Consider the following 144,179-nt stretch of genomic DNA (forward strand, 5'->3'; position numbering starts at 1 on the left):
AGAGGGGTGGGGGTGGGGAGAGAGAGAGAGAGAGAGAGAGAGAGAGAGAGAGAGAGAGAGAGAGAGTTAGAGCAGTCGGGAGGCGAGGAACAGCGATTTGGAGGGAAACCTCCTGCTGAAAACTACAACTCCCAGCATGCCAAGCGGTAGCTTCCGCGTTCTGAGCCCTTGTGAGCCCCTCCTTGCTTTGTGGGCGTTGTAGTTTCCCTTTCCCTTCCCCTCCTCCCAACGTCTATTAGAGACTGCCGGTTGCAGCCGTTTGCCGTGGTTTCCCCCCCTTTCCCTTCCCCTCCTCTCACTGTGTTATTAGAGACAGCCGTTGCCAGGGGCCAGGCTGTGGCGGGCCAGGAGCACGTCCTGCTCAACTGTGGGTGGCTGGAGGAGGCACGCAGAGAAGTGGTGAGACGGCGGTAGCCTTGGGGGGGGGAGGCTGAGAAACGCTGGGAACTGATCAGGAAGAGGAGCCGAGAGCTGCCTCAGCCTGTAAGCCTTTGAGCTGCAACCAACCGCAAACGGCCACGTGCAGTCTCTGCTGTCCAATCCCTGTGTCCCTGGGGCACATGCACATTAGCGCGGAAAACGGGACACAAGGAATCTGGACGCAGAGACACAGGGACTTTATTATATAGGATTTGCTCTTTGGTCATGTGCTCTGCAATGCTGGGTAGTGTTCATATGACATTCTGCCACTCTCTCTCTTTTCTCTCTGCCCCCTCTCTCCTTGACATATCGTATCCCTTGCATCAATCACATATATTGGTGTCAGATCCCTTTGGTTTTTCTTGGATAGCTTCAGGCTGATTTGGTATTCATTTTTCGTAGGATTCCTTTTGATTCTCTTTCCCTCCTCCTCCCCACCACCCTTCTCTCTGACTTTAATTAAGCTCTTGAGCTTTGTGGATTTGGACAATCTTTATTAAAAATAATAAATGGGCACTTTTTTTGGAGGCCCTCCAATTCCACTTGAGGTCTCCCATAGGTTCAGAAAGGAAGCAACTGCATCTGATCAGAATAAAAATGAGTTCTAGAAGGTGCATTCGAGATCAAATATTTCAACCTGCCCTTAACATGCAAACAGATAATTGAAAAGTATTTTTTTAAAAAAACAAATTGTCAAAATTATTTGGACAATTAATTATACAACTTGCATTCACAGTTAATGGTGATTTCCACAACACCACAAGTGTCGTGTAGTGATTAACACACACAAAAGAAAAAGAAACAAAGAAAAAAAGAGAGAATATGAGATGGGCATTTTTGTTTAGCCAGTTCTCATGCATATTGCAGAAGCATATTGAAGAAGCAAGCCCCACTGAATCTGAAGGAGCTTAGTCCCAAGAAGGTATGCACAGGATTACATTTGGCTTTGTTTTAGTTGCTCAGGCAAAGTTCACGTGTCGTCCCGGAGGACTGAAACCATGTCAGGTTTGTGCCAAGAATTATCTCCCCCTCAAGATGCTGATCTACAGAGGTGACCATCCTAAGATTGCCACTGGGCTTGCTTCTTCTGCCAATGGTGCCGAGGGCATCCAGTGCAGCTGGATTAAATGCATCATTGTCCAGCCAGGCATGAAAGTGAACAGTGGCCAGCCAACCAGCAAGGCACTGACCAGCCATAAGGGCCTCTGAATGGCCCATTTAAACTTCAGGTCTTGGCGGGCAATCATACCCAGACTGGCCAGCCAAGGAAATTACCAGCTAGCCAGCTAGCAACATAAGCTCTGACCACCCAGGGAGGATGGCTAGGAGCAAGGGGGGTTGCAACCATCACCCATCTGGAAAAGGGTGAGTGGTCATTGGTGGACTCCAGCTCCAGTCAGCCCCATTCAACATGGCAGATGGTCAGGGCTGAAGGGAGTGGGATTCCAATATCATCTGGAGTGCCACAGGGACTGGTTTTAATTTTGAATTGAAACAAAGCCAAATGATGTGATCCTGTGCACACTTACTTCTAATTGCCTTTAGAATTAGGGAGACTTTTTTGAAGGCACCAGATTGCATTAAGCCAAAAACTTTACTGAAAATCTGGGTTTTGAGCAAGGATTGGAAGGAAGAGAGAATAAGAAAGAGCATGTGTTAGATCCCCACCCCCTCCATAACCTAGGGAACAATTCTGAATGTGTGTGTGTTTGCATGTACAGTGGTACCTTGGTTTAAGAACAGCCCTGTTTACAAACTATTTGGTTTACGAATCTCTGGTTTGCGAACTTTACCTCATTCTAAGAACGGAAGCTGAACGGTGGAAGGGCACCGGCGATGGGAGGCCTCATTAAGGAAAGCGCGCCTCGGTTTAAGAACAGTTTCGGTTGAAGAACGTACTTTGGAAAGGATTAAGTACGTAAATCGAGGTACCACTGTATGCAAATAAAAGTTCTATGCATTATTCTTTTAGGATAAAAATAGGCAATGAACCAAAAACAATGTTAAAGCATGCAAGCTTTGACATTAGTATCTGGATCACATTTTGCTTGTCCATGAAAAGTGGCTGGGGATTTTGAAGTGTTGCACCCAGGTCAGTACTCTCATGAAAATACTGAAATCTTGACCCTTTGTTCTTATTAAATGGCTTTTAAAATAGCATTTGTGGAATGTAGAGAGCACTCCAATAATCCAAGTCATTAATGCATAGTGCAATGCAGCCATGAGTGTTCCCTGAGAACTGATTCATTGTTGCCGAACAAAGGCCTGCATCAGAAGCTTCCCCCGTTATGACACCAATCTCCCTTCAGAAGAAAAAGGACCTATATGCCGATATGCAGTGATGTACAAGTGTTTATTTCGGCACATGAACGCTATATGTCACCTCCGTAAATTGACTAATTAGCAAAATAATCTATAGTCTTATGCTTGAACATGGAATTCTGATTATGAGTAAGTGGCAAAGCGGGGAATGCTCACCACCCTGCCCCAACATCCCTATTTGCATCGCCCCTATTTTCCACTGCTGACCTTTCTACATATAATGAGAAGGCCTGAAGGGGAATGGTAAGCACGTTCTGTAGAATGTACTAAAAATCTTCCCCTGATCCCTGGAGTGATTGTAAGTGCATTGAGGTCGTATCTACGCCATACATTTAAAGCACCATTATACCATTTTAACAGCCATGGAGAATCCTAGGAACTGTCAAGGGTTTTCGCTTGACGTGCTATAATTGCATGGCGTGGACACATTATGTGGGTGTGGCCTTAGTTGAACATGCTCATAAACCTGCTCCAGACATTCCCACTCAACAAATGAAGGGTGAGAACATTAAGAGCAGGGCTTTCAAGCACAACTTACCACTCTCTTCATACAATGCCCACCATCCCTGGCCATCTTTGCTGGGACTGATAGGAGCAGCAACATCCGGAGGGCCAAAGGTTCCCCATACTTGGTCTAAATTGTCAATGGCTCTCCAGGGTTTCAGACAGGGAACTGCTCCCAACCCTATGTCGATATGCCAGGGTTTGAACATACTACCTTCTGTATGTAAAGCAAGTGCTCTACCACTAAACTATACTCCTTACACAATTTGGGATCCATATGACCTGTCACATGAATGATTCCATGCACGTTGTGTCATAAAATGAATGTGTGTTTTTTTAAATGGTTAGGAGAACGTAATTGTTGATACCCCCATCTTCCCCCGCCTCCTCGCCTCAGCATCTGGCATATCTCGTTTAGATGCGTAATAAATGCCAGTGAGTCAAGATTTATCTTGGATTTCCTTGGGAGTTTTGTTGCCGCAGACATAATTTATGGAGAAATTGTGCTTCTTCCCTAGGCTTTATTCTGCTGTCACTCACACCACATGCATCTTAGCCCATGGTGCAATTGGAAAGAGAAAGCTCCATTGCTCAGGTTTCTTTCCTCCTGCTGTCCCTTCACTATCCATGTGATACCAGATCAATATCTTCTTTCTGCTCAAAACTCCTTTGTAAACTGGGGCAAGGTCCCAACCACAGAGAGTCCTATCAATAAAGGCCAAGACAAGGGTGATGTACTCGAAATTTGGCTCAGTTATGAAATCCAGTCCCTTTAATTTAGTGTCAAAAACTGCAGGTAGCCATGGCAATCTATTACACAAAACCCAAATATTTATCTTTTTCTTTACTTGCTGTATTTATATGTTACCCAGTAAAATAATGGCAGTTAAAATACCCATAATATCACAAAAGCTTTATTTGCAACACAGAAGTAGGAGAGGTATTGATAAGTCAAATGTATACAGATCATTATTAGTGAATAAAAAGCAGTAAAATCAAATACGTACTTGTTAAAATTGCAAGGTTTTTTCGAGAGACTGGGGGATTTGTTTATTTTTTAAAGTCATCAACTGCACTAAAAAGACCACAAAGATGACACCAGGCAAGCCTTTCTGGGGAGGTATTCCAAAGCTGGGGTGTCATGCTTCTACTCAGCTGGCTACTTGGGAGAGGTTCTTCTATCACCAAGGTGAAAGCATTAGTAGCCTAGGGTCTGGTCTGAGGCACAGGACACAGCTTGCTGAAAATAACCAGGCCTGGATCTGGTCAGTACGAGGATGTGGGTATAATGCATTCTGGATGCATTCTGGATGTGGGCATAATGCAGAATTCTTCATTTTTATTTACATATTTTGTACTGCATGTATCCTTCAGTTCCTCCATGTCTTTCTTTCTTTTTTCATTTCTTGCATTGTAGATGCACAGAAGATACGAAATTCCGCAATTACTGTTTTCTTCCTCTCTTTTTTATCATCATAATGGAAGAACCAAACCAGATGTGATGACAATTTCCTAGAATGCCCTAAGATTTGTATTTTTAATGGTATGCAAGTAGCAATCAAAGGGAAACCCTGTTCAGACCAAGAGCCATGAAGAATGGGGAGGAGGACTATTTCTCTCCCTATCACATTCCTGAGGAAGAACTCTCCTTAGCTGCTATTTGCAATAAAAACAGCCAATGCGGCCTTTCAAATTACAGTTTGGAGAAGGGATTTTTGTTAGGATTTTGTTAGGATTCCCTACTTGCAACTCATGGTATCAAGACTGAACAGACTTACCAACAGCTGTGATTTTCATTTAAAACATGCATATAAAAACTGCTGGTATCATATTGTTGTTATGCAAATCTATGGTGTACAGTGTATAGTATATACCCTGTTGTGACGTGGGGTTTGTGATTTCAGCTCTCTTGACAAAACATGCTGGAGACAGTTCTCTAGTAACAGCTCTTTATTAAAGTGAACAAGACTGAAGACTGAGGAGAGGAAAGCTACATTTATAGGGACAGGGGACTAGCTAGAAAGGGATACATTTTGGAGGGAACAATATCAAGCAATCACAGTGCTGCCTTTTGGAGGAAACCAATAAGACAGAGGATCCAAATACAGCAGCTTAAATGAACCAATAGTAGCTGTACCCTCTGGAACCAAAAGGCAGTTACTTTATCCTAATGCAAATACAGACAATAATAATACAGATATAAAATCCTTTGACTCAATACACAACACCCCTCCCCCCCTAGTGAGCACAGCAGACGTAATCCCTCAGGTACTGTGGGGTCCTACAACTTCTACCTGATCTCCTGACAACAGGTGTTGCAGGTTCTGGATTGGGTGTTACCTGTGGTGGAGGGGCTGCTATAGGGGTTTCATCAGGAACAGATGGAGTCCCAGACATCTCAGGGTCCCCGACCTGTACCTCGTCATCATGAGGACTAGCAGACCCTGGTTCATTTGCTGAAGCCCCTGGTGACTGTACCTCTGGACCATTTTCACTCTGGTCTTGCAGCTGTGCGTCATTAGCCAGGGATGAATTATCTGACTCCTCCCTGCTGAGCGCCCGGCGCCTCAGCTGATCTATATGTCTCTTCCAAACTTGCCCATTTTCCAAGGTCACATAATAGGACACAGGTCCACTAGCCCGGGTGATCACACCGGCCACCCACCGCGGACCTCGTGAATAGTTCCTCACCCAGACCAGATCTTCAGGGGCGAGATACCTTGTTGTGTCAGTCTCAGCCTGGGGGGTTGCTCTTGAATTACGGTTTGGCATTTTATCTGGGTGGACATAATCCAGCACCGTTACCAGTCTTCTACCTAAGAGCAGCTCGGCTGGCGACTTGCCCGTCGCAGTACACGGCGTCACATGCTGCAAAAATAACATTCGCGCAATGCGAGCCGACCAGTTACCCTCCATTAAGCGCGCAATGGATTCTTTGGCTGTTCTTACCATGCGCTCAGCCTGCCCATTGGAGGATGGGTGAAAGGGCGCGGATGTGACCCCTCTTATAAAGTTATCAGCCAAGAATGCCCTGAATTCTTGGGATACAAAAGCTGCCCCATTATCTGATACAATGGTCTCAGGTAACCCGTGGGTAGCAAACAGCTGCCTCAACACCTTGATTACGGCAGCTGATGCCATGCTAGGGACCATCGCCACTTCTAACCATTTGGAATATGCATCAACGATAACCAAAAAGACCTTTCCTTGGAATGGCCCAGCAAAATCTATGTGCAGCCGGCTCCAGGGAGTCCTGGACTGCTCCCACCAGTGGACTGGTGCTCTGGCCACTTCTGGCCGCACCTCTTGGCATGCCTTGCATGTTCGTACCCATTGTTCTATGTTCTGGTCCATTCCAGGCCACCACACATAACATCGGGCTAGCGACTTCATCCTGACCATTCCCGGGTGTCCCATGTGAAGCGTCTCAAGAACCCTGTTTCTCAGTGGTGCTGGGATTATCACCCTATCTCCCCATAGGAGACAACCCTTATGCATGGACAATTCGTGCTGCCTTGTCGCATAAGGCCTGAATTTTTCTTCATGCGGACCACCTGGCCACCCCCTCCCCACCCAAGTGAGCACACGGGAGAGAACAGCATCTTTCCTAGTTTTCTCAGCTATATCCGTAGCTGTTACAGGAGCCCCCGGAAGTGTTTCTAGCATCATAATGTGCTCCGCCGGAGCAGGATCCTCATTGCTCCCGCCAGGAAGGGGCAATCGACTCAGCGCATCAGCATGGCACAACTGTTTCCCCGGCACATGGGTCAAGGTGTACTGGAACCCATTCAGGAATATTGACCAACGCAACATTCTGGGGGAGAGAATTTGTGGCGTTTGTTTGTTTGGGTTGAACAACCCTAACAGTGGTTTGTGGTCCGTTTCAATGGAGAAATGGCGACCGTACAAATAATCATAGAACCTTTTGATTCCGGACACAATAGCCAGTGCCTCTTTATCAAGTTGAGCATAGTTGCGCTCTGTGGGCGACAACGTACGGGAATAGAAAGAGATGGGCTTTTCCGACCCATCCGGTTCCCTATGACTCAGCACAGCCCCCAGACCGTATTGAGAGGCATCACATGCCAGGACCAGCGGCTTTGACTCATCATAATGAGCAAGGACGCTCCTGCTACTCAGCATTCCTCGCAAGGAGTCAAAAGCCTTCTGCTGCTCCCGCCCCCATCGCCACACATTCTTTTTCTGCAATAGTCTATGTAATGGTTCAGCTACCGAAGCTTTCTGGGGTAAGAACGAATGATAAAAGTTAATAAGTCCCAGGAATGACTGCAACTCCGTCTTGTTCTGTGGTCGTGGTGCCTCGATGATGGCCTTAATCTTAGCATCTGTGGGGTGGATGCCTGATGCATCAATTTTAAACCCCAAGAAATCCACAGTTGGCACCCCAAAACTGCATTTTTCTTTTTTCAGTTGCAACCCCACCTCCTTGAACTTGAGCAACACTGCACGGACACGCGCAACCAGTTCCTGTGGGTCTTTTCCAGCAATCAAAACATCATCAAAAAATGGCAAGACCCCCGGCAGACCTCTTAACAGGCGTTCCATGAGCCCTTGAAAAATCCCTGGGGCCACACAAACTCCGAACTGTAATCTGTTAACTCTGAACGCCCCTTTATGTGTGACAATAGTCTGTGCTTCCGCTGATTGTGGGGTTACTGGCAGCTGTTGGTAAGCTTGTGCCAGGTCAATTTTGGCGAACACCTTGCCCCCAGCCAGTTTAGCCAACAGATGTGATACGACTGGAATGGGGTATGAGTTTCCCCTGAGTGCCTTATTGATAGTACATTTGTAATCTGCACATATCCTGACTTCCCCATTTGCTTTAAGGGGTGTGACGATTGGAGTCTCCCACTTAGCAGAGTCCACGGGTGAGAGAACTCCCTGCTTGACCAATTTATCCAGCTCTGCCTCGATCTTGGGTTGCAGTGCAAATGGCACTCGCCTTGGTTTGAGTCGGATTGGAGCCACCCCGGGGTCCAACTCGAAGTCAACTGGGGGCCCTTTATAACAACCCAGTTTTCCATTAAAGAGACCAGCAAATTCCTTGCATAATACCTCACTCATCTCAGGGCAGGTTTGGATTGAATTAAGCCCTGAGATACTCAGTCCCAGGGCAGGGAACCAGTCAGTGCCCAGGAGACTGGGGCGACTGCCCTTCGCAATCACCAGTTTGAGTACAGCCTGTTTGTCCCGGAACTGTACTCTCACGGCACACATTCCCATAACATGGATGCGGCCTGCTGAGTACGACTGCAAGGTTGCCGGAAAGGGCTCCAGAGGGGGCAACTTACCCCTGGGGAAGAATGTCTTCGCGGTCTGGTCCGACACGATGGTGAATGCGGATCCGGAGTCCACCTCCATGTCGCACTGCTGACCCTCAATCTTCACCTTGACGTGTGCCTTGCTTTGCGCTGGAAACTGCACGGCCCTCCCGTTGATCTCCGTTACGTAGTGGCAGTCCTTTAGAAAACGAGTTGCTGTGGGCGGTCTGCGATGCTCCAGTCTAGGTGCTCCTGTCGCTCCCGCCGCCGCCGATCTACAGACCCTGGCGATGTGACCCGTCTTTCCGCACGTCCGGCAGATAGCATCCCTGAAACGACAACTCTTCCTTTCATGGTTTCCGCCACAACCTGGGCAACTGCCTCGGCGATCTCTGTGCACTGTGCAGGCCTGACGCACCGACTCGACCCCACGGACTGGGCTCTGGCTCGGAGTAGCCTCTAGCTCGTCCATGGCATGCGCAACTTCTATCTGTGGCTTAGTGGCCTTGCGACTGGCATCAAGCTCCTCTCTTTCATAATTCTCCGTGGCGGTGGCCTCTTTCAAGGCTGAAGCAAGGGTAACCTCTTCTTTAGCCACGATGCGTCTTCTGGCTTTCTTGCTGCTCAGACCACCAATAAACCGATCCAGGAGAGTCTCTTCCAGATTTTGGAAGCCGCAGTGCTGAGCGAGCTTCCGGAGTTCAGCCAGAAATGTGGATACAGACTCCCCAGCATGCTGCTGCCTCTTATGGAACTCCATCCGCCGGGCCATCTTGGTCTCAGTAGGCGCCAAGTGGCTTGTTAGGCAGGCAAGAATATCTTTGAGAGATGTCTCACTCAGCTTCGCTGGAGCAAGTAATGCCTTGGCCAGCTTGAAGGTCTCGGGCCCACAGTAGCTCAGGAATGTGGCCCTTCTTTTGCTGGCATCGGTGATCCCTTGAGCCACTGCAAAGAACTCGAAGCGTTCGACGTAGTCTTCCCAGGTGTGGGGCTCTGATGGCTGGAAGGGCTCCAATACCCTTGGACTCTCCATTGTCCTAGCGGGCAGGGTCGTCTTAGCTGGCCAGTGAGTCTTGTTCTCAGCTGCAATCCGGACTCTGAGGCAGGGTTGTGTTTAACCGCTCCTCAGCATTCCGGATCCCACCTTCGTCGCCAGTTGTTGTGACGTGGGGTTTGTGATTTCAGCTCTCTTGACAAAACATGCTGGAGACAGTTCTCTAGTAACAGCTCTTTATTAAAGTGAACAAGACTGAAGACTGAGGAGAGGAAAGCTACATTAATAGGGACAGGGGACTAGCTAGAAAGGGATACATTTTGGAGGGAACAATATCAAGCAATCACAGTGCTGCCTTTTGGAGGAAACCAATAAGACAGAGGATCCAAATACAGCAGCTTAAATGAACCAATAGTAGCTGTACCCTCTGGAACCAAAAGGCAGTTACTTTATCCTAATGCAAATACAGACAATAATAATACAGATATAAAATCCTTTGACTCAATACACAACACACCCTACATAAATACTGTGTACGGTTCTAGTTGTCTCGCCTCAAAAAGGATATTGTGGAGCTGAAATAGGTCCAGGAAAGGGCAATCAAAATGATCAACAGGATGAAGCAACCCTCCTACAAGGAAAGGCATTTATGACTTTTTAGTTTAAAAAAAAGTAAATTGTGCATGGAATGGCTAGAGAATGCAATGTTGTCAGTTCTCCTTGATCTGTCAAAGACTTCAGACATCATTGATCATGGTGCTCTTCTGGAGCAACTCAAGGACTTGGGCTTTGGCAGTACTTGACTTCTGCCTGCAGTGTCACTAGAAAGTAGCACTAGGAGTCCGTGATCAGCTCTGTGGCTTTGGGCTCCCCAAGAGTCCATTCTGTCTTCTATGCTATTTAATTTCTATATGAAACCACTGAGAGATGTCATCCAGGGATTTGGAACATGGTATTATCAGTATCATCATAGTGTCATAATTGCATATAATGCCATTCCTGGCCTGACTGTACTGGCGGCAAATTAGTTTCTGGGCCCAATTCAAAGTGCTGGTTTTGACCTATAAATTTGTAAAAGGCTCAGGACTGCAATACCTCAAGGACTGCTTCTCCCTGTAAGACGTAGCCTGGACCCTGCATAATAATTTATGTTAAATTTGTAACTTGTGTAAATTGCCAAAATAATTGCACTAATTGCATTAAACAGCAGACAGTGAGATGAATAACAGTCTTTGTCAGAAGCCTAACAGGAATAGAAACACTGCTGATTGTCCAGAGCTGATGCAGGGATTTGAAGGGGTGCCAATTTCAATAAAAATTACAAAATTACTTTGTATGTGAGCTGGGGTGCCAGTATTGGGGGCAGGCAAGCTCCACCCCACATAATCAGTCTCAATACATGGAACATGCACACCATTTGAATGGCAATGCCCATCAACTTGGGGGTGGAGCAAATATTTTATTTTATTTGGGGGGGGGATTGAAGGGACCTTTGCTCCTATTTAAGTGAGCCAGATGTGCCTGATACATGTTCTCTCTCCCAACTGTGCCATTTTGGTAAAGGAGGCTAGATAGCATACTTTCTCTCTGCTTCTTCAAAGGGAGGTGAAGTTTTTGTTGTCTGAATCAGGGTCTAAACGCCATGATGCAGTCAGAATTGTGATTAATATGACTTGAGGGGGAAAGCCATTCTGCATATAGTGGAACCTCGGTTTATGAACACCTCAGTTTATGAATTTTCGGTTTACGAACACCACAGACCCATCTGGAACAGATTAATTCACTTTCCATTACTTTCAATGGGAAAGTTCACTTCAGTTTATGAACGCTTCAGTTTATGAACAGACTTCCGGAACCAATTACACCCATGCTTCGAGTTAAGTACGCTTCAGGTTGAGTACTCCGCGGACCCATCTGGAACGGATTAATTCACTTTCCATTACTTTCAATTGGAAGGTTCGCTTCAGTTTAAGTACTCTATGGACCATCTGGAACAGATTAATCTACTTTCCATTACTTTCAATGGGAAAGTTTGCTTCAGTTTATGAACACTTCAGTTTATGAACAGACTTCCGGAACCAATTGTGTTCATAAACCGAGGTACCACTGTAATTACAAAATGACAGATATTGTACAAGTGTCCTAAAGATGCATGCATCCCAAGAATATTTATGATAAATGATTACAAGAAAATTCTTTTATTAAAAAATAAACTGGATTAATTAGTTTATGAACGCTTCAGTTTATGAACAGACTTCCGGAACCAATTGTGTTCATAAACCGAGGTACCGCTGTAATTACAAAATGACAGATATTGTACAAGTGTCCTAAAGATGCATGCATCCCAAGAATATTTATGATAAATGATTGCACGAAAATTCTTTCATTAAAAAATAAACTGGATTAATTAGCAGACAATCATAATTTTCTCAAATTACTTCTGCACACACTTCATTCATTTTACTTGTAATGGTTTGACATTCAGTTAAAAATTTAAGGGTTGGTCCTTGGGGCTGGGGAAGGGAGAAATCTGACTAAGTTCTCCAGATTCCTGGCCATGGAAAAAGCCTTATCTGGCTAGGATGAACACCCAGTTCCTCTTTGAAATATCCCAATTTTAATGCTTAGATAAGGAATGGAAGGATCTGCGGGGGGGGGGGGGATTTGCCAACAAATGGTTATCTTTTATATGCAGGCTCTTAGAACAATGAAGACCTGTTTCTTCTTATACACTCATTCTGAGACAACCTGTTAATATGCAGGAGCTGTCGTCCAGACTGAGAGTTATAGCTCTCTTAAATTCACAGCCCATATAAGTGTATCCTCACCAGCTGGTTCTGCCAACTTTCCCCAAGATGCCACCCCTCCTGAATGAGTCCAGGGCTAGTTCTAAGGCCAGTTGAGTGGGTATCTGGCAAATAAATAGGGTGACAACTGGAAGATCAGTACATAGAGCCAAACTGGCCAGGAGATGGTGTCAAACCCCGGTAGGAATGGTTCTTAATTTCTTGCAACATTACCTTTTGGCCAAAGCACTTGAGTCAGCAACATAGCTGCCAAGTTATCCCTTTTTTAAGGGATTTTCCCTTATGCTGAATAGGCTTCCTCGCGAGAAAAGGGAAAACTTGGCAGCTATGGTCAGCAATGGCTTGGAATCTGAGAGACATGAAACAAAAAGAATAGGAGCACTTTCGTGCTGTTCTATAATTAAGTTACATACACCTAGACTAGCTGGAATGGATGCAGAGTGAGAAGGGAAGAGCCTTTTGGGAAGGGGTGCAGCATAGCTGCCAAGTTTTCCCTTTTCTCGCGAGGAAGCCTATTCAGCATAAGAGAAAATCCCTTTAAAAAAAGGGATAACTTGGCAGCTATGGGGTGCAGCCAAGTGAACTGACCACTGATGAAGTTATGGGGGGGGAGCTGGAAGGGCAGTTGATCACAGCTAAACTAATGGGGGGGAAAGCTTTGACATTTGACCTAGAATCACTGGATTTTAAACCTGAAATATACTTCAGAGGTCGTCTAGCTCTCTATTTGATGCAGGGCCCCATCCAACTACTACTTAAATTCTGAGGTTCTTTGTTATAAGAGGCTGCATATCTAGAATATAGGATGAGCCCTGCAGGAACCTAGCAGCCCAAAAGGGGAGAGCTGCCCTAATGCTGTGTGGGGTGCTAGCGGTTCTCCCCCCCTTACTTTAAAGCCAGCTGGGGAGAAGGGGAGGATGTTATGGTCTGTCCCTTCTCCCCAGCTGGCTTTAAAGTAAGCAGGGGGAGAACCGCTAGCTTTGTGCACAGCGTCAGGGTGATTCCCCCCCATGCTTTAAAGCCAGGTGGGGAGAAGAGACAGACCATAGCATCCTCCCCTTCTCCCCAGCTCTTTAAAGCCAGCGGCAAAGGGGCAGGGGAGGAAGGAGGAACGTTTCCCCACTGCCCCTTTGCTGCTGGCGGCTGCGGAGGGGGGGGGGCATGCAGCCCAAAAGCTGCTCTCTCCTCCTCCGCAGCCGCCACTGCCAGGTTTGAGGCAGAATATTTTTTTTTCTTGTTTGTGGGGGAGGAAGGGAAAGGAGAATGTTAGCCGCTTTGAGACTCCTTCGGGTAGTGATAAAGCGGGATATCAAATCCAAACTCCTCCTCCTCCTCCTCCTCCTCCTCCTCCTCCTCCTCTTCCTCTTTAAAAAAATAGATGTGTCTTATGGACCGAAAAATATGGCAATTTGTCTTATCTTCTGTTAAAGCCATCCATGTTAGTGACTATCTCAACTACTTGGTAGAGCAAACTGCACAGTTTAATTACACACTGTGTGAAGATGTACTTTCTTTTGTAAATCTACCATCAGTCAACTGCATTGGATGTCTACAAGCTCTAGCGTTCATAGAGGGAGATTTCCCCCACTCCCCAGCTACAGTTCTGCACACCATGCATAATTTTATACACCATTATTAGGTCTCCAAAGATAGCTATGGCCTATCTAATCCTCCTTTCCATTGCAAGCAGTTTCATTCTTGTTGTCCTGTTCAGGCTTTGTGCAGTTACAGTGAGTTTCAGAAAGGGCACCTTTTTCAATTCACCTGTGGCCTTCTCCTGCTATGCTATAGACTGCTAAAGGGCTTCTAGCTTCAATCACTAGATTTTTATAGCCGTATAGTGAGGGAGGACAGAGGATTCTAAGATGGAGTGACAGACTTCTGCTTGTGGGATTGACTTTGCTTTCTTACTAGAATCTAGAGATCTACCAAACATAGCTAGGTGCAAAAGGCATAGAGAATCCCCCCCCCCAATTTCTTTTGTGTACCAGAACTGAATGTTGACATGAGAATAGGAAGATCCAATGAAGTTCATTGACTCAACCAGGTCAGATGTTCTCTCTCAGCCTGAACTACCAAATGGTTTCAAAGGGGGGAAAAACTTTTTGCGGGGGGGGGGGAGAGGAGAGAACTATGTTCCATGCTGTTTTTATTGCAATGATTGGCATAGTTTTAATAGATTTAACATATGTATATAGTTTAATTCTATGAATGTTCAATTGTTTTTAAATGATTGCTCTTTCTATGCTTTCATCAGTAGTTGTGTTTTTTTGCTTTGAGTCCCATCAGGGGAAAAGGCAGGACACACACACACATGAAAATAATTCCAGGTCAACCCAAGCATTCTTCATTTTTTGCAATAGTATAGGGAAACAGAGGAAGTGGAATAATTTTATTGCTGCTAGGGTTGGAAGGATCTGTCAATTTCAGTTCTCTTACATTCTCATTTTATCAGTTTTAAGTTCAGAACTCCATATTTTGCAACCATTTGTGATAAAAAACTTTATGAAAATTCAGCAGCATTCTAGTGTGAATTTTTTCTAATAAATATAATTTTATATGCTGTTTTAACTAATACATAAAATGTGTTTGCAAGCCACTTTCCCTAGTATAGTGCATCTTTGTATGTTATTTTCATTAATATATCCATGGTTATGCATGCCATGCCTTCCCTTAATACATGCATTTTTGTAAAGATTGTTTGGTTGGAGAAATGCATTGCAGAATTCAGATAAGTGTGAATTTCAAAGAATAGCTGTCTTTCTGTTAGCATACCATTTAGGAAAGTGTGAAATTGATAGATCTGGCTTTCAATGCATACTGAATTGAATTTCTTCTCCACCCACAGCTGCTGCTATTGTTAAGCATCCTTGCCAATCAACTGCAAACTATCCAATAGATCCAGATGTAACTTCTTACCCCTGTTCTAAGGCATAGGAAAGCAGAAAGCTGCCCCTTCCTTTATTTTTAAAATATTTCCATATAGTGCTGAGAAGTGGTTAACCTCACGGCATATATCTCCCATCCAGGATACTCAATGGAAACTGTTAAAGCAAGGAGGGGGAAATTCTGTTCAGTCTGACAGCTGCATTCCCCTGCAGCAAAATTCTGGGGTTACATACTGGTAGTGGATGAACCAAGTGGCAAAAGTAAGAAAAGAAATGGAAGCCTTATATGGCTCAGGACCCCAGTACCTCAAGGACAGTTTCTTCTCACAAGATGTCATCTGGAGCCTGCAATAATCCTCTAATGCCTTTTTTCATATGCCTCCTCCATGGGTGGTTCCAGAGGTGGTCCCCCATTTGTGGAATGTCCCCTCCAGGGTGGTATTGCAGTTGCTGTCTTTATTTTTAGTTGCAATACAAATATTTCATATTTACCCAGGCTTTTAGCCCTTAATTTGAAAAGTGGCATTGGGGCCTCTTTTAGTTGGGGTGGGACTTATAAGCCTTGCCTTTTTACCTGTGCACTGTTTTTAGGTTTACAGCCGTATAGATTTTAGTTTTAGGTTTTTTACTTGGTTGCTCTTATTTGCTCTTAATTTATGTTGCTTTGGGCCACTCTGTAAGAAAAGTAACAAGCAAATAAATACTGCTCAGACTCTTAGCTTTATATAGTAGGCTACATTCTTGTCATGCAAAAGCCAGCGGTTTCTCTGTATACATACACACAAGGACACTGCAAGGAAAGGAAAGCGGCATCATTACACCTCAAGGACACAGTATCCAATAAAAACATTCATGAACAGTGCAGAGTAGGGCTAATGAGGGGTGTGTTCTGGGGAGTGGGGTGGGTAGCTTGCAGAGGGGTTTTTGCTTCGGGAGACTCCTGAAGACCAGGTAGAGGTTCCTAGATGGCTACATATAGCCCCTAGAACCAAGGCTCCCCATCTCAGTGTTAAAGTGAGCAGGCCAATTTTTCTAACTATAACCCTTCCCCTTTCTGTTTACATTCTAACATTTACACCTCAGCCACTCTAAACTATAGACTTAACTGATTGTCACACTACCCCTAATTTCTGGCTCCTTTTGACCCTTCCCTTCTTTCTCTGTATTGTTTTGATTTTAATTACAAACGTATATGCTTCTGGATAGCTAGCGGATCTCTGAAGTATGTAGGAACCAGTCTTTTTGTGTGTGTGGCTCCATCGTACTTCCGAACTGTTCGACACTGAATCACTTGCGTTTGCTCTTACAAGGAATGATTGCCGATGCAAGGCTGAGCCTAATGTGACTTGCCTAAGGCTATCATGTTTTCTTATGGCAGAGGAGAAATCTGGACTCCTGACTTCTCTGCTTCACATACAGCTTTCTTAACCATGGATGCTATTTAAAAGATGCTTAGTAACTTATCACAAGTAAACTCCTGTCTAAATTAATCCAGATTCCAATCAATTCCAGAAGGGTTTTGATGCCAGATGTGTTTGACGTGCTTTATATTCAGCTGCTTAGAAATACTTTGTTTTTTACATGTCTTCAAAATTTAATGTTAAGCAAGAAGAAGAAACAACAAACAAACAAAACAACAACAGCAACCCAGCAACAACCCATCACCCTTGGCGTCTGTTGCAGATGGTCACTAACTTGCCAGTGCACTCGGTGAAGCATGCATTTCCAATCCGCTGAAACTCCACTTCCCTTTGTGCTCAAGAGACTTCTAGTGTAACGAGGAGTGACAGTATGCTTGGGTACGCGAGCAAGCACATGATATGCAGAGCATATGTTGGGTCTCACCTTCATCTCATAGCAAAGAGAATCAAAGTGGGTGGAGGAAAGCAATGATGCCTTAAGGGAAGTTCCTTCTGGTATAAGCACTGTTTGTAATAGCTCTCAGACAGTTCTAAATTGTAATCTAGATTGTGATACAATCTCTAAAGTTGCAATCTTACACTGACAGCAATCCTCAGAAAAAGAGTATAGTCGCCTTGGGATGTTAAAGGGATGGCTGTACAGAAACTCTCTGGGAAGTTATGCAGGCCTTACCAAAATCCTCAGATTCTCTACTTGAAATTCCTGAGATGTTTCTGAGGCTGGTCCAAGGCCAAATGGCAAATCCCTGTGAGGAACAAGTTTAGTGACCTACTGCTATTTGCTCAGATATGGAATACCAGAATCTTAACCTATTTCACAACTCTGAAGCACAGTCTTCATGTATTTTTTCCTGCCACATATGAGAGGGCACATTTAAAGACACTCATGGGCACACCTTTTGTTGAATGGGTATGGATGTTGTAAACTTTACAGCAAAAAGAAAAGAAGATAAATCATGTAATGCTGGTCATATGCAGAGCAGTATTACTAGTATTACAAATAAAGATAAGATGTTTGTATTATTTGTTCCAGCTATTGGGGGGATAGTTGAATAGGCAGCCCATCTACAAATGAGAGTTAAATTTGATTCAGTTAGCACTTAAAGGTGAACCTACCAAATTCACACTTTTTAAAACAATATGCAAATAGAAACACAGCTATCCTTCAGAATCTCTACTTACTGGAATGTTGTAAGCTAACTAATAAAGATTTTAAAAAGGAAAAGGTAAAGGTACCCCTGACTGTTATGTCCAGTTGCAGACGACTCTGGGGTTGCGCGCTCATTTCGCTCTATAGGCTGAGGGAGCCGGCGCTTGTCTGCAGACAGCTTCTGGGTCATGTGGCCAGCATGACTAAGCCGCTTCTGGTGGACCAGAGCAGCACACGGAAACGCCGTTTACCTTCCCACCGGAGTGGTATCTATTTATCTACTTGCACTTTGATGTGCTTTCGAACTGCTAAGGAGCTGCTAAGGAGCTGGGACCAAGCAACGGGCTCACCCCATTGTGGGGATTTGAACTGCAGACCTTCTGATCGGCAAGGTCTAGGCTCTGTGGTTTCCACATCGTTAATACTTTACTTTTGATGAATTATCATGAGGTTTTAAAAAAGAAATTGCCATAGAACTGAATTTAAGGTTGGGAAAATGAGAAATTGAGAGAACCAAAATTGATAGGTATTTCCATCACACCCCTTGACACATTCCCCCTGAGACCAGTATTACAGGCAGTTAACTGATTTCACCTTACCCTAATTCCAGATCCAACCTTGGAAATTTGTGACAGAGAATTCATTTATAATTTGAGAAAGAGTCAGGCAATGACTTTAGTTGCTGCTACAGATCTCATCAAAGGCTCTGTTTTGCCTGCCAGATGCTTGGTGGTCTGGGAGTTTATAGCATGTCAGTAGCTCAACACATGGCCCAGTTTCATCACCTTGCAGCAGAACAGGCAACATTTCAACTTATGTGGCTTCAATCAAAGCGGGCTTTCTCTTTTGGCAAAATCCAATGACAAACTAGCTTTGTGCAGAACCCATTCCACCCTCTTGAGAAATGTCAAAATTGCTTTGACTTGCTTTGAAATTCAGATGTTTAGCCTGAGGAAGGCCCCACCAATTCATTCCAAACGTTGCTTTTGGGTGAGATTTCAGTGGCAGCTCTAACAAAGATCTCGGGTCTTCTAATGAACGACAAGAGTATTAAGTTGGGAGTCTGGCAATTTTGCTCAAGTCAGGCCCAGATGCACACAGTGAAGTATTTCAACAGCCCTTGGAAGAACTACATCTTTCATGGTTCTCTGTGATGCAGCATGCTGTCATGGTGATGAGGAGAGGGACAGAGAGAGAGAGCAAAGGGGGGGGACCATTTGCCTTTCCTTTCTTTGCTCCTTTCCCTCCTATTACCACCACTACTTGGAGACAAAGATATAATAGGGGTGTGTGCTCTGAAGTCTGAGGACCTCTGAGGGTAGAGAATGGGTAATGGTGACAGGTAGGGACATTTTTCAGAGCCTCTGGATTGGCTCAAAAAGAAGGAAGAGGAAGTCTGTAAATTTCTGAGTTAATCAAAGGTAAGCTTGGGAGAGCTGTTTTAGCTGTAGTATAAGTAATACATTTCAGTGTGTGATACCCTTTGTCCAAAGCTACCTGGAATGCACCTGGATGCTATGCCTATTGGGGTGCTTCCCTTTGGGGACCCCCACCCCACTTTGGCAAATCTTAGTTGTGCAAAGCCCACTGATACCTCTTTCTTGTGCTTAATGCAACCACCAGGATTAGCAGCCATTAACATTGATAACAACAGATGTGATGATGTGAAACTCATCAGCATTCTGGAACAGGGCTGGATAATGTGTGGTCCTCCAGGTGGGACTAGAAATCACACCATTCCTGGATATCGGTCATGCTGATTGAGGCGGGTGGAAACTGGAGCCCAATAACGTATGAGGAGGAGCTTCACAGTGTACATTCCTGTTAAAGTGGTTAGGCCAAGTAGGTATCAGAGTTTACCTCCTTTCCACAGCCCTATTACAATCTCCAATATGAGGTTGCCACTGGTTTACTAGGCCAAAACAGCTGACATTTATGAATATTGTTGATATTTTATTTTTAAGCAAGGGGATGGGAATGCACACACACACACACACACACACACACACACACACACCTCTTCAAAGTGCAGAAAGCACAGATCCATAAGAAACAAATAGCCCACCCAGGCCCTTCTTATTCAGAAATGATCTGGTGGTTGTTCACTCCCAGCCCAAAATGTGTAAGTAGCTCCCCACTGCTCAATGGGTTTTAAACCCTCTTTGCCGCTCAAGACGTCTATAGAGAGAATGGTTTTTAAGTATACTTCAAACCTTTCCAATCATAGTGACAAAGTGTCATTCTGGCCTAGGCAGTGGGTGGTATGAAAATGGACTCCCAGAAAACTACAGCACCATTTTTCAGGGGCAAGGGCAAAACAAGACCAGACCAGACCATGAGGCTAAGCCAGTAATTCATACTGTAGGTGCTGATTCTGAATCAGACTGGACATGGGCTTAGAGCTCAACTTTGAGCCTACCAAGTGGCAATGGTGACGGCGAAGAGGACCTTCTTCACTGTTTCTATCACATCTGCAGAAAACAGCAGCAGGAGACTGTTCCAGGTGGTTCACAATCTATCAGAACCACCTTCGTCATCGGGGCCTGGTAGGGACCCCAATTTCTCCTGCAATGCTTTTGCAAAGTTTTTTGCAGATAAAGTCGCTCAGATTCAGAGGAAGGTAGACACCACTGTGGGAGCAGGACCGGGGCGGGAGAGTGCTGGAGCCCTGTCTAGTCATGTTTCATGGGATCAATTTCAATCTGTTACCTCCGAGGAGGATGTGGACAGGCTTCTTGGACGAGTGAAACTGACCACCTGTCTCCTTGACCCTGCCCACCCTGGCTAATAAAAGTGAGCTGGGAAGGGCTGGGCGATGGGCTGGGCGGGGTAGTAAATGCTTCCCTCTATGAGGGAGTCTTCCCAGACCCGCTGAAAGAGGCGGTCATTAAACCACTTCTTTAGACTCGGCAAATATGGCCAACTATTGCCCAGTCTCAAATCTACCTTACTTGGGCAAGGTGATTGAGTGAGTGGTTGCTGAACAACTCCAAGCACGCCTGGAGGATGCGGACCATTTCGATCCCTTCCAATTGGGATTCAGGCCTCATCATGGGACTGAAACTGCCTTGGTCGCGCTGTTTGTTGATCTCCGGCGGGCTAGGGACAAAGGTGAGAGCTGTTTCCTAGTTCTGCTGGATCTCTCAGCGGCCTTTGATACAATCGACCATAATATCCTTCTGGACCGTCTAGACTGTCATACAGTGGTTCTGCTCCTTCCTCCTGGGCCGTGTTCAGAAAGTGATGGTGGGGGATGAGTGTTCAGACCCCTGGGCTCTCACTCGTGGGGTGCCTCAGGGTTCTGTCCTCTCCCCCATGCTTTTTAATATCTATATGAAGCCGCTGGGAGAGATCATCAGGGGGCTTGGGCTGGGTGTTCATCAGTATGCAGATGACACCCAACTCTATCTCTCTTTTAAATCAGAACCAGTGAAGGCAGTGAATGTCCTGTGTGAGTGTCTGGAGGTGGTTGGAGGATGGGTGGCGGCTAACAGATTGAGGTTGAATCCTGACAAGACAGAAGTACTGTTTTGGGGGGACAGGGGGCGGGCGGGTGTGGGGGACTCCCTGGTCCTGAATGGGATAATTGTGCCCTTGAACAGGTGCACAGCCTGGGAGTCATTTTGGACTCACAGCTGTCCATGGAGGCACAGGTTAATTCTGTGTCCAGGGCGGCTGTCTACCAGCTCCATCTGGTACGCAGGCTGAGACCCTACCTGCCTGCAGACTGTCTCACCAGAGAGGTGCATGCTCTAGTTATCTCCCACTTTGAATTGTGCTTGGAAACATACTGGGAGCCAATGTAGGTCTCTTAGGACCGGTGTTATGTGGTCTTGGCGGCCGCTCCCAGTCACCAGTCTAGCTACCGCATTCTGGATTAATTGCAGTTTCCAGGTCACCTTGAAAGGTAGCCCCACGTAGAGTGCATTGCAGTAGTCCAAGTGTTGGTGCTTTCCTTTAAAGCCATAAACGGCCTCAGTCCTATATACCTGAAGGAGCGTCTCCACCCCCATTGTTCAGCCCGGACACTGAGATCCAGCGCCAAGGGCCTTCTGGCAGTTCCCTCACTGCGAGAAGCAAAGCTACAGGGAACCGGCAGAAGGCCTTCTCGGTAGTGGCGCCCGCCCTGTGGAACGCCCTCCCATTGGAAGTCAAGGAGATAAACAACTACCTGACATTTAGAAAACACCTAAAGGCAGCCCTGTTTAGGGAAGTTTTTAATCTGTGATATTTTAATATATTTTGGTATTTGTTGGAAGCCGCCCAGAGTGGCGGGGGAAACCCAGCCAGATGGGTGGGGTATTAATAATAATAATAATAATAATAATAATAATAATAATAAGTGTTGCACCTGCACATTCCAACAGCATGCACATGGCACCAACCTCACACTCAAAAGAGGGGCCAGTACCCCAGTAACAGAGTACCTACACTCTGCCCCAACCAAAGAGTTTGTTCCAGTGAGTCTGGGTCTTGCTCCAAGGCCAGCTGGAGAAGGCCTTGCAGCAGGGAGCCTTCACTGCAGCAGATCTCCCATTAAGGGTCTCTTGTTAAGTCCTGCTGATTTCATAGCATTATTTTGGCCGTATTGCTCTGAGGAGTAAGTGGTGGGACTGCATAGCTTGAGAAATGAAAGAAAGACTGAAAGACAGACAGACTGACTCTTACACCTGCATGCAGCTTTATAAGGAAGGCTCAGATAACCTGGAACCTTCTGGTCAACAATGATTACTAATGAGAAAGGACTGCTGAGTCACTACAGGATGCTGAGTCACTACAATACATTTTGCATCTAGGAAACGCTCTAGGCTAGGCTATTTTTTAAGCCGTGGCAAATCTCACTTCCATCTCTCAGTTAAGAAATTAAGTAGATGGTGATTAAATCTGAGAAACACAAGACTTTGGGGGACATTTTCTTGATTTTCATTCTCTCAGTTATGGAATCCATAATTACAAAGATACATTATTCACAATAAAGTTTTTTTTAAAAAAAGTTACACAAACAACCTGAAAACATTTCCACATCTCTGTCCAGATGGTCTCAGTTACAGTATTTCAAGAACCATGCAATAAATTTGGTGCTGCCTTCCCAAATAATTCAAAACAAAGCCCTAAAACAAGAGTTTCAAGATAATATATACTGCTTATGATTCTTGTGAGCCGTGGTGCTCATCTACCCTATGTTCCCTGTGTTTGCCCATTCTCTTTGTGCTGCTTTTGATTTGTTGAGATTCTCTTCTGGTGGCACATATCACAGGCAGAGAAGTTCAGAGGTCACCTATGAAGCTCCACAGCTTAAGGGGAAGCTACCATTAGATTCAATGTTATTTATCTGAGGCAGGCCCCAAACACAAGCCATCTTAGAAAAAAAGACTAAACATGCTAATACCCTGGAAAAAAACTTTTGTCAATAATGGCAAGTCCTTGATCAGTGCTTTTTATGCCTCCAAGAAACTTCAGATTCAGCTGTTTTTCAGCCTATATGTACAAATACAGAAGAAGATTTGCTTTTATATGTGACAATAGCAAGAAAGCAAACAAGTCTGAAATTAAAAGCAGAGACAACAAAAACAAGGCCATCTTTTATATATGGTTACAAGCAGCTACCTTGGAAAGGCTAAATTACTTTATCTCTGTATAGTTTGCTAGCTGGTTTAATTCCTAATGAGAGCTGGTGGTTACTTGTTACTGAACAGGCTGCCCTTCTTGAGTGTAGGATGAATAGAAACAGATGGATGTCAATTTCAGGTTGTTGTTTTTCAGTTTGTCATTTTTCCAGTCTTACGTTTAGTTCTACACATTTCAAAAAAAAAAGTGCTTTGCTCTGCTATTGTATTTTTATATTCTGTTGGGAGCCGCCCAGAGTGGCTGGGGAAACCCAGCCAGATGGGCAGGGTATAAATAATAAATTATTACTATTTTTTTTTAAAAAAGGCGTCAAGAATATTCATCAGCATTTTAGTGCACATTTCTTCATACATACAAAATTTTACTACGCGCTTTTGCCTAAGATACACATTTTTGCAAACAAATTATCTTCAACATACAGCATTTTTACATGTTATTTTCACTAATATATTCATTTTTATGCACATCTTGGCCTGATCTACTGTATGCATTTTTGCACACACTACATGGCTGGAGAACTGCATTTCAAATTTGGGGAAAGTATGAATTTTGAAGTTGGCTTTGTTTTGGTTTATTTATTGTTTCAGAAAGTGTGAAGCTCACTTGTAAATGCAAACTGAATTGAATTTCTGCGTCATCCTCAGAAGAGTTTGGCAATCTTGAGTGCCAGCAGAAAAGGAGATATAAGTAATGAAGATTACCAAAACTTTTATTTTTAAAAAACTGTGAGTCTTAGGGGTTTATGATACTTATCTGAAATACAGTGAGATCCTGAGCCTAGATGGGTGGGATGTAAGCCTGGAAATCAATGTAGCTTGACTATGATATAAGCCAAGCTATTTCCTGATTTTTAAAGAAATCACTCAGCTTCAATGAAGACTATTCAATTTGAGCTGAGCTGAGATCCTCCCATCACTGGAAACAAAACATTTTTTCCCAAGCTGGCAAAGAAGCAGCTTTAATGGGAGGCAATGTCTAAAGATAACGTTGTTGCTCTCGGGGTGATGGTGTTGCTTTAAAGACAAGTACAGCATTCCTAGCCTAGTTGAATTCAATATAATTTACTCTTGGGTAAGTAAAAGCAAAGGGACTCCTGATCATTAGGGCCAGTCGTGGACGACTCTGGGATTGCAGCGCTCATCTCGTTTTACTGGCCGAGGGAGGTACAGCTTCTGGGTCATGTGGCCAGCATGACTAAGCTGCTTCCGGCGAACCAAAGAAGCGCATGGAAACGCCATTTACCTTCCCACTGTAGTGGTACCTATTTATCTACTTGCACTTTGACATGCTTTCGAACTGCTAGGTTGGCAGGAGCAGTGACCGAACAACGGGAGCTCACCCCGTTGCCGGGATTCGAACCGCCGACCTTCTGATTGGCAAGCCCTAGGCTCTGTGGTTTAGACCACAGGTTAGATATGTATAAAAGTGCTTCCATCTGGCAGTTTGTGGACTCAATGCTGCTCCTGCCTGTAGTTTTACACAGGGTCCACAAAACAACAGCCTCAACAAAATGCCATTCTATATATTTTCCCATTTCACCCGGGATTGACCGCTTTCACAAAAAGAACCCAACACATAAAAGAACACCACCACAAAAAGCTAGTGGAAATCACAAACAGCCTAGGGCAAATGCCAAATGCCAGAAGGCATTAAGACCCTAGACCTGACATCCCCCACATCTGACCTAAGGCTTCTTAGCTTGCGGTACATGTTATAGGATCATGTTGTAAGCCTTTAGGACGTTCCACTCTTAAGAAAGCAGTCCTTTGAAAGGTCTTTCAACTGCTCATGGTGAGGAGCATCAAACAAAAACAACAATGATAACAATTAGTATGTTGCTTAGCAAAGATGGTTTTTTCTGGAGCATGTCCTGTTAGAACCGCCATCCAGGACTTAAATGGCATACAGATTTGGAGATGACATTATTGCAGCCAGAAAGCTGGATGTTACAGCGTCAACACTTTTTATCTGAAGGGGCCTCCCTGTGGAACTGGGGCTCTCTGGATCATCTGCCAGGAGGAAGCATTAGAAGAACTTTGCAGCTGTGTCACTCCTTCTCTGGAGGGGAAAAGAGACATTCTCCTGGGAGGGTCACAGCTGGCTTAGCCCCTTTAATAAAATGCACACCCAAATGGCTCTGTTTCCAGCTGCCATAACAATGAATTTTGGAAACTACTATCAGATTTGACTCTTTGCCATGTTATGGGTGAATTACAGGAGGCAGCTAGGTTTGGGGAGCAACACAAAGGCATAACAAGCACCAGTAGTTAAGAATAATTAATTTATTTTTCTTTTTTAAAAAGCAAGGCTGACCTGGAATCTCTTATTGGAGTCAAGGGTTACTCCCGTGGCCAGCTATGTTAGGAACTGCTTTTAGTTCCTCACTGTGGGCACAACTCAGTGGTAGTGTGCAAGTTTAAACTGAGAAGCCAGTTTATAAAGTCCCCTAGAACCAATTCTAATAAACCTATTCCTAAACTCCATGTAGACATTCACAATTCTTGGATAATGAGCATGTACTATGGTGAAGGGGATGGTACTCAATTTCCTCCTCTCCCCCCCATCCTCCATGTATTCATCCAAGCTATGCAAGCTGTGTGTGTGTAAGCACACACTGTGGGACTAGGAACCTTTCCAAAAAAGAAAAGAAAAGAAAAGAAAAAGCAGGGTTCATAATATAAAGGACTACATATGCATAGTTTCCCCCAGCTTTTCTGAAGCATGGTCCACGCTTTTAAGCTCCGTATCCAAGTACCCTTCCTTTTGCTCCAGAGCTTTCCCAGCAAAAAAACAACAACCCTGCTCTTTAAAACCTGAAAAGAGTGTTGATAAGCCCCAAGAGAGGGGACAAAAGCAGGGACAGCTCATCCATTAGACAACCTCTCAGACATGCTACACATTTGCACCTCTGTTACCACTGCAAGGCTTCACTCCTCGGAAAGTTCATTCGTCAAGACATGACACTGTAGGACAGGGCAGACCCAGAGCGCACCTATGTTGCTGAAATTGTATTTAAACCTTCTTTAAAAATTGCTGCCGATGTGGGGCTCTCATGTTGATGTTGATGGCCAGACTTGAATTAATTGCAGGAGGAATCGCGCGGGGGGGACTTCCATGAAATTCATGAGCTCCAGCTTCCAAGTCTCCCCAGTTTAACCCAACTCACAGCCACCTGTAGCCACATGAACAAGTAGCTCAGGCAGCTTTCACAAAACGTTAGGGGGGCAAACTACTTCTGGTCCCCCATCATATTTTGTGTAGTGAGTAATTGTGGAGGGGAGGGGTTTATATATCTGAATGGTCCATCTGTTCACACTCAGGGCAAGTGGGAAGGGAAGTTCTCTTGCATTGCCAATGACCCTCAGTGGCCCTGTCTTGTTTTTAATGGCCCAAGCTCTGCCAGGTCGATTTGCATAGTTATCACAGGAATTTCTCCGCAGTTTATATTTCCCCTTCATATCCCAAATAATAAAAGTCCATTTATTTCTAGGGTTTGGGAGGGTGCACCCCCCCCAAGAAAACCTATAACAATATTATAATGATCTGTGGAACATGAGAGATCCATCTTGGCTAGTGCAGAGCTGGGCACTGGGAGGCAATGATAAAAATATGCAGATAAACTTCCAGTCCACCCCCCTACCTCATACCAATCTTCACTTTGTTCTTTATGAGTTCCAGTCTGTACATTGCATCTCTGTGAAGTGTCTGTGGGGGTTTTAACATCACTTTAACTTAGTTCACTGTGAGTCAAAGTTCTGTTTCTCTGAGGGAACCTGAGGGCCTGGAAGCAGCATTAAATTTTCTAAATAAGAGGCATTAGATTTGTGTAGTAAAAAGGCCCCTGGGATCAAATATGCTCTGTCCCCCCATCAGTAGTCTCTCATTTCAGAATGGACCTCTGGACCTCCGAGTCAGACGAAAGATCTTTACAATCATTAAATCAGATTGACAGGCACTGCCTTGAGACAATGGAAGGGCTTTCTTTCCTATAGTGCACCTTTGCCTTTTGATCCCAGAAGAGCTGTTATTCTCTTACAAGTATATCATTAGCCAAAACTTGATGTATTATTTGCATACCAGGCGAATCCAGCTAATTAAGAAAAAGAGCAGAAGGCAAAACTGGGTGGCGAAGGACCTTTAAAACTCCTCAAGCCGCATTGTGGTGAAGGGGTTGTGTCTTCTTGCCAAGCAGTCTAGTCAGGGCCAGACTGACAAAGGGGGAGCAAGCTTTTCAGGATGCATTCTTGAACTCTGCAGCTAACAGTGGCCAACCAAAGGTTTCTGTGAAACCCAGATATAACCCCAGCCTGACAAAGAAGCTTCCTTTGCAGACCCTCTCTAGTGTGAAGATCACCAGAGGGGGCCCTCTTGGTAGTTTCATCACCCTCAGAAGTTATAGAGTGGCTGTGGCTCCTAAACAGTGAAATTCCCTCCCCATCTAGATCATTTAGCACCCTCATTATCTTGTTTTCATCCTATCCTGAAGATGCTCCTCTTTACCCTGGTCTTTGACACCTGACTATATCCATATCTATATCTCTGTGTGGGCTGGGCTATCCTTTGAAACTGTTAACTAAGCAAATACATTAAAAAGACTATTTGAAGAATAGTTGCCAACTTCACCTAGAACTGTTTTGGAGATATATGTGAAATGACATCCTTTAGCCCCAGATACCCCTTCTCCAGGCTTGACCTCTTCTACAACAGATGTAAGCATATTGGTAGGGAAATGCTGAGTCCTGCTGATTTATCTATTCTGGGGATAAACAGGAAATGCTGCAGTCCAGATCTGTCAATCTGTCAACTTTCTATAAGCAGCAAATCCACATTAAAATGCTTTTTAATATAGGTGAATAAGATTCATACTGACGGTTATGGATGCTTCTGGCTTTCTTTGGACTACTGACTGCATCTAGAATGGGTGTGTTTGCAGGCTATTGAAGAGGGAGTTGTTGTTGTTGTTGTTCTTTTGCCTTTCTATGTGCACACCTCTTCTCCTGCCATAAAAAACATAGGTGTTACTCTCTAAGCACATGCTTTCCTCACAAACAAAGTTGGTGTTCATCACCCAAAACATAATTAAAGACCAGAAGATGTGCTAACAGCCATTCACTTATGGCTCCGGGGCAAAAGGGATTAGACAAATCTATTTTAAGATTTTTAGGCTGGCCTTGAGCAAACCAGTCAGGTCAGCACACAACCAGCATAAATGAAATATTGATTTAAAATGGATAAATTACACACACTGACAAACACAGATGGGAACAGGCTTTCCCAACTAGGTACTCTATAGATGTTTTGTACCAACATCAAAGCTGGGCTGGGCAGGGCAGGGCAGGGCAGGGCATCTGCTGAGGTTCCACACCTCTTCACGGGACCCACTCCTCCTCTTCATCGTTGCAACTTGCTTGTTCACCACCTATTCCTCTGGCCCAGACAATAGTGGTAGTGAGAAGGAGGAACAGTAGATGCCACTGCCTGCTTGCTCAACGTTGTTGGCATCCATCTGCATTGAGAGATAATGGAATGTGCCTCCGGGGGTGAAGTCACAACTACTTCTTTAGCAACACCGAAGTGACCTTTCCGGGGTGCAAACCTTGGCAGTGTGTATGGAGGTCCTGGGTTGCCCAGACAAGACATCAGCCTCACTGATGTGGTCCAAAGGAAAGCATTTGACACTAACTTAGTTGCAGGAGAGGCTGGAAGGCACTATCCAACCATATTAGGGACTCCACTCTGGATTTGTGTAGGGTTCACTCCTTAGCCTTTTCTTCTCCCGACAAAGGTAGCAGAGGTTTTCCTTCTCCTAGGTGGGCTGCCTCCCCAGGTTGACGAGCCCTATCTGCCCCTCACTTCCCTCTATGAGAAGTGCAGAAACCACCTTATTGACCATTGGACCCACTACTGGTCTCGTCCACTGAATCTGCCATCTCTAAATCACCTCATTGTCCATCTCTAAATCACCTCATTGGCTACCCTCACCTGGATTAGCCAGTCAATCAAAGCCATTTCCTGGGGTGGGGATGTTGTTGCATGTAGACTTCTAGGAGCCACAGGTGAGAACTGGGTGCAGGGTGGGGACCAAAAGTGGACAAACTGTACCAGGAGGAGCATGACATGTCCCCCACCAAAGGTACTACCCCTTCCCTAACATCCCATACACTTCCTTGCTCAATGACTCTCTGCCTAACAGGGAAGTTGGTATTAGCAATATTGAGGAAGAGCAATTTATGGGGAGTGAAGATGTGGTGGAGGCATGGTCCATGCTAGGTGCCCTGCCCAAGGGCCCTCCAAAACTTGGAGTCAACACATTTTCCCCAGAAATGCAATAGGAGGAATAATTTCGGTTCTAAGTTAAGGGTTAATTTTGTAATCAGTAAGCCAGCTATTCAAGAGGGGGTTGCAGAGGTGCTACTTTGCACAATAAACATATGGATTTGACACGTGGTTTTTTTCTGCATATTCCAATTTTCTTATTCCCAGGGTTTAATTATAACATGGAAGTGTAAACATTTAGATAACATATTTCTAGAGATGGCTTTCTATTACAATATCTCAATTATATTATTCTATGTGCTATCAGGGAATCCATGGCTAATAGTTTCTTTCTCTTAAAAATAATATCCAGGAGTACAACACCCAAGAGAAAACTCAGAATTGTTCCTGGAATGTCTTACTCTGGAGCATGTTAAGGTCCTTAAAAGTAAATAAAGGTGGTTGGAGTTATGAAAACTCCCTATTCTAGGCATGCATATTTACCCTTGGTTGGATCAAACAATGTAGTGAGGTGATGGAGGGATTGCATGCCAACCTTCAAGCATTCAAATTTACAGTGTGCATGTAGGCATGCACACTCTAATCCAGGAGTGGCCAATATGGTACCCTCCAGATGTTTTGTATGGCCAGTGGTCAGGAATATGGGAGCATCAACCAGCAACATCTGAAGGACCATAGGTTCCCATTCTTTGTATAACAATGGAACCCGTGACCTCCTGCATGCAGAATGTGTGCTCTAGTACTCAGCTACAGCAAGACTTGCACCAGCTCCAATGTTTCTAATGCTAAATGTTTACCCCAGGTATGGGCAACTTCCAGATTTTGCTGGACACCAACTCCCATAATCTATGACTATTGTCAACACTGGCTAAGGCTGATGGGAATCGGGTGGAGAGCCCATAGCTGTCCAACTGTTGCTCCAACTCCCATCATCTCTTACTAGCATGGCCAGTCATCTGGGAGGATGGGATCTGGAGTCTAGCAACTTCCTTGGATACCATGTTGGCTATTCCTGTGTTTTAGGATGTTCACTCTTTTTGAGTTTGCTATTACTCTGCTGTGAGAAACTTCCACAATCCAATCAAATTCTCTTTCAACTTTCTCTTAATGGAATTTAAAACCAATGAAATGTTCAGTAGAAAACAAGAGTCTCTAGAAACCCATGTCACAATTAATTTTTGTAATAAAATGTTTATATAAACGCATTGATCGACTTTTGGTTTTGGTCAACTTAAGATGCATTGTCCCTTCAGGTAAGGATTGGTCTTGGCCTCAATCAATATCAACCTCGCAGTTCAATGCATGGTGATGCTAGCTTTCACAAAAGTCAATATTTGCTTAATGTGTTGTATTCTTGTTCCAGATACAGAGTTTTCTATATATTTTCTTCCCACAGCTGTCATTGAGCATATAGCTCAGTGGTTACCACATTCATCAGACTGTGTTTCTTCATTCCTTCTCTTCAGTATTGGTTTCAAACTCAATAAAACTATGATACTCTTCCACACTGACTGCTCAGTCCTTTTCACTTTAATCAAGGTACTAGTCTCATTGATTATAGTGGAACTTCTTGCCTGAGTAAATCAAGCATTATCTTGTCCTTTACAAGTTTCTCTCCATTCCTGTTTGGAAGACATTGAATTTAAAAAGTAAATATGTTCTGCTCAGGTTTATGTTGGCAGTGAACAAATGCAAATCCGCTGCTTGGTTGCATGTTGGACACTAAGCCATAGCATTCCTATACTATTATCACCAAAATGTTGTGCATGTAACTTAGTGAATGAGCACAGATGGGCAAACACGCCATGCACTCTTCATTCTTCTCATTTGAACTTCCCCATCACATGAACCACCGAGGCTAGGGCTTGCTGATCAGAAGGTCAGCAGTTTGAATCCCCACAACAGGGTGAGCTCATGTTGCTCGGTCCCAGCTCCTGCCAACCTAGCAGTTCGAAAGCACGTCAAAGTGCAAGTAGATAAATAGGTATCGCTACAGCGGGAAGGTAAACAGCGTTTCTGTGTGCTGCTCTGGTTCGCCAGAAGCGGCTTAGTCATGCAGGCCACATGACCTGGAAGCTGTACACCGACTCCCTCAGCCAAAAACGCAAGATGAGCGCCGCAACCCCAGAGTCAGTCACGACTGGACCTAATGGTCCTAAAGGGACTTCAACTGGACAATCCTTCAAACAGAGGACCACCATCTGAAAAATAGGATACCTTGCCAATTTATTATCTCTGTTGATTTTGGGGGATGTATACACCACACCACTCTAAGGAACTTGGCCATCCCATTTGCTAGAACTGGAAGTTCCTGTGCAGGTTTGGTAGATAAAGTTCTTGTCAAAGTAACATTCATAGCACTCACAACTGCAAAAAGCGCATGGGGGGGGCTTATTCATCCAACATTTTAGAATTCCAGCTGCATTCTGTATCCACATGAAACATTTATTGAAATGGGATATCATTGGGTAAAGCACTGAAAAGTACATTTGTCATTTCCCTCCTATCAGCAAGAACCGTTTATCAAAATAGATGCGGCTGTTTTCCACATTATTTTCATAAATAAATATACAGGTTATTGATAATACACATATACATCTTTGAGCTTTGTCACATCAAATGCAATGAATACATTGTCCAATATATTTACTCCTGGGGAGGAGAAAATATATATTATAACCAATTAATCAATTCTTGAATGAGTTGTGGTGGATTTTGCAGAAATGCTGTCAGGATGATGACATCTATCAGAAAATCTCTTTTTTATGGATGAGATGAATGTTACATTAAAAACCATCTAGTTTCAGCTCTTGTTTCCATCTTTTTTTTTTTGTAGTCATATGCTGTACTTGTTTTCTTAGCAGTATTGCCAAAGAAAATATTACTACTTAGGACCTGAGCTTGCTTGCAATGAAATCAATATCCACAAGGTCAATCATTAGCTTCAGTGGCTTTCATATTTTCAACTTTTTAGGGGCCCCGCTTCCATATTAACTTGTCTGCTCAAGATTCTTTGTGCCTCTCTCATGTAGCTCCTGTTTCTTTCAAATGATTCAGGCATGTGTTCTAGAATGCCAATTTAATTCATGTGCGGCACTGACTAGATTCCACAGTGCTAGCCAAAAACCACACAAATGGAATATATGTATCCTTGAACTAGGTCAAAAGCCAACATTTTGTGATGAGTGCAGCCAGGGGACAGGGAATGAGAATACCATTTGGGAAAGTGTGGTAGCTCAGTGGTAGAGTATTTGCCTTGCAGGCAAAATATTCCAGATTGACTTGCAGGCAAAATATTCCATGTTCAATCTCCAGCAATGGCTAGGCATGTCCCCTTCCTGAAACCCTGGGAAACCACTGCTAGTCAGTGCAAGCAATCCTGAAGTAGATAGACCAATCGTCTGTCTCAGTACAAGCTAACTTCCTATGTTCCTAAAACATAAATACAAGTGTTCTAACACATTAAACATTAATTGCATTACTTCCTTTGGTGAGCAATAGTGTAGAATACTGCCTGCCTGCTTTCCCCCTTCTATCTCCATGAGAATGACATCCTTAAAAAAAGAAAATGAAAATGTGAGGGATGTACTTTGTAAATTAAAAGCTGAACATTTGTTTTACAGAGGACCTGAAACATCACAGGAGGGCACCCCAACCCTGTGTACATAGGAACCTGCCATGTGCCTGGTCATATTTGTCCACCCCTCCCAGTACTATCTACTCTGATTAGCAGCAGTTTTCCAGGGTCTCAGAATGAGCCCATCTTGTGCTGCCTTCCCTTTAATCTCAGGATACTAGGGACTGAAGCTTGGACCTTCTCCATGCAAAATGTTGCTCAACCATTGAGCTACAGTATCCCTCCATGTCCTTGCCCCTGCCCCAAGTTGTAATGTACCATTTTATGTTATGTTGGAGAAGAAGGTTGTTTGGGGGGGAAATGACTTCTGGGAAAGCTTGCCATTCAGTATTGATGCTTCTCATTGAGGAAATATGAAAAAAAAAAGTCTAAGGAAACTTACCACTTGAAACTCAGGACACAGACTGCCAAGGGTTGGGAGTAGGAGGTGCTGTTTTACACTGGTTCTGCTCCTGCCTGTATGGTCAGTATACAGTGCATACAGATAAGATATGGTGAACAATTATTTATTGATTAAAACAACTGGCTAGCCAGTATTAACAGATCTTGCCAAGGCTAAAGTGAAACTCACCTGATCTCAGAGAATAGCATCAGGGGATTATGTGTCTAAAACCTGACACATTAGCTGCAGCATGCCACATGCCCCCCTTTGTCTCCCTCCCCCTCCACATTAAGTGTATCCTGTTAAAGGGATCTGGGGGTGTAAATCCTGTCCGAAGCCTGGGTGTGGGCTAGGGCCATGCCATGACCTCATTGGGGACCCTGGGGGTTCTCTTAATTGATGTATATCAAACCCCTACTGCTGGTTTACCCTGATGAGACTCCCTGCAGACGGGCAGGACTCAGCATATAGTCTGGTTTCACCCAATGCCTAAGCCAAACCGCTCACATCTGTAACCAATAAAGTTGTGTCCTATTTTACCCCATTAACCTACACATTTGTGTCTGTGTATTTAACTGCAGGGCCCGGGGCCTCGCCACACAACAGCTGATCTCAGAGAATAGCATCAGGGGATTATGTGTCTAAAACCTGGCATATTAGCTGCAGCATGCCACAAGGCACTATTTTGTCTCCAATGCTATATAACATCTGGGACACTGATGGTGGTATGGTCTAAACCACCAGGCCTCTTGGGTTTGCCAATTGGAAGATTGGTTCAAATTCTTGCAATGGAGTGAGCTCCCATTGCTCTGTCCCAGCTCTTGGGGCAACCTAGCAGTTCGAAAGCATGGCAGTGCAAGTAGATAAATAGGTACTCCTGTGACAGGAAGATCAATGGCATTACCTTGTGCTCTGGCTTTCAGCAGGGTGTCCCATTGTGCCAGAAGTGGTTTAATCATGCTGGCCACATGACCCGGAAAGCTGTCTGTGGACAAACACCGGCTCTCTCAGCCTGAAGCGAGATGAGCGCCACACCCCATAGTCACCTTTGACCGGACGTAACCATTCAGGGGTCCTTTTCCCTTTCCCTTATAACATTTATATGAAACCACTGGGAGCAATCTTCAGGAGCTTTGGGCCACTGGGTTAGCAGTACTCTGATGTTGCCTAGCTATGTTTCACTACTAGTCAGGAGAGGCCATGCATAAGCTGGACCACGGCCTGGGTGCAGTGGTGGCGTGGATCCTGCTAAGACAGAGACACTGCAGATGAGTGGTTTCCAAGTTTGACTGTTGGAAAATTTGCCCCATTCTTTTATTGAAATAGATTCCAAGAACTAGCACCTGAATTATCTGCTTAGCCTAGCATAACATTCTGTCTGCAAGATGTCTGACGGCATTGCTGTTTGTGTTGGGGTTATTATCATCATTGGGTTGTTGTGGCTTTTTTAGATGACCTAAGTTTACAAAAAATTTGTCTAGGAGCAAGCAGAGTTATGGCCTATATATCTGAGTGTTGAACCAATCATTTAGTTGACCTCCTTGAACTGCTCTCTACCCAGGTGTAAAATTAAGGGGAGCCATATAATCCCAAACAATAAGAATTCACTATCAAAAACAAAAGCCCAATACATTTCTTCCATCATCCCAAGAATGTGCATTAGGGGGGAAAAAACACCTGAGCTATAAAATGAGGTAGAAATGTGAGTTTTTAAAAAACAAGGATATGAGAAAGTTCTGAAACAAAGCTTAACCCCTTTCTCCTGCTAGCAGTTCATATATTGCTCGGCTGGAGGATTTGAAGAAGTGCAGATTCTGAAGGATGACTGTCTCAGTTCATGCATATCTTTGGAAAGTGCAAATTAAGTAGATTCACCTTTAAATGCAAAGGGAACCATATTTATCCCCTATTCCTAGCTTGTGCACATATTACACTGAACATAGCCACTTGCCATCCCATCCCTACACATGTACAAGAGCTTGTGGGAAACAATTGTTTGTGTGTTTGCGATTGTACACTTGTTGACTTATACAAGTCAGCTACCATGTACATAGATAGAACACTCATTGCATGTGAATACTCCTATAGTTCTACACAAAAGCCACAGGTGTCCCTCAGAAAGCCAGGTAATTGGCTGCAGAAATGTAGCTATATGCTTAATGGGTAAACTCACCCTGTATACTACATGGAACCAACACCATAGCTGAATCTAATTTCTTACCATGCCTTCCTATCCTTTGTATAAATTTGCTTTCCCTTTTGTTTGGCACTGTTTGTCCTTCAGTATTCAGTTTGATCTATGAAAACAGCAAGCATATTTTAAAACCTGCTTTCATTTTTACATCCTTATTCCCTTTGACCCAAAGTAACTTCCACTCCAAAGCTCTATCTTTCTAATTTGTTGTTTGCTTTCCATTTCCCTCCCAATACTACACAGTGCACTTCAAGATATTTTTCTTCCTATTGGTTTGATTACGACAGAGAAATTGCAAAGTGTCTCCGTTCTGCGTTGATGGACTGCGTTGTTCCTTTATTGCATCTGAGAGAGTAATTTTAAAATAGGATATATATATCTCTATTTTAAAAAAATTCTAAAACATCTCTTGCTCTCCCACCCCACTCTCTGCCACTCAAAAGTCTGATGATTACACCATATAGGCAGACAGTAGAGGTTTATTGTCAGCAAGAGTTTAAAGGCTCATTGGGGGAGGGGGGAGAATCCAATTAGAGAAAGACGTCCTGCTATACCTATTGGTTCCAGGAAGTGAGGAACATAAGGTTTCAGAGTCACAAGCAAGGGAAACCTAATTGCTACTTATCTTTCCATCACTTGCTCATTGCTGTTTCATAATTGTGTTCTGTTGTGCAGAGAAAAAGTGGTTATATTGGTATGATACATCTTTCTCTTTTAAATCTTTCAAAGCCTTCATGTCACTGAGCTGGATCACAGTTAACTCACAAAGCTAACTTTGCAAAGGCATACAGAAAGGTATTTCTTTCTTTTGAACTTTGCAAATGCTACATATGCTGCTCTCCGACCCCTTTCCTGTTATACAAATGCTAGTGCACTGACTGTCAATATGTAGATGACAAATGTCATAACAAGTCATATTTTTATACTTTTTTCATTTTATTTACTACTTTTATACACTACCCTTTTCCTCCAAGGTGCTGACCATTACAAACCATTCTCTCCTCCTCCTTTTATCACCGCAGAAACCCTGTGAGGCAGGTTATGTTGAGAGTGACTTGACTGGCTCAAGGTTGCCCAGTGAGATTCATGACTGAGTGGAGGTTGGAATGCTTAACTGAGCAGTTGCTATTTTGTGGTTCTGAAGAATCTTCTTATTTAAGTAAGTAAGTAAGTAAGTAAGTAAGTAAGTAAGTAAGTGTGGGAATGTTCAGGGTGGCAGGAGAGGATATATTGTTTATTGATATCCTTCCTAACTTGCACTAGCAAGTTCCTTTACTTAGCAGAGTACATCCCCCTTTATAGAGAGAAAACTTGTTGCAGGCTCGTTAGGACCTCTTACTATTATGCAATTCAATCTCCCTCAGATTGAATTGTATGTTCCTGGTAAGATCCCCTTTTAAATCCCTCCTAAAAGAGGAAAGACACATCAGTCTTATTCATAAGCAAGGGAGGATGCTCCAGGCCAGGAGGAACAGGAAGTTTTGACTGGCTGGACCAAACATCCCCTTGCATGCCCACTCTAGCAAAACAAGAAATGTTGTATTTGACTGCTTCCAGTAGGTTACATCCCACAAAAAGCACTTAACATTGCATAGGTGTTGAACAAATATTAAGACCCCATCTGCACTATACAGTGGTACCTCGGGTTAAGTACTTAATTGGTTCCGGAAGTCCATACTTAACCTGAAGCGTACTTAACCTGAAGCGAACTTTCCCACTCCTATTCCCCTCACAGTGCAATCAATCTCTCTTCACAGGGAACTCTGGGAATTGTCCTTCTATGTGAGGAATAGGGGCCTCCTAAGAGTCCTTAGGTGGCACTGTGGTCTAAACCACAGAACCTAGGGCTTGCCGATCAGAAGGATGGCAGTTCGAATCCCCGCGACGGGGTGAACTCCCATTGCTTGGTCCCAGCTCCTGCCAACCTAGCAGTTTGACAGCACGTCAAAGTGCAAGTAGATAAATAGGTACCACTCTGGCGGGAAGGTAAATGGCATTTCCGTGAGCTGCTCTGGTTCGCCAGGAGCGGCTTAGTCATGCTGGCCACATGACCCAGAAGCTGTCTGCGGACAAATGCTGGTTCCCTTGGCCTATAGAGCAAGATGAGCGCCGCAAGCCCAGAGTCGTCTGCGACTGGACTTAATGGTCAGCGGTCCCTTTACCTTTAAGAGTCCTTAGCGAACACTTAACAAACTATAGGTCTCAGGATTCTTTGTGGGAATCCATGACGGTTTAAAGTGGTATTATAACACTTTAAATGTATGGTGCAGAAGGGGTCTTTGTTTCTCTTTCCCCCAGTTTAGCAACCTGCTGGCCAAAGTGCTTGCCCCTCCCTATCCATTAAACTCACCTGACGAGGGGTGGGGAGAGCCTTTGTCTAGTGGATTGGGAAGATCTTTCACCCAGCCTGCAGCGGGGAGAGGAGTGCCTCCCCCAGCTCCATTCAGGCACAGTTGGTTTGCTGATGGACATCTAGTTCCCCCAATCCAACCTGCAGTGAAGTTTGAAAGCTCTTTGTAAACATCTCCTTGGGAGGGTGTTCACAAAGCACAGTTTAAAAGCCCCATGACTCACTTTGAAGTACCAGCAATTGGGGCTTCAAAGGGAAGCATCACCTGATGTTACTGTGATGTCAGGTGAGGGACAGATGGGCACCATGGGGGTGGCTGGTGCTGTGGGAGGATGCTGGTCATAAATGGTGCTGCAAGTTTTTTGTCTGAGATGTAAAGGGTGGAGAGCTAGCAGAGGGGCTTGGTGAGCAGAGAGAGCAGGGGCAGAGCCCTGTGTCACCTAATATAATACATGTTTGTATGTTCTTTTCATTAATACATACATTTATATGCACACTTTGCCCTAGTATATCATTTACTTGGCTGGAGAACTGCATTGCAAAATTTGTAGCTATGTAAATTTCATTGGCTGACTATGCTTTGGCTCATTTACTGTTTTGGAAAATGTTAATTAGCTAGGGTCGCCTTTAAATGTGAACTGAATTTCATCACCACCCCATCAGCATTCTTCCTAGAGCTCCTTTATAAAACAGCTGAATGTGGCAATCTCCTGTGTACTTTCAAACAGTGAGTGGATTGTCTGCCCCATTCCCCCAATTAAAAGTTTGATTAACTGTTCAGGGGAGGTTGACAACATCGTATCAAGAAGCTGAGAGTTCTCAATCATTTTTCTATCACTGGGTCATGGGAAAACCTTTTTTTTTTCTTTTGGCCAGTTAGTGGCAATATTTCACTTAGGTTCTATAAAACCTGACAGAATAAAGTTGGGCTGAATTTAAGCCTCTCGTGTTGTCTGGTCAGATTGACTTCCCAGGGTAACATGCATCACAAATGTAATCTGTGAAATCTGTAAGCGATAGATGCAATCTGTGAAGGGACACCAGCTGAAGGGCAGCTGTTTCATATCCTGTAAAGTATATTTTCTCTGTCTCGCTCTCTGTCTCCAAAACACTTTAACAGCTACCCAGAATTTTAATGCTGATCGCAAGTATCTAGTTTGTCACTTTTCTCCTGCACACAGGACATGCTTTTTTTGGTCCAAGTTAATAATACCCTCGGCAGAGACTCATAGCTGCAATACAGAGAGGTGTGAACGTACCCACATTTTAGGGGGTTAACTTCTCTCTTTTCAGCAGAACACGTGCAGCAACCATTCCCAGAGGTCCCCACTTATTGCTCTAAGTACCCCCTCATATATATATAATCTCGGTGCCTTCTGTAAAGCATATGTCCTCTATGGGTTGCCATCTGTCCTCTTTTTCCAGGACGCACCCTCTTTTTCATGGGTATGTAAAATGAGAGTCGTCATAGCAATCCATAGCTAAAAGTAGAAGTCAGCAAATGTCTCCTCTTTTTTGCCCTTCGAAATATAGCAACCCTTGAAAGAGGGGAAAAATAACATTTACTCACTCAGAATACTTGTTGACGAATAACAGATACCGGTAACAGCAGCGTTGTTCGGGCAGGCTTAAAATGGTAATCCAGTTACAAAGACATACTTTGGTCTAGTTTAAAATGGAGTCAGAGCTGTGGCTTAGACTTAGCATATGTTTTACATGAGGTGAAAGAGCAACGAGGAAGTGCCTAGACAGGTGAGGAGATTTTATATGGCTACACCCTCCCCCATCAGGGCACAATGGGAGTGTCTCCCAGAGTTCTCTCTAGCAATCTTACATGGAAGCTATGTGAGATTCAGCTCCTATCATGTGCCTACCTAGAAATAATAATAATAATAATAATAATAATAATAATAATAATAATAATAATAGTTATTTTTATTTATACCCTGCCCATCTGGCTGAGTTGCCCCATCCACTCCAGGCAGCTTCCAACACACATAAAAACACAACAAAACATCAAACATTAATGGTAACAATCTGATCCAATATAAAAAGATCACAATAACTTTAAAATAAACTGAACATCTGAATAAAATATCTGAAGAAGTGTGCATGCACACGGAAGCTCATACCAATGACAAACTTAGTTGGTCTCTAAGGTGCTACTGGAAGGAATTTTAAAAAACATATATCAAATAAAGCAATATTCAATAATCTATTAAAATCTATTGGTAAACAGTAAATTTAAACACCAGCAAATAATAATTAAGCAGTTTACACTTATCAATTACAATAAAGAATGACTAATCTATAATCAATAAAAATAACAGCAAATCACAATACATAAAATTCCACAAAACATACAAAATCATGTAAAAGGATCAAACTGAGAAACAAGGACACACAACTTATAAAATACCATTGCATTGTTGGTTTGACTGCATTGTAAATACCCCTTTTGTGGAGGGAAGGTTCATGAAGAAGGGCCTCAGATGATCACAAGGTCCAGGTTGGTTCATATGGGGCAGAGGCAGTCCTTAAGGTACTACAGTCAAGAGTAAAATAAAAAAATTCCTTCAGTAGCACCTTAAAGACCAACTAAGTTTTTATTTTGGTAAAGCTCATACCAAAATAAAAACTTAGTTGGTCTTTAAGGTGCTACTGAAGGAATTTTTTTATTTTACTTCGACCCAGACCAACACGGCTACCTACCTGTAACCAGAACTACAGTCAAGAGGAGAGGGAAGCTGCTGCCTCAGGAAGCAGGTTTGTGGATGCATGAAGTAGTAGAAGTTCACTTCCTTTCCCAGCCATTCTTCTGAAGTCATTCACCTGTGTTGGAAGGCAGAGCTATGTAGGCTGTTCAGCTTGCCAAGCACCACTAAGCTAGGCAGCTGCTTGAGCATTGCCTGGTAACCAAAGTTAAAGTAAGATTCAACTGCCAGTCCAATCAGCTTCAGCATATGGAATGGGGAAAATGGAAGGGAAAATGCCATCTTGCCTTTTGCCTCAAGCTCCAAAATTTCTTGGCTCAGCCCTAGTTCTTGGAGCACTCAGTCAAAGGTTCTTTTATAAAAATGGTCCAGGCACCTCCCAATCTCCCAGCACCAAAATGCCCCAGCTGGAGAAAGGAAGGGTTACCCCCCCACCATGATATAGTTCCATTGACAGTTGCATCCACCTCTTGTGCCTACTAAAAGGATCCCTTGATATAATTGCTGTGGTGATGTGGTCTAAATCACTGAGCCTTTTGGCCTTGCCGATCGGAAGGTTGGTGGTTCAAATTTGTACTACGGGGTGAGCTCCCGTTCCTCTGTCCCTGCTTCTGCCAACCCAGCAGTTCGAAAGCACACCAGTGCAACTAGATAAATATATATGGCTGTGGCAGGAAGGTTCAGTGTTTCTGCGTACTCTTGCTTCTGTCACAGTGTCCTGTTGCGCCAGAAGTAGTTTAGTCATGCTGGCCACATGACCTGGAAAGCTGTCTGTGGACAAATGCCATCTCTCTTGGCCTGAAAAATGAGATGGGTGCCACACCCCAGAGTCGCCTTTGGACGTAACCATCCAGGGGCCTTTACCTTTACCTAATCACACTATGAAAGTAACATCTATTTTAGCACTTAGGACACAGAGAGGTTTCTAAACTCCTCAGTTGGAAATACTTTGTTGATAAACAGGTATCATTTGTAAAATCCCCTCTAGAGCAGAGATCAGAATGAAATTATATTCAGGACAAAGTCTATCCAATTAGCACCATGTGCTTGCATGTATGATGTGCCGTTTCTGGTATAAGGAGCCAGAGAACTCAGATCAGGAGCCCTATAAGGCAGGGGCAAATTTCCCATTCCCTCTGCTTATGGGGACCTCCCACCAGAAGTGGGAATAATTGTTTCTCCTAGTGTACATTATCTTTTTTCTCTATATACCTATTGCTTTAGGATAAATAAATAAATAAATATCTGTGTTGAGTCAGAATGAAAAAGAATAACTGGGAAATAATGTCTTCATTCGGAGCTCTCCCAAACAATGCATTTAGGTTGTGAAGCAGTTTTTAATGTCTCTTCTAGGCTAAAATTAATTACAGAAAAGGAAATAATAATTCAAGTTCCAGAACTGGCTTTTTAGTATAACCAGTTTTTTTTGCTTGTTTCTCTCCCTCCCCTATTCTTCTCAAAAGGAGTGTTTAAATACTCATTACAGGCATTGTGGGTCAAATGCATCCATGATTAATTTTGTCCATTTTGCTCATTCCCTCTTTCTTTTTGCACTAAGTAGTGCTGTAATTGGCTCAATAATTTTTTTAATGCCTGGCATCTCTGTGTAATTTCTTTCCTTCTTTTGCAAAGAAATGGCTTTCCCCACCCACATCCAACCTCAAATACAACCCAACCCACTCCTAGGTCTTCTAAGGGGGTTAAGAGTACGATCAGGGAGCATAAGGAAGATAGGCTGCCTTCATACAACAGGCAGTGCTCTTATTTCAGATATTATATTGGCCCTTATTTTGTGTTGGAGAAAAAAATCTGCTGTTAACATTCCCTTGTATCTGTATTTTCACACCACTTTCTTCCTCTCATTGCTGCTTCTACAGGTAGCATCACATACAGTGAATGCTATAAACATCACAGCTCCTTTTCAGATTTTTTTTTTCTTTTGACAGCCAGATAGAAGCATTCAGGTAAACTTGCCATTTCTTCTATTTCTTCTGTGTCATTACTGTTCATACTAGACTCACTACTGCTTTATTGAGCAACAATTGTGTGTTAGCAACCAGGTGTTACTCTATGCAGTCTTCACTCATAAGTAGTTCGGGAGACTGTGTCAAAAGATATTGTAGCCATATATCCTTGGCTGCAGAACAACCATTTGTTCTGGTGTGATGTCATATATCCTGGGTTGTCACTGATGGATCTCATGAGGCTTTAAATACGAGCTCTGTTTATCACCTTTCTATCAGTTTCTGATGTCTAGGCTGTGAGTGCCATTTCTTATGTAGCCACAATGGCATTACCCATAAACAAGAGGGAGGTATCAGCCATCCTAGGGCAACCTCAAGATTTTCAAAAGTACAAAAATCTTTAGCGGGTTGGGGGACTTAATGGGGGGAATATCAAGAACAGCCCAATGAAGACATGCCATGGAATGCTGACTTGCTGTTGAGAGATAATCCATTTAGCATCCAAATATCCCAGAGAAGCTCACAAACATAAGGGCACCAGCCCTTTCCAATTCCCCTCTCCAACTAGAGTTCCTTTTTACCTGTTGTAACAGTCATTCAGAGAGCTATCATCCAAGTTGTCCAGTTCTTTGATTGGTTTTTCGTGGTATTTTGGTTGACTGCAGAGGCAGCAGGGGACGTTACCCCAGGCAGAAATTCTGAAGGGCACAACTGGGCCGCAGTGGTCCCAAAGGTGCTGTGAGGTTGGGAGGGAGATGGCTCCCTTTTCTGGCAGCAAAGTGCAGGGCATGCATCTCCTGGGGGCCCTTCCCTGCCGATACAGAGCCCCCTCTCTCTGCCTGCCCCTTTTGGTGTCTCAGGATAGCGAGCCACATGCTTCTCGCACAATGGCTGGCCCCACCATCATACACATTGGGCCGCTGCTGCACTGGTTGCCCCCTTGGCTCCCTCCTGCCCTGGAGCTGCTCCTGATCCACCTGTATGGGAGCGGGCAGCTGCACATGCATCAAGCATGTCTTCCACTAGAGTGCCTGGTGTGGACAAAGAGGCAGCTGCACAGAGAAGAATGGCACATTCTTTGATCTATAGGGTGCTATACATGGTCCTCAGAACATTTCCAAAGTAAATGTATACATGGTGTTATCTAAATTTGGGATCGGGCACCTGTGGCCCTCCAGATGTTGTGAGACTGCAAGTACTATAAGTCCCAGCAAGCATGGCCAATGGTCAGGGATAATGGGTGGGTGTCTGTCAGGCATGCTGAGGTTCAGGTGATCCCTTCCAGTTCTATGATCAAATATTTCATCCATTTGACCTACTTCCTACACCTGTGTGTATCCTTCAATCCCCTCAAGCTCCATCCCATATCTAGAAAGCAAGGGGCTTATGGTTTTAATGCTACCCAAGTCCATCCTTGGGGAATACATGAGCCCTACTCCACTGACGGAAATCTAAAGGGAAGTTTGTTCTCCGTATTCCTACTTTAGAAAAAAAGTGGGGGATAAAAATTTGACAGTGTAGTCATCTTATCCTCAAAAGACTGGACAATGCCACGAGCCATTTCACATCTATTAGCAGAGAAATAGGAGAAAGCGAGATCTAACTTGGTGCCAAAAGCATTTGCCCTCCTCCTTCCTGTGTACATATCACAAAGACAATTTATCATTTTTCTACGCAGTTTTACAATTAAAAAAATCTTCCACTTTTGCCATCAACTTCCCTCTATCCGCCACCCCCACCCCAGTGCCCTCCCAATTCTGTTGGCTGACAACATCTGTAGCAGCAGAGCCAGCATTGGTAAGACTGATATATTCAGTTTTTGAAAGCTGGACCAAAACATGTCCCAAAATACTGAATAGAACGGGTGCTGCACTCATTAATAAGCAACAGATCTTTTAACATTCATGGATAATTCTGTGTTAGGCTTACAAATACATTCAATGCAGATGCCAAACAGCATTCTCTTGTAATTAGTGTTACCTGCAGTTGGATTTGAAATATGGAATTGTTATGCTAAGTGGGTACAGTGTTGTGCAGCAACTGCAGTACATAGGCAATAAACAGGGTGGTGTTAGGCGAGATAGGCTCTTGGAGTGAGAGATTTACACTTTATGCTCATGGATTTATCAGTCGGCATGCTTAGCTGAAATTTGTTCAAGGAAATTTGGTGCCAAGACTGGACAATGACATATGCTGTATGAGTTTCTTGCATTAATTTTTGTTCTTTGTTGCTGCTGCTGCTAAAGTGGGTCCTTTCTTACCCTGCAGAGACTTGTTTATTGTGCTTATTCTCCTCTGACAAAGGAAGATGGTAGCAAAATTGATGGGAGCACTTCATTTACTAGAGAGCCACACCATCGAGACTGAACTTATCAAGGTGTCTGTCTAATCACCGTCAGTGTTGGGGCTGAAAGACTCAGATTCCCTATCTACGGCCAAGGCCAGAAGGTTGCTGAGACAGCACAGGAACTGTCCAGCCAAGCACCCAGAGAGATGTGTCACCAGTGATATCCATTCAGTGTGAAAGGCACTGCTGTTCCATCCCAGCTTAGATCTAGAGATTCATGATTTCTCCTCCAGGGCAGAGTTTGGGCTATGAGTCAAGTACTGCATCTTTTGGTTTGGGCTTCACCTCAGGCTTTCTGTTACCACTGCTGCTTTAGAAAACCAGGTACGACTGTGGAGAGTCTGGAGCAAGAGCAGGGGTCAGCAAACTTTTTCAGCAGGGGGCCGGTCCACTGTCCCTCAGACCTTGTGGGGGGCCAGACTATATTTTGGAAAAAAATATGAATGAATTCCTATGCCCCATAAATAACCCAGAGATGCATTTTAAATAAAAGGACACATTCTGCTCATGTAAAAACACCAGGTAAGGTAAGGTAAGGGTAAGGGACCCCTGACCATTAGGTCCAGTCGTGACCGACTCTGGGGTTGCGCGCTCATCTCGCATTATTGGCCTAGGGAGCCGGCGTATAGCTTCCAGGTCATGTGACCAGCATGACAAAGCCACTTCTGGCGAACCAGAGCAGCACATGGAAACGCCGTTTACCTTCCCGCTGTATCGGTTCCTATTTATCTACTTGCACTTTGACGTGCTTTCGAACTGCTAGGTTGGCAGGAGCTGGGACCAAGCAACGGGAGCTCACCCCGTCACAGGGATTCGAACCGCCGACCTTCCGATCGGCAAGCCCTAGGCTCAGTGGTTTAACCACAGCGCTACCTGGGCGGTGGCGGGCCCAAAAAATAACCCAGAGATGCATTTTAAATAAAAGGACACATTCTATTCATGTAAAAACATGCTGATTCCCGGACCGTCCATGGGCCGGATTTAGAAGGCGATTGGGCCGCATCCGGCCCTCGGGCCTTAGATTGGGGTCCCTGAGCAAGAGGGTGTCTGTTCAGGACTCTGGAGGGCAGAGCATTCAAATGGGCTATATCCTAGGGCCAGTACCTTAAGAGACTCCCCAACAAGCTATTGGGATCTGTGATGGGATTCTCCTCCATGGCTGCGGGGTACATACTATAATGCAAGAGGTGCCCTGTATGACTGAGTCTCCTCTTCTGGTGATTTTTTTTTTTTGAGTTAATAATCCAAACCAACCAAAGTAAAGTTTATTGTGAGGACTAAGCCTTTACACAAGGGACCCAGGTGGCGCTGTGGGTTAATCCGCAGAGTCTAGGGCTTGCTGATCAGAAGGTTGGCGGTTCGAATCCCTGCAACGGGGTGAGCTCCCGTTGCTTGGTCCCAGCTCCTGCCCACCTAGCAGTTCGAAAGCACGTCAAAGTGCAAGTAGATAAATAGGGACCGCTCCGGCGGGAAGGTAAACGGCGTTTCCGTGCGCTGCTCTGGTTCGCCAGAAGCGGCTTTGTCATGCTGGCCACATGACCCGGAAGCTGTCTGCGGACAAACGCCGGCTCCCTTGGCCTATAGAGCGAGATGAGCGCCGCAACCCCAGAGTCGGACACGACTGGACCTGATGGTCAGGGGCCCCTTTACCTTTGCCTTTAAGCCTTTACACAAATATCTACATAACAATGTTAAAATTCATTACATATAACCTTAGCAATGACGTCATCACATAAAATAAGAATGAAATACAATAAAAACAAATTATGAAGACAATAAAATATAATAATAATTAATAATAATAATTTATTTGTACCCCACCTATCTGGCTAGGTTTCCCCAGCCACTCTGGGAGGCTTCCAAGAAAGATTAAAAATACATTAAAACTTCCCTAAACAGGGCTGCCTTCGGATGTCTTCTAAATGTCAGGTATTTCTTAATCTCTTTGACTGAATTGACCTGTGCCTCCATGGACAGCTGTGAGTCCAAAATGACTCCCAGGCTGTGCACCTGGTCCTTCAGGGGCACAGTTACCCCATTCAGGACCAGGGAGTCCTCCACACCTCCCCGCCCCCTGTCCCCCAATGTGACACAGTACTGCCTTTTAGTAGCCTTGTGCAGAGATTCGGTGAATTTGTGGGCAGGAATTGGGACTGGTTCCTCTGTCACCACTTTAATTACCATGTTGCTGAACTGAATAATATACCATTGGGGACCCTGTCTTTTGCAGATTTTACAGAGAGAGCCTATGTGTATATAATGTGCATATTGACCATGTGGAAATCAGGGACACTGGCCACAATTCTGTCCCCACCCTCCACAGAAACATTCACTGGATGTCTACATGCTACCAAGTAATACTATTGGTCTGTTTACTTCATGATTTTGGTTCTGACTAGCAGCAGGTCGCCAGATTCCATTGGTTTCTGGTATCCATTGGGACTGGTAGGGCGGAAAGCAGGAATCCCAAGCAGTAGGTGAAGCTAGGGACAGTGCCGAGCAGAAGCAATTAAGTTGTTTTGCCCTGACTCTCCTCCTGTCTATTGAGTTCTCCGGAAGTTCTCAGGAATAGGAAACTGCTGCAGTAATTCTTATCTCCTTGAGTGGTTGAAAGGTCACCCACTTTGGGAAACACTGGACTATATGGAGATGATGAAGTTGATGGCAAAAATAAGAGACCAAAAAAAACAAAAGGTTTGTGGAAGCGTGGAGACCCTTTCCAGATTACCTGAGAAAATATTACAGTATAACCAAACCAAGTTGCAGGCAGGACTGGAAATGAGAATGATTTTTAAAAATGTAATGGAGAATATATATTATAGAAATAAGTATTCTATTTAAGGCAGTAGATAAAATGATTTTAATAGAAACATCATGGAAGTGAGGATGGGAAGTCGAAATGCTAAGGTACTGTAGTATGGAAACTTAATTGAATTTGTTAAATTGTATGAAAATCAATAAAAAATCTATGATAGAAAAATCCTACACTGCCAGGACTTTTTAGGCACTGTCTACAAGGCATCCTTTTAACCAATGATTCCATAGACTAACCCTATGCATGCAAAACAGGTTCTCAGTTGCTCCGGGCCCTCCCCAGCACTATAGTCTTTCCTTAATGAACCGTGTGAGCACTTCTGCAAAGAAAGCCGTGCAAAACTCAGTATGTGGCTCAGAAAATGGCAGGGTTTCCCCTCCTCCCCTTCTGTTTTCCCCAGAATAAAATGAACTGCTTCTGTGTGGAATGACAAACACACTTACAGCATGATTTGGATTGCAATCTACAAGATGAAAGGCCTTGATCTGTAGTAAGTTATGCATAGTGTTTGCTAAGTTATAGCATTTCATAATGGCACCGGTGTGAGTGCAGCCGTGGAAATCCAGTTTTCTCCCTAAATTAAAGAATGCTGCATGCAATACAAGTAACCACAGCAGAATGTAAATTCTCTTTACCCACCCCGATACACACCAAGAAAAGGGCCGATGGTTGAGTTATAAGAAGTGTGTGTGTGTGTGTGTGTGTGTGTGTGTGAAAACATATATCCACTAACCTGAGAATAAGCCCCATATAACAACAATGGAACTAGATTCTGAGTAAACATACACTGCTAATCCATTTATTTTTATATTCTGCACTATAGTGAATAGAAAGCTTTGTTCTATGCAGAGTGACTTGGAAATGGGAACCCAGATTGAAGCAGAGAGAGCACAGAATGACTCAGTAATAGATACAAATTCTAGGCAAATCTTGAGGTCCATGCACAAACCTTTCATATAGCCATCATGACCAGTACTTCTTGCTATAAATGTTATGATTGTTATATATAGTAATATTGTTGTGATTTTGAATATGGTTGTAAGCTGCTTTGTAAAGAAGTTTTGTCAAAAGGTGGGGCGTAATTCAAGCAAATGAGTTGTGTAGGGTTTTTTTGTGTGTGTTTTTGTGCTGGTCATGGAAACAAAGGCAAGAGGAACCGCAAAAACAGTGACAGACTGGAATAGTGTCTAATCTGGATCAAGTAAAAAACAACAAAACTTCAGCAACATCTACAAGAGGGTTGAGGAATCTTTGGCCCTCCAGATGTTGGTGGACCCCCATTTCCATCCACCACAGACCACAGTTAGGAATAATGGAAGCTGTAGCAACACCTGGAGGATCACATTCTCCATCCTTAGCCAACAAGACTGTCTCATGACAATCCCATCATCATACAGCCATGATGGCTGGGGCTGCTTCTTCTTCTTCTTCTTCTTCTTCTTCTTCTTCTTCTTCTTCTTCTTCTTCTTCTTCTTCTTCTTCTTCTTCTATTTATAACCTGCCCATCTTGCTGGGTTTCCCCAGCCACTCTATGTGGCTTAGAGAATATATAAAACATAATAAAGCATCAAACATTAAAACTTTCGGATACAGGGCTGTCTTCAGATGTCTTCTAAAAGTTGTATAGTGCTTTATCTCACTGACATCTGAAAGGAGGGTGTTCCACAGGGAGGGCACTTCTATCAAGAAGGCCTTCTGCCTGGTTCCCTGTAACTTCGTTTCTCACAGTGAGGGAATCGCCAGAAGACCCTCAGAGGAGGACCTCAGTGTGCAGCCAAGCGATGGGAGTGGGGATGCTTCTTCAGGGCAGAGGCCATTTAGGGCTTTAAAGAGTAGTACTAGCACTTTGAATTGTGCTCAGAAATGTACTGGGAGCCAATGAAGCTCCTTTAGGTGTTATATGGTCCCGGCGGCGGCGGCTCCCAGTCACCAGTCTCGCTGCCACATTCTGGATTAGTTGTAGATTCTGAGTCACCTTCAAAGATAGCCCCACATAGAGTGCATTGCAGTAGTCCAAACGGGAGATAAGCAGAGCATGCTCCACTCTGGAGAGACGGCCCGTGGGCAGGTAGGGTCTCAGCCTGTGTACCAGATGGAGCTGGTAGACAGCTGCCCTGAACACAGAATTAATCTGCACCTCCATGGACAGCTGTGAGTCCAAAATGACTCCCAGGCTGCGCACCTGGTCCTTCAGGGACACAATTACCCCATTCAGGACCAGGGAGTCCTCCACCCCCACCCACTCACCACCTGTCCCCCCAAAACAGTACTTCTGTCTTGTCAGGATTCAACCTCAATCTGTAAGCTACCACCCATCCTCCAACCATCTGCAGACACTCTCACGGGACCTTCACCGCCTTCACTGGTTCAGATTTAAAAAAGAGGTAGAGGTGGGTATCATCTGCATACTGGTGAACACCCAGCCCAAAACATCTGATGATCTCTCCCAGCGGCTTCATATAGATATTAAAAAGCCGGGGGGAGAGGACGGAACCCTGGAGCACCCCACAAGTGAGAGCCCAGGGGTCTGAAAATTCATCCCCCAACACCACTTTTTATGGGAAGTGTAGTCCAAAACATCTGGTTGGTGAAGGCTGTTCTATGCTGCAAGATGGAGTGGGAAACCTCCATCTTTTCAGTCCAACAGCCCCATTCCTTCACAGGCAAACTTCTGGGTGTCGCATGCCAGCACTGGGTGGAGCCAGAGGCAAAAGTAAATCAAGCAACAGATGTGACTCTTGCCTTTGTACAATAGACTACATTCCAGCCACACAAAATCTAGAGGCACTTATACATCTGCATAGTCTAGATTCAGGCAAGCAAGAGGTATTAGCACACTACAAGGACACATTCCAACCTCGTGCTTGATCCCTGTAACAGCAAGCAGCTCATCACTCCAAACTTCCTTTTGCTGTTTGTTCTGATTCAGCATTAAAGAGAGGGTTTTGTGCGGAAAGCACTGGGGTGGTGGTGGTGTTCAGACACAGAGCTTTAAAGCATGGACCTGTACCTAAAAGGCATAGAGTAAATATTAAGTGTGGATGGAACATTAAACCTCCTAAGGCCCTCAGCACAAGTTGTTAGCTCTGCCAGAAGAGGACAACAAAGCACAATGTGGATTTGAAATCCTCCCCCCCCCATCAGCCCAGTCTTACTAACATTTCAGTTCTTTCTTCCTTCATTTAAAACATTGCCTGCTAGATGTTTAAATGTTATCATGTTGTTCCTTTAGGCTAAATATATGTAACTCCTTTAATCTCAGTGGTAAACTCCTAGTTAAATGTTTTAAATAGATGCATTTAAATAAACAACTTGACACAAGTAACATTCATTTAGCGTGTCAGGTCTCCACTATTTCTAAAGACTTCTCTTTTTCCTTTTCTGGGTTTTATCATTTTACCTTGTTTAAATGGCCTCTTTCTTAGAAATTGGATCTATTAATCTATGGTGTAATGTGATGGTTACAATAATTATAGAGAGTGTCAATAGGGGATCTGTACAGGTGGAAATTCTATGGGCCCAATATATTTGGTGAGGAGGTTGAACAGTGTGGGCCTAAAGTCTGTATTGAAGATCTCCCAGGTGAGAGGTTATAAGATTCAGCTGAAGGTCCTTCAGTGCTGGTGGAAAGAAGATATGCCACTGCCATAACAGATACACCAGCAGAACACTCTAGATGCACTGGCACTACCAGTGGAAAAATTCCGCCAATGAGGCTATAGCAACATATTAGCTGAAGTAGGATGGAGTCATGGATGGGCTGCTGTTTGCCTCTGTAGCTGCCCCCCTTGCCTGTTTTTTGGCAGCTTATAAAAAGAGTATTTCCCTTCCTAGCTGGACGGACTATGTATGCTCTCTGCATGTGTTGTTCCTAGGGGGCTTTGTGGGTGCAATGTTGTTTGGGCTCCCCTTCTCCGTGTGTGTACTGGTCTCCTAAAACAGTTTTTGAGTGCAGCACGAGAGAATCCAAACTTGTTTAGAGGGCTGGTCTCTCAGGGGGAAGAGTGTCCTTCCCCACTGCTCTCAGCTTGCTGCCACCTGTCTTGCTTCCTTTTTTAGAGGTCCAGTGGGTGGAACTGTATGCCAGCTTCCTACTCCTTATTCTCAGTGCTGCCTTTGCAGGGTAGAAGGCATGGACAAAATAGTTGTTTCTTCCTATTATTGGATCTGGTTCCACCTACTGTTGAGTTCTCTGCCTTCCTCACTAACAGACCCAGTGAGCACCACCCACCCCTGTACTCTGGCATTGTTGTGAATATTGTGATGCAAGGGTGTGTCCCCATCATCATGACTTCACTGGCTCCCTCTGTGTATCGGTGGCATGTGGGCATACCACTGCTGACCCAGTCCCTAATTGAGGGAGGGGGCATGTCTGTCATTTTAACATCTTTTGTTTTATCTGCTTCTGTGCTTTCCCCCTCCCTTCTGGAGCTGGGCACACATTGGATAGGGCATGATGTGGCAACATTGGATAGCCATGATGTGGCTGTGTGTCTCTATTCCTGCATAACAAGAATAGTTTATGATTGCTCTGCCCTTATTTTTGCATGAACCTTTATTCTGGTGTACGGCACCTAAATTCTCCAAGCTCTGCAAGATTGCACAGTGATTATAGGTGTCTGGCACCCCGTTTAACATCCCAATAAGAACACTTATTGGTCCAGGAATTCATAGTGGTCTAACACCCACAGACTCATAACACTATCTTTCTTCCTTTGTTGGGGAGGAACATGAAAAGAGAGAGAAGTAGAATGTGCAGAGAAAAAAACACATACTTAAAGGCATGTTGTTAAAAGTGGCTCGCCCCAAGGAGGTTTGACGCTTTCATTATACATCCTCTTCAATTAGGCCTTGGGCTGATTAACCGTCTATGTCCTTTTAAATGTGGGTTTCTTTGGGGGGGATTATTGTTTTGTTTGTATTCTTATGTTTTTTGTGGTTTTATTCTGTATTATTCTGTATCTCCTGCCAACCTAGCAGTTCGAAAGCACGTCAAAGTTCAAGTAAATAAATAGGTACCACTCCAGCGGGAAGGCAAACGGCGTTTCCGTGCGCTGCTCTGGTTCGCCGGAAGCGGCTTAGTCATGCTGGCCACATGACCCGGAAGCTGTACACTGGCTCCCTCGGCCAGTAAAGTGAGATGAGTGTGCAACCCCAGAGTCATCCGCGACTGGACCTAACGGTCAAGAGTCCCTTTACTTTTTCTGTATTTTTATGCTGTGAACTTCCCTGAGATCTTCAGACGAAGGGTGGCATATCAATCAATCAATCAATCAATCAATCAAGTGCCATATAGTAATTAGGGTTCAATAGTTGTCACCCCAGAAGCTTACTTGAAGAGCTGTGTAGCAATCAATGTCCGTAGCTAGGGATGGGGGAAGAAATTCTGTTTCCCCTAATTGAAACAATAAGCGAATGAAAATCCAGATGTCCTTGAAAAGTTGCACTTTTCTGAATTTTGAGATGCTGTACTCCAGTCAAATTAATGGCATGCAAAAATGCATTATTTGGTAAGATTGCTTTTTAAAATATGCCAAAGTTGCATACAAAGATGTGTATATTAGGAGGAATGTTTACTAAAATACTGGTGAATATTCAAAAGGACTTTATTTTGTTTTATTTTTTAAAAAACACAAATTGATGTGTTTTAAAGTGAACTGAAGATTGGACAAATGAGAAACTGGAAGTGAGGACCAAAAATTGATAGATTTGTGCATCCTAACATTTTCCCCAGGGATGTGTTAATCATTCTGGAGGCCCTTTCCCAGGGCCGTCTTTAGCATATGTGGTGCTGGGGTGCGGCGCAAAGATCCGCCCAGTGCTCCCCATTTTTTGGGGGGGGGCAGGTCAAAGTTGTTGAGCTTTTAAGTAGGGGAACAGCGGAAACCGCTAACATGAAAAAATAAAAAGCGGCAGTGATAACTCCGTCTTTTCGTTTTTTTGTGATCATACAAAGTGCAAGACACCACTAGGGGTGCTACCAGATTTGTTGATTCTGCAGCTCTTCCACAGAAGAGAACGGAAATGACCCATTGACCACAATTACCTGGGGATCGCGGTTAAGAGCTTAGAATCATAGAGTTGGAAGAGACCACAAGGGCCATCCAGTCCAACCCACTGCCAAGCAGGAAACACCATCAAAGCATTCCTGACATATGCCTGTCAAGCCTCTGCTTAAAGACCTCCAAAGAAGGAGACTCCACCACACTCCTTGGCAGCAAATTCCACTGTCGAACAGTTCTTACTGTCAGGAAGTTCTTCCTAATGTTTAGGTGGAATCTTCTTTCTTGTAGCTTGTTTAGGTGGAATCTTCTTTCTTGTAGCTTGAATCCATTGCTCCGAGTCCACTTCTCTGGAGCAGCAGAAAACAACCTTTCACCCTCTTCTATATGACATCCTTTTATATATTTGAACATGGCTATCATATCTCATAACCTTCTCTTCTCCAGGCTATACATACCCAGCTCCCTAAGCCGTTCCTCATAAGGCATTGTTTCCAGGCCTTTGACCATTTTGGTTGCCCTCCTCTGGACACGTTCCAGCTTGTCAATATCCTTCTTGAACTGTGGTGCCCAGAACTGGACACAGTATTCCAGGTGAGGTCTGACCAGAGCAGAATAAAAAAGGTAAAGGGACCCCTGACCATTAGGTCCAGTCGTGACCGACTCTGGGGTTGCGGCGCTCATCTCGCGTTATTGGCCGAGGGAGCCGGCGTACAGCTTCCAGGTCATGTGGCCAGCATGACAAAGTCGCTTCTGGCAAACCAGAGCAGCACATGGAAACGCCGTTTACCTTCCCGCTGTAGCGGTTCCTATTTATCTACTTGCATTTTGACATGCTTTCGAACTGCTAGGTTGGCAGGAGCTGGGACCAAGCAACGGGAGCTCACCCCGTCACAGGGATTCGAACCGCCAACCTTCTGATCAGCAAGCCCTAGGCTCAGTAGTTTAACCACAGCGCCACCTGGGTCCCTGGACACAGTATTCCAGGCGAGGTCTGACCAGAGCAGAATACAGTGGTACTAGATGCTATACTCCTATTGATGCAGCCCAGAATTGCATTGGCTTTTTTAGCTGCTGCATCACACTGCTGACTCATGTCAAGTTTGTGGTCTACCAAGACTCCTAGATCCTTTTCACATGTACTGCTCTCAAGCTTAGGTGGCTTCAGCAGCGGGCATCGCGGGTAAAGACGGCCCTCACCTAACACAGACTAGTTACCCTTTGATACTATAAATGCTTACACAGGCCGGTGATCTTCCCCAGTCCTTCAGATGTATATTTAATAGTTTTGGCTAAACAATTAAATAATAATATCTGTAGTAGTGTGCATTTGCTGGAAAACCTGTAACTGTAAACTGCAATGACTACAAGTAAAGAAGAAGTATATGGCAGTTAATGTTTCCTAATATATATCAAGCACAAGGTTGTGCTGTTGTGCAGATGTTCCTCCCTGTTGCTGAAGAATGGTGTTAATCCAGCCACAGATTCATTCATGTACATTCAAACTGCTCTGGTGAAGCTGTCAGCTATAGAATATTGACTAACAGTGTGGTTTGGGTAAGGGAAATGAAAAGTCATTTTGGCTGGCAAAATCAAATCTGTGGAGATAAAAAAGGCTGTGCAGTTGAAATGAAGAGAGGACAGTAACAATTGTGCTGAGCAGGGAAGATGAAGGCTAGTGGAAAGAGATCTGAGGGACTAGAAAGAGATCTGGAGGCTTAGAAAAGTCAGGACCTGAGGGACAGATGGGTGGAGCAGGCATTGACGAACAAAAGAGAGGTGAAATTGTAACTTGGGGGAAATATGATCACATAGGGCCTATTACAGGGATGGGGAATCTGTGGTCCTCCAGATGTTGTTGGACTGTAGCTGCTGTCAGCCCCAGTCAGCAGGCCAATGGTCATGATGGGAGTTGTATCAACATGTGGAGGGTCATAGGTTCCTCATCTCTGGTCTAACAGAATAATATTTTACACTGGAGAACCAAGGGATCAGGAACATCCAAGAGGTTGTGCTGAATGGATTTCATCTGAGGTTGTGTACCTCTTTTTTCCTACCTTGGTTTACAAATGATGCTTATTCTTTGATTATTATTATTTTAAATAAAAACCCAACCCCGTCTAGGATATAATCACAGACAAATAGTGTCAGGGAGTGTTAGAAGAAGCTGATGGGATTGCATCTGAGTTCTGGGAAAGGTTGAGGACAGGAAGGTTAACATCTTTCATAAATGTTGAATGATATCTCTGATCCAAAGGACATTTGAAGAGTGAAAACAGCAGAGTTTTATATTGGTGGGGGAGAGAATTAGCTTGAGGCACTGGAAGGACAACAGAGAATGGATTTTCAATCTATCGTAGAAGGAGACTTATTAAAGAGTAATCTGCAGAATACAGAATGAGATTTATTTCTGTTGATATGGAAACCATTTATGGATTATGTTCATGAAGGGGAAAATATTATATATAATATATAGCAGAAATGATATATGGGCATTGACTTGAGTACCCAGGCTTGTCATTTTTCCTTGCAAAAGGAACCATAACCTTCAAGATGTTTCCCCATTTGTTTACTGGAACACTTTTGTTTAGTAGCCACTCCATATGAGAATTTGGGTTTTGTTGTACAATAGGATCTTTGAAATGGACTTTGGTGTGTTTGCTCTGATTGTGGAAATAGGCTAAAGTGAACATGAGATACAAAAGCTATATGTTACTGATTGTTGTTAACTATATTTACAGGAATGGTTATTGGGAATTGGGGACTGCATCTTGAGTGCATCCTACCTGTTTGCCCTTGATGTTCCTTATCAGATATGGTTTTCTGACAGTTGAGGAGCTCTGTCTTTTCAAACAAGCTGTGCATCGGAGTTTGGTGGAGGTGAAATTTGTCCAGCGTGGAGGGGTTGGGGTGGACAGAAGTGTGTGAGAGAGTGGGTGAAAGATGGAGGGAGGGAGAGAGAACATCAGCATACAGGCAGGAATCAAGTCACAAGTGCATCCCTCTAGCAATACAATAAGACTCAGTGGGTCCATGAGGCAAGACAGGACCAAAACAATGTGGGGCATCTTTGCTAGTCTCAGGTACCTCATCCTCCCCATCTGGATTTGGGTCTGAAAGCCCAAGGAAATGTGTGAATGTGTTTAAGAGTAAGTTGTAGGCAAGCATAACATTGCACAACATCATTGCTGGCTGCAAGCACGTCTGTTGAGGCAGCAGCCTTAGGGTCTAATTTGCCAGCTTTGTGGAGCTTGAGCCAACATGAGATAGCCCTAATCAATGTTGAGAATGTCACCAAATCACTCAACTGCTTTAATTGATGGAATTGGTGCTACTGCAGCTGGTAGTGCATAATACCCATTCCACATTTGATCATTTAGTGTGGCGGCACCTGCACATTGGAACTCCCTGCCTATTGAGACCAAGCAGCTGGCTTCACTCTACAGTACTCTTGTCAGCTAGAGACATTATTTTTTAGACAAGCCTATCCAGATGCTTATGACATTTTGAAATAACTAAATGTGTGCTTTCTTTGACAAGCCTGAAAACAGTTGAGCAGTAGTTTTCATAAAAACGTTCCAGTGACTTCTCTTTTTTAAATCAGATTGGGTTAAAATTTGGCATGTCCATAAACATCATCAGGTAGAATATGTATGCAAAATTCCAGTTTATTAGCTCAACAGGTGACATTTTTACAAGCTATCCTTGAGATTTAGAGTGGTGGAATACTCTCTCCTTTTCTGCTACCCTTCTTAACTATTGAACTGTTGGTAGCAAGGAACGTAGGGCCAAGTTAAGCTATTAGTCCACCTGCCTCAGTATGGAGCAGCAGTAGTTCTCTAGAATTTCAAACAGAATATCTTTCCAAACCTCACGTGGAAATGCCAAGAACTGAAACTGGGACCTTTTGCATGTAAATCAGATGCTCTATGACCCTGACCTATGACCCTTCGTCAACTATAGCTTTTCCTCAGTATGATAACATATTGTAGTATAGTTATATTTCCTCGGTATATTTGACCATGATATCCTGGCTTGTAAATCAGGGAAGGGAAGGCTATTTTAGACACACTAAATAATGAATGCAGCCTATAGAAGGCCAAGTATTCAGGGGGAGATTATTGTTGTTATCAGGTAATGATCCTCGTTGTGAAAACAGGGATCTGGCAAGCATGTTTCTCTTTCCCTTTGTGCAATGTTGGAAGCAAATCTGTTTTTAGGGGCTGGCCTAGGGTTGGTGAGATTCTGACATCCATCCTTTCAGTTTGCCCAGAGGCATAAGCAATGGTTTGATGAGGTGGGGGGGGGGAAGGGTGACACACACAGAGAGAGAGAGAGAGAGAGAGAGAGAGAGAAGGATAGCATGTTTATGTTTTAAAGGTAAAGGGACCCCTGACCATTAGGTCCAGTCGTGACCGACTCTGGGGTTGCGCGCTCATCTCGCATGATTGGCCGAGGGAGCCGGTGTATAGCTTCCAGGTCATGTGGCCAGCATGACAAAGCCACTTCTGGCAAACCAGAGCAGCACATGGAAACGCCGTTTATCTTCCCGCTGTAGCGGTTCCTATTTATCTACTTGCATTTTGATGTGCTTTTGAACTGCTAGGTTGGCAGGAGTTTATGTTTTAGTACATAAATAAACATCAGTTCTTGTCAATAGATTGCTGCTGAGGTAAAGGTTCAATTCATATACAGTTCACAACACATTTCTCTAACGAGAACCAGAGGTTGTTTTTTCCCTCTGAAAGCTGGCATAACTTTGCATTTAATGCATATTAAACGTAAATATTAGTGGTGCCACCCTGACTGCAGCTAGGTTTGCACTGACATGTGACAAGAGCTTCTTGGAGGTGGTTCTGCATTTGTGGAATGCCCTGTCTCCTTCATTACTGACCTTCAGGATAAATTTAAAAGTCTTCCTGTTGGTATTCATGCACTTAAAGAGAAGAGCTTGCATTTGAAAGGGTGCCTGATGGCCAGAAAGAATCCTACACATCTGCTTTTTTAAGAACCCAACCTCTGACTTTCCCATAACACTCTCTCTTTCTGCATTCTCACTCTCTCATGATCTGGTGTGAAAGGCTTCTCTCAGTCTCAAACTTTCCTCCCTAAAAAAGGGGGGGGCGGGGAGATGTGGCTTCCTTTTAGGAAGTCGGATATAAATTAAAGACATTTAGATGGAAACTTTGGATAAGACCCTGCTTCTTCTCTCGTGCACTTTAAGATTTTATTCCTCCATCTCTTTTGAAACTAGTTTTTTTTATATATAAAAAAGTATCACCATATCCTACCCTGAGAATCGTTTATTCATTATCTGAGCCAGAACCCATGGTGTGGAACCAAAAATTTATGAAAATCTATATAGCCCATGTCATCTCTGCATTTTCATTATATCAGTTTTTCAAAAAAATCAAAATAGGATGTAACACACTCAAATCCCATACGGTTCTGCCCTATTACTTCATTACAGTATATGCAGTTAACTTAGGTACTTTTGACACTGGCTGCTATTTGTGCCATCAAATTTATTGCTTGCTTCAGAATGGGCAGCTCAATGGTCTTCTCCAGTGATTTGTAACGCAAAAAAAAAAAAAAAAAATAGAAGGATGGGTTTTTGTGTGGAAGTTGATGCCTAGACTCTTAAGGCATATTTCCAAAATTGAGATGCAAGCATCTTTACTACTGTATATTCCCATTTCCCACAATGCAAAGGTGTCGGAGTTAGTCATCTTCCAGCAGATATATATGTACCTGTGAGGGACAGGGGATATCGCGAAGTCCCTCCCCTCCTGAGTTCAAGCCCGTCCCCGAGCAAAGGGGAAAGCAGGGAGAGTTCCGATTCCAGTGGGGAAGCAGGAAGTCGTGTCCGAGGCTCAGGCAAGGTAGAGGAGCCAGGGTCCCAGGTGGGACAGGAAGGGGCAAGTAAGGGGGGAAGACCCATCCCCCCAACTCCAGAATTACGCAGGAAGAGGAGGGGCAAGAGGATGGGTCTGCCAAAGCTTTTGTGTTGGAGAAAGACGCGCCAAAAGCCATTAGGAGGTTCTGAAACCGACTGACAACATCGCTCCGTGTAAATAGCAATGACTTGAGCACTGTAAATACGCAGCACCAATAAAAGAATAAAATGCAGAGCTGCGTAGCGTCGTTACTCTGAAGTAGTCCACTCCGGCCACTGTGACAGCAACCTCCTAATCATTTTTGGGCTACTTTGGAGTTGCCGGGATGAGCGTGTCAGAGGCGGAGAAGTGGCGGCAGATCGCTGAGCAAGCCCAGCTAGAACTGCAACAGCTGTCGCTGCAGGCGCAGGGAGAATTGAAGGCAGCTAAAGAGGAGACTAAGAAGGTCCAGGACGACCGGCTACAACTTGCGGAACAGGTGAGAGAGCTCCAGGAAAAAGAGCAGCATTTAAGGGCGGTGGCGGTAGACCTCCAAAACAAGCTGGATGCAGAGAAAAACAAGGCGGGAGGGGCACCCCAAGTCCAAGTGCTGCCAGGAAGGAGAGCCGGGACCCTAGTAAGCAAGTTCAATGGAGACCCGAAGGAGTTTCAGGGCTTTGAGACTGAGATTGTGTATGCTCTTGAGCTGCACCACGATGAGTTCCCTGATGATGAGCACAGAGTAGCGTTTATTGTGGAGCACCTTACAGGGGCGGCCAGGGAGTGGCTAAGACCGTTAATTGCAACAAGGAATCCTTGCATGAAGAATGTCAAACTATTTCTAGAAGGTTTGAAAACGATGTATTCGTCCGATAGTCATATGGACCAGACTAAAGAGGAACTTCATAATTTACGCCAAGGAAATATGACAGTTCGCGCATATTGGGCGAAATTCACCATGCTGGTGCACAGATTGGGGTGGGATCTGGAGTCTGCCCCACTGCAAGCGGCGTTTTACTTGGGGTTGCATGAGGAGGTGAAGGATGAGCTCTCGAGAGGTCCAAAGCCCAGTAATATGGATCAACTGAGCAAAGCGGCTCTGGCGGTGGGGGTGAGGCAGGAATCCAGATGGAGCGACAAGCAAGCAACGCGCGCAAAGCGGGCTTGGTTCCCACGGTCGCAGGAGAAGCCACTCCCTCAACAACCCTTTCAAGCCACGCCTGGGGCCAGTCAGGACCAGGAACCCATGCAGATTGATAGCGCGCGCGCGGGCTTTTCAAACCCCAGCGGCGCCAAGACGCAAGGAGGGAAGGGGTGGGAATTGCTTTCTCTGCAACTCCCCCCAGCATCTCGTCAGGGACTGCCCACATCGCAGGGAGTGGCAAGGAAAGGCGGGAACGGTTGTGCCCTCCCCCACTGACGCAGCACCACAGCAGGGAAACGGGAAAGCCTGGCTGCAGGAGACAAGGGGCGGCAGCCAGGCACAGTCAGCAGACAACAGCCCCAGCCCACCCACCCGCACAGAGAGGAGCAGATTGGCAAAACATTTTTACCCCCACCAGCTCTGACGCCACGGACTTTTTGGGATTCCCGTCCTCCCAGGCGGAAGGGGGGGGCTCGCAGGACTGGGGGGAGGTGTTCACACCAACGGGCTCGGAGAGCACCGAGTTTTTAGGCTTCCAGTCGTCACCGACACATGGGGGGGGCCTGGGGAGGGGTGAAGGAGAGCTTGGGAGGGGGGTGGATGTGAGGGACAGGGGATATCGCGAAGTCCCTCCCCTCCTGAGTTCAAGCCCGTCCCCGAGCAAAGGGGAAAGCAGGGAGAGTTCCGATTCCAGTGGGGAAGCAGGAAGTCGTGTCCGAGGCTCAGGCAAGGTAGAGGAGCCAGGGTCCCAGGTGGGACAGGAAGGGGCAAGTAAGGGGGGAAGACCCATCCCCCCAACTCCAGAATTACGCAGGAAGAGGAGGGGCAAGAGGATGGGTCTGCCAAAGCTTTTGTGTTGGAGAAAGACGCGCCAAAAGCCATTAGGAGGTTCTGAAACCGACTGACAACATCGCTCCGTGTAAATAGCAATGACTTGAGCACTGTAAATACGCAGCACCAATAAAAGAATAAAATGCAGAGCTGCGTAGCGTCGTTACTCTGAAGTAGTCCACTCCGGCCACTGTGACAGTACCCATTTTTGTGAGCGGGTTCAACACATTTCCTGCTGCCCTCCTACCCATCAGGCCTGGTGTAAAAACAAAAAAAAAACCTAGGCCTTATTGCAGGGCTGGGGAAACTTTTCCAGTCCAAGGGCCACAATCCCTTCTGGACAATCTTCTGAGGGCCACTGGGTGGGGCCAGTGCCAAAGGTAGAAGTGGGCAGTGCAACTAAGATAGTTTTTACCTTTGTAAAGTAGGCTAGTTTCTGCACACACCCAGACAAGCTAGAAGCATCATAAATGTTCAAGGACACATTCCAGCCAGGCAAAAGAATTTCTGGGGTGCAGAACAGGACCCTTAAGGGGTGTGGCCTGGAGGTTGTTCTGAGGGCCATAGAGAGAGGCCTTTGGGGGTTGAGATTTCCCATCCATGTTTAAGAGGCAAGTAGCAAGTTGTGGGGTTCTTTACTCAACCCATTGTTGTCAGAAAATCCCCCCCTGCCACTTATACCCAGGTTTAGTACTGTGTGAGATATCCTTCCACGTTTTATCTGACCCTCGCTGTTTGTTTTTACATCCAGGCAATGCATTCACAGCACAGTCCTATGCATATTCACTCAGTAGTCAGTCCCATTGTATTCAGTGTTTCTTGCACCCAGGTAAAAGTGCACAGCCCTTATAGGTCTTCTTGTTTTGGGGGAAGAAAAAGCAACCCCGAAACTACTTTCCCCAGATTGATCCTCCTCCTTCCCTTTTACTTCCATCTTCTCCTGAATTTGTCTTTACTTTTGTTTATTTATTGTAAACACTTTAAATATATCTCCCTTCAATCATATATCCAGGGAGATTTACAACAGGATTGAAACAATTAAAAGGTAAATATGAAAAACATGGCAAGCTTGTGATGTAATCCCCCAGCCAGGCATCAACATTAAAAAAAAGAAAAAAGAAAGAGAAAATACATGAACAGCATTTGGAAATTTTATTACAGTTTTGTCAGCTGCTTTGTACTCTCTTTGCTTTAGTATCCACAAACTGACATTACTAATTTAATATCACCACTTGTTGTCTTGGAATCTTCAGGGTTACAGATTAATTCCAGCTCAAATTGTCACTGGGAAGGACTTGCTTTGTTTTTAATTAGTGCTGTGCTGAAATCTGTCCTCTGGTTTCTTGTACATTTTCTTCCCCTGTGAAAGAGGTGTTAATTTTGCTGCCTCATTCTCAGGACACTTTACAATTTCTTCAGAATTTCAGTTGGGTGTGAGGTTTTGAGCTTATATCAAGGGTGGTAAACCTGAGGCCCAGAGGCCAAATGTGGCCATTGAACTCTCCCCAGGCCACACGCTTCACTGGCCCCTGAATGTTTTTGCCTGGTTGGAATGTGTCCTTGAACACATAGGGGTATGTGAAAGTGTGCGGAAACTAGCCTATTCCACAAAGGTAAAACTGCATCAGTTTCTCTCTCCACTTTTGCCTCTGGCACCGCCTACCACTAACATGCGCCCCCACCCCCAAAGGTCACCCAGATGGGAATGAAGCCCTCAATCTAAAAGAGGTGACCCACATCTGGCTTACATTTTCATCATTGCAAGGTGGCCAAGGGAACTGCATTTTTTCTTTCTGCCCAATGAACATTTCTCCAACAAGCTGCCCACACTTCCGGATTACAAATACAAACAAAATGCACCAGGAGCTATCTACTTACATCTTCCCCAGGCTTTGACTGAAGTGGAGGCACCTGGGAAGGCTGCAGAGCACAGACCGCTGGTGAGATACATTGCAGAAGGAAAGAAAGGACTAGGGCCCGTCTACCCATGAGGGAAAGGTGAGGCAACTGCCTTGGGTGGCAGAATCTGCAGGAACAGCAGTGGCAACAACAACTGCAGCACATTCCTTGGAGGCCAGATCTGCTGCCTCCACAACGGTGTCTCAGCAAACAGAAGGCCCTGCTGGTCTCCCAACGCCCACCGGCTGTCCTCTGTGTCTCCTGGGCTTTGAACCCATCTGACATGATTCAGAGTGGGCCCCTTTCCAGTTCAACCATTGGGTAAGGTTGATTTGCCCCTCCCCCTGTCCCAGATGTGTATCTTCACTCAACCCTTCTTCTCTGGCAGCAAGGGGCACCATTTTGTGGTTTGCCTTAGTCGCCAAAATGTCTTGGGCAAGTCCTGGAAAGGGCATTTACAAATATACCTCATTCACATCAAAAGTAATGTACACATGACCAAAATTCTGCATAAGAATTTCACCAAAAGTTTGATTTTTCAGATTGAAAACAACTTTTTTTGTCCATTTTATACATTTCATTAATCTGATGGTACTGCAACCAATCACTCAGTTCGTTTTTCATCTGGTCATATGATTTCAACTTCATCTGGTCATTTACTTTTATCAATATATCCTTATATTTTAACCATTTGTCTTCCATGTTCAACTTTTTATTGACTTTTGCCTCTAGGGGCGATAACCACCTGGGTGTTTTCCTTTCTAAAAGGTCTTTATATCTGGCCCACACATTGAACAGTGATTTCCTTATAATATGGCATTTAAAACCTCTATGAACCTTGACTTTGTCATACCATAAATAAGCATGCCAACCAAATGCATTGTCAAAACCTTCCAAATCTAAAACATCAGTGTTATCAAGCATAAACAATTCTTTCATCCAGCAAAATGCCGCAGCTTCTGCATATATCTTTAAGTCTGGCAGTGAGAAGCCTCCTCTTTCTTTAGCATCAGTTAATAACTTATATCTAATTCTAGGTTTCTTCCCCTGCCAGATAAATCTTGATAGGGTTTTTTGCCATTCTTTAAAACATGCAAGTTTCTCTACAATAGGTAACGCTTGAAACATAAAAATAACATTTTTGGCAATACATTCATTTTTATCACTGAAATGTGGCCTAGCAATGACAATTTTAATCTAGTCCATATATCTAGATCTCTCTTAATTTCATTCCACAACTTGTCATAATTGTTTTTAAACAAATGTATATTCTTCGTAGTCATGTTAACACCCATATATTTTACCTTTTAAACAAATGTCAGACCAGTATTCTCTTGTAATCTATCAATTTCTTCAGGTAATAAATTTTTGCTCAAAACTTTGGTTTTCACTTTGTTCAATTTAAACCCTGCCAGCTGACCAAACTCTTGTATAACCTCTAATGCTTTAGGTATACTATTTTCCGGGTCTTGAACTGTCAAAACTAAGTCATCTGCAAAGGCTTTAAGTTTATATTGTTTCTTTCCTACTCTTATCCCTATAATCTCCTCATCTTTTCTAATTTCATCTAGCAGAACTTCCAGAACTGTAATAAATAGCAAAGGAGAGAGTGGGCATCCTTGTCTGGTTCCTTTTTCTATTCTAATATCCTCTGAAACCACCCCATTTACAATAATCTTAGCTTTTTGTTCTGCATATATAGCTATCAATTCATTGATGAACTCCCTCCCAACTTCCATCTTCTTAAAGTTGCGTATCATGAATCTCCAAGAAATGTTGTCAAAAGCTTTTTCGGCATCAATAAAAATTAAAGCTGCACTTGTGTTCTTCTTTGCTTCCAGCATTTCTAAAATATCCACAATATTTCTAATATTGTCTTTCAAATGTCTGCTGGGTAAAAACCCTGCCTGATCTTTATGAATCTGGTCTCTTAATATTCTTTTTAATCTTGATGCCAAAATACTAGCAAATATTTTGTAATCCACATTCAAAAGTGATATTGGGCGGTAGTTCCTCATTTGTGTGCTGTCTGTGTCCGGTTTTGGTATCAATGTTATAAATGCCTCTTTCCAGGTTTCTGGTACCTTGCCCCCTCCAAGTATCTTATTACACAAATCCGTCATTGGTTCGATTAACCAGTCTTTTAACACCTTGTAATATTTTGCCGACAGACCATCTGGTCCTGGTGCTTTACCTGTTGTCATTTGCTTTATTGCATCTTCCACTTCTTGTTAGGTTACTTTATAATTCAATAAAATCTTTTTGTCCATTGGGATTCTTTGAAGTCCATATTTTCCCAGGAATTGTTCAATTGTTTCCTGCTGCTCTATGTCTTGCTTATATAATTGCTTATAGTACTTTTGAAAGGCTCTCCTTATCTCTATTGGTTTCTCTATAGATTTGTCCTCTATCTTGATGGTGGTAATGGTGCTCTGTTTCTGCCTTTTTTCAAGTGCCATGCCAGTAATTTTCCACACTTATTCGCAGACTCAAAACTTCTTTGCTTCATCATTTTTATTTTCCATTCGATCTCCAAATTTGTTATTTGGGTTAACTGAACTTGTAACAGCTTAATTTCTTTCTGTATCTGCTTGTTCTTGGGTTTATCGCGTAATTTCTTTTCTTTGTCCTTCAACTGTTGCAGGATTGATTCCTTTTTCTCATTTTGCTGTTTCTTCTTAATTGCATTCTGCTGTATCAAAAATCATCGTATCACAGCTTTACTGGCATCCCATATTGTCTTTAATTCCATTCCTGTATTCAAATTTATCTCAAAATAATCTTTTAATGTCTTTTGTGCTTTTGTAATTATTTCTTCATTCCTCATCAGAGCATCATTCATTCTCCATCTAAAAGAACCCTGTGGAGATAATTTCAATTCCATCATTACGGCCTTGTGATCTGAAAAAGTCCTGGGACAAATTTCTACTTTGGTCACTTTTGTAGCCAGATTCTTAATTGTCCATATATAATCGATTCTGGACCATGTTTGTTTCGAATCTGGAAAAAGGTACTTTCTTTCTCTAGTGGATTTTTCAATCTCCAGATATCGACCATATCCAGATTGTCTGCCATGTCAAAAAAAGTTCTAGGTAGTCTGCCTTCATTGGTAATTTTCTGCCTTTGTGATCTATCCATCATGGTAGAAACAACTGCATTCAAGTCTCCCATCAAAATCACAGTGTAGTCCATATATTCCAATAATTCATCATGTGGCTTCTTGAAGAATTCTGTTTTCCCTTCATTTGGTGCGTAAATTCCAACAAACAGATATTTCTCACCTTGTATCAATACTTCCACTGCCAAATATCTTCCTGTTTCATCTTTAAATAAGAGTTTGGATTCCAATTTTTCTTTCACGTAGATTACTACACCTCTCTTTTTAACTTTGATGAAATATATTCTGTTCCCAGCCTTTTATTTTGTAAAATTTTCCTGTGTATTCTGGTCACATGAGTCTCTTGCAAACAAATCACGCCCAATTTTTGCTTTACCAACTCATGATGAATTCGATTGCGTTTAGGCCGGGAATTTAACCCATTAATGTTCCAACTCAAAATCTTTAAAGCCATGTTGTCTATGAGGATGCTTCTGCTTCTAAGGTGAGATCTACAATCGCTGCTGTTGCACCCTCTTAATTCCTGGCCACTTGCTGTTGCACCTGATGTTTCTCCTCTGTCTTGTCCTGGTGTTGCTCCAAGTTCCCTCTCGTATTTTTGCATGAACTTCCTCTTCTCCTCAAGTGTAGAAATTTTAATTTTTTTGCCTTTATACTCAAAAAACAAACCCTGTGGAAATTCCCAATGAAATGAAATTCATTGTCTTGTCAAAGCATGTGCCAAGTCCATATATTTGGTCCTATAACTTAGGAACAGCTTAGGAATATCTTTAAACAACACCACCTGTTGTTGCTTTATAACCAACTTCTTTTTAAAGTGGAGGCTTAGGATGAAGTCTCTCTGCACTCTGTTTTGAAATTTAACCATGCAGTCTCCAAATAATCTTGAACCTTTTTTCCCTCTTGGTCCAAATCTATATACGTACTTGACAATCTTCTCCAGTTCTTCTTTATCCAGCTCCCACTGGGTTACAAACTCTTCAATAATGGCCTCTCTCAATATGCTTCTATCCACCTCCGGAAAATTCTGTATGCGAAGATAAGATTCGTTCTGTTTCATCTGAAGGAAGGCAATAGAGATCTGGGTCGATTCCTCCTGCCTCTCCAATGCCTGTCTCTGTGTCTCTAATTCTGTCACTCTTTCTGATACTCCTTGTATCTGGAGTGTGTTGGTTTGTACGTATTTTTTCAAAGATGACAAGTCTTGTTGGATTTCTTTTATTCCAGTTGCACTTGAATTTACTACTGCTTCCACCTTATCCAGGCGCTCTATCATGTGTGCCTTAAAATCTTTTAGAGCAGGGGTCCCCAGACTTACCGCGCGGCGGGCCGGTGCCCGCGCGGCGGGCCGGAGGGTAGGGGAGTGCGCGCACAGCGGGCCGGAGGGCGGGGGAGTGCGCGCCCGTGCGCACACGCACACGGGCGGGGAAAAAATTGCCGAAAATCGCTTGTGCGCATGCGTATGGGCCTCCCCCGACCCGGAAGTGCACCAGAAATGACCTCTTCCGGGTCGGGAGAGGCCCATACGCATGTGCACAAAGGATTTTCGGCGATTTTTTGCCGATTTTTTAGATCGCCGCTGCGCCGCGCGCTGTGAGAGCGGGCGGCGGCAGCGGGCAGCGGGGGTCGTCGCGGGCCGGATTGGAAGGCCGATTGGGCCGCATCCGGCCCGGGGGCCGTAGTTTGGGGACCCCTGTTTTAGAGTATTGATTATTCAGGTAGTGGCTGTTGTGGTGTTGTTGTCAGGGTTCTTCTCTGTTCAAGTGGTGGTGGTATTGCCTGTTTCTTTTGCTGCTCCTGTGTGATTAGATCCAAAGTGATCTGTTGTTGATGGCGCCAAGGCTGTTGCTCCTGGTATTTTCCTATGCTGGTCTTTTGGAGATTGAGTTGGTATGTTTGGCGTGGAAAATTTCCTTGCAGTTCCAGCCATAACAACAGCTGCAGTTCAAGGTCACTCTTTGTTACAGTCTCTACTCTAGATACAGTGTATTCCCAATGCCCCACTTTGAAAAGTCTCTAGATTATTTTAGCAATTAGTCCGTTTAATCGAAGCTACAGTCTCTTTATAAAACTTTAAATCAAATGTTAAGCTGTTTCCCTTCCAATTGGCTACTTATTTGCAGCTCAGACTGCTGAGGGTAACTTCAAAGCCTTTCAAGAGGAAACAGAGTTCAACAGTTCAGCAGCGCAATGAAGCTCTTTGTGACGTCACAATGCCTGTCTGTCTTCCTGGGGTCTCCGCTTGCAGGGAGCGAGCACAGTGGAATAAAGTCTTTTAAATTGGATCTCAGGGCTGTAAAATTTTAAATTTTTCTCCTGCCTAGCCCTATTTGGCAGGGTTTCTCCTTTTTAGAAGGGTAGTGGGCTTAATTGCAAAGTCTCCGCGATCGGCTGTTGCCACTTCGATCGCTTCTAGCGCTCCCCCAAGCTCTGTAGCGGGAAGGACGGACTTCCAAGCTCTTTAATGTCCTTCCCATGTTCCAAATTAAAGATTTAGATAAAAATTCAAAACACTCACAATTAGGTCTCTTTGGTCTCTAATTTTGGAAGAGTTGGCCGCCTCTGCCATGAAGTCCCGCAGCTTTACACTTCAAAGCTAGCGATGTGTGCTTGCCGCACTGCAGCTCCAATACCCTCCACTCTCGGGGGCTCCAAAATGCAGCCTTACCGGGTGTCACGGTCTGGTCGGCGGGCGAGTGAAGCCCTGACTGAGGACGTCAGGACCAGAGGCAAGATGGTGATGTAGAAGCAGGAACAGGTGCAGGGCTGAGGGTCCAGCAGCAGGCAGTCACAGGGTCAAGGAGCAAGGCAGAGGCAAAGGTCTGGGAGTCAAGGAGCAAGGCGTCGGCAAGGCAAAGGTCCAAGGGTCAAGGATCAAGGCGTCGGCAAGGCGAGGGTCCAAGGAGCAAGAGGCCAGAGGCAACCAGGCAGGGATAGCGTTGCTGTGGCAAAGAGCTGAAGGAAAATGCTGAGCTTTTTATCCCTCCCAGCTCTTGCCACCAGGTGCAGTGAGTTATTAAGTGGCCTCACCTGAGTGACCACTCCTTGCCTCTCCAGCACAAGCTGAGGCCTCACCTGGGTGGCCACTCCTTGCTTCTCCAGCACAAGCTGAGACAGGCCCCAGTCCTGCAAAGCACCACAGGCCCCAGAGCCTGACTCCTGACAGTACTCCCCCCCATAGGGAAACGGGGTTCCACCCCCGGTCATGGCCCGGGCTTATCTGGGAACTTCCGATGGAAGGCCTGAACCTTAGCAGGCGCATGAACAAAGACGGCTGGTTCCCAAGATCGCTCCTCCGGCCTGTAGCCCACCCAGTCAATTAGGTAGTGGAGCTTGCCCGGAGCCATCTCGAGTCCAGGACCTGGGCGAAACTGGAACTCCTTGTGGCTGTCCACCTGGACTGGGATGACGGTGGGGTGGTGCGACCTGGAAAATGGTCCGTGTGGCAAGGTTTCAGCAGGGATCTTCAGGGGGGGGAAGCTCTAGCTTGTAGGTGACTGGAGTTATCTGCTGCGGGATGGGGAATGCTCCCTTAGTCGAGGGACGTCCGGTGCGGTGATGTTCCAGGGACAGCCGAACCTTATCCTCAACCTGGAACGCAGGCCCTTGCCACCGCCGTCGATCTCCTTGCGCCTTATAATCCGCTCTGGCCCTCTCTAGGTGCTGTACCAGGTCAGCTTGTGTCTCCTGGATGTGGGAGACCCGATCAGTGGCGGAAGGCATGAGAGAAGCCATGGAGGTGCAGGGATGATTGCGTGGGTGGTACTCTCGGAGGGCCCCAAGTTCAGGGGCCGACAAGGCATAAATGCGGCCAAAGGGGATCTCTGCTCCCGGCTGCAGGTCAATGGGGCAATCATAAGTCCGATGGGAGGGCAAAGTCTCGGCCCCTTTCTTCTCAAACACGTCCACCAAGTCCCGGTAGGGCTCCAGGATTAACTGGACATCCGGAGATGCTATTCCGTCAGGGGCAGTCCCCTGTAAGGTGGAAGAACTAAGGGCCGGCTGGTGAGGCGTCCCCGGCGCTGGTGGCAATGGAGGTAACACTGGGGGTTGAGCGCAGGCGTCCTGGCAGAAGGATGATGAAAAAGACAGTGTCCGTTGTGCCCATGAAATGGCAGGGTCATGACGGATCAACCAGGGACTACCCAGGACCACCGGGAAATGAGGTGTTTGGATCAGGTCAAAGACTAATAGTTCCTGATGTCGGGGCGCCACTAACATGGCCAGCGGGCAGGTCTCATGGGTAACGGGGCCAGAAGCAAGGGGAGTTCCATTCAACCCAACCACTGGAACAGGCAAGGCTTTCGCCACTGACGGTACTTGGTATTTTATGGTGAACTTTATGTCCATGAAAATGCCAGAGGCCCCAGAATCGATCATTGCCTCCAGGATCAGCATATCCCCCCTCGGGAAGGAGGAAGCAAACAGGGAGCAGGAAGTGAGGTGCGTGAAGACTGGGTCCCGGCTGAACCCCTCCTAGTTCAGCCGGGGCCTGGCGTTTCCTGACGCGGACCTCTTCGCCGGGCATTCTGCTGCGAAATGGCCCCTTTCCCCACAATACAAACATAGTCCCAGGGTCCGCCTCCGCCTCTTCTCTTGACTAGAGAGGGAATGGCGGGCTGCGCCTAGTTGCATGGGCTCCTCTTCCAACTCCACCGCAGCGCTAGCCCCCGGAGGGTCCCTTGACCTGCGTTCAGAATCCCTCTCAAACAGGCGGGTGTCAATATTAATACACAATGTGATAAAGTCTCTCAGGGCTGCTGGGGAGGTCACCCGCGCCAGTTCGTCTTTTATGCGGGGATGAAGTACCTGACGAAAATGGAACCGGTGAGCTGCCTCATTCCACTGAGTGTCCGCAGCCCAGTGCTGGAACTCAGCGGCATATTCAGCAACCGGGCGGGCCCCCTGCCGGAGTTTCTGCAGGGCCATCTCAGCCGTCTGAGCACGATTCGGGTCCCCGAACATGCCTTCCAGGGCAGCAATGAAATTGTCCAAATGCCCCAACAGGGGGTCGGCGGCCTCAAGGTATGGCGTAACCCAATCAAGTGCCGGGCCTGTGAGCAGACTTTATGGTTATAAAGCATACCTGGCTCTGTGGGGTGGGAAACTCCATAGCACAGGTGGCAAACAACAACCGGCACTGGCTTACAAAGCCCCGCAGGGCGCCACGCTCCCCACTGAACCTCTCCGGCGCTGGGACGGGGGGAGCCCGTCGGGCTGGGGCTGCAGCAAGGGCTGCTTGAAGTCCTTGCACCTACCCCTGAAGTGTAGCTACCTGCATGTGGAGGCTCTGCAGCACAGCGGTGAGGTCTATAGGCTGGGCTTCGTCCATCTTGCACCCTGGCCAGGACGGGGTTTGGCCACAGCAAACTGTCACGGTCCGGTCGGCAGGCGAGGGAAGCCCTGACTGAGGACGTCAGGACCAGAGGCAAGATGGTGATGTAGAAGCAGGAACAGGTGCAGGGCTGAGGGTCCAGCAGCAGGCAGTCACAGGGTCAAGGAGCAAGGCAGAGGCAAAGGTCTGGGAGTCAAGGAGCAAGGCGTCGGCAAGGCAAAGGTCCAAGGGTCGAGGATCTTAAAAAAGAATTTCACCCAAAGTTTATCTCTCCTTTGATAATTTTCTGAGACAGTTTGTTTTCTCATTTACTGGTGGAAAAACGTGACAGATTTGCCCATCCTTGGCATCACCTCCATAGCAGGATTGCTGAGATCAGTCTCATAGTTTATATTTTTAAAGTCCCATAGTTTAAGCATTGAGTTCCCCAATAAATAAATAATAATAATACAGCAGAGCAGAATGAAAAGTGATAATTCAGACATCCCTCTCTTCATTACAAACTGTTCTAATCTCAGCTAGAGATGCATAAATCTGTCAGTTTTGGTTTCTCTCAGTTTCTTATTTTTAAGTTCTGAAGTTCAGTTCTCCCCATTTCTGCATCAGTTTGTTATTTTCTTTTGCAAATTTCTTCATGAAAATCCATGTTGAATATCTTCCCCATCCCTAATATTACCTACAATATGTGGGACAGACATTTACAAACACTGAGACAAGAGGCTGGAGCTGAAAGGGTCATTTTGGAGAAAGCCTGTGTGTCAATATAGGTCAATAGGATGCACTTGTCACAGAAGGAATCTGTGCTATTGACATCAGTTGACAAGAAATCCTTCTTCAGCTAAAATCTGCAGTGAGTAATAGCAAATTCTGGCCCTACCAGTACAAGTGGGCTCAACAACCCCCCTCCATAGCTGCCAAGTTTTCCCTTTTCTCGCGAGGAAGCCTATTCAGCATAATGGAAAATCCCTTTAAAAAGGGATAACTTGGCAGCTATGCCCCCCTCCCCAAATTACTTACAACTGCATAAATTACTCTGCTTCTCAGTCAGGTTTTCTGTGCTCTTGCTCCCACAGGAGATAGTGATCAACCTGGCTTGAGAAGATTAACCAAATTCATAGAAGATAAGACTATCAAAGGTTGCTAGCCATGATGGTTATGCTCTTCCACCATAGCCAGAGCCAGTAATGTGTCTGAATACTAGTTGCTAGAAACCACAGAAGGGAGAGAGTGCTGTGTGCTCAGGTCCTGTTTGTGGGTTTCCCAGAAAAGGCATCTTGTTGACCTTCATGGGAACAGGATTCTGGGCAAGATGAGCCATTGGCTTGATCCAGCAGGCTTGTATATTCTTACGTGTGAGTGCTCATACGCTCATGTACACATGATTCTGAGAAGGGTCATACATCAGAAGGAAAGCACATTCTTTCCACTTGGCTTACAGATTCAAGCCCTGGTTTCTCCAGGCAGGGTTGCAGATATCCCTTGCCCAAAACTCTGGTTAGCTGCCACCAGTCAGTGTTAACAATGCTGAACTAGACAGACCAGTGGTTTGACTCAGTATACAGTGGCTTCTTTTGCCTCCAGTAAAGGCATGGATGCATGCTGACAGTGCAGTCACTGGAGGTATGGTACACTGGCACTGTTTAAGGCAGTCATGCCTCTCCTAATGCCTCATTTTCCAGCTCTATAGTGGTTTGCACTAACCCAACCAGAGTGGGTTATTAGGTTGCCCAATAGATCCCTCCCCAACACACATTCTTGAAAGCCAAGACGAGGCAACTTGTGGCCTGCCAGATATTGTTGGACTTTGACTCACATAAGCTGCAACCAGAGCAGTAAATTGTATGGGGTCAGGGGCAATGTGCAGGTAGAGCGTCTGCCTTATATACAGAATATCCCAGGTTAATTTCCTAGCATCTCCAGCCAGGACTGGGAATATTCCCTATCTAAAACATTGAACAGCCACTGATAGTACTGTGTGGACAATACTGAGGTAGATGGACCAATGCTCTTCAGCTTCCTGTGCTCCTATGTTGTACAGCAATTCCTGAAGGGCCACCGGTTCCCCACCATTTTTGTAAATAAATCACATTGTGGCCTTTAGTTAACCCCAATTACTAAGTCCTGTGTGTGTTCATTCCAGACATATGCTTCATTTCATACAAGCACTGGTGTGGTCCTCTGGTGGAATTATGTAGCAGGAAAGGGAATCATGACTGCCTTGGCCTGGCAGTGGCATCTTTTTTTAAAAAAAGTATCATCTTCCTTCCTTTTGCAGCAACATAAAGGATGACACCAGCTGTGCGGAAATTGAGAGTTGGGTCCCTAGCCTGTCATGTTTTGCAGTTCATCCCAAGTAAGTGCTAATAAAAGCTTTATCTCTTCCCACACCATGACATATTTTGTTTATGTCACTCATTTTACAGAGAAGCTCATCTTCAGAGTTCTAAAAAAATGTTATTTGGTACTGTTTTATATTATACTGTTTTCACTATAAATCCAGACCATGTAAAGCTAGTGTGCTTCCCATAGCAACCACGGGAATGTACACTCAAGACTGACTTTACTTACCAGGAACAACACCCCCCTTCCCTGGTCCCTGTCCCTAGTAAATCAATGACCCTGTTTTTGCCTTATTAATATTGTTGCACGTCAGCCCAAGATTCAAGGTTTCCAGGTGCTTACCCAGGGTTTTTATTTCCTTTTGTAATGAGGCACCGCAAAGATTGTGGTGGTTTTACGATATATGGTTTATTTACACACACACACACACACACACACACACACACACATTACCTGAGCCTATGATGGAGGGGTTCACGGCATTACCCCCAAAAGGGTCTTATTTCTCCCATAGCTGCAAACAGAAATCAAACATTGCTCTTGCTCTCTCGCTCTCTCTCTTTCAGTTCCCAGTTTGCTGCTTTGCTTCTAGCTCACATCACTCCAAACTCTCTGACCTCAACTCTGCCTTTGTCCTTCTAAACAACTGCAAGCTATCTTACATAGAGCCCCTTTCCTTTGTTCCCCTTAATGGCCCATCACCCAGGCAATCACTACAAAAGGAAGGTAGCTTGGCTTATATTTTAATACTTGGCAGATACAGGGGTTAGGAGGGTCTCTGCATGTAGTCCACTCCCCACCCCACCCCAAACTCATAACAATATGTTACTCATTCTGAGGAGTAGTGAATGGCATGGTGGGGCCATGATGTTCTGATCTCCTGCAACTCACTGGGAAGTAGAGGGGGAGGTGGTGTGTTTTGTAAAAGCACTGGGAGGAGAACTCAACTTGTGTGTTTGCGCGGGGTCAACCTCCCTACCACCAGTCCCTTTCCTTTCTGGTAAACAGCAGTGACTTGCTTGTTAGGTGAGGGTCACTGACTCACTGCCAGAGTTGCTAGCGTTGTCATTCCCCATCAGCTCTTTTCCCAGGGTGGATTAGTTAACATTCAAATTTATTTATTTATTTAAAAAAATTATGTATTCCTTCATATTTTTTGCAGTAAGTTTTGGGTTAACAGAAAAGCCTTGAGGGATATAAAGATGAGTAATTTCCCCCTTACTATCCAACAAAGAACATGTGAGAGAATTCTAGCATGAGAACCACTGTTCCAAATTGCTAGATCCCTCCCATCCACAGGTCAAGCAACCTAGCCAATTTAAATGGGTGAGATGAAAGAGAGAAAGACAAAGGCTGGTTTGAAACAAGGGGCTCTTTTATTTCTTTTTAATAACATAGACAGCTTTCTAAAGCTAACATTTTAGGGTATATAAATTCAGGAACCATATACTGTTATGAACAAAGTGCTAAATGGATCTATCATTATTCTGTGCCCCTCTCTTTCATACCAGCAATGCTTAAAGGTGTTTCCATGCCTAGCAAACCAGCATCATTCAGAATGAGTCTTTTGTAAACTCGTTTCTGAGACAAAGTGGAGGATGAGCTCCAAATAAGAAGAGGGGACAGAAGCAAGGAAGGGAGAGGAGGAGAAGGAGGGAAGAGATAGTTCACGAAGGTAAAAAAAAGGGGGGGAATTGATGGATTCCAGGTGCCTACTGCCATCTATCCCAGAGGCCAAATATTACTATGGAACAGTACAGTGGAACCTCGGTTTATGAACACCTCGGTTTACGAATTTTCGGTTTACGAACGCTGCGGACCCATCTGGAACGGATTAATTCACTTTCCATTACTTTCAATGGGAAAGTTCACTTCAGTTTATGAACTCTTCAGTTTATGAACAGACTTCCAGAACCAATTACACCCATGCTTCGGGTTAAGTACGCTTCAGGTTGAGTACTCCGTGGACCCGTCTGGAACGGATTAATCCACTTTCCATTACTTTCAATGGGAAAGTTCACTTCAGTTTATGAACGCTTCAGTTTATGGACAGACTTCCAGAACCAATTGTGTTCATAAACCGAGGTACCACTGTAGTTGTATCTAACACAACTCTCAAGTGATTTGTACATCCATGAGAACAGATCCAGCAGCAACATACTGTGCATGCATGCAACAGGAATACAGTAATAAAACCATTAAAAAGGCCTGCTGGATTACAGCAAAAGTCCTAGCCCAGGGGTCATCAGTCCTTGAGTGCCCCCTTCTGCCTCCTTGATAATGAGGTGGTGTGGGTAGTTACCTTTTTCTTCCTTTGAAAGAACGTAAGAGATGAAAGAGGAACAAGGAAAACTGACTTCCTCTTTCAACTTTGTTCTTTTGAAGGCTGAGATTAATTCTACTAAATCTGAGTTTTATTCAGAACCCCGTGGAAAAATGAAATATGTGCGCACATGGTCTCTCTCTCTCTTGTATCTGTGTCCAGAAACAAGTCAGATGCAAAAGACAAGCTAATATAGTATAAGTGTTTTGTTGCTACTGTATATTGAACCTGTCTAAGGGCCAAACTAGATGTGGCATTATTCTGGCCTTTACCAAACAAATAAATAGCTGGTAGAGTCTTTAATGGAGGGAAAATTTTCACCACCATCAGGGGCTTAATCAGTATGGCCCAGGCACTAGCTATTCTCATAGTAAATACCCACCATGATCAAGAGAAAAGGTTGAAAGATAGTGTCGTAGACCCCTCCATCAAGATCTTGCATGACTTGACATACACTGACCCAAGGAACGGAGGAGGAATGAGCAGGAACAGGAACAGAAGTGAGGCTTGAATATGAGTATCGAAAGGTGGAGGAGAGAGCTTGCCAGAGAGGAGGAAGTAGACTTACCAGCTCTCTCTTTCTGCAGAGTCCCAACAGGGAGGTGAGAAGGAATTCAAACAGCCAGAGGGAGTCGCTAAACAGGAGGAGAAGGTGGCGGCACTGGAAGCAGAGGAGCAGGACACAGTTTTGTCAATGAGAACCAAACACTGCCCTTGTAGGTGGGATCAGATGTACCCACTCAGATGGAGCCTGCTTGGGGATGCACAGCAGGCTCACCCCATCACATCTTCATTCATTTATTCATCCTTTCTTTGTTGCCATAGTTAAAACTATGCTCAAGGCGGTTTACAGCATCCTCTCTGAGCAGACACATATTGTAAACTTCACTGTGGATTTTCAAGGTACTTTATAACAATAAAACAGTCCAAGTTAAGCATTGGAGGATCTCAGGTTGTTTTGCTGCAACACAATAGAGTTGTAAAAATCACTATTTTTCCACTGGCTTTTTAATGGGGTGGGGTAGACTGCATTAAAAAGAGCTGCCAATATTGATATTGATGGCATTCATTAAATATTGTTTCCATTCTCCCAAGAGACTTAGTGGGTCAATTTGTTTCCTTACCTTGCCTTCATGTTGTCAATCTTGCCTTTGCGTGCTCCTCAGCAGGAAAACTGTATATACAGTATATGTGTTTGTTTTCTTACCAGAGATCTGATTATCTTTTAATTTCCCTGCATCACTCCCTTTTGGGGACCAATTTAGTTTTAAATTACTTCCCATTTCCATCGTTTTATAAATGGCTCATTTCTACGAGAACACATGATTTGGATTATACACTGTGCTACATGCTTTGCAAAGCAACTTCTTTTGGTAGTTTACTTCTTCGGTCCTTATTTTATTTGCAATGTCTTCTCTCACCCAGCTCACATCTTTAGATTTTGTGTGGCTTTGCTTTATAGCTGTGCTGGCATATGCAACCCAAAGTTGTTGTTGGTGGTGTTGGTTTTTTTAAGGGGTGGGGGTTGGTGACCCATAAAGATTTTTGTGACCTTTGGGCATTTAGAGACTTATTTTCATATTTTGGTGGACTGGTGGGTGTTAGGTATCATAAGATTGTGGCCAGTCTTTCTTTTGTCTGGCTTCCCCCCTGGTGAGGATGACTAATTCATTGTTTTTGCTGACAATCCTAAATCTGAGTGGTGATAGGAAGTTCCAGGTGTGGTCCAATGGCCTAATCTAATACCCTGCTGGGTTCATGCTGATGGGCAGGAGTTACGGTGCAGCAACACCAGGCATTCCTCTGTTCTTCTTTTAAAAGCAAGAATGACAGATTTCTCTCCCATTTGAAACAATGGAAGAGAAATAAACTATGCCAGTACCAGGACTGGCATAGTAACCTCCCCAGTTTTGGGGAACTGGGAAGGCTATGTTTCCTTTGTATTAGTGCCTTGTCTGTTCCACCACAACACACAGCCAGTTTGTTCCCAGAATGCTCCAAAGGTTTCTGCAATGGCTGGAAAGGACCATTTACCCTCAGATAATTTACCACTGCCCTCCCAAGGTGGTGAACGCAAGTCTGTAAAAATAGAATAAATAATAATAATAATAGCAAGAATGGGGATGGTGACCTCAATAATTATTACTAAAAAAATAAAAAACTAGAATAATCTTACTGAGTAACAAAAGAAAGTCAGTGAAATAAGAAAATGTAAATTTCTCTTTAAAGATGCTTATAGCAACTGGAATGTTAATAACTAAATATTGGAAGACAGGCAAGGTCCCGCCTATAGAGGAATGCTAACAGAAAGTTTGGTTGTTTCAATAATAAGATTTCAGCAATGATTTATTTCTGTTGCAGTCATTTAAATGCAGTTCAACCATATGTATAAGAGCAGGATCTACTGAAAAGCCAGATCCCCTTACAACTGTGCAAATTGTACAATTGTACAAATGATCAATGCTTTGCTTGATTTTAATTGCTTTATATCATTCCTTTGATATATTTGGAAAATGCTTGTAAGTAGGAAGTTACAAGGCTAGCAATAAAATACCATAGATGCCTAGAAACTGAATTCATAAGAACATGAAAATAACCCTGCTGGATCAGACCAAAGGCCATCTTGTCAAGTATCTTGTTCTCTCAGTGGCCAAGTAGATGCCTCTGGAAGTCAACAAGCAGAACCTGAGTAAAACAACCCCACTTGATTCCCACCAACTAGTATTCCACAGCATACTGGCTCTGATACTGGAGGTTGTACATAGCCATTGTGGCTAGTAGTCTCATCCTCCATGAATTTGCCTAATCCCCTTTTAAATCTATCCAGCTTGGTGACCATCCGCTACATCTTGCAGAAGGAATTTCCTTGGATTATGTGCTGGGGAATAAATTTTTGTCTTCCTTGAATCTTCCAAAATTCAGCTTCGTTGGCTGGTCCTGACCACACATAATTTTATACACATCTACCATGTCCCCCTTAATTCATAGCTTTTCCTAAACTAAAAAAGAAGCCCCTAGTAGATGATTTTCTCCAGCCTCTTGATTATTCTGATTACCCTTTCCTAAATTCCTTTTACTCCAACAACTCCTCCTTAAGGTGAGGTGACCAGAACTGTACATGGTATTTCAAGTGTGCTTACACCATAGATTTATATAAAGACATGTGAATTCATAGCTTTATGGTGAACCCCATTCCTAATTATCCTTAACATGGCATTTGCCTTTTTTTCCACAGCTGCCACACCCTGGGTCAACATCATCTAGATACTAGCTATGTCTCCAAGGTTTTATTATTTGATAGTCGTTGCCAGCTCAGATCTCAGACTTTGCTGAAATGCATGCTTAAACATTGATATTGCCTCTCACTTGCCTGAATAAAGGACTAATATATGGGTGGGTGTATAGAAACCTCTGACTCTTGTGTGACTGAACTGTAGCTTACTGTACCTAGATTAGAGCCAAATCTCTGACCCTCCCAATTTTCCCTCTATCATACTCACCAATAGCATTTTGCCCCTAGTGGGCTGTCCATGATATATTTTGGCCCCTGTACTGAAAATGATCCCCACCAGGGTGCATTTTATATTAATACTTGTGAGTTGCTGCTTTGTGGTTGTGTGTGTCTTTAATGAATAAAAGCAGTGCTCTCATTTTCCTACTCGTATTGAAATACTGCCCCTCAATGAGGCCAAACTTAGATTCACAAAATGTTTAGGGGTATGCGTACCCCTGAGTACCCCCATAAAAAAAGCACTGAATAAAAGTGTACAAATGAATTAATAATTAGCTGAGTTCAAAACATGGGCTAATCTTCATGGAAGAGGTGGGGTTTGGAGGAGTGGTCTGAAAGGAGCTTATTTCAGGAAGATTGCATTGAATATATTGCTAACTTCAGCACTGTAGAGCTACTGAATGAGTCTATTACGACGACATAAAATATTTAAGTCTAATGTTGTAATTTCGGTTGCTATTACTTGGTTCCATATGCTGGAACATACATTGTTATTTTATTTTCCAGTTTTAGTGTTTCCCTTTTCAAATTCTTTCTCTTTCTTAATAGACTGGAAATGAAACTGATTAGTTGCCTCAGTGAATCTATTATTTCCTTTGGCATGCTTCTTTTAAATGTTAGCTCATCATATTTGTGTGTGTGTGTGTGTGTGTGAACTTTACACACACACTTTACATAATGTGCTTCCAGCAGTAAAGGCCACATCCTGTAAAAATGAAAAAGGCGCAGAGAAATATAGCATTCCTAGGCAGCAGAATGGGGGACTATACTACAAAGTTCTTCTGCAGGTTTTATTTAGGAAAAAGCAAACAGGAAAGAAACCTAGGAAAGAAAGGGGGATTTAGGGAAAACAGAGCAATTGAAATTTTCCAGTCACTTAAATTCTGTAATGGATCCTTATCTAGTATATATTACATATGCCATTGCCTGCTAATTCACTCATCATTCCTGCAGGGAGATTATATATATATATATATATATATATATATATATATATATATATGTTGTTATTTAGTTATATTATTTAATTAGAAGCAGCATCACTCCAACAGGCAGGAGCAATTTATTACTGGCATGACATATAACCAAATACAAAATAATAAATTTCTGGAGGGGAAAATATATATGCATCAGAAAAATCTAATGGGATGAAGAAGGGAGGGGCTGACTTATGGAGGATTCTTCAAAAGTGCCTATCTCACCCTTTTGAGCTGTGAAAACTCTGGAGGCAGATGAATTATAAAATCACAGCAGAAAGTTCCCAGGGAGACCACAGCAGGGGGTGTATTCTTCTCTGGGGAGAACTTTGATTCTGAATGTTAATATATTTAAACTAGTTGTGAACTAAATTGTTTCAGATAATGCCACTGGTAATGACACATTTTCCATATTAACATGTGTGCCTTTTGTTTATAAATTTAACAACAGGCAAACATACCAGGCCCTAGGTGCTCTTCCAATGCAGTTTAAGGTTGTAACAAAACACCCAATGTTAACAGCATGCTTGTCTGCGTAAGAAATGAACAGATGCTAATAAATAAAATTTGCTCCAGCCACATTAACAGATTCTTGATTAGCCACTTAAGGGAAGCTCTGCATTTTGAACTGTATATGAATACTCCTCGGGTGTTACAATAGGTTATAGCCAACTATGTTCTACTCAGAGTAGACCCATTGAAATTAATGGACCATAGTTGGGTCTCATCTCTATCATGCATTTAAAGCAGTTTTAATAGTACTTTAAAAAATCATCATCATCATGCTTTCCTCCAAAGAATCCTGGGGACTCCAGTTTGTTAAGAGGATTTTGGAGATCCCTATTCTGCTCACAGAGCTACAATTCCCACAGTGGTTTAACAGCCAATCCTTCTTTCCAGGGAACTCTGAGAACTGTAGCTCTAGGTGGGGGGGGGAGGGTCTCATAACAACCCTCAGCACCCTTAACAAGCTATATTTCCCAGAATTCTTGTGAGGAAGCCATGACTTTTTAAATTGATTTAAATGTATGAAGTCTGCAGAAAAGAAAAGAAACCTAGCAAAAATGAGACATGAAGGCAACACAGGGGGGGGGGAGGATTTAAAATGGCACAGTACATGCTGATTTGTACTTGTGTACCGCCATGTGGACCGCAGGCCTTGATGTATGCTAATGTAATCAACAGCAAGGAAATGCTCACTTCTGCATCACCGGCCCATGTGGCAGAATTCATAAATCTGAAACAGTGCAAAATGATGCTTGCTTAGGTGCCTATTTACAGGACTTGATGATGCTTAATATTCAAGGAAAGTCCAGATTTCACTCTGAAAACACACTGTGTGTGGAACCTCATGTTTCAAGGGATGTTGCTGACTTTTACATCCAGTCTTTAGAAAGTTTCACTTTCTTCAAAGGGGGCACCAAGACCTGTGAATACTCCTGTGGAACTAGAAAGGCTGTAGCTCAGTAGTAGAGCATTTGTGTTGCATACAGAAGGCACCATGTCATATTTTGGGCATTTGCAGTTAGGGCTGGGAAAGACCCCATCTGAAATCCTGGAGAGCCTCCAGCCAGAAACTTCCAAACTTGATGCAGCCGCGGTCTTCCATATAAAGCAGATTCCTATGTTGGAGTCCTCCTTTTACCTTCCGGCATTCTACTCATGAGTAAAAGTGGAGTGAGAAAGAGTGCACTAAGCTCTGCTCCCTTCGATCCCCTTCTGTGGGTTGGAAATGTAACTTCTGAAGTGGGAAGCCTCCCTTGCTCACGAAAGCTCCCTGCAAAAACAAAACCGTGGCCTGATGTTGGATATCAGGGAGGGAAGGAGTTGATGATGTATTGTCTGCCTGAATGAAGCTAAGGGAATGATGAGTTTCTGAGAAATTTAAGGGCATATGGAGAACTCCAATCAGGTTACCATTCTTTGTTGCCAGAGGTTCAAACTACACTTGATGTGAATCACATCAGTAGCAACTGGGTGAATAATTTTCCTGTAGAAAGAACCCGACCTGGTGTGGTATTTGAGGGGTTTTAGCCCTTTGCTGGCCACTGTGATCTAAATTGAATTTGCCCTTCTCCACCCCTGCAATTTGCTTGGAACAAAAAACTCCCATTAAATCTTCTTCATGCCAACTGCCTAGTCCAGACCAGGATTTCAGCTGGGGGAGAGAAGGAGAAAATGCCCTGGGGAACTGAATTTATTTTCAGGACCACCATAAATTAATTCAGATTAATTTGCACTCTTTGATTCTGAATTCACAAGTACTGGGGCCAGTTTGAAACTTTGTTCCATCCAGAGTTGAACATAGGAAGATGCCTTACTAAGGCAGACTGTTGATCCATCTAGATCAGCTGTATCCACACTGACTCCAGAGTTTCAGACTGGGGACATTCCCAGTCCTACTTTGAGATGCTGGGAATTGAACCGGAGACCTTCTGCATGCAAAGCAGATGCTCTCACTGAGCCACAGCCCTTCCTTCTACTGTAAAGACTGGTCTCTGACTGTAATCTATCTATATTTAAACATATTTTATACCTGTCTTCTTTATATTCGTTGTTATTGTTAGAGAAACCCATTCTTTTACTTTTCTAAGGCTGCAGTCACACAGCTGTTTATTCAATTCCCCCAATATTTCAATAACCATTCATTTTCTGCATTGTATTCGAGTTTTCACATCATGGGGAAAAAGCCACTTCCAGGAAACAATGAAAGATTCACCACAGAGAAAAGAAAATACTTACTCAATGCCGTTTGTTCCCAGAAGAGCAATGGCCACCAACATATGGTATGTGGTTGTCAGGGGACCACCAGGGGTCAGCAGAGAGCCCAGCGAGGAGGCACAGGGGGTCTCTGATTCTGAGAGTTCCAAGCAACACCAGGGCAGTCCAGGAACGTCATGCAGTAGTGACAGGCAGGTACAGAGCCCTCTCTGACTCTAGAGAGCCTGGGCAACATCTGAGCAGTTCACGAACAGAGGCCTCAACAAAGCAGGGGACTTAAACGTAGGCAAGAAAGGAGACTAGCAGTTCCCAGACTAATGTGTTGGAGGCGTTCCCGCAGGACACCACTTCCGGGATCTGAAAGTGACCGAATGGACATGAGAACTTTATCTCTGTCTTGTACATATCTGTATAATAAAACATGAATATACAGACATGGAGTCAGGAGTTGTTACTTGTGTAAAACTGGAGCAGCTCTCGAACAATGGTTTTGAAAGAGGATTCATGGAAGATAAGGCTATCAATAGCTCTATTCTACATCCATGGTTGGAGACAGAATGCCTTTAGGGGCTTCCCAAAAGAGGCATCTGATTGGTCTCTGTGATGACAGGATGCTGGACTAGATGGGTCTTCAGCCTGATCCAGCAGAACTCTTAGGTCCTTATGCATGTAAATAGGACAAGTTGGATAAAGGGCATTAAGGGCTAACCTGAACTTCTATGCTATCTGTCTCTTTGTTCCCAAAATGAAGACAAGAAAGCTGAAGAACTTCCAATGTTTTGAATCTTGCTTAAACTGTTTTCTGTGTCAAATGAAGTCTCATTCTCTAGGGACTGTCCTCAAGAGAAAATCTATTTCTTTTCTTTTCTTTTGTAAATACTTAAGGATATAGGGGCATGTTGATAGGTTGAATAATTATGTATATATGGATTCCCATAGTGAAGGGTCCCAAAGCATTTAATTTTGTTTACACTAAGTTATTGCTGAAGGACTCTAGGGGAAAACTCTCAGAAAATGAAATTTCAGTACGGGTTTCTGTAATTCAGATTTTAGAACAAGCATAAAAAGAACTGGTTTTGTGTTCATTTTTTAATAGGACTCATCAATAAGGAGCTTATCAGATGAATGGTCTCAATGGTCTCATCAAATCAATGGTCATGTATTGTATATTGTATGGAGGGCTGTATATTGCTGCAGCCTGCAGTGCTATTTTTCTAGAAAAAGAGGCGCTGAAACTCACCATGAACACCTTCTTCATTCTTTAATGGTGTACACCTGAGTTCCTGTGAGTTCCCCCTTTAAAAAAAGCCCTGATTTTATGTGATGGCTGGGTGGACAGTGATAGCCAGAGCAACCATTTCAGCAGCAGCTGCTGCAGCAAGTAGGCAGGAAAGCAGGCATTGAGATGACAGTTGGCAGTTCTGCATGTGGAAAGAGGCTAATGACAGTGCCGAGTGAGTCAAAGGGGCTCTTATCCATCCCTCTCAAGGTCCAATGGCAGTGCATCCTATTTCGCCACTTGAGGCAAAATGGAAAGTGCCAACCAGCCCTTCTGTTGCCACCACCACACCTGCTCCTGCCACCTGCACCACTAGTTTTGCTACTGCCACCATCTGCACTGCTTGCCCTGCAGTGGCAATATCTGCAAGGTCTCCCATTATTTGGGATTAAATCATTTCAGAAGATCTTGCCTGAAATTGGTGCTGCTTTTCCACTGCTGGTGGAGGTGGTGGGGCAGGTGGGGTGAGGTGGGGAAGAAGTGTCACCTCAAGGACTTTCACACTTGAGGTGGTGGCCTCCAGTGGCTATGGTGGGCCTGCTAAGATCCATGACCCAAGGGGTTCATATTAGTTAATGTGTGAGCTGGCCCTGCACAAAACCTTCTCTAGGCAAAATACAAGGTTCTGCTATGGCCACGTTTAGGACACCCATTGCTCAATCAGCCATAGTCCTTTTTAATTTTTGAAAAGTCAAGGGGGCGATTCACTTAAATTTGTGAGTCAGACTTTACATATATCATGGTTTGCTGAACTGGTAATGAATGGATCTATGAGTAATTGATGTTTGAGTTAACAATTATGCCACGCAGAATGCCTTGAATATTTGATCATCATTCATTGGAAGATGATTCTAGGCTTTTGATATCTCTTTCTTTTCATTTCTTTTCTTTTTAACTGTGGCCACCCTATGTGCTGAGACTCCTATGGGCATACTCAAGATCACTTAATGTAGTTGATCTAATGCAGATGTTAGAAGCTACTTTTCATGCAATAGTAGTTCAAGGCCAAGTTCATACAAACAGTGGATTTCTAGGGCTGAAGGACAGGATGGTGTGGGGAAGAGTGTTTGAGTGTTCACATACATATATGGGGAATTATAAATTGAGTATTCAATGTGCTTAACAGCCTGGCATTGTGCACATTCACCAAGCCTCATGGAGAATGCATATATATTCTGTCAAGGGAACTGTGCATATGTCCCTATCAATGTAAATAATCTCCCAACAGGCCTTGGTTAATGTAGGTTACAGGTAGGTAGCCGTGTTGGTCTGGATCGAAGTAAAATAAAAAAATTCCTTCAGTAGCACCTTAAAGACCAACTAAGTTTTTATTTTGGTATGAGCTTTCGTGTGCATGCACACTTCTTCAGATACAGTGAAATGGAAGTTTCCAGGCACTTATGTAGAGAAGGGGTGGGGAGGGGTGGGGATGGGGAGGGGGGATCACTCAGAAGGGTGGTGGAAATGGGTGATTGACTGACTGATAGCTGTTGATTACCGCAAACGACTGCAAATGGTTTTGCATGAAAAAGCAAGGGTTGAGATGGCTGAAGATCGCTTATCATGTATAATGAGATAAGAACCCGATATCTCTGTTCAAACCAGGTCCCTCCATGGTTTTGAGCTTGGTGATAAGTTGCAATTCAGCAACTTCTCTTTCCAGTCTATTTCTGAAATTCTTTTGTAGTAAGACAGCTACTTTGAGATCTTGTATAGAATGTCCTGGGAGATTGAAGTGTTTTCCTACTGGTTTTTCTGTCTTCTGGTTCCTGATGTCAGATTTATGTCCATTTATCCTTTGGCGTAGGGTTTGGCCTGTTTGTCCAATATAGAGAGCTGAAGGGCACTGTTGGCATTTGATGGCATACACAATGTTAGAGGATGAGCAATTAAATAGTCCTGAGATGGTATGTTGGATGTTGTTGGGGCCAGTAATGGTGTTGTCTGGGTGTATGTGGCAGCAAAGTTGGCATCTGGGTTTATTGCAGGCTCTGGTACCAGTGTCCATGTTAAGTCTGGTGGTTGTATTATCGTGGGTGAGGAGTTGTTTAAGATTGGGTGGCTGTCTGTAGGCAATGAAAGGTCTTCCTCCCAGAGCTTGAGAAAGGGAGCGGTCATTGTCCAGGAGAGGCTGTAGATCTCTGATGATGCGTTGTACTGTTTTAGCTTGGGAGCTGTATGTGATGACTAGTGGTGTTCTGTTATTTTCTTTTTTGGGTCTGTCTTGCAGCAGGTTCTCTCTAGGTATCTGTCTGGCTCTGTTGATCTGTTGTTTAACTTCATCAGGTGGATATTTTAGTTCTAAAAAGGTTTGCTGTAGATCTCTTAGGTGAGATTCTCTGTCTGTAGAGTTGGAACAGATGCGGTTGTAACGTAAGGCCTGGCTGTATACGATGGATTGTTTGGTATGTTTGGGATGGTAGCTAGAAGCATGTAGATATGTTTGTCGGTCAGTTGGTTTTCTGTATAAGGTGGTGTCTATACGTCCATCCTGTATTTTTATAGTAGTGTCCAAAAAATGTATTTCTTGCATAGATTGGTTCATTGTTAGGTTGATGGTGGGGTGAAAGTCATTGAATGTCTGGTGGAAGGTTTCCAGGGTCTGTTGTCCATGTGTCCAGATAATAAAAATATCGTCAATGTATCGGAGGTACAGGAGAGGTTTGAGTGGGTAGGAGTTAAGGAAACGTTGTTCTAAATCTGCCATGAAGATGTTGGCATACTGTGGGGCCATGCGGGTGCCCATGGCTGTGCCGCTGATCTGGAGGAACAGGTCATCACCAAATTTGAAGTGGTTGTGGGTAAGGACAAAGTGGCAGAGTTTGGTAGCAAAGTCCGCTGTGGTTTTATCTGAAATGGTGTTCCTTATGGTTTGTAAACCATCATTGTGTGGGATGTTGGTATATAGAGATTCCACATCCATAGTGGCTAGTATAGTATTGTTAGGAAGATTGTTCAAATATTGTATTTTCCTCAGAAAATCTGTGGTGTCACGTACGTAGCTGGGAGCACTGATAGCATATGGCTTCAGAACAGAGTCCATATAGCCGGAAACACCCACTGTAATGGTGCCAATACCTGAGATGATGGGGCGTCCTGGGTTTCCTGGTTTGTGTATTTTGGGTAGAAGATAGAAAGTTCCTGGCCGAGGTTCCGCTGGTGTGTTTGTGAGGATCTGTTCTTGGATGTGTAGGGGTAGCTCCTTAATAATCTTGTTCAGTTCTTTTTTGTATGCTTGTGTGGGGTCTGAGTCCAATTTCATGTAAAAGGCAGTATTGGAAAGTTGTCTGTGGGCCTCTTGGATGTAATCAGTTTTGTTCATGATGATGACAGCTCCACCCTTGTCTGCCTCTTTAATTATAATGTCTGGGTTGTTCCTGAGATTTTCTATGGCTCTCCTTTCAGCATGGTTTAGATTTTGTTGTAAGCGATGGTGTTTTCTGGTCACATCCGTTTGGATTCTGTGGCGGAAGCATTCGATGTACAGATCTAGTGTGGTATTGCGTCCATCAGGAGGGGTCCATGTGGAGTCCCTTTTTGTGTAACTTCTTTTCGGTGGTAGTTGGTGGTCAATGTTCTGTTCATTGATGCGTTTGGAGGGTGATGGTTGTTCCCCAGTAAGTTGAGAGGTGTTGTGTTGTGGGGATGTAGTTTGTTCTACTTTGTCTTGTTCTTGTGTGTGATGAAAATACTCCTTCAGGCGTAAACGGCGGAAAAATGCTTCCAGGTCCCCGCAGAACTGAATCATGTGTTGGGATTTGGCAGGGCAGAATGATAGTCCCCGTGAAAGGACGGATTCCTCAGCTGGGCTGAGTGTTTGCTGTGAAAGATTGACAATGTTGTTGATCTTGTTTTGATTGGTGGCCTGTAGGTTGGAAAGGTTGCAGAGTTTTTTATTTTTCTGGTTCTTCAGTAACTCCAGTTGAGAGTGGTAAATGGTTTGTTTTTCCTTGTGGAACTTCTGCCAGGCCGGGTGATTCCTGATGGAGTTCTCCAGTGCAGAGAGTTCCTCCTTTATTAACTTCTGTTTGGAATACAGAACGCCGATAAGATGTTTCAGCAGTTTCTTAGATAAAGTGTGGCATAGTTTTCTGGCATATTCTGTGGGATAAGTTGATTGAAGAGGGTTCTTAATTCTAAGACCCTTAGGTACAATGTCCAGGTTTTTGCATTTAGATAGAAAGAGGATGTCAGTTTGTACCTGGGCAAGTTTCTTGGTGAGGTTGATGGACTTCCATTTCATGCGGCTCAATGTGGTGCCTTCCATAGTTCTGGTTACAGGTAGGTAGCCGTGTTGGTCTGGATCGAAGTAAAATAAAAAAATTCCTTCAGTAGCACCTTAAAGACCAACTAAGTTTTTATTTTGGTATGAGCTTTCGTGTGCATGCACACTTCTTCAGATACAGTGAAATGGAAGTTTCCAGGCACTTATGTAGAGAAGGGGTGGGGAGGGGTGGGGATGGGGAGGGGGGATCACTCAGAAGGGTGGTGGAAATGGGTGATTGACTGACTGATAGCTGTTGATTACCGCAAACGACTGCAAATGGTTTTGCATGAAAAAGCAAGGGTTGAGATGGCTGAAGATCGCTTATCATGTATAATGAGATAAGAACCCGATATCTCTGTTCAAACCAGGTCCCTCCATGGTTTTGAGCTTGGTGATAAGTTGCAATTCAGCAACTTCTCTTTCCAGTCTATTTCTGAAATTCTTTTGTAGTAAGACAGCTACTTTGAGATCTTGTATAGAATGTCCTGGGAGATTGAAGTGTTTTCCTACTGGTTTTTCTGTCTTCTGGTTCCTGATGTCAGATTTATGTCCATTTATCCTTTGGCGTAGGGTTTGGCCTGTTTGTCCAATATAGAGAGCTGAAGGGCACTGTTGGCATTTGATGGCATACACAATGTTAGAGGATGAGCAATTAAATAGTCCTGAGATGGTATGTTGGATGTTGTTGGGGCCAGTAATGGTGTTGTCTGGGTGTATGTGGCAGCAAAGTTGGCATCTGGGTTTATTGCAGGCTCTGGTACCAGTGTCCATGTTAAGTCTGGTGGTTGTATTATCGTGGGTGAGGAGTTGTTTAAGATTGGGTGGCTGTCTGTAGGCAATGAAAGGTCTTCCTCCCAGAGCTTGAGAAAGGGAGCGGTCATTGTCCAGGAGAGGCTGTAGATCTCTGATGATGCGTTGTACTGTTTTAGCTTGGGAGCTGTATGTGATGACTAGTGGTGTTCTGTTATTTTCTTTTTTGGGTCTGTCTTGCAGCAGGTTCTCTCTAGGTATCTGTCTGGCTCTGTTGATCTGTTGTTTAACTTCATCAGGTGGATATTTTAGTTCTAAAAAGGTTTGCTGTAGATCTCTTAGGTGAGATTCTCTGTCTGTAGAGTTGGAACAGATGCGGTTGTAACGTAAGGCCTGGCTGTATACGATGGATTGTTTGGTATGTTTGGGATGGTAGCTAGAAGCATGTAGATATGTTTGTCGGTCAGTTGGTTTTCTGTATAAGGTGGTGTCTATACGTCCATCCTGTATTTTTATAGTAGTGTCCAAAAAATGTATTTCTTGCATAGATTGGTTCATTGTTAGGTTGATGGTGGGGTGAAAGTCCAACATACCATCTCAGGACTATTTAATTGCTCATCCTCTAACATTGTGTATGCCATCAAATGCCAACAGTGCCCTTCAGCTCTCTATATTGGACAAACAGGCCAAACCCTACGCCAAAGGATAAATGGACATAAATCTGACATCAGGAACCAGAAGACAGAAAAACCAGTAGGAAAACACTTCAATCTCCCAGGACATTCTATACAAGATCTCAAAGTAGCTGTCTTACTACAAAAGAATTTCAGAAATAGACTGGAAAGAGAAGTTGCTGAATTGCAACTTATCACCAAGCTCAAAACCATGGAGGGACCTGGTTTGAACAGAGATATCGGGTTCTTATCTCATTATACATGATAAGCGATCTTCAGCCATCTCAACCCTTGCTTTTTCATGCAAAACCATTTGCAGTCGTTTGCGGTAATCAACAGCTATCAGTCAGTCAATCACCCATTTCCACCACCCTTCTGAGTGATCCCCCCTCCCCATCCCCACCCCTCCCCACCCCTTCTCTACATAAGTGCCTGGAAACTTCCATTTCACTGTATCTGAAGAAGTGTGCATGCACACGAAAGCTCATACCAAAATAAAAACTTAGTTGGTCTTTAAGGTGCTACTGAAGGAATTTTTTTTTTATTTTTTTATTTTTATTTTTTTATTTTGGTTAATGTAGATATATCCACAGCATTGTATACATTCTTCAGCCATTATGCATAATCTCAATAAGACTTTGGGGGATGTGCAACATGAAATTATTTTTGTGTAATGTTTTGTTAATTTGCAAATCTGCTCCAATTCATCAGTACCACTGGAAAGGAAGGAAGGAAGGAAGGAAGGAAGGAAGGAAGGAAATATTGATCACATTGTGTATAGTCAACTTAAACTTGGTTTCTTGTGACCTGAGTGATTATGGACAAATTGGGTATTATCACAGCAAGAAATATGCATTTAAATATACGCTTTAAGAGAATATTCACATTGAAATACACGTTCAAGAGAATACACAGTCTAGAAACAGGCAGATCTATCCATCCATCCCTAATTCATAAGAACTGTGTACAGTATGCACAAAGTTTGGAAATGAAAAAACAGAATAATGAATAATTACTAAAATATCAATTCCACTTCAAAATGTGGAATGCCAAAATCCAGGCCAAAATTCTGATGTGGAGAATTGTGGAAGCACCCTTAACCATACCTGACCATTGCTAAGACTTTCTTGGCTGATGTAATTTTTTTCCTTCACTTGTGTCCTTTGCGAGGAGATAGCCAAGTTTTTAGTACAGTGGCTTGACTGACTGTTGCCTTGGTAACACGGCGCCAGAAAAATATGTCCCCTGTCCACAGAGAGAAAATGCGGAACAGATATAGATACAGATACAGATATAGATATAGAAACAAATTAGTCCTTAAAGGTGTCTTCAACTTGAAACCCATCAGTTTGTCTTTTAATAGCTGGGCTTGAGGAGCAATAGAATGTGAGACATGTTTTACATATGCTGCTTCATAAGGATATTCTTGAAGGTTTGATACAGAAACTTTGGTTCAACAGTAAACAATATTTGCTATGTGCTGTTGTTTCTTATTTTACTGTAGAACAAAACACTTCTCCATTGGTTGTTGGTGTTTCTGGATGCTATTGCCCTATTCTATCCTTCCAGTTCCTCATACATTTCCATTTTTGCTAGCTAGAAGGCCAGATTTTATTCCCTCTTCTAGTCTGTGGCTATTTTACCAAAGGGATTCAACTGCATAACTAAAGTAGATTTAAAATAAAAAAAAATCCTTCAGTAGCACCTTAAAGACCAACTAAGTTTTTATTTTGGTATGAGCTTTCGTGTGCATGAGCTTTGGTATGAGCTTTCGTGTGCTTTCGTGTGCATGCACACTTCTTCAGATACCAGTAGATTTGTCACTCTTGTGCAACAACAAGGGGAGGCATTCAGGAATGGGACCACAACAACACATGGGCAGTGAGGTTTAACTCTTCCCCATCAGTGCCACAGTCCCAATGTCCATTTATGAACTTAGCTTAGGAATTTTTAAGAACATAATAAGAGCCCCCTGGGTCATACCACTGGCCCATCTAGTCCAGCACTTCCCCCCCACAGTGATTAACCAGATGCCCATGGGGAACCTGCAGACATCCTCCATGAAGGATTCCAAGTTGGTGGCCATCACTACCTCTTAGGGGACCAAATTCCATATTTTATGTGTTGTGTGAAGTACTTTCTTTTGCCTTTCTTGAATCTTCCAACATTTAGCTTTGTTAGATGGCCTTGAGTTCTTGTATTATGAGAAAGGGACAGTTAGCTCAGTTGGTTTGAGTGTAGATAATGCCAAGGATGAAGGATTGATCCCTATATGGGTCACCTTCATATTCCTACATTGCAGGAGGTTGGACTAGAAGACCCTCAGGGTCCCTTCCAATGCTACAATTCTGTCATTCCAGGGAGGAATTCTTTTCTCTTTTCAATTCCTTCACACCATTCTGAATTGTGTATGCCTCTGTCATGTCTGTTCTTACTTGTATTTTCTCTAAACTGAAATGCCCCAAATATTTTCTCTAGAAAACTTTTATCAGGATCAAGTGGAGGTGGAAGGAAAGGTTAAGCTTGCCTTTAACATGCTATAGTCCAATCCACTTTGCAGCTGCTGTTTTAATTTAAATACACATTGCATACAACCACACATTTAACTCTAGTTTGGCCCTGACACTCCTAGCTAAGATACAGGGGAAGCGCTTGAATGCTTCACTGATTTTTAATATTTTTTAAAAAACTGAAAAGCAGCCAAGGAAGGCTGCCAGTTTCTGCACAGGAACAGCTGTGGGAAGGGGTTTCCAAACCATTTCCGTCTTACTGTTGTCTGCTCAAAAGAAGCCACCTACATAGCTTTGACACTTATGAGGGCAGGGGGAGAGAAGATATGGGTCGGTCAGTAGTGCTGCAATCAGGCAACTTTAGACTCTTGCAGCACAATCCAAACTCAAGAGCCAGGAGGAAGAGGTAACTTCAGTGGCTCTCTAGGGCAGGGGTCCGCAAACTAAGGCCTGGGGGCCGGATGCGGCCCAATCGCCTTCTGAATCTGGCCCACGGATGGTCTGGGAATCAGCATGTTTTTACACAAGTAGAATGTGTCCTTTTATGTAAAATGCATCTCTGTGTTATTTGTGGGGCATAGGAATTCGTTCATATTTCCCCCCCAAAATATAGTCCGGCCTCCCCACAAGGTCTGAGGGACAGTGGACTGGTCCCCTGCTGAAAAAGTTTGCTGACCCCTGCTCTAGAGTTTTCCTGAGCCAGGGCTCAGATGGGGCTATGCCAGCAAGAGCTGAATAAATCCAGGGGTGACTCCCTCACATCTTCTCAGATGGGGCTTAACATACATTACAGAACACATGTTGGCATACCTAAGTTCAAAAAATGAGCATGGTGGGGGAAGGAGTGGAGCAAGCACAGACTTAACACCTATTCTAAATCCTGTTCAGCTCAGTCATGTCTCAGGCCCATACTCACCTGCATGCTTAGCTGGCAGTAGCCCCTTCCAGAGGCTCCTGAACAGAGTTTGGAATAGGGATAGCTTACACCACGCTAAGTTACATCAGCTAGGACTGCTGAGCAGGGCCGTCTTAAGCGCCCCTGGCGCCGTGGTGCGACGGATCCCTCCGGCGTGCCCCTCGCCCCGTTTCCCAGCGCGGTGGGCGGGCGGGCGCAGCGCACTGCCACAGGCGCTGCTGCGCGGCGGGCAGGCAGGCACAGCGCGATTGCCATGGGCGCAGCTGCGCGACAGACCGGCCGGCCAGCAGGTGGCCGCAACTTGTGGCGCCCCCCCTGGTGGGCCGGCGCCGTGGTGCCCTGCGCCACCCAGCCAGGCTGGCCGTAGGGCTGGCCCTGCTGCTGAGTTGGGCCCTAGACTTCTGTCCCAAAGTACTGCTTCCCATGGGGCATCTGGTTGGTCACTGTGAGAGAACAGAGTGCTGGACTAGGGGGGGGGGCCTTGACCTGAGCAAGTAGAGCTCTTCTTACAACATTGCTTTTCAGTCCAGCCCAATATCACTAGGGTGTCAGATAATGCTGGATGTCTGTAGCCCATCAGTAGCACACATGCTTTCAGTATAAAAGCTCCCAGGGTCAATCTCTAGTATTTCTACTGGTAGGGCTAGAAAGAAGTTTCTGTTTGAAACTCTGGAGAGCCACTGCTAGTGGGGCTGCTCTACCATCAGACAAAGGTGTGGCAGTTAGTGCAGACAACAGCTGGTATGGGGCAACAGCAGCAATTCCCCTGCTATCCCTCCTCTGCCCCCTGGCTGTTCTCCTTTGCTGGAAAACAGAGCTCCTGTGTATCTTGCCATCAACCACCTCATGCACTAACCTCCTATCTGCAGGTGCAGTGTGGGATGGTATCATGTCACCAGCACTGAAACAAAAAAACCACTGCCGGTCCTGTTGGCTGCTGCACATAGAATAAGGGTATCATCTTGTCCTTTGGCTCAGGCAGCAAAAAGTCTTGGTCCAAGCCGGACCACCAGTCCATGCAATCAGGACTGAGCTTGATGGGTCAATTGTCTTGATTTGGTAAACAGCATATTCCTAAATTAACTCCTGTGTATCATCTGGCTTAGTCCTTAATTTGCTACCATTATATTTATTAAAAAATTATTTATATACCATTTTTACATGTTTTTCTTTTTTCATTGCACACACAATAATCATGTTGTTGTTGTTGTTTAGTCGTTTAGTCGTGTCCGACTCTTCGTGACCCCATGGACCAGAGCACGCCAGGCACTCCTGTCTTTCACTGCCTCCCACAGTTTGGTCAAACTCATGTTCGTAGCTTCGAGAACACTGTCCAACCATCTTGTCCTCTGTCGTCCCCTTCTCCTAGTGCCCTCAGAAGGTCCCCTTCTCCTAGTGCCCTCAGAAGGTCCTTAATTAGTCCTTAATTTGCTACCATTATATTTATTAAAAAATTATTTATATACCCTTTTTACATGTTTTTCTTTTTCCATTGCACACACAATAATCATAAACCTAGCATTAAGACTGTAACGTCATTTTACATAATCTTAGGGCACTAATGTTCAATGTAGACTCTCCACAGACATGTTTGCAAAATTGGTGGGAGAAATTTGCTATCTACTTCCTTTATGTAGGAAAATAAAGGGGACCAGGTTTCATCAAAGGTGTCTTTCTTTTTAACACCTTTCGCTACCCTTCTAAGCCCAGTTTGTCGCTCTGAAATAGTCATGCCCCAGATATTGTTGAACCATACCTCAAGGAGTAGCTCAGCCTGGGATTTCCAAAAATACTCTATCATTAAACATGCAGCCATCAGTAAAAAAAAATCTATTACGCAACATCAAATTATAAAGTAGAAAAAAGTCAATAAATCAGTACAATGCCATAAAACAGTACCACATGTACAATCCAATCTGACAGTTCTGTGTACAGTCAACATTGATCTGAATCGGCATTACAAATGCATGGGTAGTTTAAAGAGAGGATTCAGGGTTGCAAGTTAGGCTCCCATTACTACTCATGAAAGCATTGGAAGGAGGAAAGCTCAGTGGCAGAGCACTTGCTTTGCATGCAGGAGGTCCCAGGTTCAATTCCAGACATTTCCAGGTAGGGTTGATAATGTTCTCTGCCTGAAACCCTGGAGAGCTGCGGCCAGACAATGCAGACATTGCGTGTGGAGGTCCCCCAAACCACCCCTCAAATAACTCACACCATAGACAGAATTTTTGTTTAATGGTTTTTTGGCACGAATTTGGCCAGAGCTTTTATTGAAATACAAATATAAAATACAGTGGTACCTCTACTTACGAATTTAATGCGTTCCGAACGCACATTTGTAAGCCGAAAAAAATTGTAAGTCGAATCCCATAGGAATGCATTGGGAGAAAAAAATTGTAAGTCAAAGCAACCCTATCTAAAAATTCATAAGTAGAAAAAATCCTATCTAAACAGCATCCAATATGGCGGACAGGGCTCCATTCGTAAGTAGAAACATTCGTAAGTCAAGTCATTCGTAAGTAGAGGTACCACTGTAAGTGAGTGGTTGCGTAGGCATTGGTTCTCCAACTGTCACCTAAGGACAGAAATAAACTCGCCTTGTCAACAAGGGGAAACCCTACAGGGAGAGACAGGGAGTCAGGTCCACTAGGCTCTCCCCTCTCCCCTCAGGCTCCCAGGGGCTCATGTGTGTTGCTGGTCCCCGACCGGGGTTATGGACACTGCATAGAGCCCCTGTATTCCTGACCGGAATCTCCCCTAACTCAAGCATTAACTCAAGGGGCCAACGCAGTCAACAGACCCCATATACAACCAATAACCAATGCCTAACCACCAACCTTACAAGTTGTGACTATGTGCTATGTAGTAGGCAAAAACCAGATGGCACCAGCCAATCAGCCAAATGGAAAAATTCCTACCAGGCCCCTGAATACAGGCCCTTGTGAGGCACAGCAATGTCAACACACAGGCCTAAAAACAGCGGAGGGTGGGGATCCGAAAACGCAGCCAAAGAGAAAGAGAAACCTCTCTCTTTGGCTTTTATACCAAGGGGGCTGACCCATCAACTTGCATCATACAAATTTGCCCAACAACAGCCAGGGACCTATCCAACAGTGACCACTCATGCCCCCACCTTTGGAACTCAGGAGTGGTTTGTTAAGCCCCTACCACAAATCGTGCTCACCGTGATGGTGAACCCGCATCACTGCGCTGGATGGACCATCTGACTTATAAGGCAGCTTCCTAGGTTTCCACATGCACAGAAAATGTGCCTTTCACACACCTGTCTTTCCTCTGCTTTGCCAGCTGGAGTTGGGTAAGAGCAATGCTATTTCTCAGGGCTGCCAGTTGACTTCTGCTTTACCATACACTCAGTTTGCAGTGCAATCTTCATCATGCCTGCTCAGAAGTCAAGTCCTGTTGCATTCAATAAGGTTTACTCCCAGGTAAATAGAGTTGGATTTCAGCCACAGTCAGATAATTACAGAGTGCAATTCAGCTACATCAGAAACCAGCAGGAGGCAAATGTAGCATATTTCATATTTTAGCTGGTATTTCCAAGCCCCATTTATTTCATTTCTCTTTTTTAAAAGAATTGTTTACCGAGTGAAGTCTGTCATTCTCATTTAGTTCCAGTCTAAAGTGGGGGTGGATTCATCAAAACTGAAAAAAACCCAACATTTTGGTGAATGGAGCCAGGTGTTGTAATGAATTGAGCAGTTCAAAGAAAATTGCTGGTTTGAGACTATGTTATGAATTCTTTTTAAAAAACATATCTTCACAGTGGCTCTTTTCAGTCATTTAGAGCTTTAGTTAAACAAACACACAGTGGGGGAGGGCGGGGGAGAGTGGGCACCAGCAGGTGAGCTCTGCAACCTCCCACCCCAGCCCTGCCACCCTCCATGGATTCAAGGGGGCGTATTTACAGTGAGTAGACAGTCACTAGAGATGGACCAACCTGGCAGTTTCGGTATCTCTCTGTTTCTTGTTTTTCTAATCTTAAAAGTTCAGTTTTCCACATTTTTTTTTATCCTCATGAAAACTTGCCAATGTTCTAGTGTGAATTTCTCCTAGTGCTCTTATTTTTGCATTTTGTACCCGAATCACATATTTGCCTTAATATAATATGCAGTTTTGTAAATTATTTTTTTCAGTTTTATGCACACTTACCTATAATATGCATTTTTGTACATGTGGCTTTTCTGGAGAACTGCACTTCCAAATTCATTGGACTGCAAATCTTACAGTAGAGCATGCCATTCCTCATCCATTGATCTGCTCACTCCATACATTTGTCTTCATGCATTTGGAAATTTAATCCATTTCTCCTTAGTGCAAAGTGAGAACTTGGGGAGAGTTTCTGGTCCCCCATGGCTCAGATGCAGAGTTTATAACCACCATGAGCTGTGCATTCAATTCTGTGATCACAACTCTGTTTCAAAATTAGAAGGCCCCCTTCTTGTTGAACTTCAGGTGTTCAATGAAGACCTTTTTTAATTTAGCAGGCATTTTAAGTAAGTTGTACATTTTTTTGTTACCTGCCTTGTTGTTCTTGCTGCTGCTGTTGTTAGCTTTAATCCATTCATCATTTGACTGATGAATGGATTTCTTGATTGTTCTGTAAATCACTATGTAACCATCTGTTGTGAAAAGCAGTCTATAAATACTGGAAATAAAACAAACAGTTCTAATAGACATTGGCAGCCAGTGAGGGGAGCTGCAGTAAGTGTGGGATTGCAGTTTTGGATGGTAGCCACATATTTATTCCAATGTCTGTTTTGGGTCTGGTTTTGGCTCGGCCTACACACCAAGCACGGTGAGATGGCAGACTCATGAAATGGTAGGATGGATTGTACCACTTCAGGCTGGTGCCTCAAGCTCCCTGAAAATGGAACGCTAGCCCAATAAAAAGTAGGATAGGCAAGAAGTTATACCCTTGATGGGCTAGTTCATTCATCCTGGCTTTGGCTCCTGGAAGACTTGCTATCTTCATTGCAGGCATTTTCCACCTGACCTGGGAGGGTGGGGCCCTGACTGACTCCAGCTACAAAAGCAGAAGCTGCCGAACAAACTCTCAGGCTAGGATGTTTTTTTGGGGGGGGTTGTTTGTTGTGGGGGATAGTTGCTGTTGTTGCTGTTGGTTTTCTGTATCTTTATTTTAGATTTTGTGATTTATGTGGAAATTATTCAGTTTGGTTCATTTTATGTTTAGGACTGCTTTTGTTATGTTGCAGTTACATATTGTTTTCATGCCACCTTGAGCTTTGTTGGAACTGTGGAAAGGGGTCATACAAGTAAAATTATGTATGTATGCATGCATTACTCACAGGGAAGTATTTCCTTTTCCTTTTCTAAAAGCATGTTAAAAACTTCAGCCCCATACACCTGAAGTCCAAAATGGTACAGTCTTTTTGCTACCTTAGTACTCTACCACTTCATACTGCTGCATGTGTAGAGACCAGACCGTTCTTGTAAACAATGGGCTGGTTCGCGGCTTCAGAACCTTTGGCCCTTCCTGATGTTGCAAGACTGCAGCTCCCATGAACCTTGGCCAGCATGGCTAATGAATTCTGGATTCTGGGAGTTGTAGTCTGGCAACATCTGGAGGGCCAAAGCCTCCCAATCCCTGACTGGTTGAAATAACTAAATTTCCTGAATGGAGGGGAGTGCCCAATGTATTCACACTGGGAACATGAAAGAACAAAGTGGCAGTCAGCATGCATTCTTTAAGTTTGCAAAGCTGCAAGGCTCTTGTGTTGAATAAACAAAATGCATTTTTAAGGTAATGTCTAAGTAAAGTGTTGTCTTTTCTAATTGTTATTACAGCAATAGCAATTAGCTATTTTGTCTAGCTTAGGGTTACCAGACGTCCCTGGTTCCCGGGGACAGTCACCGGATTTGCAAATCTGTCCCCAGACAAATTCCATCTCTGGAATGTCCCCAGATTTGCAAATCTGTCCCCGGGAAATGTGGCAGCGGCAGCCTCAGCAGCCCAGAGCCAGCCTGGTAGAGCAGTTGGCTCTGGCTGGCTTCAGGAGCTGCTCGCTGTTATGGAGCCTGCCATTTTTCCTGTACCACGGCAGAGAGCAGCTCCTGAAGCCAGTCAGAGCCAACTGCACTACCAGGCTGGTCCCTCCTGGGCAACAGCTGCCCGCCTGCAACTCCTGAGCCTCCCCATATCTGTCAAAACAAAGGGGGAAGGGGGCAGGAGATCAGGGAAGGCTCGGGAGTCACAGGTGGGTGGCGTGCCATTGCCCAGTTTTTTTAAAAAACTCTGCACATTAATGTTTCACAGGGTGCGAAAGAAGGGCTTTGCACCTTTATACAATATGCATGTGTGCTTGGGCCCAGGGTCTTTTGCCTCACCATCCCCACTACTGACTCCCTGTTGCTACTCAGCTTCCCCCCCCCCCAAAAAAAGTGTCCCCGGATTCATTGAAAAAAATCTGGTAACCATTGTCTAGCTTCACCATCAGGATTCTTAGGGGGCTTTTAACTTTTTATTTTCTGTATGCTCTCATCCATGAATGCTAAGATTCAGCACAATGCCTTTCTCTAAATCCTACACAAAACCCAGGAAACCTTTACATTTTATCCCTGCTTTATGGAGATTTTTGAAAGCCACTGCCGCCAAAAGTGTCTTTATTTAATTGAATCTACCCACAAAAACAGAGATTTTCAGACAGAGAAAGAAAAAAACCAAGCCTTCATTTTCAAAATTAGAAAGTGTCTCAATTGCCACATTTCACACACACAAAACCCGTTTATTGAGCATCACAGCTGCTCACTGTATGATCCTTTGTATTTGGGTGCTGGTAGATATTTATATCTAATTAGCTATCTTACACGCCATCAGGCAATCTGCATTTAGGGGAAAAGAAAGCTAAACCGTATGGAGTTAAAAGCTGCCAAAACCCCGTAGTAGAGTGGTTCCAGTTCAGCCATGCAGTGCAGAGCAGAGCAGCCATTATCACACCATAGAAATATTTGTGGACATTCCCCTGCTTAAATTGAGAGGCTCAGGACAGAAAGATCTCAATCTGTTGCGTATTGTCCCATACTGAGTTAAGTTTGCTTTGCTTCTCTATAACTGAACCTGAGGAACTGGGACTACGTTCAAATAAATATATTCAAATTAGTGCTATTTTTCTAGAAAAGGGGGTGCTGGAACTCACTATGAACCTTGTTCTCTTATGGTGCTCACCTGAGAGGTGCCAGAACTGAGTTCCAGTGAGCTCCAGCTGAATAAAGCCCTGGTTCAAATCAATAGGAAGCCATATTTCCCTATGCTTTGACTACTCAACTGTTCACATTAGGTACAGGTAAAGGATCCCTGACAGTTACGGTAAGTCCAGTCGCAGGCGACTCTGGGGTTGCGGCGCTCATCTCTCTTTAGCCAGCGTTTGTCCATAGACAGTTTTTCCAGGTCATTTTGCCAGCATGACTGAGCTGCTTCCGGCACAACAGAGCACTGAAAACAGAGCAGCGCACAGAAATGCCGTTTACCTTCCCACCGGAGCAGTACCTATTTATCTACTTGCACTTTGACGTGCTTTCGAACTGCTAGGTTGGCAGGAGCTGGGACCGAGCAACGGGAGCTCACCCCATTGCAGGGATTCAAACCGCCAACCTTCTGATCGGCAAGCCCGAGAGGCTCAGTGGTTTAGGCCACAGCGCCACCTGTGTCCCATGTTCACATTAGCTTATGTGAAAACTCTTTTTGTACTCTGCTGCCTACAGTGGAAAAGTCTGTTCAGCAGCCTCAGTTTTTGTAGCTGGAGTCAGTCAGGGCTCTGCACTCCAAAGTCAAGTAGGGAAAGGCCTGCAATGCAAGGAGCAGGTCTTCTAGAACTCACAGCCAATATGATTGCTTCATTCACATACAATTCTAATAGTTCTGAAACTAGGTAGAGAAACAACATTTTTGAAATCAGGAAAAATGAGGAGGTGAACAGGAAGGAAGGAACTGTAATGGAGTGGCATAATGGGGCATTTGAAGGAGGGTGGGACTGCATTAAAAATGAGCAACCTCTGGTCTGCAGTTTGCCCATATGTGTACTCTGACCTAGTTCAAAGAAACAATGATTGCATGTGGTTGATTCCCCCCCCCCCTACTCCCCAGCAAATATCATTTATGACTCTTTGTTAAGGTCATGCTCTAACCATGTAATTCCATATCTCAGGTTGTGACACCGCATAATTGATTCACCTCTCTGAGCTGGGAGGACTGTTTGTCTGACCCAGATTTTCCATAAGATCAGGCTGAAGCTGTGATCTCCAATGCATCGGCTGATGGAACTGCTGCTGTATGCAATGGGACTATTGTCACTGGCCTAAGAAAGGTCACTTGTGTTATCATCCTCACTGCCCTGATGTGCTGCTCACCTGCCCTTGTTTGCAGCAAATGCACCAGCATTATCCCTCTTAATCCGCGAGGATTGTCCCCGCCTGCCCTTGAAGGCAAATATTCATCACATAAAATTCCTCCACTCTCAGCTCACTGATGTGCTCTCATGAATATCTGGGAAGGGATGATAAATGTAGCCCCAGTAGTGTTTAACATGGCAGCTGACCACTTTTCCCATATCTGTTTGTAAGATCAATCCAACTTGCCTTTCCCAAGAGCAAGGACCTGTTAGAAAAAGGAAAGCAACTGTCACTGCAATTTTTCTTCGGCTGTCGCCTTGCCCCTTTCAATGTTTTCCCTCAGTCATTTGCAATGTCACTAAAATTAGTGTTGTGCCAGAACCTGTCCTCTAATTTCCTGATTTTTTTTCCTCCTCTCCTGCAAAGGAGGCTTCTGTTTTTCTGCTTTCATGGTGCTTCAAAATCTCTTGAAATTTTTTGGTGGATACAGGTTATATCTGACCCTATAATTGCAATGTGGCTCTCTGGTGGGCAAATCTGTCAATTTCAGTTTCACTCAGATTGTATCCCCCCACCATCTTAACTTCAGAATGTATGCAGAGGAGGACAACTAAGAGGATCAGGGGTCTGGAAAACAAGCCTTATGAGGAACAGTTGTAGGAATTCGGTATGTTTATCCTGATAACAGGTGACTGAGAGCAGATGCTAGCTATCTTCAAATATCTTAAGGGAGGAAGATATCACCTGTTTTCTCAAACTGCTCCAGAGGGCAGGACCCAAGCCATTGGCTTCAAGTGACAGGAAAGTAAAGGTAAAGGTAAAAGACTCCTGACCGTTAAGTCCAGTCGCAAACTACTCTAGGGTTGTGGTGCTCATCTTGCTTTACTGGCCGAGGGAGCAGACGTTTGTCTGCAGACAGTTTTTCCAGGTCATGTGGCCAGCATGACTAAGCCGCTTCTGGTGAAACCAGTGCTAGGTGGGCAAGAGCTGGGACCGAACAATGGGAGCTCACCCCGTCGCAGAGATTCGAACCGCCGACCTCTGTGGTTTAGACCACAACGCCACCCGCGTCCCCAGGAAAGTAGATTCCGACTAAACATCAGAAAGAACCTTCTGATGGCAAGAGCTGTTCAACAGTGGAGCAGACTCCTTTGGAAGATGGTAGACTCTTCTTCCTTGGAAGTTCTTAAGCCAGTGTTTCTCAACCAGTGTGCCTCCAGATGTTTTGGGACTACAACTCCCATCATCCCTAGCTAGCAAGACCAGTGGTCAGGAATGATGGGAGTTGTAGTCCCCAAACATCTGGAGGCACACTGGTTGAGAAACACTGTCTTAAGCAGTGGTTGGATGGCCACCTGTCATGACTGCTTTAATGGAGCTTCCTGCATTTCAGGGGGTTGGACTAGATGACCCTCAGTGTCCATTACAAACTACAATTCTGAGAGTCCATGATTCTCTGCATTTCCACACCAGTTTGAGATTTTACTTTTATGAAAATGAGTTTCCTTGTGAAAACTCATCAGCATTTTACTATGTTCCTCTACACATGTTTGTATGTAATTTTGCCTAATACCCATTTTTGCAATTTTGATTAATAGATGCATTTTTTTATGCCAACAACAAAAACTTTACTCTAGATTATGCAGTTTTGTACACATTGCTTGGCTGGAGTGCAGCATTGTAAAATTCGGTTGTCAATTTTGAAGGATTGTTGTGTTTCATAGAATCATAGAGTTGGAAGAGACCACAAAGGCCATCCAGTCCAACCCCCTGCCAAGCAGGAAACACAATCAAAGCATTCCTGACAGATGGCTGTCAAGCCTCTGCTTAAAGACCTCCAACGAGGGAGACTCCACCACACTCCTTGGCAGCAAATTTCACTGTCGAACAGCTCTTACTGTCAGGAAGTTCTTCCTAATGTTTAGGTGGAATCTTCTTTCTTGTAGTTTGAATCCATTGCTCCGTGTCTGCTTCTCTGGAGCAGCAGAAAACAACCTTTCTCCCTCCTCTATATGACATCCTTTTATATATTTGAACATGGCTATCATATCACCCCTAAACCTTTTCTTCTCCAGGCTAAACATGCCCAGCTCCCTAAGCCGTTCCTCATAAGACATTGTTTCCAGGCCTTTGACCATTTTGGTTGCCCTCCTCTGGACATGTTCCAGCTTCTCAGTATACTTCTTGAACTGTGGTGCCCAGAACTGGACACAGTACTCCAGGTGAGGTCTGACCAGAGCGGAATACAGCGGTTTCAGTTGGCGTGTTGTTTCAAAAACCAAAAATCAAGGTTGGCTCACCTTTACTGTATATGTAAACTGAATGTATCTCCCCTTTCTCATGGTGTTTCCTCCACCTATTTCCTTTAAGCATTTTCCACATGCTCTGTGACCTTGCTGGCCACCCAGGCTTCGTGATCTGAGAAAGCTCCTTGGGAGGAAATACGTCATGATGTCTGCTCCTGGGCATTGGCTGAAGTATGGAAATTACATACAAACATGTGTAAGCTGGGTAACCTGGCTACTAAGTGCCCAAAGAATGTGTACTCACTGATTTCATTTTTAAGGATGTCCTTTTACATTTTTTTAAAAAGAGGGGAATAACCTCACCACATTTTGAAGAAGAAACAGATCTCACCATCATCAACAATTAACAATTCTGAGGCAGATGGTAGACATCCTCTCTGTCCTTTTAGGAAAACCTAGCTGAGGATGTCATTGGGCTTTCAGGAATTGTGTGAGCACCTGAGAAGACTGAATAATCAAGAGTGCAGAAAAGGACACCCACAATCACCTTTTGGTCACCTTGAAAGTCAGGTAAACACAACAAAATACCTGCACTCAGAAGGGAGGCATAAGTGAAAGAAAAACCCTGCCCCCCCCTATGAGAATTCCCTCAAATACCTCCCTCTAATAATTTTCGAATGCAATTTCTTTTCTTATTAGATGACAGGCAATGGTTTTTTAAAATGTGGGCAAAATATGCAGTGCCATGCTAATTAAAATCCTCAGCATTGTTGAATGCTTGCAGTAATCTTGCCCAAACAGAAAAGCATATCATCTTGTTTGGAGCAATAAGTAGCACCGGGGTCTGTCACACATTGACCCCCATTGTTAGCAAGTGTGAAGAGTGGGATGGGAAAACTGCCGAACAGTGCAAACTCTGTATCGACACAGAGGTCACAAACAGCATGCAGCTATATGCTGTTACAAAAATGGATAAAGCTCACCAAAAAAATTCTATGCCCATTACTGATGCAAAAAAAGAGCAGTGCCATGAAGAAATATAATTGCTATGTAAAAAAATAAATAAATGAAAGTGCTTATCAGCCTTCCTGCAAAAGATTTCAATAGCCATCTACATGGTTCGTTGACAATTTGAATGTGGGTTAGGGCAGCAGTCCAAATGTTAAACTTAAAGGAACATGCTCCAGAAAGGCACAGGGAACATGCCACAATATAAAACCATCCATACCCACACTCTGAATACCCTGAATGCAATCTTTATTCTAGCAAAAGGGATTTGAAATAATTGGGAGGGGGGATGTAAAGGGCATCAGCAAAGGTCAGAGAATAAGCTTACTTCCATCAGAGGAGAGGCTTAGAAGATTTGGCTTTGTCACCCTGAGGAAGATGATATTTATTCAAGATTGATTATGACTTTTACAAGACCAGCTCCAGTATATGGGGTTGCCGGAAAAAAAAGAAAGAAAACAAGATCTCTGCTGGAACTAAGGCCCTATCTAGTCCAGCATCTAGTGGCCAACCAGATGCCTCTGGGAAACCCTCAACAGGACTTGAGTGCAGCAACACTCCAGCTTTCCCTGCAGCAGAGATTCAGAACCATAGTGCCTCTGACAGTGGACGCAGAGCATAGCCTTTGTGGCTGGTAGCCATGGATAGCCTTATCCTCCATAAATTTGGCCAATCCACACCATCCAAATATAGTCCCATGAGCCTTCAATGGTTCCTCAAGATTCAATTTTATCCCCTATGTGATCTACTTGAAACTGGTGAGTGGGATCATCTGGAGTTTTGGAGTAGGTTGTATGCGTTATCCGTGGGGCTACCTCTGAAGATAGCTTGGAAATTTCAGCTGGTGCAGAATTCGGCGGCCTGGTTGCTCACCGGGGCAAGACAGTTTGAGCATATTACAACGATCCTGGCCCAATTGCACTGCCAATTTGTTTCCAAATCCCACCTCCCCCAGGATCAGTTTTATATTATCAGGAAGGGATTTCAGCAGATATGGACAGATAAATGCAAACAGCATTCTGCACTTTCGTAAATGTTCCTTAAGTACCACAACACAGTTTTATAACACGTATTTTGTTCCATGCAGAATGATTATATATATGTGCGTGTGTATGCATGTGCGTGTTGCTTAGGAACCTGTCTGGTCTTTCTGGCTTCTTGTGACTCAATAAGATGAATTCATATTTAGAAAACACTAAGGGTAAGTTTACAGTGCTTTTTTTTAAGGGAGTACCGGCACTGAATCGACATTATCAGTTTTTACATTTTACATCAGTTTGGAATCTACATTTGATTAATGGTGCCATCAGGTCAGGATTTTCGGGTAGAAGTCCAAGAGCACCACTCAGCAGAATGAGCAAGAGGGCCACCAAATCTAGCACTGATGGCTTACCACTAGGGATGGGGTGGAGGTGCCAGTTCTGGTTTCTCTCCACTTCATATTTATTCAGAACTCAGGATAACTCGGTTGGTAGAGCGTGAGACTCTTAATATCAGGGTCATAGGTTTGAGTCCCACATTGGGCAAAGAATTCCTGCATTACAGGGGGTTGGACGAGATGACCCTCGTGGTCCCTTCCAACTCTATGATTCTGTTTTCCACATTTCTACATCCGTTTGCATTAAAAAAAAGTCCTTATGAAAACGTATCAGCATTTTGGTACAATTTCCCCTAATATACTCATGGGATACTCATTTATACTCATTTTACTTGAAATGTTGTAAGTAGGTATGCTCTGAATCAAATTTCTTCCCTATCTCTACTTACAACATTTCAAGTAAAATGACACACACAGCTGTCTAAAGAGGGGGCTCCTCCATACAACCATTAAGTCCATAGTTCAGAATGGGAATACATTTCTCTGTCTTCCCTGAAAATCTAGTCATGTTTTTGTTCATTGCTGTCTTTCGTCCATCAGCCCTTTCCCATGTGCAATGTGATGAAATTTAGGGAGGGACTATAGTTCAGAAGTAAAACAATAACAAATTATTAGTAATAGTGCATGCATATTATTATTATTTTAATTAATCACTATGAACCCTACCTATTGAGATATTTTCTCCCAGTGGTGGTTTCCACTGTATTTAAAATTGGTTTGCAAATGTTACAGCAGATATAACAGATGGGGTGGGGTGGGGAGATTGGGGGGAATAGTTCCATAAAATTTCATCTAATAAAGAAAACAGTTACGGTAAAATTCAAGGACCCGCAGCACAGCATCCCCAGTATATACAACTCACTAAAAGCCAGTGAAAAGAAGTAGGTCTTCAAAGCCCTATTAAGCATTGCAGAGACACAAAGGTCCACAACTGCAGGGGGCACTGCTGCAAAGGCTCTTATTATCGGTGGCCATCAACTGATAAGCATCTGAGGAAGCCTTCTGATGTTGGTCTCAGGGTATGGACAGGTTGATATGGGTGCAGGTAGTTCTTCAAGTAACCTGGGTCCAAACTAGGGAAATAGGCCTGGGAACTCACTTTCTGCCAGTGAAACAGGTACAGTCTAGGACTAGGTGGAATATCTGCAGTTACCCAACCACAGACAGTAGCTGGATAGCCACATTTTGAGCCAGATATTCCCAGCTTCAACCTCCAGTATCTCTGGTTATGAAGGAAGACCTTTGCTTGACTCTCATGGAGAGCTACTGCTAGACATTGTAGAAGATGGCCAACCTTTTATGCTCCATGAACACTTGTATACTGGAAAAAACTGTTGTGTGCACCACACAGTACACCAAACATAGCCTGCATGCTATTTTACTGGCTTATTTCAGTGGGGACAGACTTATAGGCAAGTTCTTTTTGTGTTCAGCTGCAGGAGGCAATACTGGTGACCCTGGTCTAAACAGTAATAGGCTAGATGAAAAAATTGCCAGACCTGCTGTAAGGCAGGCTCTTGTGAACTTTTTTTTTTCCTAGCAAGTGTGCAGTTTATCTTTTGTAAGAAAGAATAAGGTTTCTCTATCCCTAGATCAGAGATGGAAAACCTGTGGTCCTCCAGGTTTTTTTTGGACATCAACATATATATGCCCCAGCCAGCATGGGGAGCTGCCAGGGTATTTCAGCAGCATCTGAAAAGCCAGATATTCCCTATCCCTCTACCAGTATTTATTATTGGTCTCTTTGGGGTGCAATATTAAACTCCAGATTGCTTTCTTCTGGCCCCAAACTGCAAAGCAAAAAACAAAAACAAAAACAAAAAACCAAGCTATACATATATTTCCCTATTTGTAGGGCATGCACTTTTAAATCAAAATCCACAGTTGTCTTTTCCAGAACCCAGGTGACAAAGAACAAGGAGATAACGGCACACATCTTGATTGTGTATAAACTCACCCTAATGCTGCTTCCCAGGAGATGCTCCCTTATCAGCAGGCTCCTCGATTGCCACATTCTCCGCTCTTTGGGATTGTTCTGTTCTCAAGATTTTATCCGAAGCACAAAGAGAAAGCTGGCAACAATCAACATAAAACCAATTTCTTGGAAGAGCAGAATCATGTTTGCAGTCATGTTTTCTCTCTCTCCCCCCTCTCAATTCAGCAAGCGAATTTTAAAATATTCCTTAAACACGCTATTGATGTTTGTTACTTATATCTTTCCCCTCTCCCTCCCCCCCCCTTTGTATTTTCAAAAGGCTGGGAAGGAAGTAAATGTTTCTTTCCTCAAGGTGTAACAGCAAGAGGTGGGTGTTAATTTAGATAGAGTTCACAAGCGAGTGATATAATGCTGCGAGCGTTCCAGTAAATAGAAAACTGCTGTACATCTTGGGTAATGCAGTGGCGGCATTAAATAGATTGAACAGTTTTGCTGAAAAGAGATCCAAACCACTTTGAAGAGGTTTGTTGCTCAATTGGCAATCATTGTATAGGCAGTTTCCACTGATTTAGCATCTGGTAGTCAGTCAGAATTCATAATTCTGAATAACTGTGAAATGCCGCTCAGACACTAGCTTGTTCCAGTTGATTGTATTGTATTTTATTTATTTTTTGTTACTTGGGAAAAGAAGAAGAGAGGATAAAAAATGTTGAAAGAAATCAGAAAATCTCATTAGGGGAAAAATGCATTGCATTTGTGTTGCTCCTCTAAACTACAGCCTTGAAATGCTCATTGGTGCTTGTTCATTGCAGGAGAGGAGCTATTCATGAGACTCGTACTTTGGCTGGCGTAGCCCAAATTAGATAAAAAATGAATACAACCTCAATTCCTTGGATGTGCAGAGCTGCAAGAGATACTAAACAAAGGGACTTGAACTTATCTAATTGTAGCTTTAACAAGTGCAAATCCAGCAGATCAGCATTGTATGCAAAGAGTCCCTGGTTCAATCTCCAGCATCTCCAAAAAGGGCTGGGGGGGGGGGGGAATTCTGTATGAAACCTTGGAGAGTGTCTCCCAGTCAGACATGAAGGAGCTAGATTCAGTATAAGGCAGCTTTTTATGTACAGACATACATAGTGTGCCCCCCAGACTCATTATATTGAGGATGGATGCATGCACGTACAGTGGTACCTCTACTTACGAATAACTCTACTTACGAATGTTTCTACTTACGAATGGAGCTCAGTCCGCCATCTTGGATGCGGTTTAGATAGGATTTTTTCTGCTTACGAATTTTTAGATAGGGTTGCTTCGACTTACAAATTTTTCTCCCAATGCATTCCTATGGGATTCAACTTACAATTTTTTTTCTACTTACGAATGTGTGTTCGGAACGCATTAAATTCGTAAGTAGAGGTACCACTGTACCTGGAATTAGGTTTGTGCAATAAAAAATGAATTAAAATGTTGTATTGCCCGCGTTTCCGTGCGCTGCTCTGGTTTCGCTAGAAGCAGGTTAGTCATGCTGGCCGCATGACCCAGAAGCTGTCTACGGACAAACGTCGGCTCCCTCGGCCAGTAAAGTGAGATGAGTGCAGCAACCCCAGAGTTGTTCGCGACTGGACCTAATGGTCAGGGGTACCTTTACCTTTACCTTTATTGCCCTAATGCAACAAGTCCACTTTTTACAAACAAACAAACAATGACTTTTTGCAGTTAGGAAAACAATGGGGAGATACACGTAAAAGTATGGAATGAGCAAATGATTAATGGGAATATATAGAAATATCCCACAAGCAAATTAGAAGGAATGCTCGATAAAGACCAGACCTAGTCTAATCTCTACATGAACCTTGTGCAAGCAAATCAGGATGAATGATGAACACAGTTGATCTGGAAGAGCCCACATGTGTACAGAGCCAACCCCAGGCACTTTGCTGCCTGAGGCAGAGCAGCAAATGGCAGCCCTTCTCCTACCAAATCAAGATACAAAATATCTAAGGCTAATCAGGGTATTTGGCCATCCCTCAGAGAAAATCCCACAAAAGCTCCTCCTCTCTGATAACAAATAATTAGCATTCAGCTGGAGGAAGCTCGCTTGGTTTGCTTAATGGCAAGATAAACCCTGTACAGCCATACCTTGGGTTAGAGACGCTTCGGGTTGCGCATTTTTGGGTTGCGCACCACGCAGAACCCGGAAATACAGGAATGGGTTACTTCTGGGTTTTGGTGCTCGCACATGCGCAGAAGCACCAAATCGCTTTGCACATGTGCAGAAGCGCCGAATCGCGACCATGCATGTGCAGATGCGGCGCTGTGGGTTGCGAACGCTACAGGTAGTGAACGTGCCTCCTGCATGGATCACGTTCACAACCCAAGTGTCCACTGTATATGCATACTTTTCACTTTACACTGGAATAGTCAATGGATTTCTCAGACGTCTGAATGGAGCAAACTATAGTTTCTCCCAATCAAGAAGGCACATGAGAGCAGCCGAGAATGTGGAAGCCTGAGATTAGGGACAGTTGAATGTTTTGGTTTCTCATTTTTCTGATCTTAAGTTCAGCTCTCTGCACTTCCCCATCAATTTGTAGATTTCTTTTTAAAAGTCTCTATCATGAGGATTCACCTGCATATTTGTGCAAATTTATCCTACTAGACATATTTTTATATGCAACTTTTTGTTGTTGCAAAAAACAGTTCCCATAATTTATTGCATATTATATCTTCAGCAATATACAGTATACAATTATATGCACATTTTAGTCAAGCATATACATCTTTATACACAGTACTAGAACACAGCACAGCATTGCAAAATCCACACCAGTGCAAATTGTGAAGGAAGGTTGTGTTTTAGCTAATATATTGCTTTAAAAAGGCCAAATGAGGGAAATTCACCTTAGATATAGCATTTTGTTTGTACCTTGTCACATCTATCTATCTTTCTATCAAAGACTGTCTTTAAATTTATTCCAGCTCTTGATCAGGTTGAAATTGGGAGGGGGGGGGATCCACATAAATGGCATGTTCATAATGAGTGGAGCACATCTGAGGTGTATAAACATGCAGACACATACACAGGCCTCATTTTCTTCTTCTTCTTTCCTCTTCATGGTTTTGTATTAAAAGTAGAAACAAAGACCAAAAGGCTGTAGCTACATTTCATTTTAATGGTGAGATTTAAAAAATTATACCCATAAAGAGATTATGTTTAATCTGTTGTTCGGGAAGTTCAGAGAACAGATTTGTTTGCTGCCTTATGTTCACTCATCATATATCAGGATTGCTGAATGCAGACTCTTCAAAAGGGCTCCGATGTGCCTTTTTTCCCCCCCAAGAAGGTGGCTTGAGCAGTATCTGCAGTTGATGAAGTATTTTACAAGCTCCCCTTCACTTTTGTGAACCCAAAGCATTTTGCACATTTACTAGATCCTTAACTTCAAAACCTCAGGACCTAAGGAACAGCAATGATGACAAAAACACACAAAACAAAACTCAAAGGATTTTCTCCTCACTCTCCCTGACCCACAGTGGGAGGAAATCGCCAGTGACTATTTCAAAAGATGTCACAAATCTTTGTACGCCCATCTACAGATGTATGGGTTATGGTTTCAGGGGATGTGATTTGCAAAGATAGATATTTAGAGCACATATTTAGAGCACATGTTATGGGAAAGTGCCATGAGTGTTGCAAAATGGCTAGCACAAAATGGCTTCCACATCTAAAACCAGCTAGAAAAGAGACACAATAAAAACAACAACTATGCAGACGTTTCCCCATCACCCACTCCTCAATCAAGGGGTAAAAGACACCTGCATCAGCCACTCAGAGATAAGCACTTTGCACCCCCTCTCTGTTCAAAATGGAAGGGGGTGGGTGGGTGTCCAATGAAATGTGAGCATGTACAGGATAGGAGAGACTGAGCTAGTGAAAACAGGAACTGAGCAGGAAGAGCTATCAATCTCTTGCATGTTGTAGATTTTTAAGGGGATATTTTACTGTGACCACATACCAGCACCACAGGAGGTACTGGCAGGCATGCTGGCACCCTCTGTTGCCACATTGGTGATCTAGCAAACACACACACACAAAACCCAAAAAACCCTGTAAGACACAGCATTTTAATTGTCCTAACCCACCCTGGGATCTTGGGATGAAAGGCAGATAATAAAATGTAATGATAATGATAATGACCATAATTGGAAGGAGAAGAAGCTGTTCTTTGGTTTCCCTGAAATATTTTTACTGCTCAGTGTGCTATTCATATGTAGTTGGAAGGGTCACTCTACCCTAACTTTCATCAACCTTAGCTAGACTTATTCATCTGGGATAGATCCTGATTTCCATCTCCAATGCCTTGAAAAATCCCATCAATGGTGTCTCTGAAAAATTTTACACATCACTTTGGAAGACAGGAGAACTAATGTCAGTGTACTGGAAGAAGCAAAGATCACCAGTGTCTGAGCAATGATTGTTCAACATCAACTTTATTGGACTGGTCATGTGGTTTGGATACCTGATTATTGTCTTCCAAAGCAACTACTCTATTCCCAACTTAATAATGGAAAATGAAATACTGGTGGACAACAAAAGAGGTTTAAAGATGCTCTCAAGGCAAATCTTTAAAAATGCAGTATAAGCTCCCTTTCTCCCTGGTTTCAGTAGCACCATATATATGAGACATTCAGAATAGGTTTTGCCACAGAGCTCTAGATTTGAATCCGATACAGTAAATTCCAAATCTAAAACACTCTCCAAACCATACCAACTCCTTGATTGGGAAGTCAAGGAGGAGGAGGTCACTGTGGTTATGCTTAAATGGTCACAATATTTTGTGTACACAATAACCATGAATCAGTGGGAGAACTTGTGGAAATCAGGTTGGAAATTTACAACATATTATTCTTTAAGAGAGAACTTCCTTAAAATGCAACATCAATGGTACATAACCTCTTGGAAGCTCTCCAAGATGTATAAAAGTGTACTAAGCAATTGTTGGAGGTGTAAAGAAAAATCAGGCAATCTATACTATATGTGGTGGCAACGTAAAAAAATCAAGACATTCTGGGAGGATATCCATTTTGAATTGGAAAAAATGTTTAAAATATATTTTAACATGAAACCAGAAGCCTACCTACTGGGAATCACAGACTCAATCATCCCTAAAAATCATCTCTATGCTACGGCTGTGGCAAGAATACTTATTGCAACACATTGGAAAAGTGATAAAATCCCTTCTAGATTTGAGTAGACGCAGAAAATGATTGAATATGTGGAATTAGATAATCTATTGGAAAGAATAAAGAATAAATCAAAGGAAGTATTTATTTCAAAATGGGAAGTCTTTAAAATTTATTTGAAAAATAGCAATGACAGTTTAAAGTCTGTAGCAGCATTTGAATAACTTCAGTAAGAATTTTAAGTTAGATGGAAAACCTATGATAGTATACACAATATTAAAACCAAAACATGTTATGACATGGCAGTGAACAATTGATGAGAAGCAGAAGTAAGGAGTAGATGGGAAGTCAGGTATATAGAAAAAAGAATATTTTTATGTTTAAAATATTGTGAACACTAATTAATGTATTGTTGTTGATGTGGTTATTGTTTGTTTGTTTGTTTGTTTGTCTTTAAGCTGTCAGGAAGTGATGAATATTTGTTCATTTTTGTATAGTTTCTTTCTCGTGATGTAATAAAGTGGGAAAAAATGCAGTATAAGCATGGATAATTGGGAAACTCTGGCCTGTTAGCACTCCGGTTGGATAATAGCCTCTACCACGAACTCAGGACAAAAGGGAGAAATGAGCTAAGAGGAAGACACCTTTGACAAATCCACACCGTGATCAACTCCCACCTGGAAACCTAAGCTCCCACTGCGGAAGGATTTGTGGATCCAGAATTGCCCTCCACAGTCACTTATGGACACACCGTTAAGACTATGTTTTTGGAAGACAATTTTATTTGGCTGCAAAAGATCGCCAAAGAATGAAGACTGATTTCCCATAAGAACTGGGTGGATTTCTCCAAAGCTTACAGGCATATGATCTTCGTTAAAGTAGTGCATATTTAAATGGAATCTGCTGACTAAACTGGAGTGACTCCAGATGTGTTGCAGCAGAGTACAGAATATGTATGTGGAACAGTGTGGTGTAGTGGTTAAGAGTGGTAGACTCGTAATCTGGTGACCCGGGTTCGCGTCTCTGCTCCTCCACATGCAGCTGCTGGGTGACCTTGGGCGCTAGTCACACTTCTTTGAAGTCTCTCAGCCCCTCACCTCACAGAGTGTTTGTTGTGGGGGAGGAAGGGAAAGGAGAATGTTAGCTGCTTTGAGACTCCTTCGGGTAGGGATAAAGCGGGATATCAAATCCAAACTCTTCTTCTTCTTCTTTTGCTCAGACTCTCGGAGGAAGTCTTCAAAGGCCTTTGGTGCAGCCACATCTCCTTGCAGTGCTCTCTCTGCTATACCTATAATTACTACCTTTCCCCTGGTTTGAAGTTGGCTCTCCCACTGGGTTCTTTTATGGACATTGATCAAGTAAAGAGAACTACCTGTTTCATTTTGCCGCTTCAATTGCTTTTTGTTTCTCTTGTTAATAGGTACTGTGATGCTTATTACAGCTCCTCAGATGTTTTAATAGCCTGTAAAAATACCTTTCCTTTGAGGGGTAGGAAATTATCCTACAGGACAATTAACAAGTATTTACTTGCATCAGGATACACAGTGTTGCTTTTTGCTGAGCTCAAAGACCTGATCACCACTGCTTCTCCAAACAGGAAATAGCTGCAGCTGCAAAGTGGTAATGCATTTCAAAAGGAAATTTTGAATCCTTTCCCAAATCCCCATTGGATTTCTCATGGATAAATGCTTTCCAACAGCTGGAATCCCTCGCAAATCTCATAATAGAGATCTAGCTGGAATATGTCAGTGTTCTTCATTTTTTAAAGTTCCCCTGTTGCTCAGTAACTCTCCCTCCTGTTTTAATTAATCAATGCATTTTCATCTCTGCCTGCTATAATCCAATCGATGGTCTATTCAAGACTTCCATCCTTATTGGATCTCAACAATCAAAGGGGTGTTCATTCAAGCCCATATCTGCATACAAACTAAGCTAGCAAGGGGTGAGTGAGATCATACCGGCTTGTCTCCAACAATGCCCTCAAAGGATGTATGAATCTTTCTGTTTCATGCATGGTGGGGGTGAGAAGAATGGACATCAGAGGAAAAAGAAATGGCAACAAGGGAAAATGTCCTTTGTTCTTACCACCAGCACTGCTTTGCTACTAACCACTGTAAGCATTTTGCTTTTATGCAATTGCCAGGCTTGTTCACATGCAACTCTGAACACAGATACTAACTGTTGCTATTCATGTAAACACTTCTTTAATTTTGTACAGATGGGCAACTGTTACATTGTACAACTGTTATGTACACAAACTGTACACTCATTGAATATAATGTGTGAACACCCCTGCTTTGAAATTTTATTATCCTCTGACCTCACTCCTCTCTATCTCCCACCCCAACCATATGAATATCTGCCTGCCAATGTGGGGTTGCACTTTATGAATCTCATGAAATGGACTGCACTCCAGGAAAACATACACTTTCATAAATGTGTTCCAAGAATCTTTGTTGTTTTTACTGCAAAAAAACAACAACAAACTAACCTGGCTTCTCCTGGACAAATTAATGCAGCTGCTGTTAAAAGCACAATTATAAGTACAGTGTGAAAGGCGTCAACCCTTCATGAAAGCTGTCGCTGTGTTTTTTGTGTGTATAAACAGAGGGGGAGAGGGAGGAAATATCAGTGATTTCTCCATGGTTGGATTGCTTTTAACATAGAGTGAGAAGCAGAATGGCCCTCTGCAACTCTAACTAAAGAGAAAAACCACCAATTCCATGTGCTGCTTACACTTTCCTGATTATATGTCTCTTAAAAAAATCAAGGAGGGAAAAATGATTATATAAATCTTTCACTTCTTGCAGCACTGAAACATACGGTAAGTGTGAAAACCCACTCAACAAAGTTCCTTCTCTTAGGGTCTAACTACGCATGTGTTACAATAATTGTGACATTTCCACCCACGTTAGAGGACTACTCTAATGGCACCATTGTAGCAACATAGAAGTCATGCCAATGGTCCATGTAGCTGAGTACTCTTTACTAGGGTCCCATCTGCACTGGACTTTTAAAGCCATTTCCATGAATTCAAATATTAATTTTTCTAACATAATATCATTTAATCACTTAAAATTAAATCAGTCCCCCTTCCCCTGGATTCAGGGTCTCCCAGATGATTCAGCGAGTTCCATAGGTCATTCCAGTTTTGGACCATATAAAGCAATAAAAAAATAACATCCCTTATTGCTCCTCACCCCACTCCCACCCGGTCCCTTCCTATCCACCCTTCTTCCTTGGTCATCCCCTGCTGCCTCCCCAATTCTTTAAATATTACAAAACACCATCCAACTGCTTTTTCCACTTTTTAGCCCTTTCACAATTTTTCTTTCCCTTAAACTCTGGCCCCAGTATTGATTCCGCCCTCCCTCTCTCACTGGGAGGGCATTATTCCATACTTGTTCTTCTTTAAAAGCTCTTGGAATCAAACATGAATCTTGTTTCCCCCCCCCCCCCTCACTGGGGGAACAATGTTCCCTTCAGCTTCCTTTTCTTGTTTTGATTCTGCATTGTCCAGGACTAGTGGTTGTAAGTATTTCTTGTCTAAATTCTCAATTGGGAATAATCATTCTTAATTTTCCACACAGTTTTGAATTATTTTTTTTCATTTTTGCAATCTGTATTGTGTTCTGATACACGTCACATCCTAAATCTTCCATAAGTTCCATAAGTTGTTTTTGAAGGTCCAAGTCAGATGGTGTTGTGTCTACTGACATCCTGCTCGTCTCAAATTTCCTGGGAAAACAGAGATTAGTAGACAGGAAATGGCGTAGTTCTTATTTCCAAAGTTCAGAAACAAAAGTTATGTCCGATCTTCTTCATATCTTCTTCATATCTTATTCTTCTTCATATCTTAAAAATCTTGTGTCCATTTATGAAAAGAGCATTGTACAACTTCATCTACACAGTCTTATGTTTTGTGCTCTCTTCACTGCTGACAGGAGGCAAGCAAATTCATTTCTATTATGATGTCACAATGGTGGCTTGCTGATCCCTCCAGAGACTGGACTCCAGCTTTCAGGGGGACTTTCCCCAGTCGGTCCAGAATAAAAATCTTTACAGGGGTATTGCTAGGTTCAATCCTTCTCCCCTTTACCCTGCCTTAGGGGGAAGGTTTTAGCTCAATTTTTGATAATTGAATGCTTCCTGTCAATCTTTCCGGCTTTGGGCAAATTAACTGCCTCTCAGTTCACTCAATGGGAGGGATCAACTTCCTCTTTAAATCTCCTCCCATACCCAATTAAAAATTATTTCAAAGTCTTTCTCTTTACTTACGGTGTCCAATATTCTCAAATCCAACTAATTTGGAAGAATCCACCGCTCCAGGCTGCTGGCATGGAGCTTCACATTGCAAGGGTAGCAGTTTAACTCAAGCACCCCCGTCTCCACTCCGCTCGCTCTCAGCGCCCTTATTAGGGCTACCGGGGGGGGGGGCAGAGGAGACAGAAAAACAGTGCAGCTGAGTTCCCACGTCCCCAGAATGCTCGATCTGGAGCTCTTTTGGGGGTCCGTGTTGCTCTCACGGCTCCCCCGTCCCTCGCAATGCTAGGGAATCCTGGAGCTCGGGATTCTCGCCAGTCAGCAATGGCGGCAGACAGGAAGTCCATTTCATACCACTTTAAACTGTCATGCATTCCCCCAAAGAATGTCAGGAAGTACAATATGTTAAGGATACTGAGAGCTACCAGGAGACCCCTATTCCCCTCCTAGAGCTACCTTTCCCATAGTTCACTGGGAAGAGGAATTGACTGTGAAAGCAGTGAAGCATACAGCATTGGTGTCCCTCTTCAGTCTTTTATAGTCTATGCATGAAGGTTGGAGCTTAGCTAGCCTTGCCTTCTTCCTGCATAAACATATACTGTAGACCACAGGTGTCAAACACAAGGCCCGGGGGCCTAATCCGGCCCGCCAGACCTCGTCATGTGGCCCGCGTAGCCGCCGCCGACAATAGCCGCTGACAGTAGTTCTGGAGCCTGCGATTGGCCAAGGGTCAAAACCGGGGGCGGGGCTGCAGGTGGAGGCCAGGGAATTTTAATTTCGAATGAGGCTGAGGGAGGCGGTGGCACAGCGGCCAGACGGGGAAGTGAGATGCAGGAGGAGGAGGAGGAAGCCCGCCGAGGAGGTAGGAAAGCCCTACAGGCGCCGCCGGCAAAGTTGGTGCCGGGACGGAGCAGCGCTGGATTTTTTTTTTAGCGGGCTTTGCTGTTGTCTCCGAGAGTGAGTGAGGCGGCACTGGGGAGCCGCCGCCCGCCGCTTCCCTTCCTCTCCTCGGCTGCATCCGGGAGGTGGGCGAGCGAGCGGGCGAAAGGGACGCGGAGTGAGCCTGAGGGGGAAGTAGGCGAAGTGCAACAGCCGCTCTCTTGATGGAGCCGGGTATCTCTTCCCTCTTTCCCCGTTTTCTCCTCATAGACACTCGGGAGGGTGCCTGGCTTTTGCTCTGCCCCCCACCCCCGAGCCGCCCTTTGGCTTCTCAGTTCCGGCGGAGCTGCTCCCCGGGGGGCGGCCGGGAGGGAGGCGGCGGCGGCGGCACGGGTTCCTGCTCTTCCCGCTCTGCCGCCGCCTCCTCTCAGCCCCTCGTGATGTAGGGCTCCAGATGGAGTCGCCTCGCGGTTTGAGTAGGTGGGAGGGGAATTTTTTTTGGGGGGGGAGGTTTTCAACCCTCCTCTGCCTGCAGTCCCAGTAGGGAGAGGCGGTGGCGAAGACGACAACAGCGCGGGTGGGGGGAAGAGCAGCTCTGAGGCGAAGATGCACGTCCGCTGGGGCTGCCGCCACCTTCGTCCTCGGGAAATCCGCTGCCCTCCCTCAGCGCGAGGGGAAGGGACTCTGGCGCTGAGGAGGGAACATGCAAAAGCAAAGCAGGGAGTTGGCGCTGCACCGCATGTTCCTGCCCCTCTCCAAAGCATGGGGTGGGTTGCAGCGTGTGGCATCCTGCCTAGCGGGGTTTGGGTGTGCGCAGGGCGGGAGAGGGAAGCCCTCTTTCCATCTGCAGGTTTTTAATCCCAGCAGTGGCTTTCTCCTTCCTGCCGAAGGTTTAGTTGAGCCCCCCCCCCGAAGCCGTTGATCCCCACCTTTTGTTCAAATTTCCCTCGTTTACATCCCCTCCCACCATAGCTGCCAAGTTTTCCCTTTTCTCGCGAGGAAGCCTATTCAGCATAAGGGGAAATCCCTTTAAAAAAGGGATAACTTGGCAGCTATGCCTCCCACACACGCGCCACGACGCAGGAATGTGATCCGCGTGGGGGCCGGAATGAGCTTACATTATTACAAAAAACAGTAATAATTGAATGCAGTGACAATAATTTATGATAATAAAGAGTGGACACATAGTCCTACAGACACAACCGGCCCTTTGAGGGTGACCAAACTGCTGATGCGGCCCCCGATGAATTTGAGTTTGACACCCCTGCTGTAGACTTTGGGGAGGAGGACAACAAATCTGTATCTGAGACCAATGTGTGAGAGATTAAAATCAGTAAGATTTGGTTCAGCAAGAGATAAGAGAAAATGCTTTTTATTGAAGGATATTATGAATGGGAAACAATGCAGGAGTTTTAACACACACATTGTGTGTGTGTGTTGGGGGGATCTATCTCCATGTCCCAACAATATTTGGCCCATATATTTTGGGAATTTGGAATGTCACTGCAAAGTAAACCCTTGCTTTAGGAATTTCCATTGACTATAAGGCAGAAATAAAACAAGCTTGTGGATGGAAATTGCAAGCACAGCAGCCCATTCTGAGGTGATGCACCCCGGGTGGGGGGGGGACATGCAAATAGGTGCATGAATTTTTGTGATAGGTTCTTTTCACATTTAGGGCACCTCCCATTTTTATTTTGGCAGAATTGGGTAAATTTTGCACTAAGAGGATGAAACCTGACAATTTTCAGACAATTAGGTGCAGTCATTTGTCTCAGAGAGAAGTCTTTAAAGATTTTTTTTAAGGGAGAAGGATTCCCCCCCACACACACACCAATCCCCACCAATCAGATGGAAAAAGACATTTGGAGTTGTTTTTTTTTTAAAAAAAACACCCAACCCATTAAACTGAAGCATAGTTGGAACACTTAAAAACTTGAAAGTAAAGGTTGGCACCCAAACAAGAGTGGCAGTTATAAGCTACAGCTTTCCATTTTGACAACTTGAATATCTGATTGTTGGGGATTGATTGGAGTCAAGTGACAGAGCATGTTATATTTTGCAGGTGGTAAAGGTGTCCTGTCTTTAAAGATGACAGAGAATATAGTAACAGTTTGATTAGAAAAAAGTGGAATGCGCTTGATGTGTGCTATATTGATGACAGTGGTGGCGGTGGCAGCGGGGGTAGGGTGAGGATAGACAGGGATTTCTAGAGACAAAACTCTAGAAATCTAGTCGCAGCAGCTAGACTCACTAGATATAACATATATATTTTTAAAGCCACAACTAATTTTTGGATGGCTCTTTTTTAAGGGACTTGACTTCTTCCCAATTATTTCAGCTTTATTATTTGTTGCAGACTACTCTTTTTCTTATTTAGAAGTTTTTAAAATTAGGAAACTGGTGTAGGCAAGGTGTGCAGGAGAAGGTAGAGAATCACAGGAGCTTTTTAACCCTCCTCCCTGCACACCATAGTCCCAGTCATGATTCATCAACCCAATGCCTGCTACTAAATGAATGAACACAGAAATGTATCTGCACATTTTAATGTGCCTTCTACTTTAGTCTGTAATCAAATGGCTAAATAAATATGAAATAATGTGATTTTTTTTTAAAAAAAAACATATTGTGAGAGGGAAACAGAGGAAATACGATTTTCTACTCCCTTCGCTGTTCACCCCAAACTTCCTGCTCTCTATCCCCTCACCATTTGCTCCAACCCCAAGTTCCATCTTAAAGGAGAGGAGAATGAAGAAGAGAAAGTATTTCTCCTCTTTGTTCTACACTGCCAAGAGAATAAAGTATGTGAAAGAAGTGTCACAAGGTAAAAGGCTTCTCCTCTTGACTCCCCTCTCCTCTGAAGCAGCAGGATCTTGATACTAGGGAAAGTTGTAAAGGAATGGGGAGTCTGGGGAAAAACTGTGGCTGGAGGCTACAACAGTGATAAGAAACCCTTGCTCAGCTGGGTTGCCCGCTCATTCAGACCCTGGGCTTTCCTATTGTGCATGCCTTCAAGCGGGTAGGCTGATGGTGGTGGTGACAACACAGGGAACAGGAGAAGACTATCTGGGCCACAGACTTGCCTGCTTTACTCATCTGTCCTGCCTTGGTTTGCCAGACTCAATAGAGGACAGGACTTCTGGGCCTTTAATTGCTCTGCTCTCTTTTGAGTCTGGAAACCTTAAAGAGAAACCAGCAGACCCCTTGTTTAATTTCCAAGCAAAGGGTCTGCTGGTTTCTCTTTAAGGTTTCCAGACTCAAAAGAGAGTAGGGCAATTAAAGGCACAGAAGTCCTGTCCTCTATTGAGTCTGGCAACCCTAGTCCTGTCTGCTGTTGGCATGCTGCAGTTCATGGGTCCACCCGTTGGTAGCCACATGAACTGCAGTGTGACAGCACCTTACATTTTTATGTATGCAGGGAGATATATCATGCAGCCATTTCAAACATATGATTATGTGTTCTTAAATGAAGTGAGGTGTTACTGCTGCAAAGAGACATCAATAGTTGTTGCCATGGGAAACTGCATGTCTTCTCTATAGAATCTTTAGTCTGAAATGCCCGCTCTTAATGATGTTCCTGATCTCAAATATCGTTTCATCTGATTCCAAGAGGCTTGACAGGGTAAAGATACAAAAGGCGGTGACAAGCAGGCTTCTGTAATGAATGGATTTTATATCTTTGTGTATCATGGCAATAAAAAAACCAAAGAAATCACAAAATAAGCCTTATATAAACATGACCTATACTGCACTCTGCAAGAAAGCTGAATAATACTGGCAAGCTGCAGTACTTTTCATTCCAACATTTTTTAATACTGAGAATAGTCAGAATTTGCATTCAAAACTTCTTGAATTTAACATTCCTAGTTAAGTCAAAGATCTTTTTGTGTGTGCAAGTGGAATGTAGAGTAGTAGCAGATCTACAATGGAAATTCTTGAACTCTTCCTTCATTGCCTGCAGCAAGTTTACAGCTAATATTATAGCGATGGAACTGGATGATGCATTTTGGACAATGAGAACCAGAAGTGGAATTTTCAACAAAGGAAATGGGAAAGCAGTGAAGAGCAAAGTAGAAGTCATTGCTTAACTGAATCAGGTATCCAAGTGTGACATTCATTCAAGCCATCCCAGAAAATCAGCTGCTGTTTTAAGCTGTCATCTAATACAGTGGTAATGAAGCATAACTGCACGCGCCTTTCACAACAGAGGAAAGGGCTTTGCAAAAGAAGGGGGTTTTGTGTGTGTCATCAATATCTTCTGTTTACATACTACAATATCAAATTCTGGTAGCAAAAGCAACAAGGAAAACAGCTCTAAACTCTTCGATAAGCAAGCACATTGCTACACTAGCACTGACATTACATCTTGTGCAATTATGAGATTCAATGAAATAGGCCATGGTGAAGTATGTTGTTGTGTGGTTTCATGCCAATGCCCTGGGGTCTCTGTCTTATGTAGTAGGCCGTAACACTCTTGTTCTTGGATGAAAAAGTTCTATGCAAACTCTCCTGATGTTTTGTCACACTTCACCATCTTCCCATGGAGAGGCCACCTTGTGTGTTTTACACAGTGACCCACTAGAATTGGCTGGGATTTGCAGGATTATTCTAGGACAGGGGTCTGCAACCTGCGGCTCCGGAGCCGCATGTGGCTCTTTTACACCTTTGCTGCGGCTCCGGAGCGGATACGAGGGGAGGAGGCGCCCGAGCCATGCGCCGCCTGAGCCATGCGGCAGCGCCCGCCACGCCCGCCAGACACTCGCGCGGTGCCCGCCGCCGCCGGAGCACACAGCTGCGGCGGCGCGCTGTGCGCCTGCGCCCCGCACGGCGCCCGCCGGAGTACACAACTATGCTGTGCACGTGCGCTGTGCAAAAAGGACGCAAGGTGACGTTAGCAGCCCGGGGAGCGTGGTCGGCCGCCTCCCTGCATCAGCCCCTCCCCGCCACATTTCTGCAGCCAATAGGCTCACGGGGGCGGGGGCGGAGTTATTTATTTTTTAAAACGGGCGCACTTCTTCCCGCCCAGCAGCAGAAAAGGCTTGCGGGCTCGGAGCACGTGTTTGCTGCTGCTGCTCCTGCCTGCGGCCTGCCTGTGGCCTCCTGCCGGCCTGGTCAGGAGATTGAGGTAGATGTATTAATCAATGGGTTGATTCAATATGAGGAAATTTTATAAGTTCCCTTGATGGGAGCAACACACATGAAACCATACAGGTGTCCTAATAAGGGAGTCAGAGTTTTGCCCATTCCCCGTAATCAAGGCAGCCCAAACTCAAAGTTATTTTTATAATGACGAGGATGACATTGGGCCCTCATTATTAATTATTATTTACATCAGGCACTGATTATGATTTATGGTACACTGGGGCCCTGATTAATTTTCTATGGCATTTTGGGGCATTGATTATTGGGCATAGCAAATTTTGCTATGGGGCCCTCTGATTTCTAATTACGTCCCTGTTTTGCGGCTCCCAGTTTATTTTTTTTCTTTGGAAACGGGTCCAAGTGGCTCTTTTTGTCTTAAAGGTTGCAGACCCCTGTTCTAGGACCTCCATAGTTCTGTGTGACTTCCAGAGAAAGCTGTGCTTCCCAGGATCTCAAAAGGGAGCCCCAATTAAAGGTTGATTGCTGAAAACTTTGTTGGCTACTGGTTGACAGGGTAAGAAAAGGATATTGCTCATACGCAATTGGCCCAGGGTGAGAGGTTTTTCACCTTCTCTTCAGCCAAAGATGGATGCACTGCTAGAAGTTTGTGTCTATTTTCTGTTTCAACTTGGGCAGACTAGGATCATTGATGAGGGACGTGGGTGGCGCTGTGGGTTAAACCACAGAGCCTAGGGTTTACCGATCAGAAGGTCGGCGGTTCGAATCCCCGCGACGGGGTGAGTTCCCATTGCTCGATCCCAGCTCCTGCCCACCTAGCAGTTCGAAAGCACGTCAAAGTGCAAGTAGATAAATAGGTACCACTCCAGTGGGAAGGTAAACGGAGTTTCCGTGTGCTGCTCTGGTTCGCCGGAAGCGGCATAGTCATGCTGGCCACATGACCCAGAAGCTGTCTGCAGAAAAAATCCCAGCTCCCTCAGCCTATAGACAAGATGTGCACTGCAACCCCAGAGTCATCCGCAACGGGAGCTAACGCTCAGGGCTCCCTTTACTTTTGTTACAGGTAGGTAGCCGTGTTGGTCTGAGTCGAAACAAAATAAAAAAATTCCTTCAGTAGTACCTTAAAGACCAACTAAGTTTTTATTTTGGTATGAGCTTTCGTGTGCATGCACACTTGTTGTTTAGTCGTTTAGTCGTGTCCGACTCTTCGTGACCCCATGGACCAGAGCACGCCAGGCACTCCTGTCTTCCACTGCCTTCCGCAGCCTCCCTTTACTTTAGGATCATTAATAAAGGGGGAAGCTATGGGGTCTTGGGGATGGTGTGGGAGACCTTGGCCATGGCTTAAAGGGTTAGGTCTTTCACCATGCAGCCCAGATTGCCAGCTGGAACCCAGATGCTTGGCCTGTGTCGTGGGAACTGTTCTGCTGGCAACTCCCAGGAGGTAGCCCCAGCTGAAGGCCAGAGTGCTGCCATCAGACAACAGGTGGCGTCTCTGATATCCTTGTCCTGCACCTAGCCAACCCTGCATTCTCCTCTATTAATGAAGTTATAGTTTATTTTTACCCATACCTGTTTCTTGTATGTCCTCTGTTCTGCACCTGCACATGATGTAAAACTGCAACTGTACCTTGAATGAATGGTCCCAAAATCAACAATGAACAAAGTTTGGGGCTATAATAGTCATACTTTTTTTTCCAACTGGGACCCCAGGGGGATGACTGGAAAAAATATTCAATTTATTGAAAGAAAAAATATGGAGAAGAGGAACCACACAATGTGTATGGCACATGCAGATAACATGCTTATTTTTCATGTATCTTACAGATTTCATAAACAGCTGCTGGACATCCAAAGCTTGGTCTGTCAGCGCTCCCACCCCATTTTGCTCACTATCAGAAACTATGCAACAATCAGACAATGCACATTCCCCCCCCCATTCTCCTTTTCTACTGGGGCAATACATATAGTACTTAACTGTGTGCTCCATTTGGATCCTATGCAAAGTAACTGGGGAGCCAGAATAATTTTTTTTAAGAATAATGATGTCTGTAAGCTCTCCCCATGGGAAAATAATTATATATTGGAAACAGACAAATCTGTCAAGTTCACTTCTCTCAGTCTCTCATTTTCTCATTCCTAAAGTCACAATTACAAGCCACACCTTCATGGCTTTTAAATTAGGGAGAGACAAAGTTAAATTAATATAGAAAATAAAGGATTGATTGCATCAGGGGTGGGGAATCTATGGCCCTCCAGATATTGCTAATTGACAACTCCCATAATTCCTGATGGCTGGGGCTGATAGGATTTGGAATCCAGCAACATCTGTAGACGCACAGGCTCTCCACCTCTGGATTAGAGAGTTCAGCAAGAGGTAAAGCAGGGGTCAGCAAACTTTTTCAGCAGGGGGCCAGCCGACCTTGTGGGGGGCCAGGCTATATTTTGGAAAAAAAAATGAATGAATTCCTAAGCCCCACAAATACCCCCGAGATGCATTTTAAATAAAAGGACACATTGTACTCATGTAAAAACACGCTGATTCCCTGACCCTCCGAGGGCTGGATTTAGAAGGCGATTGGGCTGCATCCGGCCCCCGGGCCTTAGTTTGGGAACCCCTGAGGTAAAGTGTTAGTCAAGGATCCTTGCAGTGGACATGTTGTTTAGTCGTTTAGTCGTGTCCGACTCTTCGTGACCCCATGGACCGTAGCACGCCAGGCACTCCTGTCTTGCACTGCCTCCCGCAGTTTGGTCAAACTCATGTTCGTAGCTTCGAGAACACTGTCCAACCATCTCGTCCTCTGTCGTCCCCTTCTCCTAGTGCCCTCAATCTTTCCCAACATCAGGGTCTTTTCCAAGGATTCTTCTCTTCTCATGAGGTGGCCAAAGTATTGGAGCCTCAGCTTCACGATCATGGATCAATGCCTTGTCGTGGCGAAGGGGCTTGATTAACTCAGAGAAGCTATGAGCTATGCCATGCAGGGCCACCCAAGATGGACAGGTCATAGTGGAGAGTTTTGACTAAATGTGATCCACCTGGAGAAGGAACTGGCAAGCCACTCCAGTATCCCTGCCAAGAAAACTCCATGGACAAAGACAACAGGCAGTGGACATACATGCCCCTATTTCTATTTGTGAAATGTTGGGGGTTATGTATCCTGGCACATGTGAAAATTCCATCTTGCTCTTGCATGTTTCATGCAAATAGGAATGAGAAATATTGCTCAGTTAATGCTTTCCACCATGCCATTTGTTGCACTTTCTAGCAGTTAAATATCTTGCCCTGTATCCATTCTCAAGGCTCTGTCTTTCTGCAAGCAGTGTAAACATAGTAAGACAGAGCCGACAGCAAACTGCATCCTCAGAGACATATAGCAAAGTTTTCTAAAAACATTGATTGAAGCTTGAATTTGCAAGGCTTCCTCTGGTGAAAGTTGCACTGCATGTTTATGGCCTCTCTCCAAAAAACAGATCTCAACTAAATCCTCCCTGTCTCCTCTTTGCCTTTAAACATCTATACCATTTAAATACTGTTAAGTCCCAGCAATTAAGCTGCTTTTGAGAAACCTTCTGTGCCATGTTTTCCTCTGTCCTTATGCTGAGTCCTTGATAGTGATTTTTTGCATCCATTGTTTTTGTTGGGTGTTTGAAGTCAGTTCCCCTTTTTGCAGATGCTATTGTCCTTCTAGAGGCTAATGTTGCATGTTTTGTTTTGTTTTGTTTATTGTTTTGTTTTGTATATTTGCAGATTTATAAACTGCTTTGGAGCCAAAATCTATCAGTGGAATGCAATAAAAAAGTAAGGTACAAAAGATTACAAACTCAATAAACCAAAAGCAATAAAACCATATCTACAACTGTGCAATTAGTATTCCATAAAATGATGGGGTCACAGTTCAGGATAGGGATGATAGAGAGATTTTATTCAGCTTGCATTTAAATGCAAACTCACCTAATTCTCACTTTCTTAAACAATACAGTGATACCTCGAGTTAAGAACTTAATTCGTTCTGGAGGTCCGTTCTTAACCTGAAACTGTTCTTAACCTGAGGTACCACTTTAGCTAATGGGGCTTCCCGCTGCTGCCGCGCCGCCCCGCCCCCCCCACGATTTCTGTTCTCATCCTGAAGCAAAGTTCTTAACCCGAGGTACTATTTCTGGGTTAGCGGAGTCTGTAACCTGAAGTATCTGTAACCCGAGGTACAGTACCACTGTACTTAAACCAAAACAAAGCCATCCTTCAAAATTTCTTCAAATTTTGCAGTGCAGCTAAGTAATGTGCATATAAATGCATATAATAGTGAAAACAACAAAAACATTATATTATGGACACTGTTTTGCAAAAATATGTACACCAGGTTAAATTGTATACAAAAATATGTACTTTAGGAGAAAATTGCACTAAAAGACTGATGACCTTTAAAAAAGCAAACTGAAGTGGAAATTAAGATTGCAAAAGAAATGAGAAACTGAGGATTGCCTCTAAAAATAGATGTGCTGTTAAATTTTTACACATCACTTCTACATTGTATGCATATTATCAGGAATTGCACACTACGCTCTCATTTCTAAATCACAAACTGCTACGGGGCAATATAATAGAACAACACAATATTAGCATTGGGGGCAGAACACAAACACAATACATAGCATTGCAATCAGTTTAATTGTGCCCCATACCCTCTGTACATCAGCACAGGTGCAGTACAAACAAATGCAGATCTGAATTGTGGTTGCACTTTGCACATGTTGTTAATCACTTTTACATGGATCTGAAAATCATAGCTGCAAGCATCCTGGCTGGTTTACAATAAGTATCCATAGAAGCTCCCTCAATTGCTTTGACAAGCCCATCCTAAAAAAAGAAAAAAGAAATGTGGCCTAGTCCTCTATAGAAGTATTGTGTGGCCAGGTCTAGCTGACATTTTTGCCCAATTCTGAAACCAATATACAGTGGTACCTCGGTTTGCGACAGCAATCCGTTCTGCGGAGGCGGTTGCTTGCCGAAGTGGTCGCTCGCCGAAGGCACGCTTCTGCGCGTGCGCAAAGCACTGATAGAGCGCTTCTGTGCATGCGTGATATGTGCAGATCGCTTCTGTGCATGCGCGACATGTGCAGATTGCTTCTGCGCATGCGTGATATGCTCAGATCGCGTCTGCGCATCTGACGCCACGGAACCCGGATGTAAACACTTCCAGGTCCACGGCGGTCGCTTGCCGAAGCGGTCGCTCGCCAAGATAGGTATAAACCAAGGTTTGACTGTACATTCAAAGGTGTTGTGAGAGAATAAAATGGAGACTAGACTGCTAGGAGTATTGTTGCTATTCTGTTGCTCACCTCTAGGTAAACCCAACAGGGCCCACTAGTGGCAGAAGGCAGCCTCTAGAAATCAGGATTGCCTAGCCACCTTACTTAAGCCTGGAGCTGCCCCTGAGCAATGTGGATTTATTTTTATTTTTGCTTCGGGAGCAAAAAAACCCCACAGATATTTGTGACCTCCCTACGTCTTTGCTTTAGTCTCAACAGCCAGAAAACTTTTAGCCACTAGTGGATCCATAACTCTGTTATTTGGGGATATGCAATTACTCTGCCTCCTTTTTACAATTTGTCACCGAACCTGCCAGCCTCATCCTAGACATCCCATGTTATCTTCAAAGGCTTTCCTTTGGTGTACCTTTCAGCATTGCTTTGGGGTTCTTCAGCTTGCTTGTGTTTTCATCTGAAATAGTCAATCATCTAAGCAGTCCTATTGACTACTTTGTTCTGTCATGTTACCTTGGTTGTACATAGTCTTCTTCACATATTTTATTTTGTTATAGTTTGGAAAAATGAGAGGATACAGACTGAATAATAGTGTCAGAATATGAAGTTAAAAGAAGAACCAGGGAACACCGTAAACAATGGCTGTCAAGGAGAAGGTTTAAACATTGAATTTTGATTCATCTAGAGGGAGCCTGCTTTCTTTTATCAAAAGGACTTGCAGAGTGGATGTCTAATGCAGGGGCCACTAACCTTCTTAGGACTGTGGGAACATATGGATTTTTGAGCAAGTGCTATGGGTACCACATCTTCTGTTCACATCTCAGTTCTCCCTCCTGCCCCCTAACCTGCCTGCCACACAGAGAAAGAAAGGGATCCAGGGGAGTGCAAGGCCAAAATTTGACACCCTTCCACCTAATGCTGCCTTTCCAAAGCCAGAAAAGTGAGGTGCTGGTCTTTGGCAAGGAGGTATGAGCTCCAGCAGGGCCCTAAAGCCCTCTCTGCTTCTTGCCAGAGCTGGGGAAAACGCTAACTAGGCTTTGTGAAGGAGGCGGGAGGACTCTATGGCACTGCCTCCCTTAACTGGCTTTGAGAAGGCAGCATGAGGGTTGGGGTGTGTGTCAAATGTTGCTGAGGGCCACCAAAACAGGCATCAAGGGCTGCATGTGGCCCCCAGGCTGCATGTTGGACTGCCCTGATCTAAAGGATGATGGTCATTAATATGCTCAGCTGGGGACTTCTCGGAATGTTCTCTAGGAGACCATCTCATTACTCTTCATTGTGATGCCACTCTAGGGGATTTTCTTATTGATCCAGGCTTTGGGGGCTTACCTGAGTTCCCCTTTCACAGATGCCAGAGGTACAGAGTACAGAAAGTAACTGGAGTTTTCTTGCTAGCTTTCAGAGTCACCCAATTTATTCATAGATGTTTCATTTAGATGTAGATGTGATATGCAGAATATGCACTACAATTACAGAAAACTTTGATATTTTGTCCACTTGTAAAGCCCATGCTCTACTCCAGTCTCACTAAGCTTATCCCCGATTGTGGTTAAAGGGGAATTTCGGCTTCCCTGCATTGATTTAACTTCAGTTAGGAACCTGAGGCTTCCAGTTTATGGCTGCGTACACTCTCCATGCTCTATTTACAGTACAGCGGAGAAGGGATAATATTTCCTGCAACATGAAAATGTCTTTAGTCCCATCTCTTTGCATAAATACAGTAAGCAGAACATTAAAGTTGGGAGTGAACTGAACTGAACTGACAAACCCTAAACACCTGAAATTTAGGATTGCATTTATGGATTGCATCAACGGTATATCAGCATAAAACTGTCAGAGGCTGTAAGACACAGATGAACAAACATTTATGTGGCTTTGGGAACTTTCAGTTTAGAAGCTGTCTTCTTCTGCATTGACTAGCATGAGCCAAAGCAGTAGCGTGAATGTCATCTCGAGGCTTGTTGAACAGCAGAATGGGAGGCTTAAAAAGAATACAGTGAACCCAGGAAAGGAAAATTCTCAACTAAGGCCAATGAGTTAAGATATTCAGTAAAGTTGTACAATGAAGAGATTGCCTCAATTTTGCAATGTTAGGTTTGGTTAGGAAAGGGCCATAGCATTTGCTTTGCCTGCAGAATGGCCCAGTTTCCATCCTCAGCTTCTCCAGTTAGGTCTAGGATGATGAATAAGGGTAGCAAAGAAGCTCTAATCTTATATATGACTGATATCCTTCTTTGGAAATTAAACCAATCTCCAGACTTTAACATTCAAAAGCTTTACTTGCAGAAACTTACAGTTATATGCTTCTCTAAGCATGAGCCCACAGTCTCCTCTTAACTTCCAAACAACTGTATTTTTATCTCTTTCCAGAGTTCAGTACTCAGCTTTCTGTATCTAAATTAGGCCATGCCTTGCAGCTCCTATGAGATATTTTCACTCTCATATTCTCCTGCAGCTTTGCTTTCTTTTAAGCAGAGAAGCAGCATTCCAACACTCTATTCATCTTAGCAGTGCTCACAGTGGAGTCTAAAATACAGTCATAATAATAATTTATTATTTATACTACGCCTATCTGGCTGGGTTTCCCCAGCCACTCTTGCTTCACATACAATGGATTCTCTCCTTCATTAGATACCTCCTATGTGACCAACATTAGCCAATCCCATGAGTACTACTAGAGAACTCTCTAGAATTCAGTTACCAACCAATCAGATTTAAACACATAGTAACGTATACAAGTATTGACAGTTTCAGTGAATTAAATTACTATACTTAACCTAGGAAAGATCCTCTTTTTTGTCCTGCAGTAAAGGTTTGCTGACCATTTACATTATAAAAGGTAAAGGTAAAGGACCCCTGTCCAGTCACAAACAACTCTGGGGTTGCGGTGCTCATCTCACTTTACAGGCCGAGGGAGCCGGCGTTTGTCCGCAGACAATTTTTCTGGGTCATGTGGCCAGCATGACTAAGCCACTTCTGGTGAAACCAGAGCAGCGCACGGAAACACTGTTTACCTTCCTGCCGGAGCAGTACTCATTTACCGGTATCTACTTGCACTTTGACATGCTTTTGAACTGCTAGGTGGGCAGGAGCTGGGACCGAACAATGGGAGCTTACCTCGTCTGGGTGTCTGTAGATTAGATGGAAATAAGAGCAATAATCCTGGGGTCTACATCAATCATTTAGTTTAGTTTACAAAAAAAGGCCTGCTTTCTGATAAGATGGTATCTGCAGGAGGCCCTCACATGCAGAGTGAAGAGGAAGAGGAAGAAGAGGAAGAAGAGGAAGAGGAAGAGGAAGAGGAAGAGGAAGAGGAAGAAGAAGAAGAAGAAGAAGAAGAAGAAGAAGAAGAAGAAGAAGAAGAAGAAGAAGAAATAACGTGCCATTCATCTGACTGGGTTTTCCATCTGGGCAGCTTCCATCAAACACAGTAAAACACCAAACATTAAAAACTTCCCTATACAGGGCTGCCTTCAGATGTCTTCTAAAAGTCAGATGGTTGTTTATTTCCTTGACATCTGATGGGAGGGCGTTCCACGGGGTGGGTGTAACTACGGTACCATGAAGGCCCTCTACCGGGTTCCCTGTAGCCTCACAATGAGGGAACTGCCAGAAGGCCTTTGGAGCTGGATCTCAATGTTCTAAATGTTGTTGTTGTTGTTTAGCCGTTTAGTCGTGTCTGACTCTTCATGACCCCATGGACCAGAGCACGTCAGGCACTCCTGTGCTAAATGATAGAGAGATCAAATAGTGAGATGATCTTTCATGTATCCTGGCCCCAAGTAGGGGAAGGGCATTTTGCCAAATACTGGGAGGACTGGATTTGAAATTCTCCAGAAGTTCAGGAAAAGCTTGAGAAAGAAAATTCTCAGAAACTTGATCAGGAAATTACATTCTGAGAAATGTTGTCCCAGCTCTAGAAATAACACATTCTCTAAGTTCCTTTTTTTTTCTTTTGCACATCCCTCAGCACACTGCGTGAGGATTGATGCCTCCACTTTTAGAATCTTTAATGTTTTAATCATCACTTCCTTATCAGAACACTTAAGGGATCCTTGCCTGCCATTCCGGAGAAATATGGTTCCTTTAGGCAAATCTTTGCAGCTCTTTTTTCTTAAAAATTCAGACACAGCAAGAAGCCACATAGACTGAGAGTGAAAGCAATTTTTCATTGACAGAATAGAAATAACAGGCTGTGCTGTCTTGTCACTTACTCTCCCACTTATGAATCTGTGTGCGGGAGATTAATCTTGGGTGGCTATTTTTTAAATGTGCCTTCTAATGGCTTTCCCCCTTCTCTAGCTGTATTGGTGGTGGTGGTGGTGGTGAGTTTAAACATGGTTGCATTCTTCTGCTGTGTTTGAAGCTGTGCAACTTCACAAGAATTAGCTTGCTGTAGTGGGTTAATGTCACAAAAGTCTCAGGCACCTTAAGAAAAGATGAGGCATCTTCACAATGAAGTCTCCCTCAACAGGATGACAATCTCATCTACTTAGGAACAGGAGAAGATGCCTTATGCCATGTCAGATTATTGATTCATTTAGCTCACTATTGACTACACTGACTGGTAGAGGCTCTCCCGGGTTTAAAACAGAGATTTCTCCCGACCTATGTGAAGAGACTTGGTTTTTTTTTATACCCAAATAAACCTAGTAACCTACATACATGCACACCAATGTCACATCAGTATTGGTTTCTATAAATCAGGAGTGGCCAACTCCCAAGAGACTGCAATCTACTCACAGAGTTAAAAACTGGCAGTGATCTACCCCCTTTATTGGGGTTCAGGTCAAAGTTGAGCTTTTTTAACGGAGCCAAAGTTGTTGAGCTGCTTTGGGGAGGGCCACTGATCTACCAGTGATCTACCACAGATGATCTACCTGTTGGACGTGCCTGCTATAAATGAGTAAATCAATTCATTTTCTTCTTCTTTACCTCCCCAGGGTCTCAGGTAGAGAGGTCTTCTTATTTTTCTTATGGGATTAGATCAATTTGCAAAGGATAAGGCATATCCTATATGCAACCTCCAAATTCAGAGTCAACATGCCCCTGAATACCAGTCACTAGGGGACAAGAGACATGCCCCTTTGCCTTGATTGTGGGATTCTTATAGGAATTGGGTGAGCCATTATGGAATATGGGACGGTACACCTTTGGTGTGATCTACTGTAACAGAGCTGGACCATAAAGAAGGCTGATCGCCGAAGAATTGATGCTTTTGAATTATGGTGCTGGAGGAGACTCTTGAGAGTCCCATGGACTGCAAGAAGATCAAACCTATCCATTCTTAAGGAAATCAGCCCTGAGTGCTCCCTGGAAGGACAGATTGTGAAGCTGAGGCTCCAATACTTTGGCCACCTCATGAGAAGAGAAGAATCCTTGGAAAAGACCCTGATGTTGGGAAAGATTGTGGGCATAAAGAGAAGGGGACAACAGAGGACAAGATGGTTGGACAGTGTTCTCGAAGCTACCAACATGAGTTTGACCAAACTGCGGGAGGCAGTGGAGGACAGGAGTGCCTGGCGTGCTATGGTCCATGGGGTCACGAAGAGTCGGACACGACTAAACGACTAAACAACAACAACAACTGTAACAGGGCTCTTTTCACAACTTTATCATCATCTGTAACCTGATCCTTTTAATTGGAGATGGCAGAGACTGAACCAGGCATAATCAATATGACTTTGAGGGAGATGTTCTTGATGGATTTTCTGCCACAGGTACCAAGCTAACGTGGCTGGGATTAGGGGGCTATGTGTCAGCTCAGCTCCATCATGATCCAGCATGCTTTGGCAGTCCCAGATGGAAGAGGAGGAGGAGGGAGGAGAAGAAGGTGAGTAGCTGGGAAGGCTGTTAGCTCAGGAATGGAGGAGGGAGGCCCTTCCGCTTGTGACTATAGGTAAAAGAGAGGTTGAAGCAGATCTGATAGCCCTCTCCACTGCTCCTCCTGTGGAGCACAGAGCTGCATCAGGGAGCAGTGAGGACTTCAACTAGCCAAAGGGAAGGACTGAGCAGGAGGCAGTGGCAGTGGAGCTGGAAGCAGATGAGCAGGAGAGTCTTGTCACCAAGAACCAGGCACTGACAACATGGGTGGGATGAGACATGCCTGTGTACATGGAGTGAACATAGTCATGCACAGAGTCTTGCGAGTGAGCTTACCCTGTCTTGGCTTTAGAAGCTGGTAGGAGTGGTTTGTCAACTATTCGGACCTCTTCATAGCTTCCATTCAGCCTGAATAAAGATCTCTTCCTGGCCCTTAAGAAAGAGCTACTGTTATTGTGTTTGGGGATAGGAGCCTAACACATGTGCTTTTGAAGATGGGGGTGTGGGCACTATTTGCTGCTCCTAGGCAGTTCCTGAGACTGGCCCAAAACAGCTTACAAGGAGGGCTTTTTAAAATAAAAGTCTAATAACCATCTCCTTTATGCATGCTGTAACCCTGCCTCTGTGTAAGGAGGCATGTCAAATGCTCTGACCCAGTATAAGTGAGCCTCGTGTTTGGCTATGGTGATATGGGGTGGAAATAGAAACTTGTTCCCACCCTCACACGTATATAGCCTTTCATGTTCTCTGAAAAAGCAGATTCAGGTTATATGAGAGGCTGTATTGCACCAGTATACAACTGGGAAGAAAAGCTGTTTAGCAGTTAATAATGTGCCCCATTGACATTTCTATAATTATATGAAAACCATCCTGTAATTAGAGATACTCTATTAATAATGTTACCAAAATACACATAAAAGACATCTAAAGAAATTTCAGAGTTGTTTAAAATTTCAGAGCCCCTGAAGAGAGGAGGAGGATGCTGGCTGAATTTGCATTTCCATGTTCAGTCCAAAACTATTTTGCCTCTAGCACAGCCAGTTTTTAGATTAATTACGCAAAACCCTTTTTTAATTAATGAGACACCCCATCAAAAAGAACTTTGCACTGATATCACGATGTGGAGAACAGTATTTCTACATCTTATTGAAGATTCAAAACCAGTAAGTTAAGAACAAACATTTTTAGAATAAAACTGTACAGCTTGTAACCCACCAAACCATAAGCTCTCCACCAGCTTCATATGATGGACCACCAGTGATTCAATCAACCTTATTTTTCATCCTTCCTGGGAGTGCAGAATCGCAATGTTGGTTTCTGGCACCTGGCTGTCAGCCTGCCTTATATTTAAGGGGAGGGAATTCCTTTGGGGGTAGGTGGCACTAAAGGTGTAATTCCTCTATTGTGCAGAATGGACCTCTTCATAAGATGGTGTCTGCAGGAGACCCGTAAGTGGTCAGCTCCTTACATAAAAGGTGAGAGAATTTTTTTTAGGTATCCTGGTCTAAATCTGTATAGGGCTTTATACACCAAAGCCAGCACCAGTAGTTAACTGGCAGCCAATTCAATACTTCCAACCGTGGGGTAACGTGTGGGCAATATCCTGTCCCAGTGAGCAGTCAAGGCACTGCATTTTGCACCAGCTGCAGCTTAAAGACCAACCTCAAGGGCAGCCCCATTGAGTGCAATGCAGTAATCCATCCTGGAGGTAACCAGAAAACAGTGGTCAAGCTATTCCAGTCCAAAAATGGCCATATCCAAATCAGGCAACTGACCAATAATCTAGACTCTGCCTCTGTATTGACAGAGTTATGAATATTCGCCTTTTGAAAAATTAGAATAAGGGGCTCCATTGGGGATCTTTTCAAAACATAATTGTATCTGGAACAAATGATCAGCAATTCTGGAATTTTAAGCAATCTTTGTTTTCATTTCTACCATCTCCTGGCTCATGCATTCCAAGTCCACTAGGGTGTAGAGCAATTAAACTACTAATTAAAATGGAGACAGTGGCTTTGGTGCCACAATTTGCCTCTCCTGTCTTCTCCTACAAGGTGCAAGGAGATTTAAATGGGTGCCTGTCTGCACATCACCTCTTTCTATAATGAGTTGCTAGACCACTGGAAAACAGGATGAAGATATCTGTGTCCCAAAGTATTTAAACTGTATTAGAGCAAGACTCAAGATCCTGACTGTGTTTTGACAGCATACAGAACTTATGTGAACATCCAGTTAGATGCAAAATGGGAATTCTTGGGAGGATAACAACAAAGACCCCAATATTCTTGAGCTGACAATGCTCTTTTAAAAGAGAAAAGAGAGAAGTGGAGGGGTACTTTACATTGGCATGAAAGTGGGTGAACAAAAACAAACAAACCAGTTATTTGAAGGGAAGATTAAAGCTAACCACAAATTTATTCACTGTGAATTAAACAAACAGGAATAATAGGTTTAGCTTGGCCAGATAGTTAACTAGCCAGACACCATTCATCCAAGTCATAGGATAACGAAGAGTTCACATTGTCACATTAATCCAGATCGCTTCTCAACAGAGTACAGTGAGTTCCCTTCTCAAGAAAAAAAATAACAATAAAACATCCCTCTATATTTTGTCATAGCTGTCAAGTTCTCCCTTTTTAAAGGGAATTTCCCTTATGCTGAATAGGATTCCTCGTGAGAAAAAGGAAAACTTGACAGCTATGTATTTTGTGTCAACTTTTGGAACAAAATGACATTACATTATATTTCAAAGAGGATAAGGCTATCAGAGGCTACTACCCAAGATGGCTGTGTTCTACCCCCAGTGTCAGAGGTAATAGGTAATATCATTTGCTGGGCAACATAAGGTTCAGCACCTGCAGAGTCTCGCCTGATACAAATGACTTGGTCAGAGAGGGTGGAAGATTGTTGTCATCTACATTCTGGTGGCATTGTGCTACAACTCACTGAAACGACATAACTGACCTCACATTCTAAATTCCCCCATGGTTTGATATTCTGGGCTGTGTCCAGAAAGTGGTGTTGGGGGATGAGTGTTCAGACGCCTGTGCCCTCACTTGTGGGGTGCCTCAGGGTTCCATCCTCTCCCATATGCTTTTTAACATCTATATGAAGCCGTTGGGAGAGATCATCAGGGGGGCTGGGCTGGGTGTTCACTCAAATGTTCAGACAGAGAGTATTTCTCAACTCTACTTAGAAACACTAGTGGTTGAGCCTGGGACCTTCTGCTTACCCAGCATGTGCTCTAGCATTGAGCCACCACAAACCTTTTGCAATCTGTGCACCCTAACCTATAATTTTGTTAAGTAATGAAAAGCCAAAACATGGGCTTGTATAGGGCTGCTCAACAACTTTGCCAAAAAAAGATCAACAACACTTGTCTCCAGATTTCCACTTTTTAAAATATTGCAACCCTAGGCTTTTGGGAAAATTCAGCCCATACAGTTACCCTAGGGAGCATCGTGAACTGTATATTCATATGACCTTGTCACCAATACGGGAACTGGGTGTGGTCCGTTTGATAAATTCACTCTCTGATTAGTGAGAAGAGTATAGATCATGTATGAAAATGTCAGCTGAAATGTTAGGACTCCATAAGGTCATTCATTGCATCTTCAATATTTTATCAGAAACCTCTTTGGAAATTTCTAGCCCTGTCAAGCAGTTGCAAGGCACCAAGAAAATAAATAAATAAAATAAATCCTTAACTGTTCATCACTTTGCTTCTGGGGGAAAAAACTTTTAGGACCCCCCCCCCAAAAAACCAGTTTCATTTATAAATAATTAAAAACAAGCTGCACTTATAACTTTTGATCATCAGTTTCCTTTACAAGATATGCTAAGAATTTCTTTTTGGCTCCGATGGGGGTTTCTTCTGAAGTTGCTGAAAGAAATGCCACAGCATCAAAAGTGGGAAGCACATAATTTTTAAATAAATAAAGTTGTGTTCCCTAGAAATGTGTGTGTGTGTGTGTGTGTGTGTGTGTGTGTGTGTGTGTGTGTGTGTAGAGGATGGATGCCCCATTAGAAAGATAGCATCCATTCAACCACAAGTACTGTAGTAGAGCCAGCATAGCATACAAACACATCTACCTCATTGTGGACCAGAAGAGATTTCTGCTGCTGATAGCATGAGAACATAATGTAAGTCTGTTGGATCAGGCCAATGGCCCATCTAATCCAGCCCCCTGTTCTAACAGCGGCTGACCAGTTGCCTGTGGGAAGCCTACAAGCTGGGCACGAGTGCAACAGCATTCTGCCCACCCCTGATTCCCAGAAACTGATATCCAGAGGCATAACGCCTCTGACAGTAGAGACAGAGCATAGCCATTGTGGCTAGTAGCTGTGGAGAGCCTTGCCCTCCATGGATTTGTCTCATCCTTTTTTTTAAGCCATTCAATCTAATGGCCATCACTGTCTTCTGTAGGAACAAGTTCCACAGTTCAACTGTGTACTGGATGAAGAAGTGCTGTCTTTTAACTGTTCTAACTCTTTCAACATTCAGCTTTATTGGATGCCCATGAGTTCTATTGTTTTGAAAGAGAGAGAAACTTTTCCCTATCCAATTTCTGCATGCCATGCATAATTTTATAAACTTTTATCTTGCCACCTCTTGTTGACCTTTCCTCTAAACTAAAAGTCCAGAAAAGGGCAACCAAAACAATGTCCTTCAGCAAGGTCCCTTTCTACCACCAGGGGTTGGAAATTGTAGTCTAAACCTCTGGAAGGCATCAGATGGGTGAAGTTTGATCTAGAGTCTAGATTCTGCCAGGAAGGTATTGTTTGTTATTTGCACTAAAACAGGGGTGGGATAGTGGTGACCTTCCAGATGTTCAACATCCTTATTCCCATCAGTCCCTGTCAGTGGTCAGGAATGATAGGAGTTGGTGTCCAAATGCTCTCCATCCTTGAACAAAAAATTAAACAATCTGGCACAGGCAATCATAAAGAATATACCCTTCAGTGAGGTGAGTGTTTGGGTGTCTTGGCAAAAACGTGGCCACATAATAGATCAAGCAGGGGACTGGGTTGGAGAAACCATTCACAACAGCTGAAGATACATTCAGTTCCAATCATACCCACTTAATATACACAGAGATATAATAAGCCGTTTAATCAAATTCTGGCCACGCTGTCAATTCCTTCACAAAGTTCTGACTTTTCAGCAAGCTAACTCTATGCATTCATAAAATTAAATGTTTCCAGTCCATCTATTTTTCATAGCTCTTGCAATTTACATGCTGTACTCTGTTAACCTTCTGACAAAGTAGATTTAGCTTTCGTGACCAATACAATACTTCCCAATTCTAGGTCAGCAACTTCAGCTGTTTGGGTGGGAGAAGCCTGGAGTTCTCATGCATGAGGGTTCAGCTCCGTGTTACTTTTGCTTAATGCTTTCTGCCCCCAATTGCTTCTGCTGGTAAAGCCTCAGATTGCTCTCAGGCCTGAAAGAAGGCCTTTGTCAGTGTTAAAATTATTTTACCATTAACCCTTATCTATTTTCAGCTATGTGTGAAGGAAACTAATTGATATGCTTTTGACTCCTGCCTTATTTTGTGGGTAACACTGTGATGCTTTAAATTAATTTGGCAACCCACAAGATCCATTTTGCAAAAAGGAGAAAACTAATCCCTACTCCAACTTTCTGAAATCAATTCACTCAATCTGGAAACTTGACTGTATAGCCTGTACATGTGATATCTATCTAGCTATCTAGCTAGCACCTACAGTTTTCCAGTAAACATAAAGCCTTTGCTTCCCTTGAGGTTGGTTTGGAAGCTGCAACTGGTGCAGAATATGGTGGCCAGGGTGGCTACGATGGCCATCTATTAGTGACAACCATTTTCAGTGTGTCTTCAATTCACGCAGAAATGACGGGACTGTCATGAAAATCCTTAAGCCATCATGGCTTCTCACTATGTCATGCAGAGTCCTGAATTCTGCAAGCAGGGAAATTATGCCCCCCCCCCAAATCTTCTTCCCCATTGAGTTCTACAAGGGCAACATTGAGACCAATGAGGAAAAATCTGACAGGGAGTGCCACTTACTAAACTGGTTGTAAGGAAGAAGGCAGGCAGGTAAGGGCTGGCTGAGAACAGACTGAGATTGGTGGAGTATTGTCTCATCAGCCCAAATGGATCAGCCTACATTGATTCGAATATAAGTTAAATGTGATACTTGAATTCTTCCAGCCTGGATTTTCATCATGGTATTAATACTTCTGAGAATGCCAAATTAAGGTCTTTGTGGCTGATACTTCTGCTTCTAAAAATCCTGCATGAACATCTCCAAAGTTGGTTGGGCTTTGCTCTGCTGTTTGATTTTTTGGGTTTTAAAAATGGTTTTAATCTTGTGGGCTGGTTTGTGTGTGGAATAAAAAGAATAGATCAAATCAAGCCAAGCCCACCAGAAAAAGAATCCTTGAAGCAGAGACAAATATCCAACTGCTGTAATTCCTCCAAAACTTAGTTACCTATTTGAAAAATGAAATCACCCACAAAGTTTTTGGGCATCAGTATCTGTCAGGGCCACCTACAGTGGAGAAATGTCGCTTTGAAAAGTACTGTGTAGATTAAAAACCTTAACACAGGAAAATGTCCATGGTTATAAACTCATGTAGTTATTTCTCTTGCTTTTCTTTCTCTTTTTTAGACAAACAAAAGAAAGTACTTATTTAACACAGCACATAATTAAACTACAAAATTCACTCCTACAAAAGGCAGTGATGGCCGCAAAGTTTGGTGGTTTTTAACAGGATTAGACAGGATTAGACAAAGTCATAGAGGATAAGACTATCTGTGGCTACTAACCTTGAAGGTTTTATTAACACCAGTGGAGACAGTATGTTTCTGAATACCTGTAGCTGCAAGCCACAGGAGGAGACAGTACTGTTGTGCCCAGATCCTGCTTGCAGGCTTCTCACAGGCTTCTGGTTGGCCACTGAATGCTGGACTAGATGGGCCACTGGCCTGATCCAGACGGACTGTTCTTGTGTTCTCCTTGAAGGCCAAGGTTTCGTGCTTCCCTCCATCCCCACTGTCCAAATCAAATAAAGACACAGCAGACTTGACTTTGGCTTGAATCAGGCCACCAATTTCTTGAATACAGATGAAAGAGGCTTGGCATACGCACTGGGTAATTGCTAACTTCCAGCCCACGTTCAAGAAGTGACGTGACGCCATGGGTTAATCCAACAGTGGGGGTTCCTAAGACTTACATAAAATATGTTGGACCCCTGTAGGAAAACCTAGGTGGAAGGTCCAGGTGCAGGCTGTTTAAATCCACCAGGAGCAGACCCGAGGGAAGCCTGTCTCCTCTGTCAGTCCTGCCCCCAATGTCAGCCCTGTTTCCAAGCCTGCCTGCCATTGGCCAATCAGGCAGATAGGCTTGGATCCAGCATCTGATTGGTGGAGGGGGTGTTACACCCCTTGCCGCCTGTTCAGGCACGATCACAACCCTGGAATTCCCTTGTCGGGTCCTGTGGGAGCAGCTGCTGGTCCATAGTGCCAGCCACTGAGAAGGTGAGTGGACTTCTTTTACAAATAATTTCTTCATCTCCCAAAAAATGGCTTTGGTGTGGTATGTGATGTTTAGGGATGCATGAGAATTCCAGTGACAATGGCAGTGGGAGCAGACACTGCTAATGTTAGCTTATTCGTCCCATGTCTAGAACAGTGACTGCAATTAGGGATTTGCTCTTCTTGTTGCTTTTGGTCTGCCAACAATATGTAATTGATTATGTCACCCATCCCCATGTTCATTGTGAATCCTTTACATTGAAATGAATTACAGTAGGTGGAATAAGATAATGACAATGCAATTTTTGTAATATATCTCTCCTGCCATTTATGTAATCCAGCTTTGCTGCAAGAGTTGCCAGAAGCAGATGTAGAATTTGGAAAGCAAATTCCTTTATAAAAAAAATGCTTTATTGGTTTTAAAAACAAAACAATATAAAACAGTCAACAAAAACAATCCAAAATCGATACTCATTTATTTATTTATTTTAAAAATTAAGTTCACACATAACTAATTCCAACATGACTTCCAAATTCCTTGTAAGACCCTCCTCGCTCTTTGCAATTTTTTTAAAAAATTATAGAAGTTAACCTAGCTGGGGGAAAACACCCCAAAGGTCAGATTCATTCAACCTGCTCTTTGATGAA

At 43.8% G+C, this 144,179-nt stretch overlaps 1 long non-coding RNA gene across 1 annotated transcript; it reads left to right on the forward strand.

Moving 5' to 3' along the window:
* Positions 1-225: 225 nt before the first annotated feature.
* On the forward strand, positions 226-77,967 carry LOC148686573 (uncharacterized). The gene is made up of 3 exons (XR_015948787.1): positions 226-399; positions 74,576-74,653; positions 77,551-77,967. It is a non-coding gene; the product is annotated as an uncharacterized LOC148686573 (long non-coding RNA).
* The last annotated feature ends 66,212 nt before the right edge of the window (positions 77,968-144,179 follow it).

The sequence above is a fragment of the Zootoca vivipara genome, chromosome Z2 (assembly GCF_965207765.1).
Source record: "Zootoca vivipara chromosome Z2, rZooViv2.hap1.1, whole genome shotgun sequence".
Classification (NCBI taxonomy): Eukaryota; Metazoa; Chordata; class Lepidosauria; order Squamata; family Lacertidae; genus Zootoca; species Zootoca vivipara.